Source organism: Callionymus lyra, chromosome 14, assembly GCF_982586985.1.
Source record: "Callionymus lyra chromosome 14, fCalLyr1.hap1.1, whole genome shotgun sequence".
In the NCBI taxonomy this organism is placed as follows: domain Eukaryota; kingdom Metazoa; phylum Chordata; class Actinopteri; order Syngnathiformes; family Callionymidae; genus Callionymus; species Callionymus lyra.
The window spans coordinates 6,500,362-6,644,540 of record NC_141831.1 but is presented as its reverse complement, the minus strand read 5'-3'; the positions used below and the strand labels follow the sequence as shown (position 1 = coordinate 6,644,540).

Below are 144,179 nucleotides of genomic sequence, written 5' to 3'. Positions count from 1 at the left end.
CTACTGACTCCTTCAAGAAACATCTGAAGACATTCTTATTTGTGCTTTTCCCTGATTTTCCGAGACTCCTGTGTTTGTCTCTGTTTTATCTTGATCTTTTAAGTATATATTTGATCAGGTATTGTTTTGTTGTTTGTCTACAAATATTACTTACTTACAAATAGCCACGCCCACTTTTCTGTCAGACCAGAGGGGGCTCCGAAAAACATCTTTATAATGAGCCAAAATTCAACTGATAAATGATCCAGAAAAGTAGGTTGAAAAACTTTAAACAAGACTTCAGGACATTTATCTTGATATCTCGAACTTCCCAACGCAAACTTCCAAACTGTGTTTCTTATAATATGACATTGAAAAAGTATTTTCCAAAGAGGCTGATACAAGCCATGTGTTCAAATAAAAAACCAGATCAACATATGATGCAAGGAACTGCAACCAGATGACCAAGAAACATGATTTTACGCGACGGCCATAAACGCAAACAAACATATTCATCTGCATATATTGGGTAATGCAGGGAAACCATCTGGTCTGCGTGACCTCCGTCTAATTCGCCAGAAAATGAGAAGCGGTCGACGCCGGAGTCCATTAAAAAGCTCAATTTAAACTCGATCTGTGCGGCGCGGCTGCTCATTTACCAGCCTTCGCTCCGGAAGTCTAGAACTTCTCAGTCCGGGACTCGTCTCGATGGCTCACTTTCCATCTCCCGACGCGCCGCACACACTGATAGACCACCAGACTAATGTGATGGTCTGCACGGAGGCTGTCGCGCCCACACACCGATCCGCCAACACTGCCGGCTCCGCACAAGACAAATGCGTTCCTCCATTAATCTGCGGGTCACAAATTGGAATCGAACGCTGCATCGGGAGCAGCTGATGCGAGTTGGATAAACTTCATCGTACGTCAACAATAGAGAGAGCAAATCTACGTTAAATATACACGAGTGGTGTAGATATGTTCATGAGATCCCAGTTGTCTCATACATTTCTAAATAAAGGTATTTTATTTACTAATGAAAATGAGTTTGTTCAATGAAACCTTGAAAGTTCTTAACGTCATTTCTTATGAATACATATAAACGTCCGGTTTGGAAGTAGATCAGCGCCATCAGAGTATTAAACGGTTGAATTTAACATTTCAAAAGTTATTTTTCTTTTATTTAATGTTGTTGTTGGATTTTAAAAAATAATTATTTTCAAAAAACAGATATAGTTTGGAAGTTTTATTCCAATAATTCTAATATATATTTTCTAAATTCAATATTTCTGTACTCGTAGCCGTAAAAATGTTGGTATAATAGTGCTGCCAGACATTAGCAAAAGAGTACCGAGCTACTCTATCATGTCATGTAGGTTGCATGTTGGGCTGAAAGTTGGATCAAGTAGCTCAGTAATATCTGTAAATATTTTTGAAAATATATATTTTTTGTACTCAATAATTAAAACAAATTCTGAATTTGAACTGAAAAACTTCAGGTGAAGATTCGTCTCCATCTGTAGTCTGGAGCTGTGTCTCAAATCGCATACTTGCGTACTTAAACTTAGCATTTTTAGTGCAGAAGTGTGTCTCAATTCCTAGTATGTTAAATGTAGTGCTCTATACACACTATATTGTCAGTAAAACACCCACAAAACTGATTATGGATCGATGGACACTTTCTACCCTGAACGTCCGGCATCTTAGTGACGTTGACCTTGTAAACAGAAGTTACTTTTTATATATATACATATATATATATACTGTATGTATATATATAACAAATAATGGCGAGATATTTATGCCGGTATCAGCAGCGAAGACGTGTCATCCTAATACTGCTGCTGAAAATACACCTGTAAATATATATATATTATATATATATATATATATATATATGCAGGAGGAGGATGTCGCGTATTTGCTGCTGATACCGGCGTAAATATTTCGCCAATATTTCTCATATTTCTTGAAACCTAACGTGCTGCCAGCAGGTGGCGATAGTGTTCCTACAGCTGGTTGAAATCATCATTAAATAGTAGTAGAAGAAGAAGCTGTCGCGTCATTTCCTGTAAGTGCTGGCGACAGTTTGATTACTATCATACTATCTGTTGAGAATTAGTTACTAGTTAGTACGTACACTATCCTGATGCATACTAACCTTCAGTGCACTAAGAGAAGTATGTGGTTTGAGACACAGCACTAGTTTTTTTTTCGGACAACATTTCTACACACAGTTGTGTTTCCGGATAACGCTCTTTCCCCAAATGTAAAATCAGCGAAGTGTGTTAGTAAACATCAGCAAAAATGTTCCGTGAGCTCTTATCATCTTCACGTCAGATGGAGGTGTACGAGTGAGATGATGGCCTCACCTTGCCTTGCTCCACTAGAGAGAAAAACTTGTCCACTTCCTTGTTGAAGGCCGTGATTCGGATTTCTCCCTGCAGGGCCACAGGTTTCATTAAACAGCGTCTCGTGTTATGGATACGAGGGAAGATGTACTACTCACACTCTCGTCCACTATCTCAAAGGAGAACAGGTTCCCGTCTCCTCTCGAGTTACTCCAGGTCCGGATGTCAGATTTGTGAGTGACTCTGGCTCTGATGGTCCACCTGGAGGGACGAACAGATTATTATCTCTGACTGTAACATATGTGTTTGCAGATCATAGTCTTAGTTGCATGACAAGACACTATCAAGAGCTGATGTTGTATTTCCCTTCTTTTTCTCTCGGGACACCCACGTGGCTGCTACTGTCCTTGTTCCAGTCCGTGGTGTCGGCCCACGTTTTCATTGTTTTTATTCTCATCCTTATCATCCTCTTCTTCCACTTAACCACATGACTGATGCCGATGAATCAACAAAGTTTTCTAGAAGGTTTTGAAGAAATATTGTATATAAAGTTCCTGGCAATCCTAGTGCAACTGCAACTTAATGCCATTTTACTGCATGTTTATTTTCCACAATTCTGTATCCATATTCGACAGCACTGTATCGATATTTTTTTTATTTACAATGAACATATATTCACTTTGTGTGCATTTTGTGTTGCAAATCCTCAGCAACTAAAGTAACAACATCCCAGGACGAGAGGATACAGTGAGTCCATCAACTTTCAAAGCTGATGTTTGGTCATATTTTGGTTTGAAAACAAATGAAAGTAGTTACGACTTCGTCAAGAGTCATGTGGTCTGTAAATACTACAACACCAGAGTCAAGTACTGGACAATACTACACATATATACTTACTACACTATCGCAACACCAGAGTCAAGTACTGGACAATATCATATATCAATATCTGGAACTCCTGTTGCGTTATCAGTTTTATCTTGCCCTTTAAAGTATATACTTTATTGAGTATTATTTTGATTGTTTAAGCGCTTTGTGACCCTGGTCTGGAAAAGCGCTACAAATAAAAATTACTTACTTACTTACATATATCCTTGTTACTACACTATCACAACACCAGAGTCAAGTACTGGACAATACTACACATATATAGTTGTTACTACACTATCACAACACCAGAGTCAAGTACTGGACAATACTACACATATATACTTGTTACTACACTATCACAACACCAGAGTCAAGTACTGGACAATACTACACATATATAGTTGTTACTACACTATCACAACACCAGAGTCAAGTACTGGACAATACTACACATATATACTTGTTACTACACTATCACAACACCAGAGTCAAGTACTGGACAATACTACACATATATACTTGTTACTACACTATCACAACACCAGAGTCAAGTACTGGACAAATCTACACATATATAGTTGTTACTACACTATCACAACACCAGAGTCAAGTACTGGACAATACTACACATATATACTTGTTACTACACTATCACAACACCAGAGTCAAGTACTGGACAATACTACACATATATACTTGTTACTACACTATCACAACACCAGAGTCAAGTACTGGACAATACTACACATATATACTTGTTACTACACAATCACAACACCAGAGTCAAGTACTGGACAATACTACACATATATACTTGTTACTACACTATCACAACACCAGAGTCAAGTACTGGACAATACTACACATATATACTTGTTACTACACTATCACAACACCAGAGTCAAGTACTGGACAATACTACAAATATATCCTTTTTACTAGAGTATCACGATATATCACTATATAACGTATTGTTGACCCTGAGTAGTGATACGTATCGTATCGACAGATTCTTGAGAAAACGCACTCCTATTGCTGCGTGTTTAAGGCTCGATCTTGTCAGTTTACTTTTTGAACTTCTTTATAGATTAAAAAAGAATAAAAAACAAGGAGATGATGGAATGTATTGGAAAAGGATTGTTGGCGACAAATAGGAAAAAACCATTGAGGTTCAAGAACTTTGAGAACTAAGACGTGAAGAAGACAAGAGTGAGGATGATGAAAATAAGGTTGGAATTATTCAATCTGAGTATCCTAACTCGGGCGCACATCAGTCACTGTTGTGAAGCAGGGAAGCAGCCATTCCCAAGGACACAGACCGAGTGCCTGTTCCACGTCTTTAAAGTTCCATAAAAAAAAAAGAGACTGAGCTGCCGCTGTTCAGGTGCCAACACTTGGATGCATTTTAAATGTTCGCTTTTCAACACGACATAAACGAGTCGCTGCAGTTCAGCGTCGGTGTTTCTCTGCATCTATTCCTGCACATTGAACGACATTCACGCTGTAAACTTGAATATAATTAATCCTCCCACTCTGAGCATCTTTCAACATCCTCTTATTTCGTAAACGAACGTACACCCAAAAAAATGTGCAACAGCGCAAATGGAGATTTTACGACATTACATTTCCCTCGTCTGACACTAGGGGGAGACAAAAACACTGTTCTTATTCACACGTATTAAGGCTTTAACGCGCCAGAGCTAACATTCCACAATGTAGGAAGAATAAAGGCATAACTTACGACATTTTTTTTGCAAATATCATTTAGCAATAAAACTTCATGAACACATGACTTTAAATATAGGTTTTGGTTGGTTTAAGGACATTTTTCTCTTCTTTTTTTTCTCTTCTTTTCTAGTCCAAACCAATTTTAAAGGTTTTTGAATAAAGTAAGTAAGTAAGTAATATATATTTATATAGCGCTTTTCTGTCTTTATATCATAATAACATGTTTTGTCCATAGATTCCATATCATTTATATGATGGATACTTAAAGTAAAAAAATACTGATTACATACCACAGTCCAAAAACATACAGAGGTTGATTGAGAACTTTGAAAAATTGTCTGTAGATATGAGTGTGTGTGTGAATGGTTGTCTGTCTTTGTGTGTCCTGTCCAGGGTGTCCCCTGCCTCTCGCCCAATGAAACTGGGATAGACTCCAGTCCCCCCCACGACCCCCATAAGGGATAAAGCGGTAGAAAATGAATGAATGAATGAATATTTACATCATTACTTAAGTTTACCAGTTTCATTAAGACCTTTTTTCTCGATCTTGTTTTGTTTTTATTTTCCTCCACAGCTCTCGCAACCGTCAAATCATTTTTCCCATCAGAACATTTTACTCCACGCAACCCATTCAAGATTCTTGTGTCGTTTCCAACACAAACACAACTAAAGTGCTCAAAATGTGGTAAAAGACGAGACGAGAAAAGAACATCAATAAAATATCGCCACATGTCGAAGAAGATAATGAGTCAAGTTGGATATTTTTACCGCGATAAACGCCTTCTTCGCCGCAGCGAGTGGGTTCGGTTCACTGCAGGAAACCCAGCGACTCCAAATTGGATCAGTCATCAGTTTATTACAACACCTTGAGGCACAGTTATTTTTACAGTTGGCAATTTGGAAAAGCGCAGCGTTATTAGAGCGTTGACAGCAGAGCTGGACGACCACGTCTGGTTACGTCTCTTTTGAGGAAAAACTCGGGAGGTCAAAGAAATGGAAAAGATAACAAGCTCGTCCAAGGAAAGATCCTTCCAGAGACCGGATGAATGTACGGTCCGAGAAGGTTCAGTAGGAGCTGTCAAGTATCTGTGAGAAAATCTTTTCGTAGGAGAGATCCACTAATGAAGAATCGCACTTCAAGTGTGACCATTTATTCATTTGTTATCGACAATTATTGCGAAGGAAGAAAACTGATCCCATTAAACTGAAGAAAGTTGAATTCAAGATGAATGAAAAAATACTTCCAGACGGATGTAAATGAATGCTCTTATAAATAATAATACATTTAATATATTTGAGATTGATAATACAAGATATTACAGTTTAAATTATTAATCTCTAAATATACAAGGATTTGGTTTTGTTTTTGAAGATAGAAATGGAAGTAATTTTTCTAAACTTTTCTTTCACTAAATGATAACGATAGTTGATAAAGTGTATTTCATCAAGCTCAACACAAATATTTGTGTTGTAGATAGAAAAAGGTACATTATCATTATTATTATATATTTAGTAATGAAAAATAAACAGTACACGCATTTAAATATTTACTATTTTCACATTTTTTGTGTGTAGTTTTTCACATAACCAGGAGGAGAATGAATGTTTTATATTGATCTCAGGAAACTTCGATTCATTTTTACACCACGTTCAACTCGGACCGAAGGAAAAATGTATTGGTTTCAAGGCAGGACTCACTTGCTGACGTAAGGATGAAGGTCAGAGATGGAGATGACTCTGGGCGCTGCTGCTGGAGAGCTCTTGGTGGGCGGTGTTTTGAAGGGTGAGGTCTTCATGGGTGAGGATTTATAGGGTGAGGTCTTCATGGGTGACGTTTCAAAGGGTGATGTCTTCATGGGTGAGGATTTAAAGGGTGATGTCTTCATGGGTGAGGATTTATAGGGCGATGTCTTCATGGGTGACGTTCCCACAAGACCATCTCCTTGGCCTTGGGCGAAAGAAGAGGCTGCTGGGAAGTGAAAAAAGACTTTGCTGAAACATTTGAACCACCTCCTGAAATTGTCATTTATACCTCAAACCAGATTTCTCTCTTTCATTCACACGTTTTTTTTTGTCTTTCGTTTGCCGGCTTTCACAGTCATTCTCTCCTACAAATCACTATATCATCTGCAAACAGCATCATCTGGGGACGTTTGTCTGACTCCTCCCACCTCAGACTATCCATCCCCTTTTTAAAAAAAAAAGCAACTTTAACCTTGAATCTCAACCCTGCCTCCCCGTCCTCACACTCGCCACGCACTACCCTCACATACTTCTTCCGTCCTCCTCGCGCAGTGACACTTTTCTACTCTTCTTTTCGTGAGCGGAAACATATTCCTCACGCAGTTGAACCAACAACTCCTCATGAGTCAGTGTCACTGGTGGTGGGCTCTGCTTTACACAACATGTTCCACATTAGCTGGCGCTGGTGTGGACCGGAGGAGAGGGAGGGTGTCGGCTCACCTCCCACACGAGCGCCCGCAATAATGAGTCAGTCAGGAAGTGTAAAAAATGCTAATTTATTTGACAACCCATTTATTTATTTTTTAAACGCACGCCACGTTTTATAGAACGGAAGAATCCATAAACAATGTTGTGCCGACAGATTTTTTTTTTCTTCTTAGACCAGCTTGACACAGTCAACCCTGGTAAATGCTGAAGTCGAAAAACACAACTAGTGGCAGGAGGGCGTCACTGCATGAATCATCAACACACATTGAGATGGATCTGTCTTAAGTTTAGATTTAGGTGATTGTTTATTTAATTCAAGTTTCACATAAAAAGAATGTGATGGTTGAGTTTACGGTTTAAACTTTTGTTATCTTGTAAATAATCAGAAGGAAATTATTATTGCATTCCATTGGTGAATGTAATTTTTTCCTCAATTTATTTTGATCGTGTTTTTGGAAATCAATCATAAAAGACGGCCCAACAATTAAAAAAATGATTTAAAGGTTGCAAAACAGTTTAGTATATGTCAGAAAAAAATATTTATTTTGACACTTGTAACTATAAAAGACCTATTAACCATTAATAAACACTTCCCTATTTAAATGTAATGACAGTTACTGTACGTTATACTAAACAGTAACACGTGTTCTGCAACACATTTCTTCGCACCAGCAGGTTATTAAACCCAAGAGTGCGTCTTTCACGACACGTGTCTTACGCGTGATATTGCAAGACTCGCCTCCTGGATGAAACAAGGATGTGATTCATCTTTGTTTTGTTCCACAAACATGCCACACGCAGGCTTCAACCAACGTTCCACAGTGAAAACTGATTTCTTTGTTATTAAATTATATAGAATTCAATGTTTCCTACATATGCGAACTTGCCCGTATTCATCCATTAATGTTTACATTGAATTATATTCAACAATGAGTCAAACAACTTAATAAATATTAATATTTGTTTCTTATCATCTATCGAAGAACGCTTATAGACGTTTAATCCGCTGTTGTAAAAATTAACCAATTATATATTTTATTATACATAATTAAAAAAAAACAAATGTGTTGTTTATTTTTTACTGATCTTTCTTCAGTATCTGACTCCAGATCTACCACCACAAACATGTTCTTTCTCTTTATTTCTCTTTGTTCTTGTTCTTATTTTATTTTTATTTTTATAAAAAATTGCTGTATTGCTGTGGCTAATTGGAAAAAAAACGATTTCCCTAAGGAGACCTCCTGAGGGATCAATAATGAAGTTCAAACCTCCACAAGAACGTAAAAAACCTTGACTATGTTTCCGTCCAATTAACTTCCTCAGAACGCACCAAATAACAATTAAACTATTTAGATTGAAGCATAAAAGATCGATTTAAGATGAATCGGATGTGGTCGGGAGGAACAATAGAGCGACAGATAGAGAAGATGTATTGAAAGAACATCTCATCACACGAGACAACATACAAAACCATGATAGAAAAGATCAACATATATAGCATTTTTAAAGCAGGTTAAAAGTATCTTCGTTCTGCTCACGGGAGTCAAACCACACATTTGAGCGACACACTCGAGTGAAGCTCGAGCGAAAAGCACCGATGACTTTCATAATTGCTTCGGAGAACTTTGAGAGATATCTTCGAAACGTTTGCACGGAAATCCACGGAATCGTAATTAGCAAGAGTAATTAGAGAGTGGAAGAAGATGAGATCGGCTGAAGATCAGAAAGTCATCAGCCACATTTGCGGCGATAAAACACTTGTTTGGGTTCTGAGAAGGATCAATTACAGAAGTCACTTCTCTCCGTCCGAGAAGGGACCAGGATCAGAGGATCAGAGGCGAGTACGAGCCTGATGAGCTGAAGAACACACGGCTACATCTTCACCAAAGTCAAATTGACTTTCGTCTTCCCTCCTTCGCGTTTGGTCGAGGCCATTAGGTCCACGGTACGACATGCACACAACAATCCTGCCCACACTGGCTCTCTCCAGCACACACACACTCACTTACACACACACACACACACACATACAATCAAAACACACATGTACACCAAACACTTAAACGCCTACTAGAATTCAACCTTCAGTGTTTGTGCTTCATAACAAAAATCAATGTTAATGCTGAGATGATGAAAGGCCTCGGGCCTCGAAGGTGCTGGAGCTAAAACTAAAGACCGAGATACACGTTTATGTTTATGATGTAATATCTAGAACTCATTAGAGTGTTGAAACCCTCCTGAATATGAAGGACGGTAAATTACTGTATAAATATATGTGTAAATAAATGTATAAATAAAAGTATAAATGTATAAATACATAACAAAATGTATAAATGTATAAATAAATGTATAAATAAAGGTATAAATGTATAAATACATAACAAAATGTATAAATAAATGTATAAATAAATGTATAAATACGTAACAAAATGTATAAATGTATAAATAAATGTTAAACTTGAAGCTAAGATAAACGTGTGATGCTCTTAAGGCAGTGGTAGTTGATCCAAGGCTGTAACCAATCACTGCCTTAGACTGATGTTCGACCCGCCCACTTAATTTGCATATGGACAACCAAATGTCAAAATCACAAAATGTATAAATATCTTAATAAGTAGAAGACAAAATGTATACATGTATAAATAAATGTACAAATGTATAAATGACATTTATTTATACATGTCATTTATCGTCCTTCATACTGTGACACGTGTTGGTGTTCTTTATTGTCTTTAAACGCATTGATTTTTTATTTTAAACATTAAAAAAATACATGTTTTATGTTAATATAAATGTTTTATATTTATGTTAATTCAAAGCACATTTAAATATTTAATTTCATGAGGAAATTAGATGATGAAAAAACACACTCAACAGCATTTCAAGTCAATCCGGAAGAGGAATGTAAAACTTTTGCGGCACGCTTTATTTAAAAAAAAGATAGATGGCACCCCCTGTCGGTATTTATACTTACTTATTTTCCGCCGCTCTAAAGTGACTGAAAGTTCATGGAAGTTTATTTATCTTTTAAGTTTTATTTTAGGGCTTCTGTTCATCCTACTTGTGAAAGAATACTTTAAGAACGTTTTATTTTAAATGTTTTATTTATTTATTTAAAAAAATAACTTTCAAGTCATATAAAAAAAGAGGGATAAAAACGAAATATAAAAACTCATTACAAAGATACTTACTATGGCTATGAGAAGGTCCTGGCGATGGATCACATGCAGGAGATGAGGAGACGCTCGATGAATCTGTAATAATAATAATAATACATGTAGATATGTTGACGGTATTATTTTTACAATAACAAGATATTAAACCTAACCTTGCTTGTATGGAGCAGGATCGCCGATGAGTCCTCCACATTCTTCAGAAGTTTTGATCACCTCCAGATCCAACACTGTCAACACACACCTGAGAGGAAAGAAAACACACAGTCCATCCATCAATCCATCAATCAACCTTGTTTATAAAGAGCTTTAACAACAACAGCAGTCGATACAAAGTGCCGTACAACGACATGAAAGTGCACTAAAACAGCACTAAAAACAGTTCCGGGTCTCATGCTGTGTTAAAAGCCAGAGAATAAAAGATTATGAAAGTCCAGGGTAAAAGAAATTAAATGAAAAAAATTAAAAGTACCTTCCGTCTGCGAGCGTGTTGTTGGTGGATCGTTTCACCATGACGACACAAGAGGGACCGAGCAGACCCTCCTCTGGCAGCTCGTTCAGCTGGGTGGCCAACAGGAACGCTGGAACAACAAATGATGCATCTTAAACTGGTCTTTAATAAGCAAACTTTACATCACTTAATGTGTACTCACAAGCGTAGGAATGAACGCCGTCGCTCATCTTCATTCTGAACCTCGACGGACCCTGGTCGCCTCCGATCTGACGGATATTCTAATACAAAGAAATCACAAGATGTTAAAAAGGTCTTGATAAATAAAACCTCAATTAATCTATAACATTGTCTTTACCAGAAGCTGCAGTATTGGATTGTTGACTGGTCTATCATTGACCATGGCCTGTGAATTAAAAACAAACAAACAATAAAAGTCGTGATTTAAGGCTTTTTTTTGCCTCAACAATAACAACAATATCAACATTTAAAGAAAATTACAACTTAAGACTCTGGGTTTGACATATTTGATAAATATATTTTTGACAACCTGTTTTCTTAACACGGTTCACTCATGGCGTCATTATTTTATCCAGTAAATAATAAACAAAACTGTTGGAATTCTTTATAAAACTGATCTTATCCAGAAGTAAACAAATGTATAAACGCGACACTTGACATTAGCTTTAGAGCTAATCACAAACAAATGCTAGCGTCCACGTCACACACACGAAACGAAACTTAATAAAAAAGTTTTTTATATTCGGCGCTTACTTCAATGGCTCCTTCTGTGAGTCTTACGCTCATATTTACACTTTAAGAATCTATTTGAGTCTGAAAATAAAGGTTTAAAGGTTTGTCGCTCAAAACAAATGACAGCTCTCGCGATAGTTAGGGGGCGTTGTAATCTCGTCAGAACATACTTTCAAAATAAAAAAGGACAGCGTCGAAGTTAGCCGTTGTACTCAATGAATATGGATCAAAAGTCAATAACATACTAACTTTGCTTAATTGTTTTGGAAAACTCTTGCATTCGACTTTAGTTTATGAAAAATGGGGGATTATATGATACTCTTTTCAATCAAATAGATTTTATTTTGGAAATACCCCCACAGGAAGTGGTTTCATTCAAGCCACCGTCAATGCGCAGAACCAGAAGAAGTTTTTAAATTCGTGTTTTCTTTTTTGTTCTTGAAAATGGATCTTCCATGTGTTCCGTGGCAGGAATATTTAGCGCACAAATGGAGTCGACTAGACCAGGACGTCAAAGACAGATTCAAATCACTGCGTGAGGTCGATGATGCGTTCACGTGCGTCTGGAAACTAACGACGTGAGTGTTTCTGTTAATTCTCGTTAATATAAGTAATTTATATTTATAGAGCGCTTTTCTAGACCAGGGTCTTAAACAATCAAAACAAAATATATACTAAAAATATCAAGATAACACCGAGACAAACACAGGAGTCTCAGAAAATCAGGGAAAAACACAAATAAAAGTGTCTTGAGATGTTTCTTGAAGGAGTCAGTAGATCATCAAACACAGATGTTTCTTGAAGGAGTCAGTAGATCATCAAACACAGATGTTTCTTGAAGGAGTCAGTAGATCATCAAACACAGATGTTTCTTGAAGGAGTCAGTAGATCATCAAACACAGAGATGTTTCTTGAAGGAGTCAGTAGATCATCAAACACAGATGTTTCTTGAAGGAGTCAGTAGATCATCAAACACAGAGATGTTTCTTGAAGGAGTCAGTAGATCATCAAACACAGATGTTTCTTGAAGGAGTCAGTAGATCATCAAACACAGATGTTTCTTGAAGGAGTCAGTAGATCATCAAACACAGAGATGTTTCTTGAAGGAGTCAGTAGATCATCAAACACAGATGTTTCTTGAAGGAGTCAGTAGATCATCAAACACAGATGTTTCTTGAAGGAGTCAGTAGATCATCAAACACAGATGTTTCTTGAAGGAGTCAGTAGATCATCAAACACAGATGTTTCTTGAAGGAGTCAGTAGATCATCAAACACAGAGATGTTTCTTGAAGGAGTCAGTAGATCATCAAACACAGAGATGTTTCTTGAAGGAGTCAGTAGATCATCAAACACAGATGTTTCTTGAAGGAGTCAGTAGATCATCAAACACAGAGATGGTTCCAAAGCTTAGGAGCAACAGTCTGGAAGGATTTCTCTCCTCTGGTCCAGAAGCGTGTTCAGGAACCATCAGCAGATTCTGATCCACAGACCTCAGAGCCCGAGCTGGGGTGTAAGTCTGGATCAGATCACTGATGGAAGGTCTGACCATGAATAGATCTGAAAGTAAGAACCAGAATTTTAAAATTATCCTGAAAGAAACTGGAAGCCAGTGAAGAGATTTAAGGATCGGAGAAATGTGAGTTCTTCTACTAGAGCATGAATATGTAATAGAATGTCTGCATCCAGTGTCCAGGATGTGGAGGAGATGGACCGGGCGGGCGTCCAGCTCTGTGCGGACAAGAACGAGGAGGAGGCGACGAGATGCAGAGAAAGAGGAAACTGGAGCTTCAAGTCCAGGAAGTTCACAGCAGCCGCTCTGCACTACTCTCAGGTGACGTCGTCGAACGTGAAGACTTGACTCTCAACCTCATCCCTTCTTTTTCTTTTTCATCTCAGGGAATATGTCTGGCTCCCAGAACCTCTGAGCAACTTTCTCTGTGTTACGCCAACAGATCCGCGGCTCTTTACCGACTAGATCTACACCAGGTGAGCTTGATACAGGTGTTCAAACATACACTTCATATGATCAATCGATTACTTTACTGTATCCATATTCAACAGCACCGGGTCCATATTAAAGACACGTTTTTTAGGTGGCTTTTAAATCATATCTTATATTTGTCATGGTTGTTTTTGGTTTGTATTTTTCAATAAATTGTCAATAAAATGAAACTATTTTTATTTATATTTATTATTAACATGGAGTTATTAACATGGTTTAATCCTTTTTGTTTGTTTGTAGCAATTCAACTTCCTGCTGCTAAAGACCTTTAGCTAGTTTAAAACTTATTATAAATGGTGCATATAAATACAAAATAGTTGCAGGGGTTTAAGAAAATATTTATATACTTAGATATTGAGAGGTATCGATATATTTAACAGCCCCGTGTCAATTCGTTTGGGTGTAATTTCAACTTTCAAATCACATTTTTATTTCTATCATAGTACTTTTATAATATATATTTTATTAAAGTGTGTATGAATTTAAATGGTTTCATTTACAATCAACATGTAAATACTATTATAAATTTTACTTGAGGCCCATAAAAGGCAGCAGTCGTTCAAACTACGCAGCTAAAGAAGGAATGACACCCAGGGAGATCCTGGTGATGACTGAGGACGAGAGGATACAGTGAGTCCAGCAGCTTTTAAAGCTGATGTTTGGACATATTTTGGTTTGAAAACAAATGAAAGTAGTTATGACTTTGTAAAGAGTCATGTGGTCTGTAAATACTACAACAATACTACACATATATACGTGTTACTACACTATCACAACACCAGAGTCAAGTACTCGACAATACTACACATGTATACTTGCTACTACACTATCACAACACCAGAGTCAAGTACTGGACAATACTACACATATATACTTGTTACTACACTATCACAACACCAGAGTCAAGTACTCGACAATACTACACATATATACGTGTTACTACACTATCACAACACCAGAGTCAAGTAATGGACAATACTACACATATATACTTGTTACTACACTATCACAACACCAGAGTCAAGTACTGGACAATACTACACATGTATACTTGTTACTACACTATCACAACACCAGAGTCAAGTACTGGACAATACTACTAATATATAGTGGTTACTACAGTATCACTATATATCACTTTATGTCAAATATGATTTCTGACTAGAAACACTTGTTTTCCAGGAATCTCTCATGGACGTGGACAGAGCCCTGCAGAACTCTTACCCTGATCATCTTCGGCACAAACTCGAGGAGCGTCGATCATCGTGTGTCAAACATCTGTCAGCTGTCACTCACCGCTCAGCTGTCAATCACCTCATACCCACGTCAGAGCAGCCTGAAGAACCGTTGTGTGGGATTTCTCCACGCGCCGAGGTCGTGTTCAGCACGGAGAAAGGACGCCACCTGGTGGCGACGGACGGAATCGCCGCCGGGGAAGTGATCCTGCACGAGGAGCCTTACAGCCTCGTCCTCGTGCCCTCGCCGGATCCGGGCCCAGAGTTCGGATCGGAACACAGACGCTGCCACCGGTGCTTGACAGAAACGTGGAGCCCGGTTCCGTGCGAGGGTTGTAGCTACAGTCGCTACTGTTCCCGCCGCTGTCTGGAGGACGCGTGGCGGGAACATCACGCCCGCGAGTGTCCTCTGACGCCGCGGCTCAGGGCGGCGGGCGTCCTGACTCACCTCGCCCTCAGGGTGGCCTTGAAGTCCAGACTGGAGACCCGAGAGGCGTCGACGACGAGTCCAGAACTGTACCACGAGCAGCCGCACGTCAACGTGTTCCACCTGCTGCACCACCTGCGGTCGCTCAGCGCCAGCATGCGCTTCCTGTGCGCGGCCACAGCGGCCACGCTGGTGGACGCCGCCACGACCCGGGCCTCCGCTGGAGCCTCGGGAGCCAACGGAGAAAGTGATGGGGGCATTGAGACGAGGTCGCTAGGGGGCGCCGTTCTGAGACACCTTCTGCAGCTGAGGTGCAACGCTCAGGCCGTCGTTATGACGCAGGACCAAGGTACATTATTGGATGTGACAATTTTTACCTTTCATTCCATCATGAAAAATATGTACATTTTATTTTAAATTGTTTATTCACTTAACACCCAGTGACGGAAAACTTTATTGACAAAACTTTTTTTTGTTGTGGTGATGTAAGAGAATAAAATAAATAAATGAAAATAAAATATGAACCTGGTTGTTCTTGTGGTTTTCTTGGTAAATACCCAAAACTCAAAATTTAGGTTTACGATGGTTTTTGATTAATAATGTTTTCTTCACCACAACCCTTATAGAATTCAAGAACTTTTGAATGAATGCAGTAAAAGTATTAGTCGATAGTTTTTTGTGGTTTTTCACAAATTTCTGTTGATATTTCCTCCAGCAAATATATCCCTGGTCTGGAAAAGCGCTATACAAATAAAAATTACTTACTTACAGAAAGTAATGAGTAATCTCATTACTTTCTGTACTACTATACTACTTTCTTTAAATAATTTATTTCAATAATTTGTACATTTAAAGGTTCAAGGTATTTGTTTTTATTTTAGTTTAATATTCTTATTATTGCAATAAATCAAAAACACATTTATTACTAAATTCAATATTTTATTTAACGTCTCCTTTTAAAATGTAACATAAAAATGCCACAAGAAAATATTGTACTTACCTTTATAATGTAAACCTATTTTTTAAATATTGTTATTAGAATGTGTTGTTGAAATATACTTGTTGAAAAATAAATAAAATCATATTATTCTCAATTTTAATCAAACAAAACGAATAAATTGAATTGTTTTAATTTAATTTAATACTTGAAAAATATAAATTTTATTAAAAAATGTTCAACATTTTAGATGTTAAAGTAACCTGATGTCACTGATGTGATTCTATATCCATGTTTCTATTTTACACTCTGACTGTGTGGATCAATACTGAAGGTGTTGCATGTGTCTCTGGACTCACCTGTCCCAGGTGAGGTCCAGTCCTCGGTGCGGTCCAGCCAGGAGATCCGCGTGGCCACAGCTATGTTCTCCTCCCTGAGCCTCCTCAACCACTCCTGCCGCCCCAACACCAGCCTGGGCTTCAGAACCACCGGGTCGACTGAGCCCGGCGGCGAACGTGGCGTCGCCGTGACGATCAGAGCGTCCAGGGACATCCGGGCCGGTCAGGAGATCCTGCACTGCTACGGTCAGACTCCACCGACGTTTGGATCTGTCGGATCGTGACTCAAAGTTTCAACTCTCAGGTCCTCGCAGCGCTAGGATGGCGACCCGAGAACGTCGGCGCCTCCTGCAGGAGCAGTACTTCTTCCTGTGTCGCTGCGAGTCCTGCGTCCAAGAAGAAGAAGAAGAAGAAGAAGAAGAAGAAGAAGATGGATCTGAGGAGAGACGGTCAAGGTCGGATCGTCCAGGAAACACGTCAGGACTTCAATGCAGTGAATGTCAAAGTGCTGTTGAAGTAAGAAGCTGCTTTATTCAGAAACTTTATCGACACAGTCTTGTGAACACAACACTGACATTACATTATTGAGTTGTTCAGGAACTTTATCGACACAGTCTTGTGAACACAACACTGACATTACATTATTGAGTCGTTCAGGAACTTTATCGACAGTCTTGTGAACACAACACTGACATTACATTATTGAGTCGTTCAGAAACTTTATCGACACAGTCTTGTGAACACAACACTGACATTACATTATTGAGTCGTTCAGGAACTTTATCGACACAGTCTTGTGAACACAACACTGACATTACATTATTGAGTTGTTCAGGAACTTTATCGACACAGTCTTGTGAACACAACACTGACATTACATTATTGAGTCGTTCAGAAACGTTATCGACACAGTCTTGTGAACACAACACTGACATTACATTATTGAGTCGTTCAGGAACTTTATCGACAGTCTTGTGAACACAACACTGACATTACATTATTGAGTCGTTCAGAAACTTTATCGACACAGTCTTGTGAACACAACACTGACATTACATTATTGAGTCGTTCAGAAACTTTATCGACACAGTCTTGTGAACACAACACTGACATTACATTATTGAGTCGTTCAGGAACTTTATCGACAGTCTTGTGAACACAACACTGACATTACATTATTGAGTCGTTCAGGAACTTTATCGACAGTCTTGTGAACACAACACTGACATTACATTATTGAGTCGTTCAGGAACTTTATCGACACAGTCTTGTGACCACAACACTGACATTACATTATTGAGTCGTTCAGAAACTTTATCGACACAGTCTTGTGAACACAACACTGACATTACATTATTGAGTCGTTCAGGAACTTTATCGACAGTCTTGTGAACACAACACTGACATTACATTATTGAGTCGTTCAGGAACTTTATCGACACAGTCTTGTGAACACAACACTGACATTACATTATTGAGTCGTTCAGAAACTTTATCGACACAGTCTTGTGAACACAACACTGACATTACATTATTGAGTCGTTCAGAAACTTTATCGACACAGTCTTGTGAACACAACACTGACATTACATTATTGAGTCGTTCAGGAACTTTATCGACAGTCTTGTGAACACAACACAGACATTACTTTATTGAGTCGTTCAGGAACTTTATCGACACAGTCTTGTGAACACAACACAGACATTACTTTATTGAGTCGTTCAGGAACTTTATCGACACAGTCTTGTGAACACAACACAGACATTACTTTATTGAGTCGTTCAGGAACTTTATCGACACAGTCTTGTGAACACAACACTGACATTACTTTATTGAGTCGTTCAGGAACTTTATCGACAGTCTTGTGAACACAACACAGACATTACTTTATTGAGTCGTTCAGGAACTTTATCGACAGTCTTGTGAACACAACACTGACATTACATTATTGAGTCGTTCAGGAACTTTATCGACAGTCTTGTGAACACAACACAGACATTACTTTATTGAGTCGTTCAGGAACTTTATCGACAGTCTTGTGAACACAACACTGACATTACATTAATGATTTGTTCAGAAACTTTATCGACAGTCTTGTGAACACAACACAGACATTACTTTATTGAGTCGTTCAGGAACTTTATCGACACAGTCTTGTGAACACAACACAGACATTACTTTATTGAGTCGTTCAGGAACTTTATCGACAGTCTTGTGAACACAACACAGACATTACAGATAAAAGATGATGTATTTATAATGTATTTATTTATTATGTAACTTAATGGATGAGTTCACTGAGAGGGACCGGGATGAAGAGAAGGAAGAAGCATCTCAGTAAAATATTGTATTGGGAAATAAAGAGAATGAAAATAAATAAATAAACATAATGCAAGTAAATGCAAGTAAATGCAAGTGATAATATAATATAAATATAAATGAGTATAAGTTACCATGTTCTGTAAACATACTTATTTTGTAGCTGGATTTTAACCGTCGGACACATTTACTGAATTTATATTCTCGCTTTATATTGATTTATTTTACATTTTATATGTATATTTGTGACTATTAACACAAAGAAAACGTCAAATTATGAAGATGGTTATTGATGGAAGGTCTGACCATGAATAGATCTGAAAGTAAGAACCAGAATTTTAAAATGATCCTGAAAGAAACTGGAAACCAGTAAAGAGTTTTAAGGATCGGAGAAATGTGAGTTCTTCTACTAGAGCGGCTCAGAATTCTGGATGCAGAGTTCTAGCTCTACAAATATTACTTACTTACATCCTTGATTTATATTCCTTATATGTTGATAATTTTTTCGTCATTATTCATGTATATATTGTTTTGTTTTTCAGAAACGCTCAGACGGTGAAGACTATTCGTGCACGTCTATATCTTGCGCTCGTGTCTACTCTGCGTCAGAGTTGAGTCTGAGGCTGCAGGAGATCCAGAGGAACCTGGAGAAGGCGGTGGACCTGCTGGAGTCCGACAGACCGGGTCAGTGGACCATCCACGGCGGTCGTGGAAGATCCAAGATGATCATGTGTTTGTTTTGTTTTCCATCAGACGAGGCTCTGAGTCTGTTGAGTCGCACGAGTGGCGAGTCCGAGCCGACTCTCGCGAAAACTCATCCACTGTACGGAGAGTTGGCCGATGCCACGGCCCGAGCTCACGCCACCAGAGGTTCGTATCATCCACGGGCGCGAGCGACTCGTTTGAATATCAAGAGAATTAAAACTCGTTTGTTTTCCGGGGCTGAAGGCGAGTGGAAGGAAGCGGCGTCGCACCTGCAGCGCAGCACTGCTGCCATCGGCTGCCAGTACGGCCGCGAGAGCGTGGAGATGAGTCGACAACTCTACAAGCTGGCGCAGCTGCACTTCAACGGGTGGGTTCAGTTTCAGTTAACTCGAGGGATGAGTTCACTGGGAGGGAGTGGGATGAAGAGAAGCATCTCAGTAAAATATTTTGAAAGAATCTGCTGAATTAAGGTAAATTAATGGATGAGTTCACTGAGAGGGAGTGGGATGAAGAGAAGGAAGAAATATCTTAGTTAATATCAAAGAAAATCTGCTGAATTCATGTAAGTTAATGGATGAGTTCACTGAGAGGGAGTGGGATGAAGAGAAGGAAGAAGCATCTCAGTAAAATATTGTAAAATAATCTGCTGAATTAAGGTAAATTAATGGATGAGTTCACTGAGAGGGGGTGGGATGAAGAGAAGGAAGAAACATCTTAATTAATATCAAAGAAAATCTGCTGAATTCAGGTAAGTAAATGGATGAGTTCACTGAGAGGGAGTAGGATGAAGAGAAGGAAGAAGCATCTCAGTAAAATATTGTAAAAGAATCTGCTGAATTAAGGGAAATTAATGGATGAGTTCACTGAGAGGGAGTGGGATGAAGAGAAGGAAGAGACATCTTAATTAATATCAAAGAAAATCTGCTGAATTCATGTAAGTAAATGGGTGAGTTCACTGAGAGGGAGTGGGATGAAGAAAAGGAAGAAGCATCTCAGTAAAATATAGTAAAAGAATCTGATGAATTAGGGTAAATTAATCAGAATCAGAATCAGAATCCTTTATTTGTCCCGCGATTGGATGAGTTCACTGAGAGGGGGTGGGATGAAGAAAAGAAAGAAGCATCTGAGTAAAATATTGTAAAAGAACCTGATGAATTAAGGTAAATTAATGGATGAGTTCACTGAGGGGGAGTGGGATGAAGAAAAGGAAGAAGCATCTCAGTAAAATATTGTTAAAAAAAATCGGATGAATGCATGTTACTTAAGAGATGAGTTCACTGACAGGGGGTGGGATGAAGAGAAGGAAGAAGCATCTCAGTAAAGTATTGTAAAATAATCTGCTGAATTAAGGTAAATTAGTGGTAGAGTTCACTGAGAGGGAGTGGGATGAAGAGAAGGAAGAAACATCTCGGTAAAATATTGTAAAAGAATCTGCTGAATGCATTTAACTTAAAGGATGAGTTCACTGAGAGGGAGTGGGATGAAGAGAAGGAAGAAGCATCTCAGTAAATATCAAATAAAATCTGCTGAATTCATGTAAGTTAATGGATGAGTTCACTGGGAGGGAGTGGGATGAAGAGAAGGAAGAAGCATCTCAGTAAATATCAAATAAAATCTGCTGAATTCATGTAAGTTAATGGATGAGTTCACTGAGAGGGAGTGGGATGAAGAGAAGGAAGAAACATCTTGGTAAATATCAAAGAAAATCTGCTAAATTCATGTAAGTTAATGGATGAGTTCACTGAGAGGGAGTGGGATGAAGAGAAGGAAGAAGCATCTCAGTAAAATATTGTAAAATAATCTGCTGAATTAAGGTAAATTAGTGGAAGAGTTCACTGAGAGGGAATGGGATGAAGAGAAGGAAGAAACATCTCGGTAAAATATTGTAAAAGAATCTGCTGAATGCATTTAACTTAAAGGATGAGTTCACTGAAAGGGAGTGGGATGAAGAGAAGGAAGAAGCATCTCAGTAAATATCAAATAAAATCTGCTGAATTCATGTAAGTTAATGGATGAGTTCACTGAGAGGGAGTGGGATGAAGAGAAGGAAGAAGCATCTCAGTAAAATATTGTAAAAGAATCTGCTGAATTAAGGTAAATTAATGGATGAGTTCACTGAGAGGGAGTGGGATGAAGAGAAAGAAGAAGCATCTCAGTAAATTATTGTAAAATAATCTGCTGAATTAAGGTAAATTAATGGATGAGTTCACTGAGAGGGGGTGGGATGAAGAGAAGGAAGAAACATCTTAATTAATATCAAAGAAAATTCTGCTGAATTCAGGTAAGTAAATGGATGAGTTCACTGAGAGGGAGTAGGATGAAGAGAAGGAAGAAGCATCTCAGTAAAATATTGTAAAAGAATCTGCTGAATTAAGGGAAACTAATGGATGAGTTCACTGAGAGGGAGTGGGATGAAGAGAAGGAAGAAGCATCTCAGTAAAATATTGTAAAAGAATCTGCTGAATTAAGGGAAATTAATGGATGAGTTCACTGAGAGGGAGTGGGATGAAGAGAAGGAAGAGACATCTTAATTAATATCAAAGAAAATCTGCTGAATTCATGTAAGTAAATGGGTGAGTTCACTGAGAGGGAGTGGGATGAAGAAAGGGAAGAAGCATCTCAGTAAAATATAGTAAAAGAATCTGATGAATTAAGGTAAATTAATCAGAATCAGAATCAGAATCCTTTATTTGTCCCGCGATTGGATGAGTTCACTGAGAGGGGGTGGGATGAAGAAAAGAAAGAAGCATCTGAGTAAAATATTGTAAAAGAACCTGATGAATTAAGGTAAATTAATGGATGAGTTCACTGAGAGGGAGTGGGATGAAGAGAAGGAAGAAACATCTTGGTAAATATCAAAGAAAATCTGCTGAATTCATGTAAGTTAATGGATGAGTTCACTGAGAGGGAGTGGGATGAAGAGAAGGAAGAAGCATCTCAGTAAAATATTGTAAAAGAATCTGCTGAATTAAGGTAAATTAATGGATGAGTTCACTGAGAGGGAGTGGGATGAAGAGAAGGAAGAGGCATCTTAATTAATATCAAAGAAAATCTGCTGAATTCATGTAAGTAAATGGGTGAGTTCACTGAGAGGGGGTGGGATGAAGAAAATGAAGATCATCTTAGTAAATATCAAGGAAACTCTGCTGAGTTCATGTAAGTTAATGAATGAGTTCACTGAGAGGGAGTGGGATGAAGAAAAAGAAGAAGCATCTCAGTAAAATATTGTAAAATAATCTGCTGAATTAAGGTAAATTAGTGGAAGAGTTCACTGAGAGGGAGTGGGATGAAGAGAAGGAAGAAACATCTCGGTAAAATATTGTAAAAGAATCTTCTGAATGCATTTAACTTAAAGGATGAGTTCACTGGGAGGGAGTGGGATGAAGAGAAGGAAGAAGCATCTCAGTAAATATCAAATAAAATCTGCTGAATTCATGTAAGTTAATGGATGAGTTCACTGAGAGGGAGTGGGATGAAGAGAAGGAAGAAACATCTTGGTAAATATCAAAGAAAATCTGCTGAATTCATGTAAGTTAATGGATGAGTTCACTGAGAGGGAGTGGGATGAAGAGAAGGAAGAAGCATCTCAGTAAGATATTGTAAAAGAATCTGCTGAATTAAGGTAAATTAATGGATGAGTTCACTGAGAGGGAGTGGGATGAAGAGAAGGAAGAGGCATCTTAATTAATATCAAAGAAAATCTGCTGAATTCATGTAAGTAAATGGGTGAGTTCACTGAGAGGGGGTGGGATGAAGAAAATGAAGATCATCTTAGTAAATATCAAGGAAACTCTGCTGAGTTCATGTAAGTTAATGAATGAGTTCACTGAGAGGGAGTGTGATGAAGAAAAAGAAGAAGCATCTCAGTAAAATATTGTAAAATAATGTGCTGAATTAATGGGAAATTAATAGATGAGTTCACTGAGAGGGAGTGGGATGAACAGAAGGAAGAAACATCTTAATTAATATCAAAGAAAATCTGCTGAATCCATGTAACTTTTGGGATGTTTTCACTGATTTAACCTGATTTAAAAAATAATAATTTATCTTGGACAAATGGAAAAAAAGCACTTGTGTTCATTACACAGTGCAATTTCTCAAACACTTGTATAGCCAGGAACATAAACCCAGACCTTGTTTGTATATAGCTGTGCTCATAAAAGCATGAGTCTTACCTTTTCCTCGTCTTCCAGCGGAGCCACAGAAGCAGCTCTCGGCGTCATCATGAAGGCCAAACACCTGCTCTCTCGCCACTGCGGGTCCGGCTGCCCTGAGGTCACGGAGCTGCAGGCCATGGAGGAATGTCTGCGCCAGTAGAATTAGATACGTCATCATGACAATAAACACACTTTTTCATCGCTTCACCATCTTGTGTTTATAAAGGCTTAAGTCACTTCCATAAAGTCAGACTTCAGCGAGGTTTTAAAATCTCGAGGTTCTCTTGTCACGATGTGTCCGTCAATCATTTCGATGTCACGCTCCAGCATCTGACGAGTAGATGAAACGACAGGTGACGTTGATCTCCCCCCGACACACCTTGAGACTTCAAGAGAAGTCGGCTTTCGATCGTCTGTCAGGAAACATTCGTCCGGTCGGTGGAAAGATGCGAAAAGGCGGCGGCGAAGGCTCGCACAAAGACTCTCCTGACCTTTAGGTGGCAGCAGTTATCCTTCCAAACAGTTTAATTTCATGCTTGGATGGCAGGACGACAGCGCTCTGACCGGTGAACCTGCAGTGTCTGCACCGCGTCCTTCAGGGAACAACCTTGGCTCGAGGATCTGCCGTTGAAAAATGTTTTCCTGACTCTGAGGTCGAGATGGTTTAAGTTTAAGAGAGTCGATCAGGTCGTCCAGCTGCAGGTTTGAAGCTCTTTCCTAATAATGATAATTAAACAATGATGGTGATTAATGATGAAGAAGAAAAGATCAAAAGCTGTGAATAAGAAAATAAAATTATTATATTTACTTTATTAACACATTTTATTTCACAATTCTATAAATAAATAAAGTTATTTATAACATAATTCAAATAACAACTTTATTACTGAATATATTGATATTTATCTAAGATGAGCTAAAGTATACTTTCATATTTACCAACCACTTGTATAAGTATATATTATTATATGAAGGAGTGAACGTTAACCAGTAAACCTCTGGAGTTAGATCATGAACGGCTTGTAAAACAAAGATATAACAGCGAACTAACAGCGCTGTGCTTCGGAAAGAATTCAGACAAACGTGTAAACTCTGTGTTTTACTTTCTTCTTGAACGTAAAATACCTCAGTCCTGGAAAGTCCTTCATCTCCAGGTCGTCCCCGTAGACACAGAAGTCGGGAGTCAAATATGTCATATTTTTATTTTGATCGGATCTTTCTTGATTTATTGATTATAATTAAATGTTTGTAAAATAATATGTTTTTTAATTAACGTGAAAATTCCTGACTCATTTTTGTGATGCAATTAAACGTCCGGCCACTAGATGGAAGCAGTCATTACGTCCTCCGAAGCCAAAGGAATAATAATATCCAATTAAATCCTGTTAAATCACAGTGATGACTGAGGACGAGAGGATACAGTCGACTCCAGCAGCTTTTAAAGCTGATGTTTGGACATATTTTTGTTTTCAGTTCTATTAATTCAACCAAAAGTGAGTGAAACAACCACAAGATGTCGTTCGAATTCAGTGTCCCCTAAAACCGTTGAAAGAAAATGTAAAAAGTGTATTAAAATATATTGATCGTATTGTATTATGAGCTGAATATATTGCATCAAATCATATCTAGAGCCGATTAAATCGAACTGTATCGTGAGCAAAATATATCGTGAAGAATCATATCAGGAGCTTTATATATCGTATCATGAGCCAAATACGTCGAATCATTTCGTGAGCTTAAAATATCGAAGTGAACATATCATGAGCCGAATACATGGAATGGTATCGTTCGCTGAATATATCGTATCGAATTGTATCATGATCCAAATATATCGTATCGAATCGTATCGTGATCCAAATATATCGTATCGAATCGTATCGTGATCCAAATATATCGTATCGAATCGTATCGTGATCCAAATATATCGTATCGAATCGTATCGTGATCCAAATATATTGTATCGAATTGTATCGTGATCCAAATATATCGTATTGAATCGTATCGTGATCCAAATATATCGTATCGAATTGTATCATGATCCAAATATATCGTATCGTGATCCAAATATATCGTATCGAATCGTATCGTGATCCAAATATATCGTATCGAATCGTAACGTGATCCAAATATATCGTATCGTGATCCAAATATATCGTATCGAATCGTATCGTGATCCAATTATATAGTATCGTGATCCAAATATATCGTATCGAATCGTATCGTGATCCAAATATATCGTATCGAATCGTATCGTGATCCAAATATATCGTATCGAATCGTATCGTGATCCAAATATATTGTATCGAATTGTATCGTGATCCAAATATATCGTATTGAATCGTATCGTGATCCAAATATATCGTATCGAATTGTATCATGATCCAAATATATCGTATCGTGATCCAAATATATCGTATCGAATCGTATCGTGATCCAAATATATCGTATCGAATCGTAACGTGATCCAAATATATCGTATCGTGATCCAAATATATCGTATCGAATCGTATCGTGATCCAATTATATAGTATCGTGATCCAAATATATCGTATCGAATCGTATCATGATCCAAATATATCGGATCGTGATCCAAATATATCGTATCGAATCGGATCGTGATCCAAATATATCGGATCAAATCGAATCGTGATCCAAATATATCGTATCGAATCGTATCGTGATCCAAATATATCGTATCGTGATCCAAATATATCGTATCGTGATCCAAATATATCGGATCGTGATCCAAATATATCGTATCGAATTGTATCATGATCCAAATATATCGTATCGAATCGTATCGTGAGATGAATGTATCGTATAGTATCGCATTGTGAACAGAATACATTGAATATTGTCGTTAGCTCAATATATCGTAGCGTGTCGTGAGCGAAATACATCGAATGATATCATGAGCTGGATAAATTGTATCGAATCCTATCATATCATTAATCGTACAGTGAGCTGAAAGTATCGTACAGTTTCTTATCACAAGCTGAATAAATCTAAGCGAACCGAATCGTGAGCCGAATACATCCTAACGTATCTACCCTAACAACTAATTGATTGTTGTTTCAAATCAGATAATTAACCAAAATGTATGTTTTGGGAGGGAAATACACAAACACACTTAAGATGCCATCAAAGTCCTCACAGCTGCATCATCACAAAAGTAAAATGATATTGAGACACAAACCCTCACGTAGTATCTCAGTAAATGAGGGGTGAAGGTATAAACAGTGTTTAATGTAAGTATTATGTTAAAACATTGTTTGATTTGGATTCACATCATCCTGTGGACTCTAAGACGAGGCGGAGGGGAAACAGGAAACGGCAACATTTCAATCCCAGCTTGAAGTCGACAAGACCTCGTCAGAACCTGGAGGTCGTCCAACCCGACCATCGCGTCCGCTCAAGGTCGCCCCACAGCTGGTGAACCGGGGCCGACGAGTTGTGAGGTCGGCGAAGGCACCAGACGCCGCAGGAGAGATTCCCGTGAATACTGATGCGAGGGTTTAAGAGCCAATTAGAGGAAAGTCAAACACGGCGTCCGTCCTACTCGCGGGTTGACGGACAGGAGACGGCGTCGGAGGGAGTTTGTTCGTCTTGGATTCTGTCACGACGTTCCCTTCAATGTCGTCGGCAAACAATCCTTTCACGATGAATTTTTAAATGAACTTGATATACAGTAGTAACTCCACTCTCGCCTCTAATACCTCTCCCACTGATTGAGTGCCCTTGAGCCAGAGCCTGTTCACCAAATGCCAAGAGATTTTCTTCAGTACGATCCGCCTCACGAGGACTTCTTCTCTGTGAACATATGGATCATCGATCAGGGGATCAGGTCTCGAAAGTCGTCTTATAAAATGCTCCAGAACAAATGGTTCAAGGCTCGATTACGTTCGGTAAAATTCCTGATGTTCCAATAAATATATCAAAAAATTGAATAAAAACAGGCTCAGAACAATCTGTGATGTATTCAAACTGTAACTGTAGATGAATCTTATTAACAAAGATCAATTAAAGAAGGTTCTGTTGACACACGTGGAAAACTCAAAAAAAAAATCAACTTCTTTTTTTTTTTTTAAATTGTCCTTTTTTCAACGTTAAATCCTTTTATACATCACATGAAAAAAAGTCAACACAATCCTGGGTTAAGAGATTAGGATAAGATCAGGAAAAGATGTTATAGATGTAAACAATTATACTTTCAATAGGAATCTGATGGATTATTATGACGATTTAGATTAAAATCAAGAATTGAAAATACAAAATGACTCAAACTTCCTGATTCAAAAGAAATTATATATTTAATTCAAACTGAGTTGATAAAAATGTTTTTGCCCATTGTGTGTTTTATCTTGGTTTTTTTTCATATGGAATTCTGAGCTGCTCTTGTAGAAGAACTCACATTTCTTCGAAATAACAGTGACTTACTTACTTACTTATATTAACCTCTTAAGACCTGATTCAATGATGCTTTTTGAAATTTTAATATGATTTATTAAGATAAGATTCATGGTATCTGGTACAAATATTGACAGGTAGGAGATCATTTCTTCAGTACCTTAACAATACTTTATATACTGTATATATATGATAGAAGCTGGATTTATTTAGTTACATTGAAATTAAATTGTGTAACCTTTTGATTAAAGCTAATATTTTTTCAGTTTTGTCGACTCATTTATTAAAAGAAAACAATTTTAACACACAGAGTTCTATATTTAAAATTAATTTATCAATTTTTAGTCAAGGTGTCACTTTGATAGCAACAATTTTGAATGAAAATGTTTATGAATTAATCAATATTTAATTTTGATTATTTACTTTTTAATAATGGTAATTCAATGATATTAAGCCAACAAATTCAACATACAAATAATTGAATAAATTATTATACAAAAAAAAAAGTTGAAATATGAAATTCGACCATTTTATTTTGAAATTCTATCGTTTAAATTGATCATTTCAGCCAGTGTTGTTAAAATCTAACACAAAAGCAAACATACTTTTTTTTAAAATCCATTTTAACTTTACTTAACAGTCTTTAGTCGAGAGGAACAAGTTTCCATCAAATTATTTTCCTTCATTCTTTGTTTAATTGTTGACGTACATGATTTCTTTATCTTATCTTATCGCGAACGCTGGCATCTTTATCTGTCGTCAACATGGACGTTCATCCGCCACCACGAGCCGTTAGCAAACCTAGCATGTTGCAAATGATTAGCATAAAACTTCCAAATAATATCTACGAGAACATGTCGAGGATAAAAAAACGTATTCAAAGTCCCATAAAGAGATGAGCAAAATTTTACCTCCGAATTATTGAATGTTAGTGTCTTCTCCTTTACACTATTGTAACAGTTTGTTTTCATGTCTGAACAAGAAGGATCTGTCTTGCCTGCAGTTCATACAAAACTCTGCAGCAAGAATTCTGAGACGCTCTAGTAGAAGAACTCACATTTCTCCTTAAAACTCTTCACTGGCTGCCAGTTTCTTTCAGGATCATTTTAAAATTCTGGTTCTTACTTTCAGATCTATTCATGGTCAGACCTTCCATCACTGATCTGATCCAGACTTACACCCCAGCTCGGGCTCTGAGGTCTGTGGATCAGAATCTACTGATGGTTCCTGAACTTCAGGACCAGAGGATAGAAATCCTTCCAGACTGTTGCTCCTAAGCTTTGGAACCATCTCTGTGTTTGATGATCTACTGACTCCTTCAAGAACCATCTGTGTTTGATGATCTACTGACTCCTTCAAGAAACATCTGTGTTTGATGATCTACTGACTCCTTCAAGAAACATCTGTGTTTGATGATCTACTGACTCCTTCAAGAAACATCTGTGTTTGATGATCTACTGACTCCTTCAAGAAACATCTGTGTTTGATGATCTACTGACTCCTTCAAGAAACATCTCAACACACTTTTATTCGTTCAGGCTTTTCCTTGATTTTCTGGAACTCTCGTGTTTGTCTCTGTGTTATCTTAACCTTTTAAAGTATATATTTTATTGTATATTATTTTGATTGTTTAAGCGTTTTGTGACCCTGGTCTAGAAAAGCGCTCTATAAACATCACTTACTTACAATTGCTGCCATTTATGTACAAACCAACGAGACAAAACACACGTTTTCAAATGTCTTCCTACATCGAGGTCCGTCTCTCAGCACCTCCTCGAGTGTCTCTCCTCTGAAGGATCTCGTCTCCTCTAACCCTCTCAGTTACTCCTCCATGTCTTTTTACTTTAGTACCCCTCCATCTTCCTCTCCACGCCTGATACATGATGCAGAGGATGGTAATGTGGTCGCTACTCGTGTAAAAATAATATCCCCATCGCTCTCTCACGCAAGGTTATTACCAACTATTATGGAAATGTCCGACGGTAAATCACTGTCACTGGCGCCGAGCGATTGTTAAACACGACCATGCGTTTAAAGACTTCACGTGTCCTTGACTTTATTTTGGGAGAGGTTGAAAAAAAAAGAAGGATTCATTAGATCTTTCTAGGTTTAATTTCATTATAAGGGTTTGTGCGAGGAACGTCGAATGAGTGGCGGCTCACGCTCTCAGGTCCCAACGAGGTCAGAGTTCAACTCCAGAAGTACAAAGGAGTGATTGACAACAGGAAGTACAACGGTGTCATCAGAATATCGAACGATATATATAACATGTCAAATGTCAACGTAGCATTTAACGTTTATAAATTCATAATTCATTTCTATATTAAAAGGTTGAATTCGTTTTTCATTTTTTTAAATAATTTAATTAAAAGAATGGATATTTACACATAGAGTTATATATATATATATATATATTAGAATTCAGAATATTGAATTTCCAATCTGTACTAGTAGGATTCCAATTTTACATTTCCAAAAGTACAGATTTGAATCCTACTACTGAACTGGGATCTGAATATTGGAATATATATATATATATGTCACAGCACAGATTGGAATCCTACTAGTACAGATTGTAACTAGTACTAGGTACTAGGACAGATTGGATACAGTACAGTAGTAGGATTCTAATCTGTACTAGATACTGAATATTGTTGTTTCCTTTACACTGTACCACGGAAATAGATTTGAGATTTTCCTCGGACAGATTGCGATTGAAGGTATTTTAATTGCGAATTGTCCTTTGACAAATTTTGATTCCAATGAATTGTGGGAAAATAGTCCAAACGAATAAGGTCTATGACCTGGACCAGACGGCTGTCGCCATGGTTACCATGTGTATTGACAGAAGGGTTATCAGATATCTAGTATATATAAGTAATTCACCTAGAGTAGTCACAGTGACTGTATACTTACCTATGCTGACATTTTAGGTGTGAAATGATTCAGTATATTTTCCAAAACATTTTGTGGTAATCTGAATTTCTCCTATTAGAATTAAAGATTGTCCTGGTAAAATTCCCATTTGTACTAGTACAGATTGGAATTACAATATTCAGATCCCAGTTCAGTAGTAGGATTCCAATCTGTACTAGTAGAGATTGGAATTCACTAGTAGAATCTGGAATCCTACTAGTACAGATTGGAATTCTAATATTCAGATTCCAATACAGTAGTAGGATTCCAATCTGTACTAGTACAGATTGGAATTCTACTACTGAACTGGGATCTGAATATTTGAATTCAGAATATTGGAATTCCATCTGTACTAGTACAGATTGGAATTCCAATATTATGAATTTCAATATTAAGATCCCAGTTCAGTAGCAGGATTCAAGGCAAGGAATTCTAATATTCAGATTCCAATATTGGAATCCTAATATTCAGAATTCCAATATTCAGATCCCAGTTCAGTAGTAGAATTCAAGGCTGTACTAGTACAGATTGGAATTCCATTATTCAGATTCCAATACAGTAGTAGGATTCCAATCTGTACTAGTACAGTACTAGTACAGATTGGAATTCCAATATTCTGAATTCAAATATTCAGATCCCAGTTCAGTAGTAGAATTCCAATCTGTACTAGTAGAGATTGGAATTCACTAGCAGAATCTAGAATCCTACTAGTACAGATTGGAATTCTAATATTCAGATTCCAATACAGTAGTTGGATTCTAATCTGTACTTCAAGAAATATTTTAAGACGTTTTTATTTGTTCAGGCTTTCCTTGATTTTCTGGAACTCCTGTGTTGTTCTCAGTATTATCTTGACCTTTAAATATACTTTATTGAATATTGTTTTGATTGTTTATGCGCTTTGTGACCCTGGTCTGAAGTGTTATATAAATAAAAATCACTTACTTACTTACTTACTTACTAGTACAGATTGGAATCCTACTAGTACAGATTGGAGATCCAATATTGAGATCCCAGTTCAGTAGTAGGATTCCAATCTGTACTAATAGGATTCCAGATCCTAGTGGATTCCACTCGTACTGTGACATATCCATGTCTTTCATGGGTCATAACGAACTGTTGTTAACAAACTGCTCCGTCAGAAGTACAGAATAAAAACCTCTTTAGACGACGGGTCCGAACAGAAGCTGTTTAAACGAGAGATCCTCGTCTCTCTGAGAGCAGACGACTCTAAGTGTCGCCTCACCGGCATCTAAACTGACAGAAATGGCTTTTTAAGTCGATTTCCTTCCCCGTTTCAACTCATAAGTGGACACGAGGGGCTTTATTCTCCATGTCTGGGGCAACAATAGGCCGCTGATGTTCGGATAAAATCCAATAAAAAAGTATTGAGGACGGAGTCGCCTCTGGTGGAGACGAATGTATTTGTGGATATTCTGCAGCATCAGCATCTCTCTGGGCTGCAGCACTAATGTGCAGGAATGACTCGCCGGCGTCGCTCTCGCCGGAGAAAACAGCTTCCATTTGTTGGAACTTTGTCACGTCCAAAAAAAGGTTTCCCATCAGCCCCTAAATGATGATCTTCCTCTTTTTAATTCCTCCTGCATGAAATATGTTCTCCTCGTCCCCGTCGGACTATTTTTAAACCTCCATCTTTAAATAGAGAAGCGTGATGGATACGCACCAGGCTGGATCCACATGCATCAGCCTCACGGCGCTGGACCAGGAAGACGCTTCGCCTTCTTCGTGGAGAGATGGAGCGTCTGAGAGAAACACATGCATCGGATGAGCAGGAGTAGAAATATAATCTTAATCTAATCCTGTATATTCCTGCCATGATAGTCGCTTTGAACTGGTTTGTATTGGATTCTACAGGAAGATATGTTTGAGAAACTTAAAAAAATAAGTGTCTAAATACATGTGGTGGGAAAATGCAAGAGTGCAAAATGTACAGACGATTTACAAACTATTGAAACACATTTACAATCTGTTAAAACAAATTTACAAACTATTTACACAAATTTACAAACTATTGACACAAATTTACAAACTATTGAAACACATTTAAAACCATTAAACACATTTACAAATTGTTAAAACAAATTTACAAACTATTTACACAAATTTACAAACTATTGACACAAATTTACAAACTATTGAAACACATTTAAAACCATTAAACACATTTACAAATTGTTAAAACAAATTTACAAACTATTGACACAAATTTACAAACTATCGACACAAATTTATAAACTATTGAAACACATTTAAAACCATTAAACACATTTACAAATTGTTAAAACAAATTTACAAACTATTGACACACATTTACAAACTATTGAAACACATTTAAAACCATTAAACACATTTACAAATTGTTAAAAGAAGTTTACAAACTACTGAAACAAATTGACAAACTATTGAAACAAATTTACAAACTATTTTCACAAATCTACAAACTATTTAAATAAATTTACAAACTATTGACACAAATTTACAAACTATTGAAACCCATTTACAAACTATGGACACAAATTTACAAACTATTGAAACACATTTAAGAACTATTTAAACATATTTACAAACTATTTAAACATATTTATAAACTATTGAAACCCATTTACAAACTATCGACACAAATTTATAAACTATTGAAACACATTTAAAACCATTAAACACATTTACAAATTGTTAAAACAAGTTTACAAACTACTGAAACAAATTTACAAACTATTGAAACACATTTACAAACTATTGAAACAAATTTACAAACTATTGACACACATTTACAAACTATTGAAACACATTTAAAACCATTAAACACATTTACAAATTGTTAAAAGAAGTTTACAAACTACTGAAACAAATTTACAAACTATTGAAACACATTTACAAACTATTGAAACAAATTTACAAACTATTTTCACAAATCTACAAACTATTTAAATAAATTTACAAACTATTGACACAAATTTACAAACTATTGAAACCCATTTACAAACTATTGAAACACATTTAAATTTTTTTTTAACACATTTACAAACTATTGAAACACATTTACAAACTATTGAAACACATTTACAAACAATTTTAAAACATTTACAAACTATTGAAACACATTTACAAACTATTGAAACACGTTTACAAACTATTGAAACACATTTACAAACTATTGAAACACATTTACAAACTATTGAAACACATTTACAAACAATTTTAACACATTTACAAACTATTGAAACACATTTACAAACTATTGAAACACGTTTACAAACTATTGAAACACGTTTACAAACTATTGAAACACATTTACAAACTATTGAAACACGTTTACAAACTATTGAAACATATTTACAAACAATTTTAACACATTTACAAACTATTGAAACACATTTACAAACTATTGAAACACATTTACAAACAATTTTAACACATTTACAAACTATTGAAACACATTTACAAACTATTGAAACACGTTTACAAACTATTGAAACACGTTTACAAACTATTGAAACACATTTACAAACTATTGAAACACGTTTACAAACTATTGAAACATATTTACAAACTATTGAAACACATTTACAAACAATTTTACACATTTACAAACTATTGAAACACATTTACAAACTATTGAAACACATTTACAAACAATTTTAACACATTTACAAACTATTGAAACACATTTACAAACTATTGAAACACATTTACAAACAATTTTAACACATTTACAAACAATTTTAACACATTTACAAACTATTGAAACACATTTACAAACTATTGAAACACGTTTACAAACAATTTTAACACATTTACAAAACATTTACGAAACATTTAAACACATTTAAAAACTATTTAAACACATTTAAAAACTATTGAAACATATTTACAAACTATTGAAATTAAACTATTAAAACTATTAAAAACAATTCACACAAATTTAAAAAATATTTAAACTAATTAACAAACTATTGAGACAAAATTTATAAACCGTTGACACAAATTTACAAACAATTTTCACACATTTAAAAACTACTTAAACAAATTTACAAACTATTAGAAACACATTTACAAACCATTGAAACAAATGTGAAAAATGATCTTGAAAGCAATAAACAAACTACTCAAATAAATATAAAAGATAATTCTTGAAAGAAATAAAACAAATGTACAAACTGCAGAAACGATTTTTATCCAAAAGAAAAAACAAATGTTATTCAGCCAGAAAAGGAGTGAAAAGGTTCATGAGAACAAAGCGACACCATCTGTTCTGTGGACACAGAAGCTCCAGCCTCAGAGTCATCAGTCAGAGACCACAGGACAGGATCGCTGGACTCTGGTCTTCAGCGAGTCGTTCATCTCCAGGATGACGCGGCAGAAGGATGGCGGCCTGTCCTTCAAAGTTTACTCTGACCGGGAGCTGCAGTACCCTGATGGATGGAGGTCCGTGTCGCTCCAAACATAAATATGTTCTCCTGCTGCGTACTTTACAAACAATCGCTCAGGTTTATGGCTTCATCTAAAGGGAGGCTTTCAAGGTCGCACTTTTTTTTTTTATATAAACTTATTAAAGGTTCCACTAAATCAGAACGTTTGACGCCTCCACGAGTTAAGTTCCAAAGTTTCAATAACAAGAGAACGTCCAAAGATCTCTCATCAATATATGTTTAAAAGTTTTTAATGTTTTTTGTTTAATTCCGCATGACATTTCAAATTTACATTTTTAAGCATTTTTCATCCACAAATTAAAGCGAAACTATGTAAAATTAAAAAGATTGCTACCGGCTCCCCCCAGTGATAAAACAGTGTAACTGCAACATCCTGAAAACTGCGACAGCTTGTGTTTACAAAATGAAAGGCTCATGTTTATTTTAATTAAGTTACTAGAAATGTAGCTTTAATGGAAATGAATTCAAACGCCGTCTCCAACAGTCTTATTAAAACTGTTGCTGATCACAAAGGTAAGTAATATATATATATATATATATATATAAAATATATTATTTTAAATTAAGCTAAAACAAATTTTTAATTAGAAACACACACACACACACATAGAATCACACACACACTCACATAAAGAAACAATCAGTAACACACAGACACAATCACATATGGAAACACACACACATTCACATATAGAAACACACACACACACAGGAACACACACACACTCACATAAAGAAACACTCACTAACACACACACTCACTTATGGAAACACACACACACTCACATATAGAAACACACACACACACTCTCACACTTACACACACTGACACACATATAGAAACACACACACACACACACACTCACTCTCACACACACACATAGAAACACACACACTCTCCAACTCACTAACACACACTGACACACATAGAAACACACACACTCACTGACACACACACATAGAAACACACACACTCTCACACTCACTAACGCACACACACACTCACATATGGAAACACATACACACTCACATATAGAAACACACACATACATAGAAACACACACACTCTCCAACTCACTAACACACGCACACACTCAAACACTCACATATAGAAACACACACACTCACACACACACACACACACACACAGAAACATATATACTTCCATAGCTATGCTCTACACAGTGATTTCTCTAGTGTGTCCTGGGTCTGTCCCGGGGCCTCCTCCCACCATGACAATGAACATCTGCACCAGCAGCTATTCTTGAACGACTGAGCTTCCATCACTAATTCATCCAGCTGGAAGAAACTTCACCTTCACTCGGCCCCGGTTAACAGTTTAACCCGCACTAACCAGACTGGCAGGCGTCCTCGCTCGGCTGGTTAACTCTCCGGTCACTGATACACTCCTAACTTCCTGCCACCAGGAGGACAAACCGAGGTCACATCAGATATCAAGCTTTAGGAACTCAAGCTAAAGTATCATTTTCTGTGGTGAAGGTGAGACTGAAGGTGTGTGTGTGTGTGTGTGTGTGTGTGTGTATGTGTGTGTGTGTGTGTAGGTGTGTGTGTGTGTGTGTGTGTGTGTATGTGTAGGTGTGTGTCCGAGTAGGTGTGTGTGTGTGTGTGTGTGTGTAGGTGTGTGTCTGTGTAGGTGTGTGTCTATGTAGGTGTGTGTGTGTTTGTGTGTGTGTGTATGTGTGTGTGTAGGTGTGTGTATGTTTGTATATGTGTGTGTGTGCTTGTGTGTGTGTAGGTGTATGTAGGTGTGTGTGTGTGTGTGTGTGTATGTGTGTGTGTGTGTGTGTGTGTGTGTGTGTGTGTGTGTGTGCGTGCAAGTACTGGACAATACTACACATATATACTTGTTACTACACTATCACAACACCAGAGTCAAGTACTGGACAATACTACACATATATACTTGTTACTACACTATCACAACACCAGAGTCAAGTACTGGACAATACTACACATATATACTTGTTACTACACTATCACAACACCAGAGTCAAGTACTGGACAATACTACACATATATACTTGTTACTACACTATCACAACACCAGAGTCAAGCACTGGACAATACTACACATATATACTTGTTACTACACTATCACAACACCAGAGTCAAGTACCCGACAATACTACACATATATACTTGTTTCTACACTATCACAACACCAGAGTCAAGTACTGGACAATACTACACATATATACTTAATAAAGATAAACACAAAGTGAAACGTGTTAAACTGCTGACGACGCATCAGTAACGTTCACACAAGTGTGCGTCGACTGGAAACTAAAGGCACGTGTGTGTCACAGTGTTTTCCACACGAACGTGTGCGTCGCTCGTGGCCGGTCGTGACCGTCTGGTTACAGCTCACTCCATTACAACTCTAAATGACTAATTGATGGCCGGGACAGTCGACACCGTCTCCTCCGGATCCATTTACACCCTCCGTCCCCGCGGGGCCCGCGACTGGACCGGGCTGAACCGAGCGCCGAGACTCCTTCTTCACCTCCGTCCTCTCGTCGCCTCCCTCATCCCCTCATCTCTTATTCATGCGGCTCTGGAGGAGAGACGGGTGGACAGATGGAGAGACAGGTGTGTCGGACAGAAAGAAGGGCAGAGAGTGTTTGATGTGGAGGGCGGGGGGAGGTGAGACGGGTGAGGAGGGGGGAGGGAAGACGGGTGAGGGGGGGGGGGGGTGAGACGGTTGAGGAGGGGGGTGAGGTAAGACGGGTGAGGAGGGGGGGAGGTGAGACGGTTGAGGAGGGGGGAGGTGAGACGGTTGAGGAGGGGGGTGAGGTAAGACGGGTGAGGAGGGGGGGAGGTGAGACGGTTGAGGAGGGGGGTAAGGTAAGACGGGTGAGGAGGGGGGGAGGTGAGACGGGTGAGGAGGGGGGTGAGGTAAGACGGGTGAGGAGGGGGGGAGGTGAGACGGTTGAGGAGGGGGGGAGGTGAGACAGGTGAGGAGGGGGGAGGTAAGACAGGTGAGGTAAGACGGGTGAGGAGGGGGGGAGGTGAGACGGTTGAGGAGGGGGGGAGGTGAGACAGGTGAGGAGGGGGGGAGGTAAGACAGGTGAGGTAAGACGGGTGAGGAGGGGGGGAGGTAAGACGGGTGAGGAGGGGGGGGGTGAGACGGGTGAGGAGGGGGACAGGTGAGACAGGTGAGGAGGGGGGGAGGTAAGACGGGTGAGGAGGGGGGGAGGTAAAACGGGTGAGGAGGGGGGGAGGTGAGACGGGTGAGGAGGGGGGGAGGTAAAACGGGTGAGGAGGGGGGGAGGTAAGACGGGTGAGGAGGGGGGGAGGTGAGACAGGTGAGGAGGGGGGGAGGTAAAACGGGTGAGGAGGGGGGGAGGTAAGACGGGTGAGGAGGGGGGGAGGTGAGACAGGTGAGGAGGGGGGGAGGTAAAACGGGTGAGGAGGGGGGGAGGTGAGACGGGTGAGGAGGGGGGGAGGTAAAACGGGTGAGGAGGGGGGGAGGTAAGACGGGTGAGGAGGGGGAGAGGTGAGACAGGTGAGGAGGGGGGGAGGTAAAACGGGTGAGGAGGGGGGGAGGTGAGACGGGTGAGTTGGAAGATAAAAACACTTAAAAATTACTTTTGTTCACAATACACGATACTTATTTGTATCATAGTTCAATTATTGTTTATATTATATATATACATAAACATTTTTTTATTATTATTATTTTTAATTAACATGTAAATATTCACAGCATTCGTTTATTTTTGTGTTGCAATTCAACTTCCGGCCTCTAGGTGGCAGCAGTCACTTCGTCTCCCACAGTTAAAGTAACAATAAAATCCTGAGATGATTGAGGACGAGAGGATACAGTGATGACTGAGGATGAGAGGATACATTGATCATTGAGGACGAGAAGATACAGTGATGACTGAGGATGAGAGAATTGTTACTTGTTTCTACAGTATCACAACACCAGAGTCAAGTACTGGACAATACTACACATATATACTTGTTACTACACTATCACAACACCAGAGTCAAGTACTGGACAATACTACACATATATACTTGTTACTACACTATCACAACACCAGAGTCAAGTACTGGATAATACTACACATATATACTTGTTACTACAGTATAACAACACCAGAGTCAAGTACTGGACAATACTACACATATATACTTGTTACTACAGTATAACAACACCAGAGTCAAGTACTGGACAATACTACACATATATACTTGTTACTACACTATCACAACACCAGAGTCAAGTACTGGACAATACTACACATATATACTTGTTACTACACTATCACAACACCAGAGTCAAGTACTGGACAATACTATACATATATACTTGTTACTACAGTATAACAACACCAGAGTCAAGTACTGGACAATACTACACATTTATACTTGTTACTTCACTATCACAACACCAGAGTCAAGTACTGGACAATACTACACATATATTCTTGTTACTACAGTACCATTATACCAGAGTCAAGTACTGGACAATACTACACATATATCCTTGTTACTACAGTATCACAACACCAGAGTCAAGTACTTGACAATACTACACATATATACTTGTTACTACAGTATCACTATACCATAGTTAAGTACTGGACAATACTATACATATATACTTGTTACTACAGTATAACAACACCAGAGTCAAGTACTGGACAATACTATACATATATACTTGTTACTACAGTATAACAACACCAGAGTAAAGAACTGGACAATACTACACATTTATACTTGTTACTTCACTATCACAACACCAGAGTCAAGTACTGGACAATACTACACATATATTCTTGTTACTACAGTACCATTATACCAGAGTCAAGTACTGGACAATACTACACATATATGCTTGTTACTACAGTATCACAACACCAGAGTCAAGTACTTGACAATACTACACATATATACTTGTTACTACAGTATCACTATACCATAGTTAAGTGTGGACAATATTGCAAATGTATACTTGTTACTACAGTATCACTATATTTTGTATCGTTGACGCTGTATCGTGATATAAAGTAACAAATATTTATGTAAAATTAAATTATGTTCCTCTCATATACTCAACAATTATATTACTTAAAAATACATTTACGTTTTCTGTTAATAAAGTTGCAAGACTTGAAACTGAGGAAAACGATGGTTAAAGAGGAAGTAGTAAAAAAAAAAAAAAAAGCTAAAATGAAATACTTGATATTTGTTTTTATATTTTATCTAAAGAAAACAAGTGATAGTTGATTTTTTAACTGAATGGATATTCTTTCCTCAGAATAAATGCAATATACGTAAAATAAAGACATTTAAAAAAATGAAACTTTCTGCAGGAATATCCATCGAACACAAGTTACTCAAAACTTTATTTAGTTATTATTTTAAGTTTCACTACTTTCTCTTCAACCAATCTTTCCCTCCAATGCTAGTTATACTTCAAGTGGAGCCACATGGAAAGAGAAGCTCCAGGTAAAGGTGACGACAGATGCGAACACGTTCAGCTCAAGGTCGGACCAGTGAGTTCTGAGGCGTTACTTCTGGTCAGTGTTGAGTTAATTCATTGCAGGCTCCAGTCGAGGGACTGTGGTCGTCCTGAGGACAGCAGAGATGTATACCTCGATAAATACTGCTGACCTGGGGGGAGAAATGAAATCCTAAATATACTTTGGTAAGAGAAACAATATGTTGTTACCGCAGGAGGGATTTGTTCTTATCAGAGGCAGCAGAAGCTGCAGAATGTTCTCCATCATTCTTTATCTCTCTGACTTATTGTGGCTCAGCTTTATTTTCTGCTGCTCGTGTTATTTACACACTCGTCCACGGAGAGGAACTTAAACCTGTTTTTTATTTCATGTCATTTTATTTTTTTTATTTAAAATTTTATGAATTTAAATCTATTTTATTTAAGGTTTCATTACCTGAAGACACTTTACAGTTTAATTAACATATATATATATACTGTATATATATATATAAATATATATAACTATATATATAACTATATATATAGTTACTATACTATATATACTATGTTTTATATATATATATAGTATAGTATATAAAGAGGCAGAATACTGCGAGATCCTGGCGATGACTGGGGACGAGAGGATACAGTGAGTTCAGCAGCTTTTAAAGCTGATGTTTGGACATATTTTGGTTTGAAAACAAATGAAAGCAGTTACGACTTCGTCAAGAGTCATGTGGTCTGTAAATACTACAACACCAGAGTCAAGTACTGGACAATACTACACATATATACTTGTTACTACACTATTATAACACCAGAGTCAAGTACTGGACAATACTACACATATATACTTGTTACTACACTATTATAACACCAGAGTCAAGTACTGGACAATACTACACATATATACTTGTTACTACACTATCACAACACCAGAGTCAAGTACTGGACAATACTACACATATATACTTGTTACTACACTATCACAACACCAGAGTCAAGTACTGGACAATACTACACATATATACTTGTTACTACACTATCACAACACCAGAGTCAAGTACTGGACAATACTACACATATATACTTGTTACTACACTATCACAACACCAGAGTCAAGTACTGGACAATACTACACATACATACTTGTTACTACACTATCACAACACCAAAGTCAAGTACTGGACAATACTACACATATATCCTTGTTACTACACTATCAAAACAACAGAGTCAAGTACTGGACAATACTACACTTATATCCTTGTTACTACACTATCACAACACCAGAGTCAAGTACTGGACAATACTACACAAATCCTTGTTACTACACTATCACAACACCAGAGTCAAGTACTCATCAATACTACACATATATACTTGTTACTACACTATCACAACACCAAAGTCAAGTACTGGACAATACTACACATATATCCTTGTTACTACACTATCAAAACAACAGAGTCAAGTACTGGACAATACTACACTTATATCCTTGTTACTACACTATCACAACACCAGAGTCAAGTACTGGACAATACTACACAAATCCTTGTTACTACACTATCACAACACCAGAGTCAAGTACTCATCAATACTACACATATATACTTGTTACTACACTATCACAACACCAGAGTCAAGTACTGAACAATACTACACATATATACTTGTTACTACACTATCACAACACCAGAGTCAAGTACTCAACGATACTACAAACTTTACATTTGAATACAAAATATACAAGAGAAAAACAGGCCCCAGAAAAATGACCAGTGATTGTGGAAAGGAAAAAACAGGCAGAATCCTGGATCAGAACCAGACTGATAGAAACATGGGGATGGTTCAGGTAGATCAGAGTCCTGAGAGGGTTATAAAGAGGAAACTAGATCCGCTGACACGTCAAGGCAGGAAGTAGATCACGAGTCCAGGCTCATGAACCGGAAACACTTGATTTGAGTCTCTTGACCACTCGCCCTTTTCTAAATCCATCTTTTTAGATGATATTAAAATAAAGGTCACTTGAAAACCTATTAAAATTACGACTCACTTACAAATATTGCTCGTATTTCACCTGATTAAATCATAAATTATAAAACTCTTTTTTAATCACTGATGTAAATTAACTGCATGTTTCAAAGGCAAAACTTTTACACAAATCAAGTGATTTGATGCGACTTTTTGTCTTTCTTAGTATCATGTGTCGAAACTCTCTTCACCACCTCATCATTTAACACTTTATTTATTGAATTATTATTGTTTGTTTCATTATTTTTCATTTGCATATTTCTTATTACGCTATAATATATTTATCTTTATTAATTTAAAACTTTTTTTTTCAAGATACCAAAAAAGTTCTTGAGATTCGACATGCTTTTCTCATGCTCTGAATCATTTCAAATGTTGTAATCTTGAATTATTATTTTTTTGGATAATTCAATCCAATATTAAAATAAAAATTGGTTTAATTTTTTATTTAATAATTGATTCGAACATTTTCAAAAGTTTGATATTTTAATTTTAATTATTAAGAAAATTCATAATTAAAAGTTTCAACATTTAAAATGTTCAACCATTCAATATTCCGAATGGCACAGATACACTTCAATAAGTATGCATTTGTTTCCAGAAATATGAATTCTGAGACGCTCTAGTAGAAGAACTCACATTTCTCCTTCAAACTCTTCAATGGCTGCCAGTTGCTTACAGGATCAACTTAAAATTCTGGTTCTTACTTTCAGATCTACTCATGGTTAGACCTTCCATCAGTGATCTGATCCAGACTGTGGATCAGAATCTACTGATGGTTCCTGAACTTCCGGACCAGAGAAGAGAAATCCTTCCAGACTGTTGCTCCTAAGCTTTGGAACGATCTCTGTGTTTGATGATCTACTGACTCCTTCAAGAAACATCTGTGTTTGATGATCTACTGACTCCTTCAAGAAACATCTGTGTTTGATGATCTACTGACTCCTTCAAGAAACATCTGTGTTTGATGATCTACTGACTCCTTCAAGAAACATCTGTGTTTGATGATCTACTGACTCCTTCAAGAAACATCTGTGTTTGATGATCTACTGACTCCTTCAAGAAACATCTCTGTGTTTGATGATCTACTGACTCCTTCAAGAAACATCTGTGTTTGATGATCTACTGACTCCTTCAAGAAACATCTGTGTTTGATGATCTACTGACTCCTTCAAGAAACATATAAAGATACTTTTATTTGTGCAAATATCAAGTCACAGAATGAACCAATTTATTATAATTAATAAAGACTGTTGCTCATTTTAAATGAAAAGAGAGTCCAAACAAATGTGCATTAGGCTCCTTCTAATAATTATACCATGGTTATTGAAAGCATCTCTGTTGTTCCTCATCAACTAAACTTTTGTGTTTCCCATCTTTCCTCGAATTAACTATTAAATCCATCACTTTAAGTTTTTCCTCCTGCTGGAAAACTGTCAATATTGACCACAGAAGTTGTCATAAGTTCCTTTGATCTACATGCATTAAAGCAAATGTGGTTCTGGTGGGTTTTGTAATTACTTTTGATATAAATAAATCATAATTTCAAGCTCTTGTAAGAAGGTAAGTATTAGAGTGTGGGCCACAGATTATGATAATTAAGCGCCCGGATTTAGTTGAGCATGTGTCAAATCTCAAACTCTTCCTTGACACTCAATGTTTTGATGAATATTTCAAGTATTGTGTTTTCTAGGAAGGTAATTACAGGTGATCAATCAAGCTTGTGTGTCGATCTCTTATCGGGCCTAGCGGAGACACAACGGGCCGGACGCTCTGTGTGTGTTGTCAGTAAACACAGAGTGCAAGAGGAAGAAAGACTCTTTGTGTTTGTGGGATGATGCGTCAGTCGTCGGTATCAGTGTCAAGTTTACGCAGCAGCTGAACCGGGAAACACAAAACAAAAAGTTGCTTCTGTTTGCGACTTTTTTCTGTCGTTTAGACGACGACAAGTCGAGTTGACGTGTTTCGTCTTCAGATTCTTTTTTTTAACAAGGTTTTTACTGCAGTCCTCAGACTCTATAACTCAGTCTCACAAATGTACATCACGCTGATGATGGTTCGATAAAAAAAAAGTCATTTAAAAAAAAACACTTTTGAGTTGATTCTGACCAACAACTGTCATGACATTGAAACCAGAAATAACCTGTTTGTGATCCTACGGTCTGACTCTGGGTCGCTACACATTTTCACCAACAATCAAAAGTGATTTTAAAGCAATATTAAGGTATGATAATAAACATAATACAAATAATAATAATATAAAACATACATGACAATAAACATCTTGATCACAAAAAAGTTTGGTTTCATCTTTTTTGTTTCGCTAACCTGACTGCAAACATCCTAGTAGCTGTCCGTGGTGCTGAATCCTTTTCTTTTTATGTATTATTATGAGGAAAAACGCATTCACATTAAAAAGTTAATCAATTATATATATATATTTCAATTAACTGTTTTTAGTTTATATTAAAATTGTGGTTCTTAAGAATGTGCCCTAATTTTATATTGTTATTCAAATACATTGCAATATTTATTTCTTTTTTGTCTTAAATTAAAAGCATCTAAAATGGATTTAAAAAAAGAGTAATACTATGGTGCCTCATGGAGTAATACTATGGTGCCTCATTGAGCAATACTATGGAGCCTAATGGAGTAATACTATGGAGCCTCTCAGGAGTAATACTATGGAGCCTTTCGTGGGGTAATACTGTGGTGTCTAATGGAGTAATACTATGCAGCCTCTCAGGAGTAATACTATGTTGCCTCTTAGGAGTAATACTATGGTACCTAATGGAGTAATACTATGGAGCCTCTCAGGAGTAATACTATGGTGTCTACTGGAGTAATACTATTGAGCCTCTCAGGAGTAATACTATGGTGTCTAATGGAGTAATACTATTGAGCCTCTCAGGAGTAATAATATGGTATCTAATGGAGTAATACTATTGAGCCTCTCAGGAGTAATACTATGGTGTCTAATGGAGTAATACTATTGAGCCTCTCAGGAGTAATACGATGGTGTCTAATGGAGTAATACTATTGAGCCTCTCAGGAGTAATAATATGGTATCTAATGGAGTAATACTATTGAGCCTCTCAGGAGTAATACTATGGTGCCTCTTGGGAGTAATGGAGCCTCTCGGAAGTAATACTATGGAGCCTCTCGGAATAAATTGCAATCCTTTTTTTATTTTTGGTCTTAAAATAAAAGCATCTCAAATAGATTTTAAAAACTAAAACTTTAATATAATTATTTTAAAAACCTGGACAGATTATCCGGTCAAAAATGTTAAATTTATTAGCTTTGAATGTCTGCTAATATTCTTAGTGTTATTTTTGCTTTTATTTTATTTTAAAGTTATAGAATACATTTGTTTCTTTAATTTATATTAATATTTCACTACTCTTAAATGATCATATAAATCCTAATTCCTAAAAAATACAGTGGCAGATATTCAAGTATAAATGTAAAAGGCCACACGTGTCTTAATATCTGCTTTACCCGGATTTAATTTCACTTTTTCTATCCTTGTTTCCTCGAGTTTTGCTTGATTTCATGAACCAACAAATCTGATGAATCAGACAAACTATGTGATTTCAAACTTGGCAAGAAGTGAAGAAGTTTTTTCACTTGATTCTTGCCTCTGAGGGGGAAAGAATCGATCTAAAAATCACAAAACCAAATCTCCATTAAACAAGCTTCGCTGCTCATAATTACAGCCGCTGACGAAGCAGCCGGGGACGGATCAGACTTAATGGAAGTTATAGAAGTCTTTGGAAGGATCCTTCAAACATCCCAGCACAAAGTTCAAAAGGTCAACAATGCTCCACTGAAGATGCCTTTTTCTATATTATTTACTTAGAAAATAAAAGTAATACTTTAATACATAACACATTGCTCTCTGGTATAAACATGCCTGCAGCGGTTGACCAATGAGGCGTCTGTGTTTTGGTCATGTGATTTAGGACTCAGACAAGAGACTCTGATATCAATAAAGTTTTTTTTCGAGTAGTGCACTTTTATGAACGATCGTTTAAAGATACGATAAATACAACAATTGTATTCAAAAGGGTTCTTAAATTACAAAAAAATGGACAAAAGGCTTCACCGGATTGATATGGATATTCTCAAAGTACTACAGTGTCAAGTGCGATTAACAACATTCTGACAGATGTTTGATGTTGATGTTTGTGTACTACACAAGATAGGTCGGAGGTCAGTTATAACCATCAGAATAAATACAGAAGGCTTTTATGGAGCACTGTTCACTTTTGAGAATATTAACGGCGCCTAATAGTCCGAAAAATACTGATGAAGTGGGGAAATGTCTCTGTTACGTTGGCTATTATTATGAATTGGAAATGAGTTGAAAATAATAAGTTATTATTTTATTATCCAATAACTACTGGAATGGCTTTGTTGTGATGGGATTGGGGATAGTTTGAATGGAGAAAGAACAACTTCTAGTGGTCACTGCATGTAACCGGTTACAAAACGGTTCCAAACCTCCCCTGAAATATACATATAAATACCAGGTTTACACATAAAATAATGTACAGATGTAAGTATCGTCTGATGTACACATTAGAGGTGGAGTTACGAATGCCGTATAAATGAAGGAAATAAAAAGTAGAATAAAGTTTTGTCTACCAGGTGGTTTTCTCTAAATCAAGGTACATTAATATTTATGTTTAGTAGATTTATGTTTATAAAGATGCCATTAAGATAATAAATGTCTTATTTCTGTGTCAGTAAATCAACGATAGAAAACACCTTTAGCTCCTTCTTCCCTCCTCTCCTCCCTCTCTCTCCCTCCCTCCCTCTGTCTCTCTCTCTCTCTCTCTCTCTCTCCTCTCAGGGGTTCAGATCAGCAGGCTCACCTATTCCTCTTTTGGATCCCAGCACCAAAACGTCCCGAACCGAACTCCTCTTGACTTCTGTGACTAAATCCTCTTGTCATGTCAAAGACCTTCTTCTGTCTTCACTCCTGCGAGCGGAACCTGATCTGATCCGGTCTTTAATGCCAGGTCTCCTTCTGTGAGAGCGCCATGGAGGAGAAGATGTGGATTCTACACACGGACTGTGGTTTCAAAGGGGGTTTCTCGGTTCGGAACCGGCTGTGTTTGGCGGCGGCGCTGTGTTTCCTGTCCGGTCCCGTCGGGACGGACGACGCGTGTCCAGCGCGGTGCGTCTGCGCCAGAGACTCGGGGACGGTGACCTGCGAGGACTGGTGGGACTCGGCGGTGCCGGAGCTACCCGACTGGACCAGAACCTTCACGCTCAGGGGCGGGAACGTGTCCACTTTGCCGCGCGGTGCCTTCATGAACAACGGCAGCGAGTCGGAGATCACGAGCCTGTCCCTGTCCGGGAGCGGGATCCAGACCATCGAGCCTTACGCCTTCCTGGGGCTGACCCGGCTGCACCTGCTGGACCTCAGCCACAACAGGCTGGAGTTCATCTCCTCCAGATCCTTCCAGGGTCTGCAGCAGTTGCGCTCCTTGTCCCTGAACTGCTCGCTGTCGCCGTCGGCCGTGACGCAACTTCCCGACGCGCTCAACACGGAAAGTTTGCGCAACTTGCACCGCCTGGACCTGGCGGGGAACCAGCTCCGGTCCATCCCGCAGCTGAGGCTCGACGTCCGCCACCTGCACAGCCTGGTCCTGGTCAACAACTCCATCGAGAGCGTGGGCAGGGATGACGTCAGCGGGCTGTACCTGCACCGGCGCGCGCGCGTCTACCTGTCCGCGAACCCCTTCAGGTGCAACTGCGACCTGGAGTCCTTCTACTACTGGCTCAAGAACTCGTCCCAGTGCGCGGACGCGGCTCGGCTGCTGTGCAGCGAGCCCGAGAACAAGAGGGGGGTCCCCCTGGAGAAGCTGCGGGGCGAGGACGTGGACTGCCTGGCGGAGAACCTGGAGGCGGTCTCCTACGTGTTCCTGGGGCTGGTCCTGGCCCTGATCGGCCTGGTGTTCCTCATGGTCCTGTACTTGAACCGCGAGGGCATCAAGCGGTGGCTGAACAACATCAGGGACGCGTGCAGGGACCAGATGGAGGTCTACCATTATCGCTACGAGCAGGACTCGGATCCAAGACTCGCTAACGTGGCGGTGTGAGGAAGAGAACCCGGAGTAGACCACACTGTCAGAGTCCTCTCAGAGGGGGAAACCACCATCCCAGGTACCTCTTCTCCAGGAACCCTCATCTTTGCAACACCTCCTGCAGGTTAACTCTCGCCGGAGTACCCGGAGTAACCTGTCATTCTCACAGAGTCCGCCAAAACATTCTTCCATTTCATCCTGTTAACCGTTATTTTAACACAGCTCGGAAAGTGGAGTACCCCAAGTAAACCAACGCAACACTCAGCAAATCAGTTATTGGGATACACTTCATTTAGCAAATTTTTGACTTAAAAACATTTTTTTCATAGTTTTCTGTTTCCGATAACATTCTTTTAACGATATTTTAAATGTGGTTTAAAGTTTGAAAATGTCTTTATGGAGAAAAAAATAAGGCAAATGATTTCTTCAATTTATAAAAAAAAACAAAAAAATGTACTTTACAATACTTTAAAAAATGATGTATTCATCACAACAATTGTACTCTTTCAATGTTATCCCCTGGTGGTATAAACCTACTTAACTACTTCTTCACAATTGATGGATGTTCAAAGATTTTCTTTTAAAAAGCTACAAAAACAAATAATTAACTGGAAAAAAATTAAGTTCATGATCTATGCAAGCGACAAAATAAAAACAAAAAAGGAATAAAAAAAATAAAAATCCACCTCTGAGCATGAAAATGGTTAATGTTAATTTATGTCTAGCATTCTTTGGATGTATTTTCCTATTGTCCTGCTCTTTCTTAGTTTAAAAGCGGAGTACTGTGAGTAAACCAACACTCTTCACAATCATGATAATAATCAATGATAAATTCATCCATAACTCTCACTTTTGTTGCCAATTTGTGCGTTTTTTTTTTACTTCCGACGAAAGTAGGACGCACATGCAAGTTGGTGGGCAAGCAAAACCAGTTCAAAAAGGACTCTCCAGGTACTCCATTAGACGTGGTCATCACCCTCTGTGGACAGAGTTAGCTCCCTGTCGTTCTGTGATGAAACAAACTCTTCTTTTCTCGGACACGAAAAAACTACCTGTGGAACTTTCCTTTTGCATGTCAATGCCACTGGAGTACACGGAGTAAACCCAGCAGGATTCAGCCTTTTTTTTGTTGAGGAGTACACAGGAAATCTCCTCAATCCCAGGAGGGGAAGAGCAAACTGTACGTAAAGGAGTCTTTTTACGGACCAAACATCGGAGTACCCGGAGGACTCGTAGGATTTGACTTCATTTTCAAGAAACAAAGGCAGCTGCAGTTGTTCACCTCCGCTCATACACACACGCTCACACACACACACTCACACACACACGCTCACACACACACGCTCACACACACACAGCCAAAGCGAAGACTTTGTTATCTGAGGATCGATCAATGCTTACCAAGCTTCATGTTAACCTGCAGCTAACTTAGAATTACCTCAACAATATATCACGCAACGACTGTACATGATCCCGCTGGAATATATATGATCACGCTTAATAAATGATACAAATGCAACATCGTGGACTTCAGTCCTTTTTTAAAAAGACAAGGGGGTTTGTAGGAGTGCCCAGCTAGCCGGGGCGAGAGACAGATCAACCGGTACATGTAGATAAGCGGTTGGTAGTTGAGGATATGAAGAGACCTTCAACGATCCACGAGTACATGTGGACCGAGTTGTAAATTCAGTGGAAGATGTTGTGTGTGTGCGTGTGTGTTGTTGTGATGTGTGACTCTTTTGTATCATCAGTGTGTGTGTGTGTGTGTGTTGACTCTATGGTATCATCAGTGTGTGTGTGCGTGTGTGTTGACTCTATTGTATCATCAGTGTGTGTGTGTGTGTGTGTTGACTCTATGGTATCATCAGTGTGTGTGTGCGTGTGTGTTGATTCTATTGTATCATCAGTGTGTGTGTGCGTGTGTGTTGACTCTATGGTATCATCAGTGTGTGTGTGTGTGTTGACTCTATGGTATCATCAGTGTGTGTGCGTGTGTGTTGACTCTATTGTATCATCAGTGTGTGTGTGCGTGTGTGTTGACTCTATGGTATCATCAGTGTGTGTGTGTGTGTGTTGACTCTATGGTATCATCAGTGTGTGTGTGCGTGTGTGTTGACTCTATGGTATCATCAGTGTGTGTGTGTGTGTGTGTTGACTCTATGGTATCATCAGTGTGTGTGTGCGTGTGTGTTGACTCTATGGTATCATCAGTGTGTGTGTGTGTGTGTGTGTTGACTCTATGGTATCATCAGTGTGTGTGTGTGCGTGTGTGTTGACTCTATTGTATCATCAGTGTGTGTGTGCGTGTGTGTTGACTCTATGGTATCATCAGTGTGTGTGTGTGTGTGTGTTGACTCTATGGTATCATCAGTGTGTGTGTGCGTGTGTGTTGACTCTATTGTATCATCAGTGTGTGTGTGTGTGTGTGTTGACTCTATGGTATCATCAGTGTGTGTGTGTGTGTGTGTGTGTTGACTCTATGGTATCATCAGTGTATGTGTGCGTGTGTGTTGACTCTATTGTATCATCAGTGTGTGTGTGCGTGTGTGTTGACTCTATTGTATCATCAGTGTGTGTGTGCGTGTGTGTTGACTCTATGGTATCATCAGTGTGTGTGTGTGTGTGTGTGTGTTGACTCTATTGTATCATCAGTGTGTGTGTGTACAAAACTCTTTTCATTGAAATATTGACATTGAGAAAAGGAACTTAAGCTCCGCCGACTGAAAACACTTTGTTTTTCTGGAGATATAATCTTGTTGACCACAACCACACCCACTCTGGTGTGATCGGTCGAGCGTTGGAGGTTTGTCACATCGCGTCGTCAATACCGGTAGTCCCCACCTCAAAGGGACTCTTTGTATAAACAAACAGGCGTGATTACAGCTGGCTGGAGGAGTGAAGCCATTGTTACGTCATAACGGACTCTCGTAACCTCTCGTTTGTCCAGATTTCAGAGCAACTTTATAAAGTAATGAGTGTAAAACATGGTCGTGATGAGGAACTTAGTGCATCTTGGAGAGAAGAACATGTACTACATGTCAGGAGAGTTTATTATTAGTTGATCTTTAAAAGGAAAAAATAATAGATACACTTGTCCTTCCTTGCAAAATCTAATTTTTGCCTTAATTAAGAAAGTCAATTAGCCACAAAATATAATAATGGAAGTCCTGATTGACTTTCTTCTATATATCTATCAAGAAAACATTCTTGCTCTCCTGCTCACTTTTTACAACAAAAGTATTTGGTCACTAATGGTTCAAAACTTGAAAAGAAATCTACTTTACGTCCCAAATAAGTCAGAATCCAGTCACTGCGACAACGATACAGCAGCAGAAAATACTCCCTTGTCGTTATTATGAGTACTATTTGAGGTTAAAGAGTTTTCACGACAGTATTTGTGTCGTTTACTAGTTGAGGTTTGTGTTTCTTTTGCCTTTGAACCATCAAAGAAAATAGTCCTTTGAAGTAAGAAAGAAGGTGTGTGTGTGTGTGTGTGTGTGTGTGTGTGTGTGTGTGTGTGTGTGTGTCCGCAGGTGTGCGTGGTTGTTTTGGTAACAAAGAAGAAGAAGAAAAAAGAACATAAATAAAAGATGAAATCACTTCGTTCTTCGCTGACCCAGAAACGGTGAGCAAAATATGTGGACGAGCTCTCCTCTAATTACACTTGTGGAGGCGCTCGAGTTACCTGGACACTCGGGTCACCTGATGAGCTCGGTCACGTCCACGAGGACCTAAAACCAAAGAGGAAAACCCTGAGGGAGTGAAACAGGAAGTGAGGATTTACCTGAAAGAATTCTGCATCAGGGACTGGTTTGATGTCGGCATTACAGTCACGGGTCAGATGAAAATACGACGATCTGTTACTTACACTTGTAGATTATTTTATGTTATGTTATGTTATTCCCTATGTCATAATTTTATGCAACTGTTGTGTTACATGCAGTCTCGCTAAATCACCACTAGAGGTTTCTGTCTCTATTCAAACTCCTAATCCCATCACGACAAAGCTGTTCCAGTTGTTTTTAGATTCAAAAAAAAAACTTTGTTCTTGTAAACCCATTTCACAACTTCACAACTAAGTCAAATTGATGGAAACAAGAGGTACAGACTTTTGTTACTTTAGAGAAAATACCATCATCTTTTTGAAATAAAAGTAAGTAAGTAATATTTGTAGAGCGCTTTTCTAGACCAGGGTCACAAAGCGCTTAAACAATCAAAACAATACTCAATAAAAATATATACTTTAAAAGATCAAGACACCCCAAGACAAGTCTCAGAGAATCGAGTAAAAGCACGAATAAAAGTGTCTTAAGATGTTTCTTGAAGGAGTCAGTAGATCATCAAACACAGATGTTTCTTGAAGGAGTCAGTAGATCATCAAACACAGATGTTTCTTGAAGGAGTCAGTAGATCATCAAACACAGATGTTTCTTGAAGGAGTCAGTAGATCATCAAACACAGATGTTTCTTGAAGGAGTCAGTAGATCATCAAACACAGATGTTTCTTGAAGGAGTCAGTAGATCATCAAACACAGATGTTTCTTGAAGGAGTCAGTAGATCATCAAACACAGATGTTTCTTGAAGGAGTCAGTAGATCATCAAACACAGAGATGGTTCCAAAGCTTAGGAGCAACAGTCTGGAAGGATTTCTCTCCTCTGGTCCTGAAGCATGTTCAGGAACCATCAGTAGATTCTGATCCACAGACCTCAGAGCCCGAGCTGGGGTGTAAGTCTGGATCAGATCACTGATGGAAGGTCTGACCATGAATAGATCTAAAAGTAAGAACCAGAATTTTAAAATGATCCTGAAAGAAACTGGCAGCCAGTGAAGAGTTTGAAGGATCGGAGAAATGTGAGTTCTTCTACTAGAGCGGCTCAGAATTCTCGCTGAACCTCCTACTTGTTAAGACATGAAAATAAAAGGTTTTAATAGATAAAAGGCATATTTTGATTTATGGAGTTAATTGTATTTTTAATCTTCAACAGCAGTTCTATGCAATATGGGTGGAAGTCTCGGGGCAGACCTAGAAAGTACTGGGTTGATAATGTAAGTCAATGGAGCTACTTTGGAAGGAGCTTTAAAAGTGCATCTTGACAACATGGAGCAGGATGTGAGGTTCATGACAGGACAGTGAAAAGGCTTCGGGGGAAACAAGGGCTGAACTCTGGTCCTGCTGATGTCGAGCATCATGTCCGCCTCAGTCGCGCTCAGCGTTCCACAGAGTCAGCATCACAAAGACGCCCTCGAAAACCAACCAGCTTAGTTTTGACAAGCCTGTCGTCGCCGCGTAAAATCATCGTCAGCAGCGAGAGGTTCAGGGATGAAGCTAATTATCGTCACAACAACAGTCGAGGAGAAAAGTACCAACACAGCGAGACCGGATGACGAGCAGGTCGAGTGCAGCGTGGATGTTGAGGTCGAGCAGAGGTCGCTGGTTCAATTCCCAAGTATTATGATAACAATCTTAAAAATAATTAATTTTATAATATAATAATAACTTTTCCTTTTAAAAAAGTATCATTAACTTGTTTAGAAATAATATTAATAATACAATTTCCTTTTAAAAAAGTATTATTACCTTGTTTAGAAATAATATTAATAATAACTTTTCCTTTTAAAAAAGTATCATTAACTTGTTTAGAAATAATATAAATAATAACATTTTCTCTTAAAAATTAAGGATATATTTGAGGGGAAAAAGATTAAATTTAGTAAATTAATGAAAAAATGTAATGTAATATATTTTGCACAACGATTTATCATCTGCATATACATGCTTTAAAAATAAATAAATACATCTTTCATTAAAAATAAAGTAATACAAATAAATAAACATAGATGTAAAAAAAACTAAAAACACACAAGGTATTAAATAGAGAAAACATATTAATTTAAAAATATTTAAATACAAATCTATGAAATTCTAGGAGCCAATAATATCAGTTACTCGTTTAATGAAATGGAAAATACCCCCCAAAAAAGAAGCAACACTAAATGTGTTTTAATTAGTATTTAACGGTGAATTGAATGATGTAAACTTAACTTTTGATTTATTTATATTTAACCGCAGAAGAAACTATCAAACAAAAATATAATTTTGACTCCACCTCGCCGATAAACCCAAGCAGAGGTCAGGAACATAAGGAGCAACATAAGTGTTCACTCTCTCACCCTCTCCCTCCTCACCTCTTCATTCAGGGATTGTATCCAGTCGAGTGATTTCAGAAGGACGAAGGCGTTTAAGCTGTAGCCGGAGCTGTTAAAAGAAAGATCAAGAAAAGATCCATTAATGGTCGAACACGCGGACCTGTCGACGGGAAGGACGTCTGCGAGGAGACGTCCATCGCTTGACGGCAGATTACAAACTAATCCAAGGATCTATTGCTTTATCTTTAAGGTGAAAACTTTTTACCAAGGAATTAAGTTGCTTTCGAGGTGAAGGGTCAAATCTCACTCTGACGCAGGAGATCAAGTTTCAGCGTCGTATCGTTTCCTCAGTGTAACGTTACAGTCACGACACGTGTGAGGAAAACACCTTTTGCTGCCATCCTCCCACATCCAGTAACTTTCACCGACTTCTCTCCTTCACCCCGACCCACACTAAACACACACATAAACACACTAATGCAGGGAAGGAACAGAACCTTCTGATCTGTCGACGTCGACTTGACCCTCATTACAAACCCGGCAACCCCGGACACACAAACACCACAACAAATAAAAGAAGGAACCTCCTCCACACTGACAATTATCACAGTAACACAAACCAAAACATTGACGGATCAAACACACCAAACACATACTAAAAATCACTGCTTTACATCTCAAATAACAAACACTATTGAAAAAAGACACATAAAATGTAATACGAATTGCCAACTTTACACACTGAAACACACACCCTTACATACACCAAATTTTGAACATCAAAGACACACTAACACATATATATACGTAACATATATGAAGACATGGTGAGGCAGACTTAAATAGACAGACAAACACTTAAAAAACTATAAAAAAAAAAGAGCAAAACCACCTTTTATACACAATAAATCACACAGTCACCATTTACACACTATAACATACACTATAGACTAAGTGAAAAAAAACATACAAAAACAAATAGTCACACTTTACATTTAAAAACATTGATACAGCAAGAACCACTTTATTATTAAAGAAAATAACTTCTAAAACAAAACACACCAGAATGTGAATGGATTCCAAAACAAACAAAAAACTAAATTTAGATTCACTCTAAAAACACATACACAACTAAAATAGAAATTAATATCACTCAAAAACTGACACACAAACACAAACATTTACAAACGAAAAACTCTTTTACAACAAACCACACTAAAACATAAATGGATTCTAAAATAAAGAAAAATAAAATAGTATTTAATCCACTTGTAAAAACTAAAACACCCATACACAAGGGAAATAGGCATGAATAGCACTCTAATCTATCACAGAAACACGTGCATTTACGAAAGAAAAAAAACACTTCTTCAACAAAACACACCATAACACGATCAGTTTCCTGACTTACTTCATGTACCTAAATACACAAGAATAGTGACCATCGCCCAAGACAAAACACAAGCAGGATCATGACATGGACAACTACACTCATGAACACTAAAAGGCACATTGACACACACTAAAACTGCCACACTAAATGTCACTCACAAACACCAAAACAAACACCCAAGATTAAAAACTAAAAACATGACAAACCTTAGTACAAATACTTCTGAAAGTGTGAAAATAAAAAGCTACACAAAAAAAAGGTTTTTCTTCCTCATTAGTGTTGGTGTATCAATCAATCACGTCTCAGCTACAGACCAGGACCAGATCTCCGACCATGGGAACCACAGAACAGCATCTGATCCTCTGACCCTCGAGGGCTCAGAGTTCACGACCGGCGCTGCTTCAACATTGACCCAGATTATTGTTCTGGCTCGGATCGATCCAGACTTCACGACCAGAGATCAATACTCTCATAACTCATCCGATCATATCGATATTTAAGGGAACAGATGTGCCGACCTTCAACATCCAGATCTATTAAAAATGTTTTTGTTTTATATTTACAGACATTAAACGTCCCTGACTGACTCCAGTGTTTCACTCGAGGTTGAACTGTGTGAATATTTCATGTCGTCCTTCAAAGTGCTGAGAGGGAAACTTGGAGCTGACGAGCTGTCCAACAAACACCAGAGCGTTCAGTGGCTCTGAAGAGACCAACATCAAAACTGAGATTTCACTTCCAGTTTTTCTTAACTACAGATTGTATTATACAGCGTTTACTCTATGTTTTAAATACTGACGTGTTTGTGAAAACTTCCTCTGTGTTGGTGTTCATGTGTTTTTTTTATTTTTGCATAAATATCCATACATTTTTTTTTAATCATGTTTTATTTTAACCAGTTATTTTATGGTTTATATTTGAATTCCATAATATAAAAGTTTAGTCATTAAATCGCTTTATTTATTAACATACAAATGTTCACTTTCATTTTATTTTTCTGTTGCAATTAAACTTCTGGCTGCTAGGTGGCAGCAGTCATTACGCCTCCGAATGAAATCCTGTGAGATCCCGGCAATGACTGAGGACGAGAGGATACAGTGACTCCAGCAGCTCTTAAAGCTGATGTTTGGACATATTTTGGTTTGAAAACATATGAAAGCAGTTACGACTTTGTCAAGAGTCATGTGGTCTGTAAATACTACAACACCAGAGTCAAGTACTGGACAATACTACACATATATACTTGTTAAAACACTATCACAACACCAGAGTCAAGTACTGGACAATACTACACATATATACTTGTTACTACACTATCACAACACCAGAGTCAAGTACTGGACAATACTACACATATATACTTGTTAATACACTATCACAACACCAGAGTCAAGTACTGGACAATACTACACATATATCCTTGTTACTACACTATCACAACACCAGAGTCAAGTACTGGACAATACTACACATATATCCTTGTTACTACACTATCACAACACCAGAGTCAAGTATTGGACAATACTACACATATATACTTGTTACTACACTATCACAACACCAGAGTCAAGTACTGGACAATACTACACATATATCCTTGTTACTACACTATCACAACACCAGAGTCAAGTACTGGACAATACTACACATATATACTTGTTACTACACTATCACAACACCAGAGTCAAGTACTGGACAATACTACACATATATACTTGTTACTACACTATCACAACACCAGAGTCAAGTACTGGACAATACTACACATAAATACTTGTTACTACACTATCACAACACCAGAGTCAAGTACTCGACAATACTAAACATATATCTATTCGTTAGTACAGTACCACTATGTATGTTATCGTCATCCCTGTATCATGATACATATTGCGTCATATTCTTGACAATACACACGTCTAGACACGCGTATAACTCGTTACATTCACAAAGATCCCCTGAGACCCTGGCGATGACTGAGGACAAGAGGATACAGTGAGTCCAGCAGCTTTTAAAGTTGATGTTTGAACATATTTTGGTTTAAAAACAAATTAAAAAGCAGTTACGACGTCATGTGGTCTGGCTCATGCTCGGGCTCTGAGGTCTGTGGATCAGAATCTACTGATGGTTCCTGAACTTCAGGACCAGAGGAGAGAAATCCTTCCAGACTGTTGCTCCTAAGCTTTGGAACCATCTCTGTGTTTGATCTACTGACTCCTTCAAGAAACATCTGTGTTTGATGATCTACTGACTCCTTCAAGAAACATCTGTGTTTGATGATCTACTGACTCCTTCAAGAAACATCTGTGTTTGATGATCTACTGACTCCTTCAAGAAACATCTGAAGACATTTTTATTTTTGTTTCTCCCTGATTTTCTGAGACTCTTGTGTTCGTCTTATGTATCTTTTGATCTTTTAAAGTATATACTTTATTGAGTATTTTTTTAAGTGTTATAGCGCTTTGTGACCCTGGTCTAGAAAAGCGCTCTACAAATATTACTTACTTACTAATAAACTGAACACAACAAACACCAAAACACACATGGTTGCTCTAGTAGAAGCTCGAGTGAAACGCTTAAAACACCAAACATTTCTGATTCGTTTAAGGTTTTCTACTTAAACTTCTCTGTGATCCTTTTTCGATGTCAACAAAATAACATCATCATGTTTTTAGTGAATGTCTTTCTACAGGCGCGACCCTGAGGGTCTGGATCTAACGCTTCCTAAATCACGAAGAATGATGACCACACGCAGCCTCATGAGCTCCTTCAGTCTCAGTTGTTAATGGCGTCACAGGGGAGTGAAGCGTGTTGGTAAACAAACCTGCCGTTACTATGAGTCTCATTAAAAGTTCTTTCATTTTGTCCAGAGCGAGCGAGGACGTTAATAAAGTGTTTTGCATCGTCAAACGCTGAAAACGAAATAACGATGTTTACTTTGATGATGGAACGTTTTTGTAATTATTTTATTATTAGCAAAAGATGACTCACCAAGTCATTACCACAAAGTAGGACACGTTTTTCTTCTTTGTAAATAATAACAAATGTATATCATAGCGACACTACATCGTGTTCAACCGATGGTTGTATGTTTGTAAATTGTGTATCTTCATATGAAAAACTCACTAGAAATATGTACAAAAATAAAATAATGTTAATGTAACAAATATTTGGTTCATTTGGAAATGAAGTATGTTTCATTTGTACTTTTCATTGTGTTTTTGGTTTTTGGTGAAGTATCATCGAATTATAATAATGGTAAGTAAGTAAGTAAGTAAGTAAGTAATCAAAGGTTATTTGGAAAGATCTTTCCAGACCAGGGTCACAAAGCACTTTAACAATCAAAAACAATATCAAGTTAAAATATATATACTTTAAAAGATCAAAACACATAAAAAACACAGGAGTCTCAGAAAATCAGGGAAAAGCTCAAATAAAAGTGTCTTGAGATGTTTCTTGAAGGAGTCAGTAGATCATCAAACACAGATGTTTCTTGAAGGAGTCAGTAGATCATCAAACACAGATGTTTCTTGAAGGAGTCAGTAGATCATCAAACACAGATGTTTCTTGAAGGAGTCAGTAGATCATCAAACACAGATGTTTCTTGAAGGAGTCAGTAGATCATCAAACACAGATGTTTCTTGAAGGAGTCAGTAGATCATCAAACACAGATGTTTCTTGAAGGAGTCAGTAGATCATCAAACACAGATTTTCTTGAAGGAGTCAGTAGATCATCAAACACAGATGTTTCTTGAAGGAGTCAGTAGATCATCAAACACAGATGTTTCTTGAAGGAGTCAGTAGATCATCAAACACAGATGTTTCTTGAAGGAGTCAGTAGATCATCAAACACAGATGTTTCTTGAAGGAGTCAGTAGATCATCAAACACAGATGTTTCTTGAAGGAGTCAGTAGATCATCAAACACAGATGTTTCTTGAAGGAGTCAGTAGATCATCAAACACAGAGATGGTTCCAAAGCTTAGGAGCAACAGTCTGGAATGATTTCTCTCCTCTGGTCTGGAAGTTCAGGAACCATCAGTAGATTCTGATCCACAGACCTCAGAGCCCGAGCTGGGGTGTAAGTCTGGATCATCTGACTATGAATAGATCTGAACGTAAGAACCAGAATTTTTAAGTTGATCCTGAAAGAAACTGGCAGCCAGTGAAGAGTTTTAAGGATCGGAGAAATGTGAGTTCTTCTACTGGAGCGGCTCAGAATTCTGGCTGCAGAGTTTTGTATGAACTGCAGGCGAGACACATCCTTCTTCTTTAGACACCAAAATATATTGTTACAATAGTCTAAACGACACAAACACATGGATTATAAGATCCAGATCATGTTGTGGCATCATTTTTCTTAAATTTAGAGATTTTTCTCAGTTGAAACAGTTTCTGGTCAGTTTTGTGCAGTGTTGAACTAGAGACATGTCTTTGTCAAATACAACACCCAGGTCTCTCAGGCTCAGTTTGACAGACTGACCTAAGTGACCCAAGTACTGACTCAACTCTGGAACTCTAAATGTATACTATTCTTATGTAAAGTATCATCTAATTTATCAAGGTAGCGCATTATTGCGATGACTGGAAAGAGCAAAACAAAATGACAAACATTTGTTTCAGGAAATTCAGTTTTCGATACTTTGTAGATTGTTTTCAATAGTTTTTAATATTCTTTCAGAGTTTGTAAATTGGTCTTGAGAATTTGTAAATTTGTTTCAATAGTTTTGACATATTAAACAAATTCATAATTTGTAATAGTTTTTTGAGAACTTGTAGGTTTGTTCCAATAGTTTGTAAATTTGTTTCAAGATAAAATCAGTTCCTATAATTTGTAAATGTGTATGAGTTTGAAAAGTTGTTTCAGTGTTTAAATCCACTGTATTTATCCCAGCCACCACACATTACCGCATCACTTGAATTCACAGGAAATAGCCTGCACATGATGTTTAGGATGAGGTGCGAGACTTTCTTGATTCAGTTGAACCCCAAAGATGTGACAGACTTCAGGAGGTCAAAGGTCCCACGCACACATCCACACGTGCTCGTGACGCTTCGGGACATTGATGATGACCTCACCGTGACCCCAAACACGATTGCAGTCATCGGAATCAGAAAAAAAACATTTGTTTTCGTACTGCATCTTTGTGCTTGAGATCAGAACTTTTATTCTGAAAATCAAGATTTATTTTTGGCGACATCCCTTTTTTTTCCAACTAAGATAATGCAAACCTTTTGAATGCAGATTATATTAATTAGGATTAAACATGTTTGTCGCAGAGAAGGTCACTTACCAGAACCCTTTGATGATGGTGAAGTCATAATCGGGGTTTAGACGCAGGATCCCCAGGATCTGAGGCGCAGCGGGGGATGTCCTTTTGTTTTTGGGGGTCACTCTGACCTGGTGGTTATAAAAACGTGTTTATTTAATATTTAACCATATTTAAAACAGAGTTTTTGATGTACTCTTCGCACATATGAATCGAAATATGATTTTATTATTATTATATCAATAAATATAATGTAAGTAGAACCTTAATCAGTGAAAATGACATAATGAATTTGATAATTCGTAAAAAAAAAAGAAGTAATACGGCTGTTTATTTTTTTATTTTCCCTCTTCAAATTGAATTCACGCCACAAGAGGGAAGTGTTGCGTAAGAAACTATTTTAGTTGTGGTTTCCTTGAGTTCTTTTTTGAGGCACAAATAGTTCGCGAATAATCTAAATTAAAGCTATTAAAATATAGCTAAGTAGTAAACACCTCAAAATATCAAACTATAATAAGAATATGTTTTAAACATTGACATCATATAACGCAATCTCACCTTCAGTTTATCTATCTTCATTTATAATGTGTTCGTTTCTGTCAAAAGACGTTGAAATATATATTGTTTTTAAAAACCGCCTTTTTTTTAATTATGGAACCTCGTTTGAGAGAGACGGAACTATTTGACGGTTACACAGTTGTCCTACATTGAAATGGTTCCGGTCGGCTAACCTTTCCGCATGTTATGAAACTGCATCAAGGTAAAAAGGAAGGATTAAACAGGTATGGACTATTTAAACAATCTAACTCTCTATAAAGAATATTTTAATCTTAACATTATTGTATTTGTATTTAATAGATCTTTGGACTTATTTTATTTACTGTCGTGGAGCAGCTCTGGTTTATGTTTCCTCTTCATGACTTTTTTACAAACATGTTTTAAAGCTTAATGTTACACAAACCGAATTTAATAAAAACTATAAATACAAATCTCCCTTATTCATCTAGTTGTCATTGGTGATAATATGATATGATATGATAAAATGATGAAGGAGCTTATAAATGTTTATTTTGGTTTAGATTGCGGTGATGGCTCCTTTAGAAAAAACAAAAAAAAACAACATACTGTTTAAATTAGTTTTTTCAAATATAAAACTGATCCTAATTCACTGTTGTGTGTTTTAACTCTAGGTGTTTTCAGTCCTGCGTGTCACCATGGCTTCTTCTCCAGCTCACGACCGCAGCCGGGTGGAGGAGGAGGACGACCCCCTGGACAAGATGATCTCTCGCACCGGCTGCGCCGAGCTTCACTACGCCGTGCAGGAGTGTATGGCAGAACATCAGGACTGGCGCGTCTGCCAGAAGCACGTCCAGACGTTCAAAGACTGTATCATGATCTTCCAGAAAACACGGCAGGAGCAGCTGATGAAACGGCAAACGTCCACCAGTTAAATAAATTGTTTTTTTCCCTCCTCTGTACACTGAATATTACCTGAATATTTGTCAGACTGAATCTCACCTGCTCAGAGTAATTATTAAAGTCAGTTTAAAAGCATCCAATGGGATATATTTATTAAATTATATAAAGTTATATGATCATATTTTAATTCAATTGCTGGTTGGATTTATTTTCAAACGATGTAAATGATCCAAACCAAACATTTCTAATAATATATTTAATAATTCATTTAAATGGAAGTTTGAAGTATTTCAGTGTTGTGTGCTTTACATACAAACATGATAAAAAAAACCATCAGAATATGATAAAAGATGAGATAAATTAATCTCTTATTAGAGTAAAACCTGTTGTTAAAAGGATGACAGGAGTTTAAAGACGGCATCACTTCAAAGCCCGTCCGTAAAAGTATGTTTTTAAAAGAAAGAATGATTTTAAACATGATTATATTCATCCACTTTTATGTCATTTTTTAATGAAAAACATTCAGGCACTGAATATAAAAGATGATAAAATACAACCAGTTCAGAATCAGAACATGTTTATTGGCGAAATATGCAAACACAACATAGGATTTATTTAAGTAAAATGAATGAATGAATAAACTTGTTTATTTCTTTAAAATGAAAAACTGTTTCAATTATTTGTACATACAAAATAACAAGACACCAATTAAACTAAAAAAGCAGAATTAAAAAAAGGAAACATAACAAAACCCTGTAGTTTAATTCATAACATTAAAAAATCAAATAACATAATTGTTTCATTTTTTGTAAAGTTTGAAAAAAACACCTGAGGTTTAAGTTAATGCAAGTAACACATTTTCATCACGTTTATCGATCTGTCTTCCATACCTTGGCCTGAGCTCTAGTCCGTAACTTGGCCACAGACGCTCGGATTTCCTGCGTCTGCAGGACGTAGATGATCGGGTTCAACATGGGCGGGAGTGTCATGGTCAGGGACACGTTGATGATCCGGGCGTTGGGGTGTATCACCGCTGAGAAGAGATAGACGAATATGATGGGGAGGTAGAAGATGGACACCAGCAGCAGGTGAGCGCTGCAGGTCTTCAGAGCTTTCAGTCTCTCTCTGAGCGTGGAGATCTTGATCAGAGCCAGGCCGATGAAGCCGTACGTGATGAGGATGAACAGCAGAGGGAACCAGAGTAATGTGGCGATGCAGACGTTGCCCACGATCCGGCTGGGGTAGTTGTCGTTGCAGGCCAGCCTGTAAATAGGCCCGTGGTCGCAGAAGAAGCTCTTGATGACCACGGACTCGCAGAAGGACAGTCTGGTGATGAGGCAGACGGCGGTCAGATTCAGGCCGACGCACAGGAGCCACGCCAGCGCGACCACGGTCAGCATCGACTTGCTGGTGACCTTCACAGAGTAGTGCAGCGGGAACATGATGGCCACCAGGCGGTCGTAGGCCAGGATCACCAGGTTCAAGGACTGCATGGCCGTGAAGGTGAAGTTGAAGAACATGGAGGTCAGACAGTGGTTGTAGGAGATGTGGGGGCGGTCGAAGAGGAAGGTGTCCAGCAGCTTCGGCACCAGCGCCGCGTGGCTGAGCACGTCGGTCAGCACCAGGTTAAACACCGCCAGGTATTTGGGATTCCTCAGGTCGCGATCCCAGACTATCAAGGCCATGACCAAGAAGTTGCCCACCACGGAGACCACGAAGATGATCACCGTGACGACGTAGTAGTATTTCATATTGGGGATCCCTACGAAGCCACTGATGGTGAAGTAAAGCGGACGCACTAGAGTGATGTTTCTGCCCAGAGCAGAGTTGAACAGCTCCATCTGTGAAAGGTCCAGAAGGTCTGGTGTGGAGCTCAGAGCGAGACCAGCTTTAAATGGAGGAGGAGGGTGTTGTTCACTTGTCGCTCGTCTCCTGTGACACATCACACAATTGCATCACTTTGTCCAGATACACAATTTCAAACAATTGATGTTAAAACTTTTGTTCAAAGTCTTCCTAATTTCTTCAGTTCTTGAGCTAAATATCATACTTTAGTATTTTCTTCTGCTTTTAAAGATAAAATAAAGCCTGTCCCAGCTACTTGGGGATAAATGGGGGATACCCTGAACAGTTGTAATACCATGAGAATAGTTAAGGTTTGTATTTAACATTTAAAATGTTGAAAATGTACAATAAGCCTTATATGATGAATGCTTTTTTGATATTTTAATTCCAATTATTCAAAAATACTTTCTGAATTCAACATCACACCATGATTTACTAAAGTTGAATCAAATATAGATATAGATATAGATCATAGAACAAAGACAAAGGATACAAAGACTAACATAGAACAGAACAACATTATACTTTTACTCCACTCCTGCCCCCGAACTCAGAATTGTACTATTTAGAATAGCATGATAGCATAAAAGTCCTGTTTTGTAACTTTTTTTTCAAAATTACCGGCAGGTCGTCTCCGAAACAAACCAAAGTGAATGAAGACGACTGAGACAAAAAAAAGAACAAATGTCAAAGTGACCTCATTATGAGCTGGTGTTAAGCTTAGCAATCTATTCGCTCTGAGCTAAAGTGGAGTCTCATGGAAACTACATGAACTTTTCATTATGTATCAGTTTTCACAACATTTGCGTCAATTTTGCTTCCTCGTCCACTGTCAACATTGATGTTGGCAACACTCCGTTGGTGAGCTCCACAGCTTCACTCCGATGGTGAGCTCCACAGCTTCACTCCGTTGGTGAGCTCCACAGCTTCACTCCGTTGGTGAGCTCCACAGCTTCTCTCCGATGGTGAGCTCCACAGCTTCACTCCGTTGGTGAGCTCCACAGCTTCTCTCCGATGGTGAGCTCCACAGCTTCACTCCGTTGGTGAGCTCCACAGCTTCACTCCGTTGGTGAGCTCCACAGCTTCACTCCGATGGTGAGCTCCACAGCTTCACTCCGTTGGTGAGCTCCACAGCTTCACTCCGTTGGTGAGCTCCACAGCTTCACTCCATTGGTGAGCTCCACAGCTTCACTCCGATGGTGAGCTCCACAGCTTCACTCCGATGGTGAGCTCCACAGCTTCTCTCAATTGATTCCATGTTCAGTCAAAAGACAAGTCAATTACCAGACGGACAAAGACAATTGACCTTGTGACTGTAAACACTGACGTCCATTTTCTCCAACACTGATAATGTGTTCAGGCCCCCGACCCCTGCTGATTAATGGAGACTGTGGAAAGAGTTTCATATTTCTTTGCTCACACATCTCAGAGGATTTCTCCTGAATTACAAACACCACTCCAATAGTCGAGAAGGTCCAGCAGCGACTAGACTTTCTGAGGATCCTCAGGAACAACAACCTGGAGGAGAAGCTGCTGCTGTCTTTCTACTGCTGCTCCATCCAGAGTGTGTTGTCCTACTGTAACCATATGTTACTGCACTACAGGACAGTACTGTGGAGTGTCATCAACACTGACCTCTGCCCACCCTGACTGACATCTTGACCTCTCGCTGCCTCCAACATCCTGAATCCTTGCTAACCTGTTCCTCACCTGTTCACCTGCTGCCCTCTGACGCTTCAGGTCCCTCAAACACAAACAGACTCAGGATCAGTTTCTACCCTCAGCTATACATGAAGTGAATAAACACAAATAAGGATCATTAAAGACATTTGTTCACATCTCAGAGCACCTTGAAAAAAAATATATACTTTTAATAACAGGACAATATTATAAAACCTCTCATTTATCTTCACACACACACAACACAACATGTGTTTGTTATAGAACAAAAGATTGATTCTAAAACGATCAAAACACAGAGTCCGTTCCGTCGCTCCAACACGACGTCACTTCCGTCCCGGGTCTTATAATTCTCGTTGTGGAGAAAGATGAACAATCCAGAGTGTGTAACGGGTCGTTTATTCGCCGTTACAAGTCAAACAAAATACAAGCTTTCAATTACGATTGACCTGACGCACTTTGTCCCGGCGACTGTACAGGTCAATAGCCCCGGGAGAAAATGTCCAGAGCTGTAGAATCATCGCTATATTTAAGGCAAATTTCCGATCCAGGAGGTCGTCTCTTTCCGGCCAAATGGTCCTTTCAAGTTCCCTGTGCCACGATCACCAGCAGAGAGACATCCTAAATGTTTTCTTGTAATTTAATCATTCTGTCAGGGTGCAGAAGGAAACCCAGGAGCAGAAAGTGCCTGTTCGTCAAAACTTGACACTTTTATTAGGAGCAGGCAGAGGGATCGTCACAGGTAGTCCAGTAAATATACCGCAAACAGGTACAATATCCAAAAAACAGGTCAAGGGCATAGGCAGGCAGAAAAACGAGAAAAGGGTCAAAACCGGGAGGGCAAAACAAACTCGAATCGGAAGTCTAAAACGTGAAACACGGACTAGACAAACATGGGACAGCAAGTGTGACGAACCGACAAAGACTGAGGGACAGTGAGCAGAATATGAAGGCTGCCAGCAATCACTGGCAGCTGCAGAACGGGAGAACACAAGACAGGTGTAGACAATAACAATCCGCAGGGGGAAGGACCGGAAAGGAAACTCAGACACAGAAGGGAGCAGGTTTCAAAATAAAAACAGGAAACACCAAGAAAGACACACACGAGACATAACACATTCAAATGTTTCTCGGGCGGGGGTTCTACGTCATTGGTGCTCCGCCCTCTAACGGCTTCGCTATTGGTTTACCCCGAGGCACCGCCTCATCTCTGAGAAAGCTTAATGAACTCGCCACCCAGCAGGGGGCAGTCCACTTCCTATAAAGGCGGGAAGCACCCGCCACACTTCCTCCCTTTTCAACTCAGCGAGAAAGCTCCTGGATCAGCATGGCGGACGTGAGCATGAACATTGATGTAGATGGATCTTTGTGCCTGACGTGTGACACCCCCCTGGGGAGGGGGGACACGCATGCTCTCTGTTTCATTTGCCTAGGCCCGGATCACGCGTTTGCGGATTGTGGGGCCTGCCGTATGCTTCCCGAGGAGGTCCGGAGGAGACGGGAAGCATACGAGGCCCGTCGGCGCACGCCACGTCCTCCAGTCAGGTCGTGGGCCGACTACGATGAGGAGGACGACCGGCGGTGTTATGAGGCGGATCCGAGCACCCTGTTCGGTTCCGAGCCGGGGGATGTCGAAGCGGTCGGGGGAACCGGGCCGGTTCCTCACTACCCGCTTGACGCCCTGCTGCGCATATTCACCGCCGCGGCGAACCGCATGGAGGTCGAGCTCCCCCCCGCACCTCCACTCGCGCCACCCCCGTTTACATGCGGAGTGAAGGTCGGGCGGAATGAGGCGCGCAAGCCTACGGTTCCGGGGGTTGTCTGTCCTAAACTGGACAAGATCTCGGGCTACGCGCTGCAAGGGTCTGCCTCTCCCATGGCTTCAGGGCCTCCCGTAGGATCCTACGGACCCTATTGCCGTGTGGACGGGGTGGACTGGCGGCGCGGTGTCCCGGAGCCCTCGGATACGGTACGTGCTGCCCTCGACCCGGGAGCTCGGCTCTGGCCAGGCCGCCCTGTAGCTCTGCCTAGAGCTGAAGACAGGTTGACGGCAGTGTTGTTCAACAGAACCTATACGGGGGGGACGCAGGTGGTCTCCCTCGCGAACAACATGGCTCTCCTGTGCGGTGCGCTCGACAGGCTCACCGTGGACCGAGACGACCTTGGACCTTCGGAGTTGGAGGAAGTCAAGGACTCGGTGGCTGCGCTCCTCCGGATGTCACAGACGTACGCGATCCTGGGAGGGGGACTCCGCGACGCTGGACAGCTGGGCCACCGGGACCTGTGGCTAGACCTGGCCACAGCGCTGCCAGAGAGAGACCGGAGGCTCCTCCTGGACGGACCCATAACAGAGGATTCTCTGTTTGGTCTGGAGCTCCGGAACATCGTGGCTCGGCAGGAGGCAGCGCAGCAGGAGTCAGCGCAGCTCCGCCATCACCTGCATGGGCGTGAGGACGAGGCGCGACGGGGGTTCGGCGCGCGGAGACGGAGATCCCGTTCATCGGCCTCATCATCTGGCCCCAGCAGCACCAGCAACAACGGCAGCAGCCGCAGCGGAGCCAGCAGCCGCAGCGGAGCCAGCAGCCGCAGCGAAGCCAGCAGCCGCAGCGGAGCCAGCGACAGCGGCGGCGAGGACGCAGAGGCGGCGAGGCTTCTTCTCGGGGGAGCCCTCCTCCCCCCTACTCTTTTAAAGGGATTTATGTAAATAAAACGAAGAAAACGTATGACGTTTCTGTGGTTCGTTCTGAGAGAGATGTTAGTAGTGTGCATGTGTTTCCGCCTGTGAGTGTGACGTATTCACAGGCGTCATTAGAAACTTTCGCCGCTAATGCTAAGCTAACATGCTCCGCCGTTCATTTGTCCGGGTCATGCCGAGACTGTAATAACGGAGTCTGTCCACACGAATGAGGGGCAGACTCCAACCACATGTGTTTTATTTACAGACGAGCAGAGGTCCGCGAGACCTGCTGAATCAGCTGTGTTTACTTCCGCGTCGACCAGCACTCGTGCCCGACAGAGCTTGACAGCTGAGGTGAGTGGAACTAGTCCGGACATGTCTGTGTTGACCGGAGGTTGTTCCTTGCCCCACAGCGCTGTCAACAAGCACTGGCACCGTGGAGGACGTCACGTTTGGCGGCGGAAAAGAGGGAACGCCATGGAACTGACGCAACATGGTGCTTTTACACTCGAGTTTTCTCGCCGTCCTGAGACCAGGCGAGGGCGAGGAACTTCTGCCCCTTCTGGTCGATCAACTGGAGAGGTGCGTGTCGGTCGGATCTCACGAGTGATGAGCAGGTCAGGACCGCCAGCGGAGCTTGAGAATGTACGGGACCTGGTGAGTGATGCGGTGCCGACGCGACGCGGATCTGAGGTTTCTCACACGCACTTGCGCGTTTCTCCCACAGAGCCGGATTTTATGTATGAAAGTGGGGGTTCTAGTGACTCCAACTCGAGTACATGCTCTGTTGATTCAAGAGATAGAGACGCGGCTTGTGTGATGCCCTTTCGTCTACGGCCCGCTCTTGGACGTTCGCGGGGGCGGGCCGGAGGACAACCCAAAGTTCGCCAGGGCTGCGGTTCTGACAGAACACTATTCGGCTTGGAGTCGGCTGGTTTTACTTCATTCCACTTGGCTGGGGGGAGTAATCAGGCGGGGCTATGCGCTAAAATTTGCCCGTCAACCCCCGCGTTTTTCAGGGATCACAGTTGCTGGAAGTTCGGTGTCACGTGACAACAGCAGGCACTGTTATGTCCCTCCTGGGGCTCATGGCAGCAGCTCACACGGAAGTTCGGCTGGGCTTGCTGCATATGAGGGAGCTTCAGAGAAGGTTTGGTCGTCTCAAGCTAGACCTCAAGCGGGAACGAGGTCGGAAAGTGCGCCTTCCCGCTCGGGTTTTGCAGGACATCCAGTTTTGGAACTCTCTAGCCAACCTCAGACGGAGAGTTCCATTGGGTTGTGTCCTTCACTACACTCAGGTGTTCACAGACACTTCTCTGACAGGTTGGGGAGGCTTCTCGGGTCAGGCCTATGCCAGTGGGGTCTGGAGTAGACCGGTGCTCAGACACATAAACTGGCTAGAGCTGAAGGCGATTTACAATGTCCTGCTTCACCTCTCTCCCCAACTGTCACGGTCCAACGTCCTAGTACTATCCGACAGCTCCACCGCCGTGGCGTACGTAAATCGCCAAGGTGGTGTCAGATACCCACCCCTTCTGAGTGTGGCAAAGAAGATTTGGCTGTGGGCAGACCGTCACCTGCTTTCGCTCAGAGCTCAGCATGTACCGGGCGAGCTGAACACAGTAGCGGACAGACTGTCGAGGGGGGCTGTCCAGGACGAATGGGGTCTGTCCAAGGCAGTGGCGAGAGAGATCTGGTCTCGGTTCGGTCACCCGGTTGCAGACCTCTTCGCCAGCAAGGAGAACTTCAAATGTCCTCTCTGGTTCTCTCTCAGGGCATCGGATTGCCCCCCACTAGGCGTGGACGCTTTAGCCCATTCGAGTTGGCCGGTCGGTCTACTGTTCGCCTTCCCTCCTCCGCTGCTCCTTCTCCCTTTGGTTCGGAGGGCGAGGCGGGAGGGGCTGAGGTTGATACTAGTAGCACCAGACTCCCCGGGGGCGCTCTGGTTCCCAGAGCTGGTGCGCATGGCGGTCGGGGCCCCGCTGCCCTGCGTCAGGCAGGGGGGACTCTGACAGCGCCCCGGGTGCTGGGCTGGCCTCTCAAGGTGTGGCTCCTGCACGGGACGAGCTGAGTGGGACTTTGGACCGTCAACACGCAGGCTTTATGCCTCAAAGTGGGGGATTTTCTCCCGCTGGTGTTCAGACAGGTCCTTGGACCCCAGCTCCTGTTTGGTCTCCGCTATCCTGTCTTTTCTGCAACATTTGCTGGACAGCGGACGGACTGTGGCGACACTGAGAGTGTTCGCGTCAGCCATAGCGTCGAAGCATGTCGGGTTTGAGGGTGCTTCGGCTCGCGCCCACCCTCTGGTGGCGCGTTTCTTGCGGGGTGCCTGCAGGCTTTGACCTCCTGCAAGGCCTTCCAGCCCTCAGTGGGATCTCCAGTTGATACTGGACTCTCTCACAGGCCCGACCTTTGACCAAGTCCCACTGGAGATCTTGTCTTTCAAGGTATCGCTCCTTCTGGCACTAACAACCACGAAGAGAGCGAGTGAGCTTTGTGCTCTCTCCATTAGCCCTGAGTGTCTTTCCTTTGGCGTCGAGGAGTCTTCGGTGTCTTTGCGTCCTAACCCAGCGTTCCGCCCAAAGATTCTGAGTTCCTTGTTCCGGGCGTCGACCATCACGCTGCGGGCCTTTCACCCGCCGCCCCACTCGGACCCGGGTCAGGAACGGCTTCACCTGTTGTGTCCAGTAAGGGCGTTGGCCGTGTTTAGGCGCTCTGATGCCCTTTTTGTCTGCCACGGTAGATGCCGACGGGGAGAGGCGATATCCTCCCAGAGGTTTTCTCATTGGGTGAGATCGGCCATTATCCGGGCCTACCAAGCAGCAGGTGGATCCGCTCCTAGCGGTCTGAGGGCACATTCCACCCGTGGTGTGGCAGCCTCAGTGGCTCTTTTGCGGTGTGTGGCAGCAGAGGATATCTGCTCAGCTGCCTCTTGGGCGTCCACGTCTACCTTTGCTAAAGCCTATCTCCTCGACGTGACGGCGGGATCAGTAGCTCATACAGTTTTGAGCGCACCCATCGAGGCTCACGGCTCCAGTAGACTTGGATCCTGGGCCGGTGGGGCCCTAGCGATGCTGCTCCAGGAGCGGCGTCCAGCTGGGGGTACATTTATCCCGTCAGGCTTCGCCGTTGGGTTAAACCAATAGCGAAGCCGTTAGAGGGCGGAGCACCAATGACGTAGAACCCCTGAGTTATCTATCATAACCTCAGGTTCTACGAGTTGGTGCGAAGCCCTCTAACCTCGTCGCCCAGCGGCCGCCCTTCTCGCTAAGTTTTCAGTTGGAGGAAGTGCGGCGGGTGCTTCCTGCCTTCATAGGAAGTGGACTGCCCCTGCTGGGTGGCGAGTTCATTAAGCTTTCTCAGAGACGAGGCGGTGCCTCGGGGTAAACCAATAGCGAAGCCGTTAGAGGGCTTCGCACCAACTCGTAGAACCTGAGGTTATGATAGATAACTCAGGGGTTACCTTCTCTTCGGTCTTTTAGCCCCCCTTTCCCGGGTGTGTCTTGCTTCGTTCTTTGATCTACGATTTAAGGTGTGATCAACAGATGTTTTAAATTACCGGTGTCGTATCTCGAATTCTGATCCAGGCTTGTCTTGAACCAGTGTGAATCAGTCTGAGTGGAATGTTGATTGTGAATGTGCAGTCAAACGTTTAAACTCTTAGATCAAGCGAGTAATTTATACTTTATATTTTGATTATCTTTTAGCATTCATTTAAGTATGGCGTATACGTATAGTATATAATAATTGTATTATAACAACTCATACATGTTCATAATTTCAGCTTTAATTTGGCAGATGAACATCGAGGTTTAACAACGACCAGCATCAGAATAAGACGGATCTATAAGAATCACGGTTACAAACAGTGAATCAGAGAAAGTGATCAAAACTTCAGTTTATCAGAGGAAAGATGTTCAACTATATTTAGTGTTAAGATAAAACCCTCTTGAAAAACATGTAAACAACTTGAGTGACAACTTTGTGATCCTGACGTCGAGCTCATCTAATCTCTCACTGATAGAAAGAGGTAGAAACAAACACACGCGTGTCAACGCATCCGTGACGTGGACGATGATAAACATCGCGGCAGGAAACACTCTCACGTTCGTTTTCTTTCTTTGAAATGTTTCGCAATAATGGTTTTTAAATAAACCTGATATAAGTATCTGTCAGAACTTCTTACAAGATGATCTCTCGCACCGGCTGCGCACTGTAGGAGTGTATGGAGGAACATCAGGACTGGCGCGTCTGCCAGAAGCACGTCCAGACGTTCAAAGACTATATCATGATTTTTTTCCCTCCTCTGTACACTGAATATTACCTGAATATTTGTCAGACTGAATCTCACCTGCTCAGAGTAATTATAAAAGTCAGTTTAAAAGCATCCACTGGGATATATTTTATATAAAGTTATATGATCATATTTTAATTCAATTGCTTGTTGGATTTATTTTCAAACGGTGATGTAAATGATCCAAACCAAACATTTCTAATAATATACTTAATAATTCATTTAAATGGCAGTTTGAAGTCTTTCAGTGTTGTGTGCTTTACATACAAACATGATTAAAAAAAACATCAGAATATGATAAAAGATGAGATAAATTAATCTCTTATTAGAGTAAAACCTGTTGTTAAAAGGGTGACAGGAGTTTAAAGACGGCATCACTTCAAAGCCCGTCCGTAAAAGTATGTTTTGAAAAGAAAGAATGATTTTAAACATGATTATATTCATCCACTTTTATGTCATTTTTTAATGAAAAACATTCTGGCACTGAATATAAAAGATGATAAAATACAACCAGTTCAGAATCAGAACATGTTTATTGGCAAAATATGTAAACACAACATAGGATTTATTTAAGTAAAATGAATGAATGAATAAACTTGTTTATTTCTTTAAAAGGAAAAACTGTGTCAATTATTTGTACATAACAAGACACCAATTAAACAAAAAGCAAACGTAACAAAACCCTGTAGTTTGAAAAAGGAGTAGGAAGAAGTAAAGTACTTTTTTTTATATCCTACTCCATTGAAAGATTCTTCTGTTTGTGGCACATATTTTCACACAGAGATCCATATCATAATCATGACAGCAAAGAATACAATGAATGAAGTGAAATGTGATGAACAAAAGGCAACATGACGTTAAACTTGCCATAAAAAATTCATAACATAAAAAAATTATCTAACATAATTGTTTCATTTTTTCATTTAAGTTTGAAAAAAACACTTGAGGTGTAAGTAAATGCAAGTAACACATTTTCATCACGTTTATCGATCTGTCTTCCATACCTTGGCCTGACCTCTAATTCTCCGTAACTTGGCCACAGACGCTCGGATTTCCTGCGTCTGCAGGACGTAGATGATCGGGTTCAACATGGGCGGGAGTGACGTGGTCAGGGACATGGTGATCATCCGGGCGTTGGGGTGTATCACCGCTGAGAAGAGATAGACGAATATGAGGGGGAGGTAGAAGATGGACACCAGCAGCAGGTGAGCGCTGCACGTCTTCAGAGCTTTCAGTCGCTCTCTGAGCGTGGAGATCTTGATCAGAGCCAGGCCGATGAAGCCGTACGTGATGAGGATGAACAGCAGAGGGAACCAGAGTAATGTGGCAACGCACACCTGGCCCACGATCAGGCTGGGGTAGTTGTCGTTGCAGGCCAGCCTGTAAATAGGCCCGTGGTCGCAGAAGTAGCTCTTGATGACCACGGACTCACAGAAGGACAGTCTGGTGACGAGGCAGACGGTGGTCAGAATCAGGCCGACGCACAGGAGCCACGCCAGCGCGACCACGGTCAGCATCGACTTGCTGGTGACCTTCACAGAGTAGTGCAGCGGGAACATGATGGCCACCAGGCGGTCGTAGGCCAGGATCACCAGGTTCAAGGACTGCATGCCCCCGAAGGTGAAGTTGAAGAACATGGCGGTCAGACAGTGGTTGTAGAAGATGTGGGGGCGGTCGAAGAGGAAGGTGTCCAGCAGCTTCGGCACCAGCGCCATGTTGCTGAGCACGTCGGTCAGCACCAGGTTAAACACCGCCAGGTATTTGGGATTCCTCAGGTCGCGATCCCAGACTATCAAGGCCATGACCAAGAAGTTGCCCACCATGGAGACCACGAAGATGATCACCATGACGATGTAGTAGTATTTCATGTTGGGGATCCCTACGAAGCCACTGATGGTGAAGTAAAGCGGACGCACTAGAGTGATGTTTCTGCCCAGAGCAGAGTTGAACAGCTCCATCTGTGAAAGGTCCAGAAGGTCTGGTGTGGAGCTCAGAGCGAGACCAGCTTTAAATGGAGGAGGAGGGTGTTGTTCACTTGTCGCTCGTCTCCTGTGACACATCACACAATTGCATCACTTTGTCCAGATACACAATTTCAAACTATTGATGTTCAAAGTCTTCCTAACTTCTTCAGTTCTTGAGCTAAATATCATACTTTAGTATTTTCTTCTGCTTTTAAAGATAAAATAAAGCCTGTCCCAGCTACTTTGGGATAAACGGGGGATACCCTGAACAGTTGTAATACCATGAGAATAGTTAAGGTTTGTATTTAACATTTAAAATGTACAATAAGTCTTATTTGATTAATGTTTGTTTGATATTTTAATTCCAATAATTCAAAAACACTTTCTGAATTCAACATCACACCATGATTTACTAAAGTTGGATCAAGTAGCTCGGTACTCTGTTGGTAATGTCTAGTGTCACTATTATACCGACATTTTTCAATTGAATTTCAGAGATAATTAATTGAAAAATATTATTGGAATGAGAAAATGTATAATTGAATTATTAGAATTTCAAACTATAACTAAAATGTTTTTAATTCAACTATAAAAATAAAATCGACCTTTCAATATAGAAATGATTGATTTATTTTTAAATAAAAATGTTACGTTTCTAAATATATATTTTTTAATTCAAGCATTAACATCTTGACACTGATACACTTTACATACGTCTCAGGGAACTTGTATAGATGAACAATTTTGGACAATTTAGAATTATCACTTAAACTCTGTATGTTTCAGGATTGTTGGAAGAAAGCGAGGTTCTTGGACTGAACAAAAAAACACTAAAATCTACAATAATACCAAAGTTTATTCTAACAATTAGAAGAGAAACTTTTAAACAAGGATGAAGAGTTGATCTGGATGTTCATGCGAGGAAAAACTGTCGAACGGGAACGAATAAAGTTCTCAGGTTATGGTATGTATGGTCACATGACAGTCGTCTGCTAGTTTTGCACAAAAGAGTTAATAGCAGATAAAAATATCAACATTCAAAACAATAGAAGTTTAAACATGTCATGTAAATACTTTTAGAAAAATATAATTCAACACTTTATTATGGAAGTAAATCAAAGCCGTCAGAATTTTGAATGGTTGAATTCATTTATTTTTTAATATTGAAAGATTGAAATAATTTAAATTATTCAATATTTGTTCAATTTTAATTTCATTTATTCAATTTTTTTTAATTCGTAGCGTTTTAAATTCAATATAAAACAAATACGAAGACACAGCAGAAGTTTATTTTGAAGAGAATAAACAACATTATCAACAAAGGTAAAGATGTTACAAATACATTGAATAACTACTTTGTTCTCCTTATCAAGCGTCGACACTGGATTCTCTGGAAAATCTTTGTCTCTCATGTTACCAAGAGTTTCTGCTCGTAAATGTAAACTTTTCTGCCTTTTAACACTCGCGCTGAAAGGTCAACTTCCGGTTAATGGTTTTCAAAATAACACGTAACAAAATAATAGCATCTCAAATCCTTGCATTTTCAAGTGTAGAAATGTCAGAAAGATGAGAGACATTTAGAAACACTGTGTTCTCGTGTCAAATACATCATTATTGAAGCAGTCGGTGATGTTATCAGGAAGGAGATTAAAAAGGAGAGTATTGACCTTGTTTTCTGGAGAAAATGTTTGAAAAGAGAAGAGACATCAGTGAGAAACAGAACCAGACTGAGGAGCAGAAAGAAGGAAAACAGGAAGAAAAAAGTCAGAATAATATGTGACGTAAACTCATCTCTACACAAAGAAAACTGGAGTCTTTTATTGGAGGTCAATGGTTGAACTTTATTGACACTGAAGAGGAAACAAGAGTCACAATGATTACAAACAAACAGTCAAAGAAAGATTCATCCAAACACACGTGGATCATGTTGACGCCTCAGAGAGTCTCTGGCTGAACATCTGCTGACGCTGGAGACACATCCAACATCTCCACTTGCTCCACAGGTACTGGGAGCTGCTCTCTACTCCTGCTCCTCCAGACCACAACAACAACAACAACACACATCATGAAGATCACGACACTGAGCATCACAGACCGCACTAGATGGTGATCAACCTCTGGCTCTCCGAACATTACAAGGGTCTTAGATGTGAACACACAATGTTTGTCTTTCATAACCACACACCAGAACTCTCCGCTGTGTTCCAGAGAGATGTTAGTGATCACCAGGCTCATATTGGAACGAAAGATTCCGTCTTCTTGTCCTTCATATACACGTGATGTTCGTCCTTCAGTTCTGTTTGTCTTCATGAACCAGAAGATCTTATCAGGCTGTTTCCAGTCGCCACATTGTAGAGTCTTGTTTTCTCCTCTAGTTAAAAACACATCAGCAGGCGGGTCAGACTCAGGACACACATACAGCATGTAAAAATCATACTGACCATTGCGATCACAGAGGTAACCACCTGTGTGGTTCAAGGTCAGTGATGGAAACATCAGAGTGTAGTTGTGACTCTTTTTATATTCCGTCACTGAATTAAGGATCCTCCACACGTGTGGTTTGTTTCCACTGATGTCAGAGCAGTTCAGCTCCAGACTCTCTCCGACCGAGCTGTGAATGTAATTATATTGTACAAAAACATGAAACTCCTTCAGTAGTTCACAGCTCTGGTTCTTCTCCAAACAGTAATAATAGACCGGATCAGATCTTCTGTCAAACGTTACCAGAAGACATGGTTTGTTCTTCACTTGCTGTAGTTTGTACATTGAGGATGATGATAAAGCTGATTTAAAATTTCTTGTTCTGTGGTTATAATGATGTGAAACCCACTGGTTTGGTCCCACACCGTCATGGTTCAGCTCCAGTGTCTGTCCAACCAACACGTCCTCACACCTGAGGCGTCATACTGTCCGACGCCGTGCAATTCCCCCCTGGCGTCCCTAAGGTGACGTTACAGGTGGGACAAAAACATCGGTTTTAGCCTACCCGGGTCACCCAGTAATATACAGAGCACTCCCCGACGTCGGATTCAAACGACCCGGGTTACATTTGACGCGTCGCCCACCTATTCGTTGCCATGGTAACGTGACGTGACATGTCTGCTGTTGTCATTTGGCTACCGTAATTCTAAAACTATGAAGCGCGCTTGAAATGTTTAATGTCAACACTGCGATTCTACCCCCGATTGTGCTTTATGACTTCAAACCACTTTGAGGTCCTACATGACGACCATAAATCGGTAAAAAATGCTTCATTTGTATTTTTTGAAGCCTGGATTGTTCACACATCGCAGAAGTCAAGAGGCTCTCACGGATTAATACATGCTTATAAGGTCCTTTAAAAGTGACTATATTGTATATTTTTAGGTGTTTCAACTCCATAATGTTGACATTGTTTGATGAATAAGTAAAATAAAGTCTGTGTTATTTCGCTTGATCCTCTTTATAATCCGGTGCGCTTTTCTATGAAAATAGAACCTTTCATTGAGATTGCGTTTATGGACATATGTTTTCTTTTTATTTAGCTGCGATTATGATCTATGTGACGTTTGTCAACATAGATCGCGATCCTGCAGAGGTGACGTCACACACGCTAATAAACTGATCGTGCAGGAATGTAGAGCCGTCACACCACAGGAATAATATGGGATAATGTGCTTGTTTGTTTAAAATCGCCATGGAATACAATTGTAGATGTGTGCTTGTATAAAGACCGAGTTAAGTCAGCTAAAAAGTTTTCAAACTGCCGCACACGCAACTTCCGCCAAACCCCCGGTTGTTGACGTCAGACATGTTGTTACTCGTCCCAGAACATGCGTTTTTGTCCTCACGTTTGTGCAGTAACTTGACGGAACCAGGTGCGCGTCACTCGTCTATTGAGGTAAGATATAATTATTGCTTTAAGTCGACTCAGAAATAAGGTTTCATTGCGTGTAATGTAACTTTCTGTGGTGCGTTAACATGAGAGCTAGTTCGCTAAAACTTAGCCTTTTAAACTATAATGCATTTCACACACGTATTTTGTTTGTTGTTTTGAAAGGACGGAAGTATATTTATATTCCTATAAAAAGTTTGCTATATTGGTAGGTCATGGTAGGCGATTTATTTTATTAATATTCAAGATATTGATTTCATTTATCACTTCCGCATATTAATATAGATAACATATTTATCGTATTTAATTATATAAGTATACGTTTATTTTAACCCTTTTGGATGAGGGATTTGATCTGTTGTAGTTTTCTTTAAATGAAAGAATATATATAAAATAATAATGAAAAGTAGTTTAAATTCCAGCATAAAGAGGTAAACCAGATGGAAACACCATAAAACAATGGATGAAGGAAACATGGAGAGCTTATCTCTGAATGATCAAGTATAATTGCTTGTATTTATTGATTTATTATATTTAAAAGGGAGCACTAGTATGTTTTAGTTTTGTTTTTGCATGGAAGTGACCTGCAAGAGCTGCACAGAACTCCAGACCTGCTTGACATGAAACCTTTCTCTCAGTGGTTCCTGCCAAATGATTTCAAATTTGAAGTAAGTGAGTAAGTAATATTTGTAACATAGTGAACACAAACTTGTAAACCTACAGCACATCCCATCATGGAAATAATCTAAAATGCAATTCTATGTTCTTTTCTAGGTGAGATGGAGTGCTGCATTTCAGGTGCTGGACTAACCATTGGAGGTGGAAGGGGTCAACACATGTCAAAAGCAGGTGAGGTGGTTACATCATACACACTTTGGTCATTAAAATAGTCCTGTTTGGTAATAATGATCAATACATTTCTGTGGCAGGACGCACTGACATGCTGACGCTTATGGCCAAGGTTTTCTGGCTACTGTTGTTGGAAACACTTGGTCGTGCCTGTCAAGGTGGTAGGTACCAACTGAAGAGTCTTTTTCAATAGATTTTACACTTCAAATGATCGGAATCATACGACTTCATTACACAATGATTTCCAGGTTCTGTTGACTTTCGGACAAAGAGGATTCGACGTTGTAATGGCAGTAAGGAGACGGCAGGAAGTGAAAGATTCTTGAGAAGGAGATGAACCACCTCTGGACGTCTCTGTCAAGTCGTTGTGATTCCCTGAAAGAGTTGTTTCGCATGGCAGCGTCACAGCAAGGTAAGAGTTTATTTAGCAAGTGAAGAACAGAACTTGTACAAGTACAGCTGATCATTCTTGTTGTCTTACTCTTTTAAGATGCACCATGGGCTTGACTGGTGAGGCTTTGAAGGATCTTCAGAGCATTTTAGGAGCAGGAGCAAGTCAGCATGATGTCACTCGAACCATGACTCGGACCAGAAACTACTACACACACCTTCGCTGAGGATGAGACCATCAACGCCGTGCAGATTCACTCTGATGGTTACTCGTGACATTTGTGACAATCTGTGAACAATTGTTTGATATGAAACCTGTAATAAAGCACAATTTGATATCATTTTGAATAACGTCCCATAGTATTCATCATCAGTGCAGGTAATGTGTTGTGAAAATGACTATTGGTGATTTAAAAGTTGTAAAAAGGTCTCTGTTTAACTCAGTTTGAGATCGACATAGAGTTCAACATGAACAATATTCAGGCAAAGCAGACATCACATGTTAATAAATCATGAATGAATGAACGCTTTATTTCGAACATGTTACATAAGAAAGTAAAATTAAGACAAACAAACAAAACCAATGACATTAGTCAAACAATAATTATAGTCAAAACAATAATATTAACCCAACATGTCCAAAGTAAGAAGGATGAAGCATAAGCTCGTCTATACCAACCCCTTCACTACTCAATTATTAACCATCAACACCCAAAGTACATCAACAAAATACAAACATAAACAAACAAACATTCAGCAAAACGCAGTGGAGATATTTATGATAAACAGAGATAAACCACTGCTTTCTTGAAATCACCACACTTGCAATAACTTTAATAATTTTGTCATTCCATGTGATATGTGTAAGCAGTAAAAATGTATTTAATTCATCAGTAATCATTATTGTTTAAAATAGCAACTGAAGAGCTATTTGTAAATTACACTCAAACTATGAAATAGAAGACAGCACGTCTAAAAGCTTTGTGAGACCCACATTACATTTGTTTGAACTTTAAAATATACATATTTATGTTATTGATAGGTGACTCAAGACTGCTGTTATACTATCAGAAAACTACACACCCCAACATGATTAATTTGTTTGTAGTGGCCTGTTCTACATCAAAGGGTTAATTATGTAACTTCAAGAGGCATGAAGGCCCTTGTAAAGCTGATATTTATATGACACATTCAGATGGTCTCCTACTATCGTGTGAGAAGTTTGGTGTCAATCAGTCCAAAAATGAGGGAGAGGTTGTCATTCTTCTGTCAAGATGGTCTCTGAGTGTAACAGAATGACAAGACCTGATCTTGCAGAAATGGACTTAGGCAACTTTTTTTCTTCTTGAACCTCAGAGCTGATTTTTGGATATGTTATTCTAGACTCCATTCTGAGTTGAAATGTGGTGGTTTGATGTTGCTATGAACTTCCTGCACCCCATGGTATCATGGGAAACTTGGAGAAATCGGGACTTTGAAGCTCTATAAATCGACCATTGTTATTTCAAATGATCTGAAACTTTTAGAGCTTCTTCATGTTCCATTTGTGTACATGTGTTTTCAAGGGCGTTTTTCTTGATGCTTCCTGAAGCTACTTCCGGTTTGGGAGGAGTTATCATTATGGTTCCACCAGCATATGATTTTAGAGGTGTCAGAGGTCACACAGACCAAGTTTCATGTGTCTGAGGGTCACAGAGGTCACATAAGAGCAAAAGAGCAACAGTCATGAAAAACACGTTTTTGGCCCTGGTTCATTGCCAGCGGCCCCTGGGGTTCTAAAAATGAGCATGATAGTTCACACTAGCCTCAATATCAAGCCTCTGTTAATTATTGATTAGCTGTAAGCAGTACATGTTTTGATTACTAGCGTATGATTATGTATCTACTAATTCAATACATGTTATTGATTACTAACGTATGATTATAGATGTAATTATTCCAATAGTAGTCAACTTTTAAGGCATAAATGCCTTTGACACTGGTTAAGCTATTAACTCCAATATGAACATTGTACATGAGCTGCTTTTTATCACCCTGTCATAATAAAAGATATGAACTGTTATCATAAAAACTTTATTTTAATTTTTTAAGCATTCATTGGTATCAATTATAGGCATCTCTGAAGTTACAACTGCATTGATCATGTTGGGATGAATACTATGGGAGCATTATTCAAAATGATATCAAATTGTGCTTTATTACAGGTTTCAAATCAAACAATTGTTTACAGATCATCACAAATGTCAAGAGTAACCATCAGAGGGAATCTGCACGACTTTGATGGTCTCATCCTCAACGAAGACTTGTGTGTAGTAGTTTCTGGTCCGAGTCATGGTTCGAGTGACGTCACACTTACTTGCTCCTGCTCCTCAAATGCTCTGAAGATCCTTCAAAGCCTCACCAGTCAAGCGCATGGTGCATCTTAAAAGAGTAAGACAATAAGAATGATCAGCTGTACTTGTACTAGTTATGTTCTTCACTTGCTACCTACCACCTTGACAGGCACGACCAAGTGTTTCCAACAACAGAAGCCAGAAAACCTTGGCCATAAGCGTCAGCATGTCAGTGCGTCCTGCCACAGAAATGTATTGATCATTATTACCAAACATGACTATTTTAATGACCAAAGTGTGTATGATGTAACCACCTCACCTGCTTTTGACATGTGTTGACCCCTTCCACCTCCAATGGTTAGTCCAGCACATGATATGAAGCACTCCATCTCACCTAGAAAAGAACATAGAATTTGTTTAAATTATTTCAGTGATGGGATGGGCTGTAGGTTTACAAGTTTGTGTTCACTATGTTACAAATATTACTTACTCACTTACTTCACATTTGAAATCATTTGGCAGGAACCACTGAGAGAAAGGTGGTCTGGAGTTCTGTGCAGTTCTTGCAGGTCACTTCCATGCAAATACAAAACTAAAACATACTAGTGCTCCCTTTTAAATATAATAAATCAATAAATACAAGCAAGTATACTTGATAATTCAGAGATAAGCGCTCCATGTTTCCTTCATCCATTGTTTGATGGTGTTTCCATCTGGTTTACCTCTTTATGCTGGAATTTAAAATACTTCAACTACTTCATTATTATTTTATATATATTCTTTCATTTAAAGAAAACTAAAACAGATCAAATCCCTCATCCAAAAGGGTTAAAATAAACGTATACTTGTATAATTAAATACGATAAATATGTTATCTGTATTAATATGCGGAAGTGATAAATGAAATCAATATCTTGAATATTATTAAAATAAATCGCCTACCATGACCTACCAATATAGCAAACTTTTTATAGGAATATAAATATATTTTCGTCCTTTCAAAATAACAAACAAAATACGTGTGTGAAATGCATTATAGTTTAAAAGGCTAAGTTTTAGCGAACTATCTCTCGTGTTAACGCACCACAGAAAGTTACATTACACGCAATGAAACCTTATTTCTGAGTCGACTTAAAGCAATAATTATATCTTACCTCAATAGACGAGTGACGCGCACCTGGTTCCGTCAAGATACTGCACAAAAGTGAGGACAAAAACGCATGTTCTGGGACGAGTAACAACAAGTCTGACGTCAACATCCGGGGGTTTGGCGGAAATTGCATTCCTGCACGATCAGTTTATTAGCGTGTGTGACGTCACCTGTGCAGGATCGCGATCTATGTTGACAAACGTCACATAGATCACTCATAATCGCAGCTAAATAAAAAGAAAACATATGTCCATAAACGCAATCTCAATGAAAGGTTCTATTTTCATAGATAAGCGCACCGGATTATAAAGAGGTTCAAGCGAAATAACACAGACTTTATTTTACTTATTCATAAAACAATGTCAACATTATGGAGTTGAAACACCTAAAAATAAACATTATATTCACTTTTACAGGACCTTTTAAGCATGTATTAATCCGCGAGAGCCTCTTGACTTCCGCGATGCGTGAACAATCCACGCTTCAAAAAATACAAATGAAGCATTTTTTACCGATTTATGTACGACCTCAAAGTGGTTTGAGGTCGTTAAGCACAATCGGGGGTAGAATCGCAGTCTTGACATTAAACATTTCAAGTGCGCCTTATAGTTTTAGAATTACGGTAGCCAAATGACAACAGCGAGACGTCACGGAGTGCTCTGTATATTACTGGGTGACCCGGGTAGGCTAAAACCAACGTTTTTGTCCCCCCTGTAACGTCACCTTAGGGACGCCGGGGGGAAATTGCACTGCGTCGGACGGTATGAAGCCTCGGGTGTGAGGACGTGTTGGTCCAACATAAGGTCTCAAATCCTGACGTCTCATCTTTCGTGTGTCACAAACCAGGAGAGTGGAGTTCCTCTCGTGCGTCATGTTGTTCTGGGTCCAGCACTGTTCTTGGTACTGACCCGAGTCTGAAACCTTCAGAGGGTCTATTTCATAAGAAGCTTCTCTCTGAAGACTGGAGTTATGATGCTGTGAAGAGTTCCACAGAAGAAGGTCCATCAGCGACAACAACCAGAAGGAGAAGCTGCTGCTGTCCTTGTACTGCTGCTCCATCCAGAGTGTGTTGTCCTACTGGAGAACCATATGTTACTGCACTACAACGACAGGACAGTACTACGGAGGGTCATCAACACTGACCTCTGCCCACACTGAGTGACATCTTGAATTCTCGCTGCCTTCAACATCCTGAACCCTTGCTAACCTGTTCCTCACCTGTTCACCTGCTGCCCTCTGACGCTTCAGCTTCCTCGAAAACAAACAGACTCAAGATCAGTTTCTACCCTCAGCTATACGTGAAGTGAATAAACACAAATAAGGATCATTAAAGACATGTGTTCACATCTCAGAGCACCTTGAAAAAAAAAAAACACTTTTAATAACGTTATTAAACCTTTGACCTCTGCTGCCTATCTATTGATCTTTGTTTCTTACTTTTTATACGTCTTTTTAAACCTTCTTTGATATTTTTACTTGAAACATGTGTCGTCATGTGCACCGTCTGGATGACGAACTTTCATTTGGTTGAACTATGTGCAATGACAATAGATTCTGACTCTGACTGTGATTCATTCAGTGCAGAAGGAGAAGAAATTATGAAACATAATAATGGTTAATTTATCTTCACACACACACAACACAACATGTGTTTGTTATAGAACAAAATATTGATTCTAAAACGATCAAAAAACGGAGTCCGTTCCGTCGCTCCAACACGACGTCACTTCCGTCCCGGGTCTTATACTTCGCGTCGTGGAGAAAGATGAACAATCCAGAGTGTGTAACGGGTCGTTTATTTGGCGTTACAAGTCAAACAAAATACAAGCTTTCAATTACGATTGACCGGACGCACTTTGTCCCGGCGACTGTACAGGTCAATAGCCCCGGGAGAAAAGGTCCCGGGCTCTAGAAACATCGCTATATTTGAGGCAAATTTCCGATCCGAGAGGTCGTCTCTTTCCGGCCAAATGGTCCTTTCAAGTTCCTTGTGCCACGATCACCAGCAGAGAGACATCCTAAATGTTTTCTTGTAATTTAATCATTCTGTCAGGGTGCGGAAGGAAACCCAGGAGCAGAAAGTGCCTGTTCGTCAAAACGTAACACTTTTATTAGGAGCAGTCAGAGGGATCGTCACAGGTAGTTCAGTAAATATACCGCAAACAGGTACAATATCCAAAAACAGGTCAAGGGCATAGGCAGGCAGAAAAACAAGAAAAGGGTAAAAACCGGGAAGGCAAAACAAACTTGAATCGGAAGTCTAAAACGTGAAACACGGACTAGACAAACAAGGGACAGCAAGTGTGACGAAACGACAAAGACTGAGGGAGAGTGAGCAGAATATGAAGGCTGCCAGCAATCACTGGCAGCTGCAGAACGGGAGAACACAAGACAGGTGGAGACAATAACAATCAGCAGGGGGAAGGACCGGAAAGGAAACTCAGACACAGAAGGGAGCAGGTTTCAAAATAAAAACAGGAAACACCAAGAAAGACACACGAGACATAACCAGGTAGCCGACGAGAGGAGGACACAGGGAACACGGAACAAACAGGCAGGAGAGAGAAAAAACCCAGAACAAAAAACAAAACACAGAATGAGGCAATACAGAGACAACAACAATACAACGTGAAAGTATTAGTTCTCGGTCTTGGGTGATGGAATGTCTCTTTTAGTCCGAGCATTGTATTCCTCAATCAGGCGGGGTCGAGAATGTTCCGAGTGGGCTCCCAGGAACGCTCCTCAGGCCCGTAAACTGCCAATTCACCAGGTACTGGTAGCCCCGACCAACCCACCAAGAGTTGAGGATATTCCGTACCGTGAACACCTTCTCACCCTCAACCACCCTAGGAGGGGGAGGAGGTTTAGAGGCCGGAACCAGCGGGATGCTGTAGCGGGTTTAACCTTCGAAACGTGGAAAGTGGGGTGAATGAGCATCTCCTTAAGGCGTAGGCGGACCGCGACAGGTTTCACCACCTTGGTGATGGCATAGGGTCCCATGAAACAGGGAGCGAGCTTACGTGAAGGTAGATTAAGACTGATGTCTTTAGTGCTGAGGCACACTCGGTCCCCCACCTTGTAGGCAGGAGCATCTGAACGCCCCCGGTCAGCATCAGACTTGGCGGAGGCCGCCAAACTCAAAAGTTTTACTCTTGCCTTGAGCCAGGTGGACTTGCACCGCTGCACAAGGGCCGATGCCGATGGGACTTGGACCTCCTCCTCGAGATCCGGAAAGCCTTGACCAAGGTGGTGGGGGTGCCGGAGACCAGGCAGCGGAGAGAGGTCTCTAGGTCCTGGTTAACCCTCTCCGTTTGGCCATTGTCCTGGGGGTGATACCCTGAGGTGAGCCTGGGCCGGGCCCCGATGATTCGGCAGAACTCTGTCCAAAAGCGGGAGGTGAACTGGGGCCCCCGGTCCGAGACTATGTCCCGGGGCAGGCCGTGGAGCCGGAACACATGGGCCAGGACAGCCTCGGCCGTGTCTTTTGCGTCCGGTAGCTTGGGCAGCGGAACAAAGTAGGCCATCTTAGAGAACCTGTCGACGACAGTCAGCACCGCAGTCATGCCCTCCGAGACCGGCAGTCCGGTGACGAAGTCCATAGAGATATTGGACCAAGGACGATCGGGCACTGGCAGGGGAAGCAGCTTCCCAGGCGAGGGGGCGGATGAGATCTTGTTGGTCGCACACACCGGACAGGCCAACACATACTCTTTGACGTCCCTCGCAAGCCCAGGCCACCAGAACCGCCGTCTCACCAGAGTTAGGGACCGTTGTTGTCCTGGGTGACAGGACCACTTGGACGCATGGCACCAGTGGAGGACCTGCTTGCGGAGGTTTTCTGGCACAAAGAGACGATTAATTGGACCGGAGGTCGGAGCAGGAGTTCGGCGGTTGGCTCTCCGGACTCGCTCCTCGACCTCCCAAACCAGCGACCCCACGACAAGACCCGGCTTCAAGATCGAGGCAGGGACAGATTCGGAGTCAGTGGGGTCCAACATGCATGAAAGGGCGTCTGCTTTACAGATCTTGCTCCCAGGTCTGTAAGTTACCATGAAGTTGAATCTGGCGAAGAATAACGACCACCGGGACTAGCGTGGGTTCAACCGGCATGCAGTTCTCAGATATTCCAGGTTGCGGTGGTCGGTCCAAATCACGAACGGATTCTCCGCCCCCTCCAGCCAGTGACGCCACTCCTCCAGAGCCCCCTTGATGGCGAGGAGCTCTCGATCCCCCACATCATAGTTCTCACGCAGGACGCAGCAGAGATCGGCGACGAGGTTAGGCGCGCTGGGCGGAAAGGCGAGCCTACAGGCAGAACAGAGAGAAAGATAGGTGAAACACTGCTGGTCACAACCCAACCCCCACCCGACCACCGAGAGAGGAGACCACTGGATCCGTGGCTGGTGTTACTGGAGCCAGGGGAGCCCCAAGATGAGGGAGTGCGGTGAGCAGGCCAGGACGAGGAGCTGGATCTCTTCGACGTGGCTATCAACGAAAGAGAGACAGACCGGTAGGGTGCACTGCTCCACTCGGCTCAGGACGTGACCGTTGAGGGCTTGGGCCGGATTGGACGTGGCAGCCGCTGGAGAGGGATGTCGTGTCGACTCACCAGCGACGCTGAGACGAAGTTTCTGTCAGCTCCTGAATCGATGAACGCGTGTACGGACCAGGTGTGCCCGTACCAGCTCAGAGTCACAGAAATGGTGGGACGTGAGGGATGAGGAGATGGTGGTGCCGGACCCGTCCTGACCCTCTTCAGGGACAGGTCTTCTCTTTTACCGGACAGCTCCTGGCACTGTGTCCCTCGGCCCTGCAGTACAGGTAGCGATGCTCCTCCAAGCTCCCCTCTCTCTCGTGGCGGGGAAGATGGTACCGGCCCATCTGCATCGGCTCCTTGATGTCCTCAGACTGCACGGGGCAGACGACGGCGCGGTGCGTGGGCAGAGTGGAGCCGCTGGATGGTAGAAGCGGTGCCCGGCCCCGGGGCTCCTCGACACGTTGACGAGTCTCGATGCGGGTGACCAGCTCGGTCATCTCGTCCAGGGTCCCCGGCAGCCACAGCGGGATGAGGTGAACCCAGATCCTGGGAGCGAGGGCCTCGATGAAGACCTCCGCGAGCGTGGAGTTGGTCCAGTTGCTCTCTGCTGCCATGATGGTGAACTCCTACACAGAGTCACAGATGTCCGACCGTCGCTTCCACTCAGCCGTGGCCCAGGCCTCCGCTTGTCCGCATAACAGAGAGACGATGTACGCTACCCTGGTGCGTCCGGTTGGGAATGCAGCAGAGTTCAGTTCAAAATGCAAGCTGCACTTAACAAGGAATCCACTCACTTCACCGGAGTCACCAGAGAAAAGGGACGGCGGTTGAGTGCGCCGGTGGAGGGTGCGGCGATGGTGCGGTGATGGCAGCGGCGTCCGACTCATTGGGCAGCGGCGACGGGGCAGCCGGTGTCGCGGAAGTCCGGGCAGCAAGGTTAGGTCCAGGGAGCAGGAACTTGGCGGAGAGCAAAGCCATCTGTTCGCCCAGAGATTGGATCTGTGCCGCCATGGTGACCACTTGATGACACAACGTTTGCTGCTGGGAAATGTGCTGGGTGGCCATTGCCTCAATGCCATGCCTCAGCTCAGCGAGGGAGGAAGCGTTCTTGACGACTTGCTCACAGAAAGTCGCGCCGAACTCGGGGAGGTACTTTCCGCTGGGTTCATGTTTGGTCGGTTCGTTCTGTCAGGGTGCAGAAGAAAACCCAGGAGCAGTAAAGTGTCTGTTCGTCAAAACTTGACAGTTTTATTAGGAGCAGGCAGAGGGATCGTCACAGGTAGTCCAGAAAATATACAGCAAACAGGTACAATATCCAAAAAACAGGTCAAGGGCATAGGGAGGCAGAAAAATGAGAAAACGTACCAGGGTCAAAACCCGGAAGGCAAAACAAACTCGAATCGGAAGTCTAAAACGTGAAACACGGACTAGACAAACAAGGGACAGCAAGTGTGACGAACCGACAAAGACTGAGGGAGAGTGAGCAGAATATGAAGGCTGCCAGCAATCACTGGCAGCTGCAGAACGGGAGAACACATGACAGGTGGAGACAATAACAATCAGCAGGGGGAAGGACCGGAAAGGAAACTCAGACACAGAAGGGAGCAGGTTTCAAAATAAAAACAGGAAACACCAAGAAAAACACACGAGACATAACACGTTCAAATGTTTCTCGGGCGTGGGTTACCTTCTCTTCGGTCTTTTAGCCCCCCTTTCCCGGGTGTGTCTTGCTTCGTTCTTTTATCTACGATTTAAGGTGTGATCAACAGATGTTTTAAATTACCGGTGTCGTATCTCGAATTCTGATCCAGGCTTGTCTTGAACCAGTGTGAATCAGTCTGAGTGGAATGTTGATTGTGAATGTGCAGTCAAACGTTTAAACTCTTGGATCAAGCGAGTAATTTATACTTTATATTTTGATTATCTTTTAGCATTCATTTAAGTATGGCGTATACGTATAGTATATAATAATTTTATTTTAACAACTCATACATAATTTCAGCTTTAATTTGGCAGATGAACATCGAGGTTTAACAACGACCAGCATCAGAATAAGACGAATCTATAAGAATCACGGTTACAAACAGTGAATCAGAGAAAGTGATCAAAACTTCAGTTTATCAGAGGAAAGATGTTCAACTATATTTAGTGTTAAGATAAAACCTTCTTGAACAACATGTAAACAACTTGAGTGACAACTTTGTGATCCTGACGTCGAGCTCATCTAATCTCTCACTGATAGAAAGAGGTAGAAACAAACACACGCGTGTCAACGCATCAGTGACGTGGACGATGATAAACATCGCGGCAGGAAACACTCTCACGTTTGTTTTCTTTCTTTGAAATGTTTCGCAATAATGGTTTTTAAATAAACCTGATATAAGTATCTGTCAGAACTTCTTACAAGATGATCTCTCGCACCGGCTTCGCATTGAAGGAGTGTATGGAGGAACATCAGGACTGGCGCGTCTGCCAGAAGCACGTCCAGACGTTCAAAGACTGTATCATGATTTTTTTTCCCTCCTCTGTACACTGAATATTACCTGAATATTTGTCAGACTGAATCTCACCTGCTCAGAGTAATTATTAAAGTCAGTTTAAAAGCATCCACTGGGATATATTTATTAAATTATTCAAAGTTATATGATCATTTTTAATTCAATTGCTTGTTGGATTTATTTTTAAACAGTGATGTAAATGATCCAAACCAAACATTTCTAATAATATACTTAATAATTAATTTAAATGGCAGTTTGAAGTCTTTCAGTGTTGTGTGCTTTACATACAAACATGATTAAAAAAAACATCAGAATATGATAAAAGATGAGATAAATTAATCTCTTATTAGAGTAAAACCTGTTGTTAAAAGGGTGACAGGAGTTTAAAGACGGCATCACTTCAAAGCCCGTCCGTAAAAGTATGTTTTTAAAAGAAAGAATGATTTTAAACATGATTATATTCATCCACTTTTATGTCATTTTTTAATGAAAAACATTCTGGCACTGAATATAAAAGATGATAAAATAGGACCAGTTCAGAATCAGAAAATGTTTATTGGCGAAATATGTAAACACAACATAGGATTTATTTTAGTAAAATGAATGAATGAATAAACTTGTTTATTTCTTTAAAAGGAAAAACTGTGTCAATTATTTGTACATAACAAGACACCAATTAAACAAAAAGCAAACGTAACAAAACCCTGTAGTTTGAAAAAGGAGTAGGAAGAAGTAAAGTACTTTTTTTTATATCCTACTCCTTTGAAAGATTCTTCTGTTTGTGGCACATATTTTCACACAGAGATCCATATCATAATCATGACAGCAAAGAATACAATGAATGAAGTGAAATGTGATGAACAAAAGGCAACATGACGTTAAACTTGGCATAAAAAATTCATAACATAAAAAAATTATCTAACATAATTGTTTCATTTTTTTAAAGTTTGAAAAAAACACTTGAGGTTTAAGTTAATGCAAGTAACACATTTTCATCACGTTTATCGATTTCTCTTCCATACCTTGGCCTGACCTCTAATTCTCCGTAACTTGGCCACAGACGCTCGGATTTCCTGGGTCTGCAGGACGTAGATGATCGGGTTCAACATGGGCGGGAGTGACGTGGTCAGGGACAGGGTGATGATCCGGGCGTCGGGTTGTATCACCGCTGAGAAGAGATAGAGGAATATGAGGGGGAGGTAAAAGGTGGACACCAGCAGCAGGTGAGCGCTGCACGTCTTCAGAGCCTTCAGCCTCTCTCTGAGCGTGGAGATCTTGATCAGAGCCAGGCCGATGAAGCCGTACGTGATGAGGATGAACACCAGAGGGAACCAGAGGAAGGTGGCGATGCAGACGCTGGCCACGATCCGGCTGGGGTAGTTGTCGTTGCAGGCCAGCCTGTAAATAGGCCCGTGGTCGCAGAAGAAGCTCTTGATGACCACGGACTCGCAGATGGACAGTCTGGTGACAAGGCAGACGGTGGTCAGAATCAGGCCGACGCACAGGAGCCACGCCAGGGCGACCACGGTCAGCATCGACTTGCTGGTGACCTTCACAGAGTAGTGCAGCGGGAACATGATGGCCACCAGGCGGTCGTAGGCCAGGATCACCAGGTTCAAGGACTGCATGGTCCCGAAGGTGAAGTTGAAGAACATGGCGGTCAGACAGTGGTTGTAGGAGATGTGGGGGCGGTCGAAGAGGAAGGTGTCCAGCAGCTTCGGCACCAGCGCCACGTTGCTGAGCACGTCGGTCAGCACCAGGTTAAACACCGCCAGGTATTTGGGATTCCTCAGGTCGCGATCCCAGACTATCAAGGCCATGACCAAGAAGTTGCCCACCACGGAGACCACGAAGATGATCACCGTGACGACGTAGTAGTATTTCATGTTGGGGATCCCTACGAAGCCACTGATGGTGAAGTAAAGCGGACGCACTAGAGTGATGTTTCTGCCCAGAGCAGAGTTGAACAGCTCCATCTGTGAAAGGTCCAGAAGGTCTGGTGTGGAGCTCTGAGTGAGAGCAGCTTTAAATGGAGAAGGAGGGTGTTGTTCACTTGTCGCTCGTCTCCTGTGACACATCACACAATTGCGTCACTTTGTCCAGATACACAATTACAAACAATTGATGTTAAAACTTTTGTTCAAAGTCTTCCTAATTTCTTCAGTTCTTGAGCTAAATATCATACTTTAGTATTTTCTTCTGCTTTTAAAGATAAAATAAAGCCTGTCCCAGCTACTTGGGGATAAACGGGGGATACCCTGAACAGTTGTAATACCATGAGAATAGTTAAGGTTTGTATTTAACATTTAAAATGTTGAAAATGTACAATAAGCCTTATATGATGAATGCTTGTTTGATATTTTATTTATTTATTTATTTTATTTATTTTAATTCAAAAATACTTTCTGAATTCAACATCACACCATGATTTACTAAAGTTCGATCAAATATAGATATAGATATAGATCATAGAACAAAGACAAAGGATACAAAGACTAACATAGAACAGAACAACATTATACTTTTACTCCACTCCTGCCCCCGAACTCAGAATTGTACTATTTAGAATAGCATGATAGCATAAAAGTCCTGTTTTTTAACTTTTTTTTTCAAAATTACCGGCAAGTCGTCTCCGAAACAAACCAAAGTGAATGAAGACGACTGAGACAAAAAAAGAACAAATGTCAAAGTGACCTCATTATGAGCTGGTGTTAAGCTTAGCAATCTATTCGCTGTGAGCTAAAGTGGAGTCTCATGGAAACTACATGAACTTTTCATTATGTATCAGTTTTCACAACATTTGCGTCAATTTTGCTTCCTCGTCCACTGTCAACGTTGATGTTGGCAACACTCCGTTGGTGAGCTCCACAGCTTCACTCCGATGGTGAGCTCCACAGCTTCACTCCGATGGTGAGCTCCACAGCTTCTCTCACTTGATTCCATGTTCAGTCAAAGCACAAGTAAATTACCAGACGGACAAAAGACAATTGACCTTGTGACTGTAAACACTGACATCCGTTTTCTCCAACACTAATAATGTGTTCAGGCCCCGACCCCTGCTGATTAATGGAGACTGTGGAAAGAGTTTCATATTTCTTTGCTCACACATCTCAGAGGATTTCTCCTGAACTACAAACACCAATACAATAGTCGAGAAGGTCCAGCAGCGACTAGACTTTCTGAGGATCCTCAGGAACAACAACCTGGAGGAGAAGCTGCTGCTGTCTTTCTACTGCTGCTCCATCCAGAGTGTGTTGTCCTACTGTAGAACCATATGTTACTGCACTACAGGACAGTACTATGGAGTGTCATCAACACTGACCTCTGCCCACCCTGACTGACATCTTGACCTCTTGCTGCCTCCAACATCCTCAACCCTTGCTAACCTGTTCCTCACCTGTTCACCTGCTGCCCTCTGAGGCTTCAGGTCCCTCAAACACAAACAGACTCAAGATCAGTTTCTACCCTCAGCTATACATGAAGTGAATAAACACAAATAAGGATCATTAAAGACATTTGTTCACATCTCAGAGCACATTGAAAAAAAATATATACTTTTAATAACAGGACAATATTATAAAACCTCTCATTTATCTTCACACACACACAACACAACATGTGTTTGTTATAGAACAAAAGATTGATTCTAAAACGATCAAAACACAGAGTCCGTTCCGTCGCTCCAACACGACGTCACTTCCGTCCCGGGTCTTATAATTCTCGTTGTGGAGAAAGATGAACAATCCAGAGTGTGTAACGGGTCGTTTATTCGCCGTTACAAGTCAAACAAAATACAAGCTTTCAATTACGATTGACCTGACGCACTTTGTCCCGGCGACTGTACAGGTCAATAGCCCCGGGAGAAAAGGTCCAGAACTGTAGAATCATCGCTATATTTAAGGCAAATTTCCGATCCAGGAGGTCGTCTCTTTCCGGCCAAATGGTCCTTTCAAGTTCCCTGTGCCACGATCACCAGCAGAGAGACATCCTAAATGTTTTCTTGTAATTTAATCATTCTGTCAGGGTGCGGAAGGAAACCCAGGAGCAGAAAGTGCCTGTTCGTCAAAACTTGACACTTTTATTAGGAGCAGGCAGAGGGATCGTCACAGGTAGTCCAGTAAATATACCGCAAACAGGTACAATATCCAAAAAACAGGTCAAGGGCATAGGCAGGCAGAAAAACGAGAAAAGGGTCAAAACCGGGAGGGCAAAACAAACTCGAATCGGAAGTCTAAAACGTGAAACACGGACTAGACAAACATGGGACAGCAAGTGTGACGAACCGACAAAGACTGAGGGACAGTGAGCAGAATATGAAGGCTGCCAGCAATCACTGGCAGCTGCAGAACGGGAGAACACAAGACAGGTGTAGACAATAACAATCAGCAGGGGGAAGGACCGGAAAGGAAACTCAGACATAGAAGGGAGCAGGTTTCAAAATAAAAACAGGAAACACCAAGAAAGACACACACGAGACATAACACATTCAAATGTTTCTCGGGCGGGGGTTCTACGTCATTGGTGCTCCGCCCTCTAACGGCTTCGCTATTGGTTTACCCCGAGGCACCGCCTCATCTCTGAGAAAGCTTAATGAACTCGCCACCCAGCAGGGGGCAGTCCACTTCCTATAAAGGCGGGAAGCACCCGCCACACTTCCTCCCTTTTCAACTCAGCGAGAAAGCTCCTGGATCAGCATGGCGGACGTGAGCATGAACATTGATGTAGATGGATCTTTGTGCCTGACGTGTGACACCCCCCTGGGGAGGGGGGACACGCATGCTCTCTGTTTCATTTGCCTAGGCCCGGATCACGCGTTTGCGGATTGTGGGGCCTGCCGTATGCTTCCCGAGGAGGTCCGGAGGAGACGGGAAGCATACGAGGCCCGTCGGCGCACGCCACGTCCTCCAGTCAGGTCGTGGGCCGACTACGATGAGGAGGACGACCGGCGGTGTTATGAGGCGGATCCGAGCACCCTGTTCGGTTCCGTGCCGGGGGATGTCGAAGCCGTCAGGGGAACCGGGCCGGTTCCTCACTACCCGCTTGACGCCCTGCTGCGCATATTCACCGCCGCGGCGAACCGCATGGAGGTCGAGCTCCCCCCCGCACCTCCACTCGCGCCACCCCCGTTTACATGCGGAGTGAAGGTCGGGCGGAATGAGGCGCGCAGGCCTACGGTTCCGGGGGTTGTCTGTCCTAAACTGGACGAGATCTCGGGCTACGCGCTGCAAGGGTCTGCCTCTCCCATGGCTTCAGGGCCTCCCGTAGGATCCTACGGACCCTATTGGCGTGTGGACGGGGTGGACTGGCGGCGCGGTGTCCCGGAGCCCTCGGATACGGTACGTGCTGCCCTCGACCCGGGAGCTCGGCTCGGGCCAGGCCGCCCTGTAGCTCTGCCTAGAGCTGAAGACAGGTTGACGGCAATGTTGTTCAACAGAACCTATACGGGGGGGACGCAGGTGGTCTCCCTCGCGAACAACATGGCTCTCCTGTGCGGTGCGCTCGACAGGCTCACCGTGGACCGAGACGACCTTGGACCTTCGGAGTTGGAGGAAGTCAAGGACTCGGTGGCTGCGCTCCTCCGGATGTCACAGGCGTACGCGATCCTGGGAGGGGGACTCCGCGACGCTGGACAGCTGGGCCACCGGAACCTGTGGCATGACCTGGCCACAGCGCTGCCAGAGAGAGACCGGAGGCTCCTCCTGGACGGACCCATAACGGAGGATTCTCTGTTTGGTCTGGAGCTCCGGAACATCATGGCTCGGCAGGAGGCAGCGCAGCAGGAGGCAGCGCAGCAGGAGTCAGCGCAGCTCCGCCATCACCTGCATGGGCGTGAGGACGAGGCGCGACGGGGGTTCGGCGCGCGGAGACGGAGATCCCGTTCGTCGGCCTCATCATCTGGCCCCAGCAACAACGGCAGCAGCCGCAGCGGAGCCAGCGGCCGCAGCGGAGCCAGCAGCCGCAGCGGAGCCAGCAGCCGCAGCGGAGCCAGCAGCCGCAGCGAAGCCAGCAGCCGCAGCGGAGCCAGCGACAGCGGCGGCGAGGACGCAGAGGCGGCGAGGCTTCTTCTCGGGGGAGCCCTCCTCCCCCCTACTCTTTTAAAGGGATTTATGTAAATAAAACGAAGAAAACGTATGACGTTTCTGTGGTTCGTTCTGAGAGAGATGTTAGTAGTGTGCATGTGTTTCCGCCTGTGAGTGTGACGTATTCACAGGCGTCATTAGAAACTTTCGCCGCTAATGCTAAGCTAACATGCTCCGCCGTTCATTTGTCCGGGTCATGCCGAGACTGTAATAACGGAGTCTGTCCACACGAATGAGGGGCAGACTCCAACCACATGTGTTTTGTTTACAGACGAGCAGAGGTCCGCGAGACCTGCTGAATCAGCTGTGTTTACCAGCACTCGTGCCCGACAGAGCTTGACAGCTGAGGTGAGTGGAACTAGTCCGGACATGTCTGTGTTGACCAGAGGTTGTTCCTTCCCCCACAGCGCTGTCAACAAGCACTGGCACCGTGGAGGACGTCACGTTTGGCGGCGGAAAAGAGGGAACGCCATGGAACTGACGCAACATGGTGCTTTTACACCCGAGTTTTCTCGCCGTCCTGAGACCAGGCGAGGGCGAGGAACTTCCGCCCCTTCTGGTCGATCAACTGGAGAGGTGCGTGGCGGTCGGATCTCACGAGTGATGAGCAGGTCAGGACCGCCAGCGGAGCTTGAGAATGTACGGGACCTGGTGAGTGATGCGGTGCCGACGCGCACACAACCTATTCTGAACTCACATCAGCTCCGGTTTAATTCTCCAGCACATTCCTCCACATCGCGGGTTTTGTCAGCTCCGGTGACACTAAGAAGTGCTCAGGGAGTTGGGAAGACTTCCGGGGGGGAAAGGGAACACGCACGACGCGGATCTGAGGTTTCTCACGCGCACTTGCGCGTTTCTCCCACAGAGCCGGATTTTATGTATGAAAGTGGGGGTTCTAGTGACTCCAACTCGAGTACATGCTCTGTTGATTCAAGAGATAGAGACGCGGCTTGTGTGATGCCCTTTCGTCTACGGCCCGCTCTTGGACGTTCGCGGGGGCGGGCCGGAGGACAACCCAAAGTTCGCCAGGGCTGCGGTTCTGACAGAACACTATTCGGCTTGGAGTCGGCTGGTTTTACTTCATTCCACTTGGCTGGGGGGAGTAATCAGGCGGGGCTATGCGCTACAATTTGCCCGTCAACCCCCCCGTTTTTCAGGGATCACAGTTGCTGGAAGCTCGGTGTCACGTGACAACAGCAGGCACTGTTATGTCCCTCCTGGGGCTCATGGCAGCAGCTCACACGGAAGTTCGGCTGGGCTTGCTGCATATGAGGGAGCTTCAGAGAAGGTTTGGTCGTCTCAAGCTAGACCTCAAGCGGGAACGAGGTCGGAAAGTGCGCCTTCCCGCTCTGGTTTTGCAGGACATCCAGTTTTGGAACTCTCTAGCCAACCTCAGACGGAGAGTTCCATTGGGTTGTGTCCTTCACTACACTCAGGTGTTCACAGACACTTCTCTGACAGGTTGGGGAGGCTTCTCGGGTCAGGCCTATGCCAGTGGGGTCTGGAGCAGACCGGTGCTCAGACACATAAACTGGCTAGAGCTGAAGGCGATTTACAATGTCCTGCTTCACCTCTCTCCCCAACTGTCACGGTCCAACGTCCTAGTACTATCCGACAGCTCCACCGCCGTGGCGTACGTAAATCGCCAAGGTGGTGTCAGATCCCCACCCCTTCTGAGTGTGGCAAAGAAGATTTGGCTGTGGGCAGACCGTCACCTGCTTTCGCTCAGAGCTCAGCATGTACCGGGCGAGCTGAACGCAGTAGCGGACAGACTGTCGAGGGGGGCTGTCCAGGACGAATGGGGTCTGTCCAAGGCAGTGGCGAGAGAGATCTGGTCTCGGTTCGGTCACCCGGTTGCAGACCTCTTCGCCAGCAAGGAGAACTTCAAATGTCCTCTCTGGTTCTCTCTCAGGGCATCGGATTGCCCCCCACTAGGCGTGGACGCTTTAGCCCATTCGAGTTGGCCGGTCGGTCTACTGTACGCCTTCCCTCCTCCGCTGCTCCTTCTCCCTTTGGTTCGGAGGGCGAGGCGGGAGGGGCTGAGGTTGATACTAGTAGCACCAGACTCCCCGGGGGCGCTCTGGTTCCCAGAGCTGGTGCGCATGGCGGTCGGGGCCCCGTGGGCCATCCCTTGGGCCCCCGCTGCCCTGCGTCAGGCAGGGGGGACTCTGACAGCGCCCCGGCTGCTGGGCTGGCCTCTCAAGGTGTGGCTCCTGCACGGGACGAGCTGAGTGGGACTTTGGACCGTCAACACGCAGGCTTTATGCCTCAAAGTGGGGGATTTTCTCCCGCTGGTGTTCAGACAGGTCCTTGGACCCCAGCTCCTGTTTGGTCTCCGCTATCCTGTCTTTTCTGCAACATTTGCTGGACAGCGGACGGACTGTGGCGACACTGAGAGTGTTCGCGTCAGCCATAGCGTCGAGGCATGTCGGGTTTGAGGGTGCTTCGGCTCGCGCCCACCCTCTGGTGGCGCGTTTCTTGCGGGGTGCCTGCAGGCTTTGACCTCCTGCAAGGCCTTCCAGCCCTCAGTGGGATCTCCAGTTGATACTGGACTCTCTCACAGGCCCGACCTTTGACCAAGTCCCACTGGAGATCTTGTCTTTCAAGGTATCGCTCCTTCTGGCACTAACAACCACGAAGAGAGCGAGTGAGCTTTGTGCTCTCTCCATTAGCCCTGAGTGTCTTTCCTTTGGCGTCGAGGAGTCTTCGGTGTCTTTGCGTCCTAACCCAGCGTTCCGCCCAAAGATTCTGAGTTCCTTGTTCCGGGCGTCGACCATCACGCTGCGGGCCTTTCACCCGCCGCCCCACTCGGACCCGGGTCAGGAACGGCTTCACCTGTTGTGTCCAGTAAGGGCGTTGGCCGTGTTTAGGCGCTCTGATGCCCTTTTTGTCTGCCACGGTAGATGCCGACGGGGAGAGGCGATATCCTCCCAGAGGTTTTCTCATTGGGTGAGATCGGCCATTATCCGGGCCTACCAAGCAGCAGGTGGATCCGCTCCTAGCGGTCTGAGGGCACATTCCACCCGTGGTGTGGCAGCCTCAGTGGCTCTTTTGCGGTGTGTGGCAGCAGAGGATATCTGCTCAGCTGCCTCTTGGGCGTCCACGTCTACCTTTGCTAAAGCCTATCTCCTCGACGTGACGGCGGGATCAGTAGCTCATACAGTTTTGAGCGCACCCATCGAGGCTCACGGCTCCAGTAGACTTGGATCCTGGGCCGGTGGGGCCCTAGCGATGCTGCTCCAGGAGCGGCGTCCAGCTGGGGGTACATTTATCCCGTCAGGCTTCGCTGTTGGGTTAAACCAATAGCGAAGCCGTTAGAGGGCGGAGCACCAATGACGTAGAACCCCTGAGTTACCTATCATAACCTCAGGTTCTACGAGTTGGTGCGAAGCCCTCTAACCTCGTCGCCCAGCGGCCGCCCTTCTCACTGAGTTTTCAGTTGGAGGAAGTGCGGCGGGTGCTTCCCGCCTTCATAGGAAGTGGACTGCCCCTGCTGGGTGGCGAGTTCATTAAGCTTTCTCAGAGACGAGGCGGTGCCTCGGGGTAAACCAATAGCGAAGCCGCTAGAGGGCTTCGCACCAACTCGTAGAACCTGAGGTTATGATAGATAACTCAGGGGTTACCTTCTCGTCGGTCTTTTAGCCCCCCTTTCCCGGGTGTGTCTTGCTTCGTTCTTTGATCTACGATTTAAGGTGTGATCAACAGATGTTTTAAATTACCGGTGTCGTATCTCGAATTCTGATCCAGGCTTGTCTTGAACCAGTGTGAATCAGTCTGAGTGGAATGTTGATTGTGAATGTGCAGTCAAACGTTTAAACTCTTAGATCAAGCGAGTAATTTATACTTTATATTTTGATTATCTTTTAGCATTCATTTAAGTATGGCGTATACGTATAGTATATAATAATTTTATTATAACAACTCATACATGTTCATAATTTCAGCTTTAATTTGGCAGATGAACATCGAGGTTTAACAACGACCAGCATCAGAATAAGACGGATCTATAAGAATCACGGTTACAAACAGTGAATCAGAGAAAGTGATCAAAAGAGATAAATTAATCTCTTATTAGAGTAAAACCTGTTGTTAAAAGGGTGACAGGAGTTTAAAGACGGCATCACTTCAAAGCCTGTCCGTAAAAGTATGTTTTTAAAAGAAAGAATGATTTTAAACATGATTATATTCATCCACTTTTATGTCATTTTTTAATGAAAAACATTCTGGCACTGAATATAAAAGATGATAAAATACGACCAGTTCAGAATCAGAAAATGTTTATTGGCGAAATATGTAAACACATTTGTACATAACAAGACACCAATTAAACAAAAAGCAAACGTAACAAAACCCTGTAGTTTGAAAAAGGAGTAGGAAGAAGTAAAGTACTTTTTTTTATATCCTACTCCTTTGAAAGATTCTTCTGTTTGTGGCACATATTTTCACACAGAGATCCATATCATAATCATGACAGCAAAGAATACAATGAATGAAGTGAAATGTGATGAACAAAAGGCAACATGACGTTAAACTTGCCATAAAAAATTCATAACATAAAAAAATTATCTAACATAATTGTTTCATTTTTTTAAAGTTTGAAAAAAACACTTGAGGTTTAAGTTAATGCAAGTAACACATTTTCATCATATTTATCGATTTCTCTTCCATACCTTGGCCTGACCTCTAATTCTCCGTAACTTGGCCACAGACGCTCGGATTTCCTGCGTCTGCAGGACGTAGATGATCGGGTTCAACATGGGCGGGAGTGACGTGGTCAGGGACAGGGTGATGATCCGGGCGTCGGGTTGTATCACCGCTGAGAAGAGATAGAGGAATATGAGGGGGAGGTAGAAGATGGACACCAGCAGCAGGTGAGCGCTGCAGGTCTTCAGAGCCTTCAGCCTCTCTCTGAGCGTGGAGATCTTGATCAGAGCCAGGCCGATGAAGCCGTACGTGATGAGGATGAACACCAGAGGGAACCAGAGGAAGGTGGCGATGCAGACGTTGGCCACGATCCGGCTGGGGTAGTTGTCGTTGCAGGCCAGCCTGTAAATAGGCCCGTGGTCGCAGAAGTAGCTCTTGATGACCACGGACTTGCAGATGGACAGTCTGGTGACAAGGCAGACGGTGGTCAGAATCAGGCCAACGCACAGGAGCCACGCCAGCGCGACCACGGTCAGCATCGACTTGCCGGTGACCTTCACAGAGTAGTGCAGCGGGAACATGATGGCCACCAGGCGGTCGTAGGCCAGGATCACCAGGTTCAAGGACTGCATGCCCCCGAAGGTGAAGTTGAAGAACATGGAGGTCAGACAGTGGTTGTAGGAGATGTGGGGGCGGTCGAAGAGGAAGGTGTCCAGCAGCTTCGGCACCAGCGCCGCGTTGCTGAGCACGTCGGTCAGCACCAGGTTAAACACCGCCAGGTATTTAGGATTCCTCAGGTCGCGATCCCAGACTATCAAGGCCATGACCAAGAAGTTGCCCACCATGGAGACCACGAAGATGATCACCATGACGACGTAGTAGTATTTCATGTTGGGGATCCCTACGAAGCCACTGATGGTGAAGTAAAGCGGACGCACTAGAGTGATGTTTCTGCCCAGAGCAGAGTTGAACAGCTCCATCTGTGAAAGGTCCAGAAGGTCTGGTGTGGAGCTCAGAGCGAGAGCAGCTTTAAATGGAGGAGGAGGGTGTTGTTCACTTGTCGCTCGTCTCCTGTGACACATCACACAATTGCGTCACTTTGTCCAGATACACAATTTCAAACAATTGATCTTAAAACTTTTGTTCAAAGTCTTCCTAATTTCTTCAGTTCTTGAGCAAAATATCATACTTTAGTATTTTCTTCTGCTTTTAAAGATAAAATAAAGCCTGTCCCAGCTACTTGGGGATAAACAGGGGATACCCTGAACAGTTGTAATACCATGAGTTTAGAATAGTTTAGAAATGTTTTAGAATAGTTAAGGTTTGTATTTAACATTTAAAATGTTGAAAATGTACAATAAGCCTTATATGATGAATGCTTGTTTGATATTTAATTCCAATAATTCAAAAATACTTTCTGAATTCAACATCACACCATGATTTACTAAAGTTGGATCAAATATAGATATAGATATAGATAATAGAACAAAGACAAAGGCTACAAAGACTAACATAGAACAGAACATCATTATACTTTTACTCCACTCCTGCCCCCAAACTTTTTTTTCAAAATTACCGGCAAGTCGTCTCCGAAACAAACCAAGGTGAATGAAGACGACTGAGACCAAAAAAAGAACAAATGTCAAAGTGACCTCATTATGAGCTGGTGTTCAGCTTAGCAATCTATTCGCTCCGAGCTGAAGTGGAGTCTCATGGAAATGACATGAACTTTTCATTATGTGTCAGTTTTCACACCATTTGCGTCACTTTTGCTTCCTCGTCCACTGTCAATGCTTGATGTTGGCAACACTTCGTTGGTGAGCTCCACAGCTTCACTCCGTTGGTGAGCTCCACAGCTTCACTCCGTTGGTGAGCTCCACAGCTTCACTCCGTTGGTGAGCTCCACAGCTTCACTCCGTTGGTGAGCTCCACAGCTTCACTCCGATGGTGAGCTCCACAGCTTCACTCCGATGGTGAGCTCCACAGCTTCACTCCGATGGTGAGCTCCAGAGCTTCACTCCGATGGTGAGCTCCACAGCTTCACTCCGATGGTGAGCTCCATAGCTTCACTCCATTGGTGAGCTCCACAGCTTCTCTCTGATGGTGAGCTCCACAGCTTCACTCCGTTGGTGAGCTCCACAGCTTCTCTCCGATGGTGAGCTCCACAGCTTCACTCCGTTGGTGAGCTCCACAGCTTCTCTCCGATGGTGAGCTCCACAGCTTCACTCAGTTGGTGAGCTCCACAGCTTCACTCCGATGGTGAGCTCCACAGCTTCTCTCAATTGATTCCATGTTCAGTCAAAAGACAAGTCAATTACCAGACGGACAAAGACAATTGACCTTGTGACTGTAAACACTGACGTCCATTTTCTCCAACACTAATAATGTGTTCAGGCCCCCGACCCCTGCTGATTAATGGAGACTGTGGAAAGAGTTTCATATTTCTTTGCTCACACATCTCAGAGGATTTCTCCTGAATTACAAACACCACTCCAATAGTCGAGAAGGTCCAGCAGCGACTAGACTTTCTGAGGATCCTCAGGAACAACAACCTGGAGGAGAAGCTGCTGCTGTCTTTCTACTGCTGCTCCATCCAGAGTGTGTTGTCCTACTGTAGAACCATATGTTACTGAACTACAGGACAGTACTGTGGAGTGTCATCAACACTGACCTCTGCCCACCCTGACTGACATCTTGACCTCTCGCTGCCTCCAACATCCTGAATCCTTGCTAACCTGTTCCTCACTGCCCTCTGACGCTTCAGGTCCCTCAAACACAAACAGACTCAGGATCAGTTTCTACCCTCAGCTATACGTGAAGTGAATAAACACAAATAAGGATCATTAAAGACATTTGTTCACATCTCAGAGCACCTTGATAAAAGAAAAATACTTTAAATAACAAGACAATATTATAAAACCTCTGACCTGTGCTACTTCTCTATTGATCTTTGTTTCTTACTTTTTATACGTCTTTTTAAACCTTTAAATCAAAACACGGAGTCCGTTCCGTCGCTCCAACACGACGTCACTTCCGTCCCGGGTCTTATAATTCTCGTCGTGGAGAAAGATGAACAATACAGAGTGTGTAACGGGTCTTTTATTCGCCGCTTCAAGTCAAACAAAATACAAGCTTTCAATTACGATTGACCGGACGCACTTTGTCCGACTGTACAGGTCAATAGTCCCGGGAGAAAAGGTCGAGAGCTGTAGAAACATCGCTATATTTAAGGCAAATTTCCGATCCAGGAGGTCGTCTCTTTCCGGCCAAATGGTCCTTTCAAGTTCCCTGTGCCACGATCACCAGCAGAGAGACATCCTAAATGTTTTCTTGTAATTTAATCATTCTGTCAGGGTGCGGAAGGAAACCCAGGAGCAGAAAGTGCCTGTTCGTCAAAACTTGACACTTTTATTAGGAGCAGGCAGAGGGATCGTCACAGGTAGTCCAGTAAATATACCGCAAACAGGTACAATATCCAAAAAACAGGTCAAGGGCATAGGCAGGCAGAAAAACGAGAAAAGGGTCAAAACCGGGAAGGCAAAACAAACTCGAATCGGAAGTCTAAAACGTGAAACACGGACTAGACAAACATGGGACAGCAAGTGTGACGAACCGACAAAGACTGAGGGACAGTGAGCAGAATATGAAGGCTGCCAGCAATCACTGGCAGCTGCAGAACGGGAGAACACAAGACAGGTGTAGACAATAACAATCAGCAGGGGGAAGGACCGGAAAGGAAACTCAGACACAGAAGGGAGCAGGTTTCAAAATAAAAACAGGAAACACCAAGAAAGACACACACGAGACATAACACATTCAAATGTTTCTCGGGCGGGGGTTCTACGTCATTGGTGCTCCACCCTCTAACGGCTTCGCTATTGCTTTACCCCGAGGCACCGCCTCGTCTCTGAGAAAGCTTAATGAACTCGCCACCCAGCAGGGGGCAGTCCACTTCCTATAAAGGCGGGAAGCACCCGCCACACTTCCTCCCTTTTCAACTCAGCGAGAAAGCTCCTGGATCAGCATGGCGGACGTGAGCATGAACATTGATGTAGATGGATCTTTGTGCCTGACGTGTGACACCCCCCTGGGGAGGGGGGACACGCATGCTCTCTGTTTCATTTGCCTAGGCCCGGATCACGCGTTTGCGGATTGTGGGGCCTGCCGTATGCTTCCCGAGGAGGTCCGGAGGAGACGGGAAGCATACGAGGCCCGTCGGCGCACACCGCGTCCTCCAGTCAGGTCGTGGGCCGACTACGATGAGGAGGACGACCGGCTGTTTTATGAGGCCGATCCGAGCACCTTGTTCGGTTCCGAGCCGGGGGATGTCGAAGCGGTCGGGGGAACCGGGCCGGTTCCTCACTACCCGCTTGACGCCCTGCTGCGCATATTCACCGCCGCGGCGAACCGCATGGAGGTCGAGCTCCCCCCCGCACCTCCACTCGCGCCACCCCCGTTTACATGCGGAGTGAAGGTCGGGCGGAATGAGGCGCGCAGGCCTACGGTTCCGGGGGTTGTCTGTCCTAAACTGGACGAGATCTCGGGCTACGCGCTGCAAGGGTCTGCCTCTCCCATGGCTTCAGGGCCTCCCGTAGGATCCTACGGACCCTATTGGCGTGTGGACGGGGTGGACTGGCGGCGCGGTGTCCCGGAGCCCTCGGATACGGTACGTGCTGCCCTCGACCCGGGAGCTCGGCTCTGGCCAGGCCGCCCTGTAGCTCTGCCTAGAGCTGAAGACAGGTTGACGGCAATGTTGTTCAACAGAACCTATACGGGGGGGACGCAGGTGGTCTCCCTCGCGAACAACATGGCTCTCCTGTGCGGTGCGCTCGACAGGCTCACCGTGGACCGAGACGACCTTGGACCTTCGGAGTTGGAGGAAGTCAAGGACTCGGTGGCTGCGCTCCTCCGGATGTCACAGGCGTACGCGATCCTGGGAGGGGGACTCCGCGACGCTGGACAGCTGGGCCACCGGAACCTGTGGCTAGACCTGGCCACAGCGCTGCCAGAGAGAGACCGGAGGCTCCTCCTGGACGGACCCATAACGGAGGATTCTCTGTTTGGTCTGGAGCTCCGGAACATCGTGGCTCGGCAGCGCAGCAGGAGTCAGCGCAGCTCCGCCATCACCTGCATGGGTGTGAGGACGAGGCGCGACGGGGGTTAGGTGCGTGGAGACGGAGATCCCGTTCGTCGGCCTCATCATCTGGCCCCAGCAACAACGGCAGCAGCCGCAGCGGAGCCAGCAGCCGCGGCGGAGCCAGCAGCCGCGGCAGAGCCAGCGACAGCGGCGGAGCCAGCGACAGCGGCGGAGCCAGCGACAGCGGCGGCGAGGACGCAGAGGCGGAGAGGCTTCTTCTCGGGGGAGCCCTCCTCCCCCCTACTCTTTTAAAGGGATTTATGTAAATAAATCGACCAGCACTCGTGCCCGACAGAGCTTGACAGCTGAGGTGAGTGGAACTCGTCCGGACATGTCTGTGTTGACCGGAGGTTGTTCCTTCCCCCACAGCGCTGTCAACAAGCACTGGCACCGTGGAGGACGTCACGTTTGGCGGCGGAAGAGAGGGAACGCCATGGAACTGACACAACATGGTGCTTTTACACTCGAGTTTTCTCACCGTCCTGAGACCAGGCGAGGGCGAGGAACTTCCGCCCCTTCCGGTCGATCAACTGGAGAGGTGCGTGGCGGTCGGATCTCACGAGTGATGAGCAGGTCAGGACCGCCAGCGGAGCTTGAGAATGTACGGGACCTGGTGAGTGACTGGCGCATCTGCCAGAAGCACATCCCGACGTTCAAAGACTGTATCATGATTTTTTTTCCCTCCTCTGTACACTGAATATTACCTGAATATTTGTCAGACTGAATCTCACCTGCTCAGAGTAATTATTAAAGTCAGTTTAAAAGCATCCACTGGGATATATTTATTAAATTATATAAAGTTATATGATCATATTTTAATTCAATTACTTGTTGGATTTATTTTCAAACAGTGATGTAAATGATCCAAACCAAACATTTCTAATAATATATTTAATAATTCATTTAAATGGCAATTTGAAGTCTTTCAGTGTTGTGTGCTTTACATACAAACATGATTAAAAAAAACATCAGAATATGATAAAAGATGAGATAAATTAATCTCTTATTAGAGTAAAACCTGTTGTTAAAAGGGTGACAGGAGTTTAAAGACGGCATCACTTCAAAGCCCGTCCATAAAAGTATGTTTTTAAAAGAAAGAATGAATTCAAACATGATTATATTCATCCACTTTTATGTCATTTTTTAATGAAAAACATTCAGGCACTGAATATAAAAGATGATAAAATACGACCAGTTCAGAATCAGAAAATGTTTATTGGCGAAATATGTAAACACAACATAGGATTTATTTTAGTAAAATGAATGAATGAATAAACTTGTTTATTTCTTTAAAAGGAAAAACTGTGTCAATTATTTGTACATAACAAGACACCAATTAAACAAAAAGCAAACGTAACAAAACCCTGTAGTTTGAAAAAGGAGTAGGAAGAAGTAAAGTACTTTTTTTTATATCCTACTCCTTTGAACGATTCTTCTGTTTGTGGCACATATTTTCACACAGAGATCCATATCATAATCATGACAGCAAAGAATACAATGAATGAAGTGAAATGTGATGAACAAAAGGCAACATGACGTTAAACTTGGCATAAAAAATTCATAACATAAAAAAATGATCTAACATAATTGTTTGATTTTTTTTTTATTTGAAAAAAACACTTGAGGTTTAAGTTAATGCAAGTAACACATTTTCATCACGTTTATCGATCTGTCTTCCATACCTTGGCCTGACCTCTAGTCCGTAACTTGGCCACAGACGCTCGGATTTCCTGCGTCTGCAGGACGTAGATGATCGGGTTCAACATGGGCGGGAGTGTCATGGTCAGGGACACGTTGATGATCCGGGCGTTGGGGTGTATCACCGCTGAGAAGAGATAGACGAATATGATGGGGAGGTAGAAGATGGACACCAGCAGCAGGTGAGCAGTGCACGTCTTCAGAGCCTTCAGCCTCTCTCTGAGCGTGGAGATCTTGATCAGAGCCAGGCCGATGAAGCCGTACGTGATGAGGATGAACACCACAGGGAACCAGAGTAATGTGGCAACACACACCTTGCCCAAGATCAGGCTGGGGTAGTTGTCGTTGCAGGCCAGCCTGTAAACAGGCCCGTGGTCGCAGAAGAAGCTCTTGATGACCACGGACTCGCAGAAGGACAGTCTGGTGATGAGGCAGACGGCGGTCAGATTCAGGCCGACGCACAGGAGCCACGCCAGCGCGACCACGGTCAGCATCGACTTGCTGGTGACCTTCACAGAGTAGTGCAGCGGGAACATGATGGCCACCAGGCGGTCGTAGGCCAGGATCACCAGGTTCAAGGACTGCATGGCCGTGAAGGTGAAGTTGAAGAACATGGAGGTCAGACAGTGGTTGTAGGAGATGTGGGGGCGGTCGAAGAGGAAGGTGTCCAGCAGCTTCGGCACCAGCGCCACGTGGCTGAGCACGTCGGTCAGCACCAGGTTAAACACCGCCAGGTATTTGGGATTCCTCAGGTCGCGATCCCAGACTATCAAGGCCATGACCAAGAAGTTGCCCACCATGGAGACCACGAAGATGATCACCATGACGACGTAGTAGTATTTCATGTTGGGGATCCCTACGAAGCCACTGATGGTGAAGTAAAGCGGACGCACTAGAGTGATGTTTCTGCCCAGAGCAGAGTTGAACAGCTCCATCTGTGAAAGGTCCAGAAGGTCTGGTGTGGAGCTCAGAGCGAGAGCAGCTTTAAATGGAGGAGGAGGGTGTTGTTCACTTGTCGCTCGTCTCCTGTGACACGTCACACAATTGCGTCACTTTGTCCAGATACACAATTTCAAACAATTGATGTTAAAACTTTTGTTCAAAGTCTTCCTAATTTCTTCAGTTCTTGAGCTAAATATCATACTTTAGTATTTTCTTCTGCTTTTAAAGATAAAATAAAGCCTGTCCCAGCTACTTGGGGATAAACGGGGGATACCCTGAACAGTTGTAATACCATGAGTTTAGAATAGTTTAGAAATGTTTTAGAAATAGTTAAGGTTTGTATTTAACATTTAAAATGTTGAAAATGTACAATAAGCCTTATATGATGAATGCTTGTTTGATATTTTAATTCCAATAATTCAAAAATACTTTCTGAATTCAACATCACACCATGATTTACTAAAGTTGGATCAAATATAGATATAGATATAGATCATAGAACAAAGACAAAGGCTACAAAGACTAACATAGAACAGAACATCATTATACTTTTACTCCACTCCTGCCCCCGAACTTTTTTTTCAAAATTACCGGCAAGTCGTCTCCGAAACAAACCAAGGTGAATGAAGACGACTGAGACCAAAAAAAGAACAAATGTCAAAGTGACCTCATTATGAGCTGGTGTTCAGCTTAGCAATCTATTCGCTCCGAGCTAAAGTGGAGTCTCATGGAAATTACATGAACTTTTCATTATGTGTCAGTTTTCACACCATTTGCGTCACTTTTGCTTCCTCGTCCACTGTCAACGCTTGATGTAGCCAGCAGCCGCAGCGTAGCCAGCAGCCGCAGCGGAGCCAGCGTCAGCGGCGGCGAGGACGCAGAGGCGGCGAGGCTTCTTCTCGGGGGAGCCCTCCTCCCCCCTACTCTTTTAAAGGGATTTATGTAAATATAACGAAGAAAACGTATGACGTTTCTGTGGTTCGTTCTGAGAGAGATGTTAGTAGTGTGCATGTGTTTCCGCCTGTGAGTGTGACGTATTCACAGGCGTCATTAGAAACTTTCGCCGCTAATGCTAAGCTAACATGATCCGCCGTTCATTTGTCCGGGTCATGCCGAGACTGTAATAACAGAGTCTGTCCACACGAATGAGGGGCAGACTCCAACCACATGTGTTTTGTTTACAGACGAGCAGAGGTCCGCGAGACCTGCTGAATCAGCTGTGTTTACTTCCGCGTCGACCAGCACTCGTGCCCGACAGAGCTTGACAGCTGAGGTGAGTGGAACTAGTCCAGACATGTCTGTGTTGACCGGAGGTTGTTCCTTCCCCCACAGCGCTGTCAACAAGCACTGGCACCGTGGAGGACGTCACGTTTGGCGGCGGAAAAGAGGGAACGCCATGGAACTGACGCAACATGGTGCTTTTACACTCAAGTTTTCTCGCCGTCCTGAGACCAGGCGAGGGCGAGGAACTTCCGCCCCTTCTGGTCGATCAACTGGAAAGGTGCGTGGCGGTCGGATCTCACGAGTGATGAGCAGGTCAGGACCGCCAGCGGAGCTTGAGAATGTACGGGACCTGGTGAGTGATGCGGTGCCGACGCGCACGCGACCTATTCTGAACTCACATCAGCTCTGGTTTAATTCTCCAGCACATTCCTCCACATCGCGGGTTTTGTCAGCTCCGGTGACACTAAGAAGTGCTCAGGGAGTTGGGAAGACTTCCGGGGGGGAAAGGGAACACGCACGACGCGGATCTGAGGTTTCTCACGCGTACTTGCGCGTTTCTCCCACAGAGCCGGATTTTATGTATGAAAGTGGGGGTTCTGGTGACTCCAACTCAAGTACATGCTCTGTTGATTCAAGAGATAGAGACGCGGCTTGTGTGATGCCCTTTCGTCTACGGCCCGCTCTTGGACGTTCGCGGGGGCGGGCCGGAGGACAACCCAAAGTTCGCCAGGGCTGCGGTTCTGACAGAACACTATTTCGGCTTGGAGTCGGCTGGTTTTACTTCATTCCACTTGGCTGGGGGGAGTAATCAGGCGCTACAATTTGCCCGTCAACCACCGTGTTTTTCAGGGATCACAGTTGCTGGAAGCTCGGTGTCACGTGACAACAGCAGGCACTGTTATGTCCCTCCTGGGGCTCATGGCAGCAGCTCACACGGTAGTTCGGCTAGGCTTGCTGCATATGAGGGAGCTTCAGAGATGGTTTGGTCGTCTCAAGCTAGACCTCAAGCGGGAACGAGGTCGGAAAGTGCGCCTTCCCGCTCGGGTTTTGCAGGACATCCAGTTTTGGAACTCTCTCCGTGGGCCATCCCTTGGGCCCCCGCTGCCCTGCGTCAGGCAGGGGGGACTCTGACAGCGCCCCCGGTGCTGGGCTGGCCTCTCAAGGTGTGGCTCCTGCACGGGACGAGCTGAGTGGGACTTTGGACCGTCAACACGCAGGCTTTATGCCTCAAAGTGGGGGATTTTCTCCCGCTGGTGTTCAGACAGGTCCTTGGACCCCAGCTCCTGTTTGGTCTCCGCTATCCTGTCTTTTCTGCAACATTTGCTGGATAGCGGACGGACTGTGGCGACACTGAGAGTGTTCGCGTCAGCCATAGCGTCGAGGCATGTCGGGTTTGAGGGTGCTTCGGCTCGCGCCCACCCTCTGGTGGCGCGTTTCTTGCGGGGTGCCTGCAGGCTTTGACCTCCTGCAAGGCCTTCCAGCCCTCAGTGGGATCTCCAGTTGGTATTGGACTCTCTCACAGGCCCGACCTTTGACCAAGTCCCACTGGTCTTTCAAGGTATCGCTCCTTCTGGCACTAACAACCACGAAGAGAGCGAGTGAGCTTTGTGCTCTCTCCATTAGCCCTGAGTGTCTTTCCTTTGGCGTCGAGGAGTCTTCGGTGTCTTTGCGTCCTAACCCAGCGTTCCGCCCAAAGATTCTGAGTTCCTTGTTCCGGGCGTCGACCATCATGCTGCGGGCCTTTCACCCGCCGCCCCACTCGGACCCGGGTCAGGAACGGCTTCACCTGTTGTGTCCAGTGAGGGCGTTGGCCTGTTACTTGCGGCGGGTGGCTGTGTTTAGGCGCTCTGATGCCCTTTTTGTCTGCCACGGTAGATGCCGACGGGGAGAGGCGATATCCTCCCAGAGGTTTTCTCATTGGGTGAGATCGGCCATTATCCGTGCCTACCAAGCAGCGGGTGGATCCGCTCCTAGCGGTCTGAGGGCACATTCCACCCGTGGTGTGGCAGCCTCAGTGGCTCTTTTGCGGGGTGTGGCAGCAGAGGATATCTGCTCAGCTGCCTCTTGGGCGTCCACGTCTACCTTTGCTAAAGCCTATCTCCTCCACGTGACGGCGGGAACAGTAGCTCATACAGTTTTGAGCGCTGCTGTGCCCCCATCGAGGCTCACGGCTCCAGTAGACTTGGATCCTGGGCCGGTGGGGCCCTAGCGATGCTGCTCCATGAGCGGCGTCCAGCTGGGGGTACATTTATCCCGTCAGGCTTTGCCGTTTGGTTAAACCAATAGCGAAGCCGTTAGAGGGCGGAGCACCAATGACGTAGAACCCCTGAGTTATCTATCATAACAGTTTTCAGTTTTCAGTTGGAGAAAGTGCGGCGGGTGCTTCCCGCCTTCATAGGAAGTGGACTGCCCCTGCTGGGTGGCGAGTTCATTAAGCTTTCTCAGAGACGAGGCGGTGCCTCGGGGTAAACCAATAGCGAAGCCGTTAGAGGGCTTCGCACCAACTCGTAGAACCTGAGGTTATGATAGATAACTCAGGGGTTACCTTCTCTTCGGTCTTTTAGCCCCCCTTTCCCGGGTGTGTCTTGCTTCGTTCTTTGATCTACGATTTAAGGTGTGATCAACAGATGTTTTAAATTACCGGTGTCGTATCTCGAATTCTGATCCAGGCTTGTCTTGAACCAGTGAATCAGTCTGAGTCGAATGTTGATGATGTGTGATTGTGATGGTGCAGTCAACTCTTAGATCAAGCGAGTAATTTATACTTTATATTTTGATTATCTTTTAGCATTCATTTAAGTATGGCGTATACGTATAGTATATAATAATTTTATTATAACAACTCATACATGTTCATAATTTCAGCTTTAATTTGGCAGATGAACATCGAGGTTTAACAACGACCAGCATCAGAATAAGACGGATCTATAAGAATCACGGTTACAAACAGTGAATCAGAGAAAGTGATCAAAATATCAGTTCATCAGAGGAAAGATGTTCAACTTTATTTAGTGTTAAGATAAAACCTTCTTGAACAACATGTAAACAACTTGAGGCAACAAAACTATTGGTGTTTGACACTAAAATAAGTTTGTGTTATAAAAACCACAAGTATAAATAAGCGACATATGTGTGATCAAAACAAGGAGGAAACAGTCACATGAATGTATAAGAACGCACGCCAGCGTGTTTTCAGCTGCGAAGAAGTCGATGAAGAGTCTCGTGTCTTTGTTGGTCTTGAAACTTTGTGATCCTGTCGATGATAAGCTTCGCGGCAGGAAACACTCTCTTGTTTCCTTTCTTTCTTTGAAATGTTTTGCAATAATGGTTTTAAAATAAACCTGATGTTAGTATCAGCCATAACTTCTTATATTGGATTGGTTTGTCATCTTGAAGACTTTTGGAGGAAAAACAAACTCATTGTTCCTCATGTCAAGTAACTTACCTTAACATAGTAGACAGTGATCCGCTGTAGATCTGGTCAAAGTTAGCATTAGCTTCTTGCTGACAAAAAGTACATTAGCTTTTTAAAGGAAGCTACGGACCTTAGCATAGTATGTTTCAATCAACAGCAGAGGGCAAAGTTAGCATTAGCACCTGCAGAGAGAGTCAGAGTCAATATATTAAATACAAATATTAATACTGCCAAATTAGCATCAGATCTGTAGGTCAATCATGCACCATCTTATACAACATTAGCCTTAGCATGTCAATGTATATAAAAGCAACTCTATCAATTAGCATTAGCATGTCAACATTATCTCATCTTATCTCATGCTAACATTTAGGATTATGTACAACATTAGCCTTTGCATGTCTGTATATACCGTGCATACACAATAAATCCATCATTAATTAGCGTTAGCATGTCAACATTAGCTACTCATCCTTGGCACAGCAGTCACTTCACCCAGGAAGTCCATGTTAGCGTTAGCACCTGCTAGGGGGAAAATTCAAGTTAGCATCTGATCTGCAGGTTAATCATGCACCATCTAATATAACATTAGCCTTAGCATCGCAATGTATATACAAGCAACTCTATCAATCAGCGTTAGCATGTCAACATTAGCTACTCATCCTGGGCACAGCAGTCACTTCACCCAGGAAGTCCATGTTAGCATTAGCACCTGCTAGGGGAAAAATTCAAGTTAGCATCTGATCTCATGCTAACATTTAGGATTTTGTACAACATTAGCCTTAGCATGTCTGTATATACCGTACATACACAATAAATCCATCATTAATTAGCATTAGCTTGTCAACATTTGCTACTCATACATTACATTTCTTACAGAGTTTTACATCCCGCATCACCAGTACACACATTAGTGATTACAATGTTTACATTCATGTCGTACAACATCACACTTTAACTTTGCATCTTCATCGTCGTCTTCTTAGAACCTGCTTCATCTTCAAGAAGTCCAGCAACAAGTAGTACGGCTGGAATTATTTTGTGTTTTTCAATCAAATGTAAATGTATTGATTATTTTAACTATAATTAAGTATACCCTTCATACTGTATATGTATATATAAGGAACTGCTGTTATCATTATGTATTGTTGACAAAATAAACAGTGAGTCTCTCCAAACTTCATAAACTCCTGACAACAAATACTTTCATGAACTTTTACTGGCGCTTGCATCAGGCGCTGACATCACAGTTTGCTCCTCACGGGTCCCGGCGACTGTGTCTAATTATCTTGTTTGTGCTCTTGAGCGTCGACTAAACACCGTCTGGGGAAACTTCCACTCGTGGTACTCGACTTGTTGTTGCTGTTGTTCCTGTGTGAATAAAAATCATCTTTGTTTCCTTCATTAACGCCTTAATTAACACATCAAGTAAGCAAGTTGTTGTCTTAGTTTCCTACACTTGTAATTGAACATCATGTACTTTCTGCAGTCAGTAGAGTATAACTTGAATAAAGTATTTGACATGAATAAAGAATTTAACATCAGTAAAGTATTTAAGTTAAATTAAGTATTTAACATGAATAAAGCGTTTGACATGAATAAAGAATTTAACATCAGTAAAGTATTTGACATCAATAAAGTATTTATTGAATGTATTTGACATCAATAAAGTATTTAACATCAATAAAGTATTTAACGTCAATAAAGTATTATTGAATGTATTTGACATCAATAAAGTATTTAACATCAATAAAGTATTTAACGTCAATAAAGTATTTGACGTCAATAAAGTATTTGACATCAATAAAGTATTTAACGTCAATAAAGTATTTGACGTCAATAAAGTATTTGAAATCAATAAAGTATTTAACATCAATTAAGCATTTAACGTCAATAAAGTGTTTAATATTAATCAAAGTATTTAACATGATTAAAGTATTTAAAATCAATAAAGTATTTCACATCAATAAAGTATTTATTGAAAGTATTTTACATCCATAAAGTATTTATTGAAACTATTTAACATCAATAAAGTTTTTATTGAAACTATTTAACATCAATAAAGTATTTAACATCAATAAAGTATTTATTGAAAGTATTAGGCATCAATAAAGTATTTATTGAAAGTATTTAACATCACAAAAGTATTTAACATCAATAAAGTATTTATTGAAAGTATTTAGCATCGATAAAGTATTTATTGAAAGTATTTAACATCAATAAATTATTAAACATCAATAAAGTATTTGACATCAATAAAGTATTTAACATTCATAAAGTATTTGACATCGATAAAGTATTAAACATCAATAAAGTATTTAAAATTAATAAAGTATTTAACATTAATAAAGTATTAAACATCAATAAAGTATTTAACATCAATAAAGTATTAAACATCAATTAAGTATTAAACATCAATAAAGTATTTAACATTAATAAAGTATTAAATATCAATAAAGTTTTTAACATTCATAAAGTATTTGACATCGATAAAGTATTAAACATCAATAAAGTATTTAACATTAATAAAATATTTAACATTAATAAAGTATTAAACATCAATAAAGTATTTAACATTAATAAAGTATTAAACATCAATAAAGTATTTAACTTCAATACAGTATTAAACATCAATCAAGTATTAAACATCAATAAAGTATTTAACTTCAATACAGTATTAAACATCAATCAAGTATTAAACATCAATAAAGTATTTGACATCAATAAAGTATTTAACATTAATAAAGTATTAAACATCAATCAAGTATTAAACATCAATAAAGTATTTAACTTCAATACAGTATTAAACATCAATCAAGTATTAAACATCAATAAAGTATTTGACATCAATAAAGTATTAAACATCAATCAAGTATTAAACATCAATAAAGTATTTAACTTCAATACAGTATTAAACATCAATCAAGTATTAAACATCAATAAAGTATTTAACTTCAATACAGTATTAAACATCAATCAAGTATTAAACATCAATCAAGTATTTAACTTCAGTACAGTATTGAAAGTACTTGTTGGCTCCACACTACACAGTTCATCATCTTGACTCACAGGGTTAAGTGAAAACTAGAAGCTCCTCTGAGACTTATTTGTCTTCAGGGATCAAACTGTCACTGAATTATTGAAAACTTCTCCCAGGACGGTTTCAAAGTCTTTAATATTCAGGCGGGATTTGGAAATATAGCGAAAACATGGACACGTTTCTCAATGAAAACATATAAATTCTCTCTTTTTATCCAAAGTATTCTCTTGAAACTCTGTTATATGTTTAAAAAATGTATTATAATGTAATAAATAACAATAATTGATGCAAATCCAACAGTGTTTTATGTATAATAATATAGTATAATCACATTTTTATGAAAGATGAGCATTTATTACAACTATGTACTTTGTTAATTATATTATATTAATAAAAATAAATAAAGGTAATCATTTTTAATTGATTCCTAATCTAAATGTCTTGAAAACATTTTTTCCAACACAATTTTATTAACTTTCACACACTTAAAAACCCAGTCTGTATTTTTTAATTGTGTTCTTGGCTCCCCCTAGTGACGGAAAAGTGTAACTGCCTTGTCTTGAACTTTTTGATTTTTTTTTTGTTTTATTTTCCTGGTACCTTCCAAAAGTCTTTCATATATATGGACTTTTTATCTTACACTGCTCTCTAGTGGCAGGAGGCCTTCACTTCTGAAGTCATGGATTCATCATGATGCATTGTGGGAGTTCTACTTTTATGTCAAATTGCAAATGAGTTACGGTGTTAATTTGCATAGTCATAGTAATGTTTTTGGTAGGAAACTTCGCAGTATTTGAAATTTATCTATCAGTATTCAACTTCCCTTTATCGTTGTTGTTGTTGTTGTTTTCGTTTGGCTTTCAAATAATTTTTCAATTTTTTCTGTTGCAATTAAACTTCCAGGCACTAGATGGCAGCAGTCATTACATCTTCCACAGCTAAAGTCACAATAAAATCCCGCGCGATTCCCCTATTGACGAGAGGATACAGTGTACACTGAGGACGAGAGGATACAGTGATGACTGAGGACGAGAGGATACAGTGAGTCCAGTAGCTTTTAAGGCATATTTTGATTTGAAAACAAATGAAAGCAGTTACGACTTCGTCAAGAGTCATGTGGTCTGTAAATACTACAACACCAGAGTCAAGTACTGGACAATACTACACATATATACTTGTTACTACACTATCACAACACCAGAGTCAAGTACTGGACAATACTACACATATATACTTGTTACTACACTATCACAACACCAGAGTCAAGTACTGGACACGACTACACATATATCCTTGTTACTACACTATCACAACACCAGAGTCAAATACTCGACAATACTACACATATATACTTGTTGCTACACTATCACAACACCAGATTCAAGTACTGGACAATACTACACATATATACTTGTTACTACACTATCGCAACACCAGAGTCAAATACTCGACAATACTACACATATATACTTGATATTACACTATCACAACACCAGAGTCAAGTTATGGACAATACTACACATATATCCTTGTCAATATACTATCACGACACCAGAGTCAAGTACTCGACAATACTACACATATATACTTGATACTACACTATCACAACACCACAGTCAAATACTTGACAATACTACACATATATACTTGTTACTACACTATCACAACACCAGAGTCAAGTACTGGACAATACTACACATATATCCTTGTTAATACAATATCACAAAACCAGAGTCAAGTACTGGACAATACTACACATATATACTTGTTACTACACTATCACAACACCAGAGTCAAGTACTGGACAATACTACACATATATCCTTATTACTACACTATCGCAACACCAGAGTCAAATACTCGACAATACTACACATATATACTTGTGACTACACTATCACAACACCAGAGTCAAGTACTCGACAATACTACACATATATCCTTATTACTACACTATCACAACACCAGAGTCAAGTACTCGACAATACTACACATATATCCTTATTACTACACTATCGCAACACCAGAGTCAAATACTCGACAATACTACACATATATACTTGTGACTACACTATCACAACACCAGAGTCAAGTACTCGACAATACTACACATATATCCTTATTACTACACTATCACAACACCAGAGTCAAATACTCGACAATACTACACATATATACTTGTTGCTACACTATCACAACACCAGATTCAAGTACTGGACAATACTACACATATATACTTGTTACTACACTATCGCAACACCAGAGTCAAATACTCGACAATACTACACATATATACTTGATATTACACTATCACAACACCAGAGTCAAGTTATGGACAATACTACACATACATCCTTGTCAATATACTATCACGACACCAGAGTCAAGTACTCGACAATACTACACATATATACTTGATACTACACTATCACAACACCACAGTCAAATACTTGACAATACTACACATATATACTTGTTACTACACTATCACAACACCAGAGTCAAGTACTGGACAATACTACACATATATCCTTGTTAATACAATATCACAAAACCAGAGTCAAGTACTGGACAATACTACACATATATCCTTGTTACTACACTGTCACAACACCAGAGTCAAATACTAAACATATATACTTGTTACTACACTATCACAATACCAGAGTCAAGTACTGGACAATACTACACATATATCCTTGTTACAACACTATCACAACACCAGAGTCAAATACTGGACAATACTACACATATATGCTTATTACTACACTATCACAAAACCAGAATCAAATACTCGACAATACTACACATATATACTTGTTACTATAAAGTGACGTTGACCCTGTATATGTATCATCAGCTTCTTAACAATACACTTCCCTAATAGGAGAAATGAGAACTTTTTGTCCTTCAAAGTTTATCGTTAGTGGATAAAAACATCTTTGTATTGATCAATATTTGTCAGATTCAGAGTCTCAGTGGAACAATTACAGTGTTGAGCTGCAGCAGGTTGAGGTCCAGGGGGAGGTCAGGGTCTCCAGGTGGAGACTGGAGTCTCCGGAGGAGGAAAGAAGTTCTTGATCTTAATCACTCATGAGGTCATCGTAAACTCTTCAGATACATTCACAACCTTGATCTCTCTGGATCCACAGTCAGACTAGAAACTCCACTTCCGAGTCTGAGGCCGTAGTTCTCAGAGATTTATGTAGACAGGAAGCTGGAGTGAAGTTACCTGGAGAAGTTTGATAGACGTAATGAGTCTTATTTGGCCTTTAAATCTTTGTTGTCGTCTGTAACATGTTTGAATAAAATTACTGATTTGTATGTTGCAAGTTCTGTAGTAATAAGGATATATGTGTAGTATTGTCAAGAACTTGACTCTGGTGTTGTAATAGTATAGTAACAAGGATATATGTGTAGTATTGTCGAGTACTTGACTCTGGTGTTGTTATACTGTAGTAACAAGTTTATATGTGTAGTATTGTCCAGTACTTGACTCTGCCGTGTGATAGTGTAGTAACAAGTATATATGTGTAGTATTGTCAAGAACTTGACTCTGGTGTTGTGATAGTGTAGTAACAAGTATATTGGTGTCGAATTGTCCAGTACTTGACTCTGGTGTTGTGATACTGCAGTTACAAGGATATATGTGTAGTATTGTCAAGAACTTGACTCTGGTGTTGTGATAGTGTAGTAACAAGTATATATTTGTAGTATTGTCAAGAACTTGACTCTGGTGTTGTGATAGTATAGTAACAAGGATATATGTGTAGTATTGTCCAGTACTTGACTCTGGTGTTGTTATACTGTAGTAACAAGTTTATATGTGTAGTATTGTCCAGTACTTGACTCTGGTGTTGTGATAGTGTAGTAACAAGTATATATGTGTAGTATTGTCAAGAACTTGACTCTGGTGTTGTGATAGTTTAGTAACAAGTATATATGTGTAGTATTGTCCAGTACTTGACTCTGGTGTTATGATAGTGTAGTAACAAGGATATTATGTGTAGTATTGTCGAGTACTTGACTCTGGTGTTGTGATAGTGTAGTAACAAGTATATAGGTGTAGTATTGTCCAGTACTTGACTCTGTTGTTGTGATAGTGTAGTAACAAGTATATAGGTGTAGTATTGTCGAGTACTTGAATCTGGTGTTGTGATAGTGTAGTAACAGGTATATAGGTGTAGTTTTGTCTAGTACTTGACTCTGGTGTTGTTGTTGTGATAGTGTAGTAACAAGTATATAGGGGTAGTATTGTCCAGTACTTCACTCTGGTGTTGTGATAGTGTAGTAACAAGTATTTTGGTGTCGAATTGTCCAGTACTTGACTCTGGTGTTGTGATACTGCAGTTACAAGGATATATGTGTAGTATTGTCTAGTACTTGACTCTGGTGTTGTGATAGTGTAGTAACAACGATATATGTGTAGTATTGTCGAGTACTTGACTCTGGTGTTGTGATAGTGTAGCAACAAGGATATATGTGTAGTATTGCCGAGTACCTGACTCTGGTGTTGTGATAGAGTAGTAACAGGTATATATGTGTAGTATTGTGGAGTACTTGACTCTGGTGTTGTGATACTGTATTAACAAGTATATATGTGTAGTATTGTGGAGTACTTGACTCTGGTGTTGTGATAGTGTAGAAACAAGTATATAGGTGTAGTATTGTCCAGTACTTGACTCTGGTGTTGTGAAAGTGTAGTAACAAGTATATATGTGTAGTATTGTCCAGTACTTGACTCTGGTGTTATGATAGTGTAGTAACAAGGATATTATGTGTAGTATTGTCGAGTACTTGACTCTGGTGTTGTGATAGTGTAGTAACAAGTATATAGGTATAGTATTGTCCAGTACTTGACTCTGGTGTTGTGATAGTGTAGTAACAAGTATAATTCAATTCAATTCAATTCAATTTTATTTAAAGTGTCATATCATAACAAAGTTATCTCAAGACACTATACAGTTGAAATAAGACTACAGTTGATTAAGGAAAAATAGATCCCAGCAATTCAACAAAGAGCAAGAAACAAAACACTGTACAGTGAGCAATGGCGAGGAAAAACTTCCTTTTAGAAGGCAGAAACCTCGAGCGGAACCCGACTCATTGTTGACGGCCTGCCGCTTTGACCGGCTGGGAGGAAGGATGGGGGGGTAGACAGATGGATAAGGAGAGGAGTGAGGGAGGATATAGTGAGAGAAAAGAGGAGAGTGTAGGAGGGTCCATGGGGGTGCTGGAGAGAACTCGGGATCTGATGACGTGGTGAAGATCCTGGATCAGCAGCTGCTCTGGAGGTGGATCCCTGGATCAGCAACAGCTCTGGAGGTGGACCCCTGGATCAGCAGCAGCTCTGGAGGTGGATCCCTGGGGCTCCGGGAGAGAAATAAAAAGGTGTGGGTTTGGGACAAATGTAGACAATACACAGGTATACAGACTCCGGTGACGGGTGAAGATATATAGAGGGGAGAGGGGGGGGGGGGGTTGAAATAGCCAGGCCAGAGGGCACATACCTAGCACAGCAGATCCAGACACAGGGGCCCAAGCCGCGGCAGGAACCCGCCGGAGACCAGGACCCGGCAGGCGAGATAACCACCAGAGCCGACCCCAAACACCAGCGAGAAGGCGGACCACCACCGGGGGCGCGAGAGGACGGGCACAGGCGAGGACGACCGAGGAAGCAGAGAGGGGGAGGCACCAGGCGCAGGCACCGGGGCAGAGGGGCAGCCAGAAGAACCAGTCAGGGGATAGGGCCCCGGGGCCAGGCCGGGCGACGGAGGACCCCCAGCCCGTCAGGCCGCCAACAAGTCCATAGCAGGGGACCGAGTCAAGGAGATGGGGACCCACCACAGCAGCGGCGGCGGAACCCCCCCAATACCCTGCGGACACGGCCAGTAGCCGGGTTGAGTGCCACCGCATGAGCAGTTCAAAGACTGGGGGCCGTTCCCGGACGGCTGCGGCCCCACTGCCCCCGCCCTGCCCGCACAACCGTGGCCCCCCTGTGACCCGGGGGACCTGGGCCGGTGCCTGGCCATTGCTCCCCCGGGTCACAGGGGGGCCACGGTTGTGCGGGCAGGGCGGGGGCAGTGGGGCCGCAGCCGTCCGGGAACGGCCCCCAGTCTTTGAACTGTAGACCGTCCCCAACAGCCGCAGCCCACCTCCCCATGAGGGAAGTTTGGGGGGCCAGCAGTATTCGATGGGCAGTCCACGGTCTCTAAGGTGCCGAGGCCCCGCCCATCACACGTACTGACCCCCAGCCACCGCCCCCACCCACCATGCACCACCCAGGGGGACAGCAGCACTTGCATGGGCGGTACATGGTCACTACGGTAACATGGGTCCGCCCAATGCCTCCGCCGTCCCCCCAATGCGGCCCCCCCCCCACCCGGGAAGCCCCCGAAAGACCGACCAGCCCGGCCACGAACCCCCAGGACCAAGGGCGACAAACCCCCCGACCACGGCACATGCCACACAGGGCGGGTAGAGGACCACAGCCACCGCCGCAGCAGACACCCACCCCAAGACAGGCCCCCCACCACAGACCAGGCGAAGCCATCGGGGCCGGAAGGTCATCCAGAACACCCGGCCAGCCCCAGCCCCACCCCCGACGGCTCACGGTCGGCGGGACCAGCAACCCCCCAGCCCCAGCACCGCCCCCAGCGCAACCCCCCATCCACCACCCCAGCCACCCCCGCCAGCAACCGCCCCCACGCACCATCAAAAACCCCCCAGGAGCGGGCCACCCCCCCGCCGGCGCACGGGGCCATCGCGGCACCAGCGGTGACCACCACCAGGCCCAAGGCACCCACAGGCCCCACCCGCCGGACCCCCACACCCGAACCAGCCAAGCCAGAACGGCCCCGGCGAGAAAAGAAGGATATACAGAGCTCGGTGTCTAAAACTAAAACTAAAACTCCTCCAGCATTCTCAGCCTATAGCAGCTAAGATAAACAGTTTTGTTAGTTATGACAGCTAGAGATAAACAGTCAAGTTAATTATAGGCTTTATCGAAAAGTAAGGTTTTAAGATTATATTTAAACATAGAGAGGGTGTCTGCCCTCCGGACTGAAGCCGGTAGTTTGTTCCACAGTAGAGGGGCTTGAAAACTAAAGGCCCTGGCTCCGAATCTACATTTAGAGATTTGTGGTATAACTAGTAGATCAGAGTTTAGGGATCGTAAGGTCCTTGAGGGTTGGTAAGTTTGGATTAAATCTTTAATGTATGTTGGTGCTAGACCATGTAAGGCTTTATAGGTTAGGAGAAGGATTTTAAATTGTATTCTAAATTCTACAGGAAGCCAATGTAGGGAAGACAGTACAGGGGAAATGTGTTCGCGCCTCTTAGTCTTAGTCAGGACACGAGCTGCAGAGTTCTGAATGAGCTGAAGAGTTCTGAGAGACTTTTTAGAACAGCCTGACAGAAGAGAGTTACAATAGTCCAGCCTGGAGGTAACAAAAGCATGGATGAGCTTCTCAGCAGCATCTAAAGGAAGGAAATGCCTAATTTTTGAAATGTTACGAAGGTGGAAATAAGCAGTCCGTGAGATTTGTTTTATGTGTGAGTTAAATGATAAGTCCTCGTCAAAGCATACACCCAGATTCTTTACAGTGGTGCTAGTAGCAGGAGCAAGTCCATTTTGTAAAGCTAGATCATTAGTTAATAATTGTCTGAGATGTTGCGGACCAACTAGTAAAACCTCAGTCTTTTCCGAGTTCAGTAGGAGGAAGTTCTTGGTCATCCATGACTTGATATCTGTGATACAGGACTGTAATTGTGTTAGCTGAATTCTTTCATCTGGCTTCATGGACAGGTAAAGTTGGGTGTCATCAGCATAACAGTGAAAATGTATAGAGTGTCTTCTAATCAAGTCCCCTAGTGGGAGCATATAGATTGTGAATAGTATTGGACCAAGAACAGAACCTTGTGGGACACCATAGCTGACCTTAGTGTGTGTCGATGAGAGGTGGTTGACATGTACATAGTGCGTTCTATCCGACAGGTAAGATTTAAACCAGTTAAGAGCAGTTCCACGAATGCCTAAATGGTTTTCTAGCCTCTGTAGAAGGATTTGGTGGTCGACAGTGTCAAATGCAGCACTGAGATCTAGAAGAACAAGAACTGAAACATGGCCCTGATCAGAGGCCATCAGTAGGTCGTTACTTACTTTTACCAGGGCGGTCTCTGTGCTGTGGTGTTCCCTAAAACCAGACTGAAACACCTCAAATTGATCATTGTCCTGGAGATAATCACAGAGCTGACTCGTTACCACTTTCTCCAGAAGTTTTGAAATGAACACTAGATTAGAGATAGGCCTGTAGTTAGTGAGGACCTCTGGATCGAGAGTGGGTTTTTTAAGCAGAGGTTTAATTACTGCAACTTTAAAAATCTGAGGCACATAGCCGGATGTTATTGACAGGTTAATAATGTCAAGTATGAAAGTGCTAAGTAAGGGGAACAGTTCTTTAAGTAGCCATGTGGGAATAGGATCGAGAAGACATGTTGTGGACTTTGAGGAGGAAACAACCTGGGACAGCTGTCGAGGACTCACTGGTAGAAAAGAGTCAAAGTATGTATCAGTCATAGTGTCTGTGACCGGTGAGGCTTCACTGGTTGAATTAGACGAATCTAGGAGGTCTTGAATCTTTCCTCTAATAGTTACAATTTTTTCATTAAAAAAGTTCATAAAGTCATTGCTACTGAGATGAGGAGGGATGGACTGCTCAATGATGGCTCCGTGTCAGCCTGGCTACAGTACTGAATAAGAACTTGGGGTTATTCTTATTTGCTTCTATAAGTGATGAGTAGTAGCTGGCTCTGGCTTTCCGAAGAGATGCCTTGTATATTTTTAACTTATCCTGCCAGTCCTGGTAGAATTCATTATGTTTTGATGAACGCCATTTCTTCTCTAGTCGTCTACAAACCTGTTTTAATTTACGTGTTTCCTGAGTATACCAGGGAGCAAGACTACTTCTGTTAACAGCCTTTTTTGTTAGTGGTGCGATTAAGTCAAGCGTATTGTGCAACGAGTCTGTAAAACTGCCCACAAAGTTATCAATGTCTGGGTGACTATGGGTAGAGTTTCTTGACACACTGAGGCTAGGCGTTTTACTGAGCACAGAGGGAATTATTTCCATAAACTTGGTAACGACACTTTCAGACAGACATCTTTTGAGAGTGTTCCTGTTCCGTAGACTTGGCTCATTTAAAATGAAGTCAAAGGTTATTAATTGATGGTCGGAAAGAACTGAATTTTGAGGAGAGACAATAACATTTTTAATTTCAAGTCCGTATGCTAGGACAAGGTCTAATGTGTGCTTAAAGCAGTGAGTTGGTTCATGTACATACTGAGAGAAACCAAATGACTCCAGGGTAGAGTTAAACCTGTTAGCTAAGCTATCATGGACCATATCAACATGGATGTTAAAGTCACCAACAATAATCACTTTATCTGATTTAAGCACCAGGCTGGTCAAGAACTCAGGGAACTCAGACAAAAATTCAGAATAAGGTCCAGGGGGACGATAGACTCCAACAAAGAGAAGTGACTGACCTGATCTCAAGGTTGTATTAGATACGCTAAGTACAATACTTTCAAAAGAGTTGAAATCACATTGTGGTCTAGTAAAGGTTGACAGACATGAGTTGATGATGGCTGCGACTCCACCTCCTCGACCAGAGCGTCGAGGGGCGTTAAAGCTATATAGGTGTAGTATTGTCAAGTATTTGACTCTAGGGTTGTGATAGTGTAGTAACAAGTATATAGGTGTAGTATTGTCCAGTACTTGACTCTGGTGTTCTGATAGTGTAGTAACAAGTATATAGGTGTAGTATTGTCAAGTATTTGACTCTAGGGTTGTGATAGTGTAGTAACAAGTATATAGGTGTAGTATTGTCCAGTACTTGACTCTGGTGTTGTGATACTGCAGTTACAAGGATATATGTGTAGTATTGTCTAGTACTTGACTCTGGTGTTGTGATAGTGTAGTCACAAGGATATATGTGTGGTATTGTCGAGTACTTGACTGTGGTGTTGTGATAGTGTAGTAACAAGGATATATGTGTAGTATTGTCGAGTACTTGACTCTGGTGTTGTTATACTGTAGTAACAAGTTTATATGTGTAGTATTGTCCAGTACTTGACTCTGGTGTTGTGATAGTGTAGTAACAAGTATATATGTGTAGTATTGTCAAGAACTTGACTCTGGTGTTGTGATAGTTTAGTAACAAGTATATATGTGTAGTATTGTCCAGTACTTGACTCTGGTGTTATGATAGTGTAGTAACAAGGATATTATGTGTAGTATTGTCGAGTACTTGACTCTGGTGTTGTGATAGTGTAGTAAGTAAGTAAGTAAGTAAGTAAGTAATATTTATTTATATAGCGCTTTTCGAGACCAGGGTCACAAAGCGCTTAAACAATCAAAACAATACTCAAAAAAGTACATACTTTAAAGATCAAGATAATACTGAGAACAACACTGGAGTTCGAGAAATTCAAGGAAAAGCCTGAACAAATAGAAACGTCTTAAGATGTTTCTTAAAGGAGTCAGTAGACTCCATCAAGCGCAAAGAGAGAGGAAGATCCAAAGCTTAGGAGCAACAGTCTGGAAGGATTTCTCTCCTCTGGTCCTGAGCCGTGTGCGAAGAACCATAAGTAGATTTTGATCCACAGACCTCAGAGCCCGAGCTGGGGTGTAAGGCTGGATCAGATCAGTGATGTAAGGAGGAGCCTGACCATGAATATATCTGAAAGTAAGAACCAGAATTTTAAAATTGATCCTGAAAGAAACTGGAAGCCAGTGAAGAGTTTTAAGGACCGGAGAGATGTGAGTTCTTCTACTTGAGCGGGTCAGAATTCTCGCTGCAGGGTTCTGAATCAACTGCAGGCGAGACAGATCCTTCTTGTTAAGACATGAAAACAAACTGTTACAATAGTCCAGACGAGAAGAAACAAACGCATGGATTACAAGCTCCAGATCATGTTCCGACAACATTTTCCTAAGTTTAGAGATTTTTCTCAGTTGAAGGAAACAGTTTCTGGTCAGTTTTCTGCAATGTCGAACAAGAGACATGTCTTTATCAAATACAACACCCAGGTTTCTCAGGCTCAGTTTGACAGACTGACCTAAGTCACCCAAGTACTGACTCAACCCTGGAATCTTATCATCAGAAGCAATCACCAGTGTTTCAGTTTTGTCCACATTTAGCTGTAGAGTGTTTTCACTCATTGTTTGATTTCTAGCAAACAATTGACTAAGCTGTTCAGCCTCTGGGGCTCAGTTGGATCAAAAGAGCAGTAGAGCTGGATGTCATCAGCAAAAATGTGATAAGAAACATCTGGAAATCTCTGAATGATTTTACCGAGGGGAATCAAGTACAGCAAAAACAATAAAGGACCCAGAACAGAACCTTGAGGGACTCCACACAACAGATCTGCCGATTCAGACCTCATTTGATTGGCAGATACACTAAAACTGCACCCAGAAAGGTAAGATGAGAACCATTCTAACACAGACCCAGACAGTCCCACTTCATCCCTCAGTCTTCTCAGCAGGATCTGGTGATCAACTGTGTCGAAGGCTGAGGACAGATCCAAGAGAACCAGAACAGTGAATTTACCAGAGTCAGCCGACATCATGATGTCACTGGACACTTTCAATAAAGCTGTCTCCGTAGAGTGATGTTTACGGAAGCCAGACTGAAACTTCTCATGGATGTCGCTCTGATCCAGGAACAAAGACAGTTGCTCAGACACCACCTTCTCCAAGATCTTGGACAAGAAAGGGAGCTTAGAAATAGGCCTGAAATTACTGAGGTCAGTTGGGTCTAAGCCTGTTTTTTTGAGCAGAGGCTCCACAATGGCATGTTTAAATGCATTGGGAAAAACCCCTTTGGAAAGGGAGAGGTTCACCATATTGGTATTCAGGGGCCAATTACATCGAATACTTTGATAAAAAGCCTACACGGAAGGACGTCATCTGAGCAAGAGGAGGGTTTCATCTTGTTCACTAGTGCCGAAATATCACCCAAAGATACAGCAGTGAAGGAGGACCAAGAGGAGGAGAGGGGCTCAGAGACAGTAGGGGTTCCAAACAAAGGGGGAGAGATTTTCTCTTTGATCAATTTAATTTTGTCAATGAAAAATCTCAACAATGCATTGCTGTCGGCTTCACAGAAGACAGGCGTGATTTGAGGAGCAGGAGACACGAGAGAATTAATCGTGTCAAACAAAACTTTGGGGTTTTTCCTATTTGCTGCTACCAGTTTTCTGATGTAATCAGATCTAGCAGTTTCTACCATCTCATTGTAAGAAGTCATCAGATCCCTGAGGTGAAGTCTAGTCAAGTTTAGTGGACTTCCAGAGACGCTCAGTCTTTCGACAAAGTCTCTTCAGACTCAGGAGATCTTCATTTGTCCAAGGGCACCGTTTTTTCTGAATTTTCCAGTTCGATTTAACAGGTGCCACTTGATCCAGTATTTCAACACAATGATCAGTGAAACAGTGAATCAAACTGTCCACGTCTGGGCAGTCATCAAAGGAAAGACGGTCAAACATAGCAGAAAAACTGTCTGCAGTATCGGCTGAGATGACACGCCTCTGAGACCTAACTTTCAAAGGCTTAGGTTCAGGGATGAAGTCCAGGTTAAACAATACAAGAGAATGATCACTCAGATGGACATCATGTACAGATACATTAGAAATGTCCAGGCCAAGAGTAAAAACCAAGTCTAAAATGTGGCCTTTTTGATGAGTGGGTTCAGAAACATGTTGCTCAAAATTAAAGGCTCCTGTTAAAGTTAAAAGTTCTTTAGCAGAACAAGATGTGACGTCATCAACATGAAGATTAAAGTCTCCAAGAATAAGGACAGATTCCATTTGAATAATGGAAGATAAGAAGTCACTAAAGTCTTTCAAGAACATCGCCGCAGGACCAGGCGGACGGTAGATTGACACACAATAGAAAGGTCTTGTAGAACCAACCAAGATCATCTGAGATTCAAAAGAAGTGAATTCCTGTGTCTGAATCACTTTGCAAGAACAACTCTCCCTAAAAACAGTAGCAAGACCTCCCCCACGACCAGAGAGGCGAGGCTTCCCCAGGACAGCGCTCCCTACTGGACAGAGTTCGTTCAGATGAATAAACTCTTCCTCTCTGCCAAGTCTCAGAAAGACATAATAAATCCAAATTAACTCTTGTGAAAAGATCATTAAGAATAAAGGATTTATTAGTAATGGAGCGAACATTAAGAAGTCCCACAAGTAACAAGTATATAGGTATAGGTAGTAGTATTGTCCAGTACTTGACTCTGTTGTTGTGATAGTGTAGTAACAAGTATATAGGTGTAGTATTGTCGAGTACTTGAATCTGGTGTTGTGATAGTGTAGTAACAGGTATATAGGTGTAGTTTTGTCTAGTACTTGACGCTGGTGTTGTTGTTGTGATAGTGTAGTAACAAGTATATAGGGGTAGTATTGTCCAGTACTTCACTCTGGTGTTGTGATAGTGTAGTAACAAGTATTTTGGTGTCGAATTGTCCAGTACTTGACTCTGGTGTTGTGATACTGCAGTTACAAGGATATATGTGTAGTATTGTCTAGTACTTGACTCTGGTGTTGTGATAGTGTAGTAACAACGATATATGTGTAGTATTGTCGAGTACTTGACTCTGGTGTTGTGATAGTGTAGTAACAAGTATATTGGTGTAGAATTGTCCAGTCCTTGACTCTGGTGTTGTGATAGTGTAGTAACAAGTATATATGTGTAGTATTGTCCAGTACTTGACTCTGGTGTTATGATAGTGTAGTAACAAGGATATTATGTGTAGTATTGTCGAGTACTTGACTCTGGTGTTGTGATAGTGTAGTAACAAGTATATAGGTGAAGTATTGTCCAGTACTTGACTCTGGTGTTGTGATAGTGTAGTAACAAGTATATAGGTGTAGTATTGTCAAGTATTTGACTCTAGGGTTGTGATAGTGTAGTAACAAGTATATAGGTGTAGTATTGTCCAGTACTTGACTCTGGTGTTCTGATAGTGTAGTAACAAGTATATAGGTGTAGTATTGTCCAGTATTTGACTCTAGGGTTGTGATAGTGTAGTAACAAGTATATAGGTGTAGTATTGTCCAGTACTTGACTCTGGTTAGTGAAAGTGTAGTAACAAGTATATATGAGTAGTATTATCCAGTACTTGACTCTGGTGTTGTGATAGTGTAGTAACAAGTATATATGTGTAGTATTGTCCAGTACTTGACTCTGGTGTTGTGATAGTGTAGTAACAAGTATATATATGTAGTATTGTCCAGTACTTGACTCTGGTGTTGTGATAGTGTAGTAACAACTATATATGTGTAGTATTGTCCAGTACATGACTCTGGTGTTGTGATAGTGTAGTAACAAGTATATATGTGTAGTATTGTCCAGTACCTGACTCTCGTGTTGTAGTATTCACAGACCACATGACTCTTGACGAAGTCGTAACTGCTTTCATTTGTTTTCAAACCAAAATATGTCCAAACATCAGCTTTAAAAGCTGCTGGACTCACTGTATCCTCTCGTCCTCAGTCATCGCCAGGGTTTTCAGCGTTCCTTCAGGGGCGTAATGACTGCTGCCATCTAGAGGCTGGAAGTTTATCAACACAAAAATTAATGAATAGACACAGTAAATATTTGCATGTCAATTGTAAAGTAAAACATTGAATACATTTATTTTAAATGCACTTTATCAGAATCAGAATCCTTTATTTGTCCCGCGAGGGGAAATTCGGTTTAAACAGCAGAGCAATATACAAACAAATAAAAACACCCAGAAATAAAAATAAAATGAAAGAAAATCTAAATAGAATAGAATGAAATAGAAATCTGTAGAATAAAATAGATCTGAATAAAATAGAAATCTGATTTACAAAAATAACAAGAAGAGGTGCTGTTAAATATTATCTGGCTGTGTTCTTGTTGTGGAGTCTGATGGCAGCAGGGAGGAAGGACCTGCGGTACCTCTCCCTCACACACCTGTGATGGAGCATCCTATCACTGATGGAGCTCCTCAATGCCCTCAGTGTGTGCTGGAGAGGGTGAGATAAGTTCTTCCTCATGGAGGCCAGCTTGCTCTGTATCCTCCTCCCAGACACTTCCTCCACAGGATCCAGGAGGCGCCCTAGGACGTAACCGGCCTTCTTAATAAGGCTGTCCAGTTTAGCCCTATCCTTTGCTGTCATGCTGCTCCCCCAGCAGACCACACCGTTGAAGACGGCAGAGGCCACTACTGAGTCATAGAATGACTTCAGGAGTGGCCCCTGGACACCAAACGACCTCAACCTGCAGGAGCAGGTAGAGTCTACTCCGTCCTTTTTTATAAAGAGCAGCAGTGTTATCCACCCAGTCCAGGCGGTTGTTGAGGTGAACACCCAGGAACTTGTAAGACGTGACAATCTCAATGTCCTGTCCCTGGATGTTCAGTGGTGAGGGGGAGATGGAAGGACACCGCCGGAAATCCACAATCAACTCCTTAGTTTTGCTGGAGTTGATCTGGAGGTGGTTTTCCAGGCACCAGTCAACAAAGTCCTGGACAAGTCCCCGGTACGACCCCTCACGCTCGTCCCTAATGAGGCCGACGATGGCGGAGTCATCCGAGAACTTTTGCAGGTGACTGGTGGGAGACAGGTGTTGGAAGTCTGCAGTGTACAGTGAAAAGAGGAACGGTGCCAACACTGTTCCCTGGGGGACCCCTACACTGCACAGTACAGTCTTCGAAACACCATCCCGGGTCCTCACGAACTGTGGACGATTGGTGAGGTAGTCCACAATCCAGTCCGTGAGGTGAGTGTCCGCTCCAGACAGCTCCAGCTTGTCCCTCAGGATGTCTGACCTGATGGTATTGAAAGCACTGCTTAGATCCAGGAAAAGGATCCTCACAGTGCTTCCAGGGGACTCCAGGTGAGAAAGTGCTCGGTGGAGGAGGAATATGATGGCGTCCTCCACGCTGATGTCAGGTTGGTAGGCAAACTGCAACGGATCCATGGAGGAGCGCACCAGAGGACTCAGGTAACTAAGGACCAGCCGCTCCAGAGCCTTCATAAGGTGGGATGTCAAGGCCACAGGTCTGTAGCAGCTGGGATCCTTAGGGTGCTGAGTCTTTGGCACCGGTACCACACAGGACGTCTTCCACAGTAGTGGAACTCTTCCCAGGGTCAAGCTCATGTTGAACAGAAGTCCAACAATTTCACTTAACTGGTCAGAGCATGTCTTGAGTACTTTGCCACCGATGCCGTCTGGTCCAGGGGCCTTTGTTGTCCTGGTTCTCCTGAGCTGATTTCTCACCTGGAGAGCTGTGAGGGACAAGCTCGGGGGGGATGAGAAGGTAAATGTAGAGGTGTGAATGGTGGAGCAGGGGGGGGAGCCGACACATCAAACCTTGAAAAATAACTGTTTAAGTTGTCAGCCCAATTTTGATCCCATGAAATGTAAACCATAAAAGAATCAACTGTAACAATAAATGTAAGACAAAAGAGTCAAATATTGACACAGTATCGTTGAAAAACGTGATATAGCTCTCTATCCAACATTAGATTAACATCCAGTTCTGGTTTAATCTAACTCAACACTTAAGGTACATCACCAAGTTTAAAGTTATACCACGATAGTATTGAACTAGTGTACCCGGAGTAAACCCAGTCCAACAGTTCAGGTACATTCAACATGGATTTCAACGACCCTGGTCTGGAAAAGCGCTATACAAATAAAAATGACTTACTTACTTGAAGAATATTTGCAGTAGCAAATTAAAAATACACAAGTATGACGTCGAGAACACAATTTGGAAAAAGTCACAAACCCCGACCAAAAATTATTGTAAATGTTAAATTTGATAAGGAACTATAACTTAAACCGGTAATTAAACATGTTTAGCTTCGATAGTTAGCAACTGTTAGCAAAGCATTCCATCAACATAGGCTGACAAAAATGTTCATTTAATTGGAAACAAATAAATACTTAAGGCTTTAGTTAAACACGTGAAAACATGATATTAATCCTTGACTGGTTCATGGTTTGTACAAATAAACAAAACGAAAAAATGTTCATACTCGCCGCCAGGGAGCAGCATTTGATCAACTTCAGCCCGCGGGTCATCGTGTCCTTCAACGTTCGCCCGAATCTCGATAATAACTTTAATTACTTTTTGTTGAAGAAAATCCATTCAAGGCCGAGGATTAACGCGGATAATCTGGGATTAGTGAGCAGCTACTAACGCAGAGTCACTGGTTTGATTTCTTTAATGCAGAGGAAACTCTTTAGAGTTCGTTTAACCAGTGAAATCACGTGGAATAATAATAATTACATTAAGATAAAGAAAATAAATAATTGGAAAATACGTTTTTCGTCTTTTTTGAAATAAATTAATCGAGAGAATGTGAAATAATTAATTAATTCAAAATACATAAATCAATTAATCCAAAATTAAACTATAATAACAATAATAACATTAAGATAAATAAAATAAATTATTGGAAAATACGTTTTTTGTCTTTTTTAAAAGAAATTAATCGAGAGAATTAAATAGAAATAATTAATTAATTCAAAATTAAACTATAATAATAATAACATTAAGATAAATAAAAATTAATTAATTGAAAAATACGTTTTTAGTCTTAAAAAAATATATATTCGAGAGAATTAAAGTGAAATAATTAATGAATTCAAAATACATAAATGTATTAATTAATTAATCCATTATTAAACTATAATAAAAATATTGGGAAACATAGATTAAATAAATATATTATTATTGTAGTTTTATTTGCAAATTAAAAAAAAAAAGAAGACATATATATACATGCAGGAAATAAAATAGAAAATTAATGATTTATCTTGAGTTTTCTCAATAAAACATTTCTTTTTATTAAATTTCACAAAACCTTTCAACGGAGATTCACCTTAAAAAAAAGGTTATAATAATTAATTTATTATTTTTCTAAGACATGTTATTGAATTAATGGAAATTATTGTCATTTTAGTTTAAATTGCAAAATTTTAAAAAAGTATTTTAATATAAATACAGGAAATACTATTAAAAATACTAATGAATTATTAAACTTGAGTTTTAAATTTTTATTTTATAGTGATTTCTCTTTAAATTGACAATGAATGAAACTGTAGTTTAAGTTGCAAAAACAACATGTATATTTTTAAATGTAATTTTTAAGTAATATTAAACTTGAGCCTTCTTAATAAAACTGAAAAAACTGTACATTTTGGCAAAAGTTTTCTATAGAAATTCCTTTAAATTGAACTCAGGAATAGAGTAAATCAATGTTCTTTTTATTGATTTAATGTCAATTAATGAAGTTTTAATGTCGTCATCGACTCATTCAACCTCCTGCATTATTTATTTATATATTGTATTCATTCGAGTTTGAAAAAACACCAACGGAAGTTGATAAAAGAGACGCTGCACTTCAATAACCTTTATTTAGTTTCCAGACGTTTCCACTGAAGTCTGGAGGAGCATTAGTTTATTTACAGTCCAACAAGTTCTGTACACATCTCTGATCAATATAAACAAGAGTTTAAGACCTACAGCCGTTACAAAGTATCTCAAGCGGAAACACAAACCATGACAAACCGGAGAAGAAGACACGGAGGAGGACGAGCGACACGATCTTCGCTCCAAATATATCTATATATCGGCGAGATCGGCGGCGGTCGACGTTCCCGACGGATCGGAAAACGAACGTGACAGGAAGGAAAAAACTTTTTTTTACACTTGGATTCTTGTGCGAGGTTAGGACGACAATATTCCATCGGAACCTTCGCACAACGCGCCGCTCTCGACGTCCACGGGTTGGGGCTTAAACAAAGGGGGCGGGGCCTAAACCAAAGGGGGCGGAGTCTAAACACCGGACGGTTAGGGAAAAAATATCTGGACTGTCAAAACACAGTCGACACAGACGCACAACCGCGTCTGCTGTTAAGTGTTGAACACAAAATCATCGTGCACTTTGTTGGCAATAGTGTGTGTGTGTGAGGTGTGTGTGTGTGTGTGTGAGGTGTGTGTACTATCAGGCCCAAACTACTGTTGTGTGTTTGAATCCGATCGTTAGTGGTTAAAATCCCGCCGCTCTAGACAACATCAACACAGACACACAAACTGGGCATTACTATGACAACCAGCCTGAACTAGAAGCACGGTGACCATGTGTGTGTGTGTGTGTGTGTGTGTGTGTGTGTGAGTGTGTGTGTGTGCACAAAGAAAACAAGAAAAGCGGCTCATGCATTTATCCTCCTCTGAATTCATGACAACAAATCGACCGACACAAAAATAATCAGCAATTTTTTTTTTGTGTGTGTGTTTGTGTGTTCGGCTCCCGAATATGTTTGTGTGTCGCTAACAAAGAGTTGTGTTAGGATTGTGGGTCGAGGGGGCAGCTGATGAGGTCTCCAGAAGGCGAGAGTGACGAGCGGGTCTGAAGGTTTTCGGCGGTTCTACAGAATCACGCAGCAGTTGCTCTCGCCGGTCTTCTCTCTGTTCCGCTGACCTGCGACACACACAGACACACACAAGGGTCAACACACGGACACACACAAGGGTCAACACACAGACACACAACTGTCACAGCAGACCTCAGTAGCAGATGGAACTGTTGTGTTACTGTTTTAAACTGTTATTGATGTAAGAACTAGAGGTGGAAGAAAATATAGAGAAACTCAAATATCGCGATATAATTTTTTGTTATAATTAAAACCTCCGGCCGCTAGATGGTAGCAGTCATTATGACTGAGGACGAGAGGATACAGTGACTCCAGCAGCTTTTAAAGACATATTTTGGTTTGAAAACAAATGATAGCAGTTACGACGTCGTCAAGAGTCATGTGGTCTTCAGAGTTTCATGAAGTCTTTAAAACATTGTATTTAGAATGAAAATTTAAAAAATACTTAACCCCAAATACTTCCTCTTTTTCTTTTAATCCCGGGTTCAACCAATTAAGTTAAAATTACATTTATAAAATATATTTAATAACGCATATGCTAGTTAGCATAGACTAGCGAGCTAGCGCAGTTTTAACCTTCATTTTCTTCACATGAAACTTCTCTGCTTGTATTTAAACCATTTTTCCTAAAAAAAAAAAGAATTTAATCTTCTCACTGGAGGCTGTTGTAAGCTTATAGAACAAAAGGAAATATCAATAAAACAACATTTAATTAAATGTATTTGATTTGATTTAATGAATGAATTATTTAACTTTTTAATAGAACGTTTCTTATTGTATTTTATTTTGGATTACCGTATATTTTTATTATTATACTGTATTTTATTAACCTCAATTAACATAATTTAAATGTATTTAATCGATTTTTATTCTATATTGTATATATATATATATATATATATATATATATATATATATATATATATATATATATATAGTATATTAAATACACCTGTGACGTTTTTCAAACTCGGAATAAATGTGTTTATTTCTGACGTATAGAAAACATGGACTTCACTCTGTTTTACTGTGATTTAGTTTCCAGGCAACAGTAAACTTTGTCTGGACTCCAGGTGGAAACTTCAAGCCTCGCTTCCTCTCACGCAAACATCAGCGACACGTTGTTAATTCATAAATCTGTCTCTTCAAATGAACACATTGATTCACTTCTCGATTATCGTGTAAACAAAGCTTCTAACAGTCGTGTACCTGGTTACACCAAAGAAGATTTATGATCTTTGATATATTGCAGTTGCGCTGTACAACCGCTAGAGGGTTCATCTCTAATAAAGTCATTCTTATCATTTCCACGCAGGGGAGTCACTTAATGTAGCCGATTATCTGTAGCAGTAGAAGTTCCTTAGACAGGTGTGTGGATATACAAGTAATGGTTACCTTGGGAGTTTGGCTCCGGCAGAGTCTCTCTGGCCACTAAGTGCATCACCGTGGTCTTCCCCAGTGGCAGCTTCAGAGCTGAGAGAAGACAAAAGTGTTAGGACCTCACAGAACTGTCGGTGTCACACATGACCACCAGGAGGCGGTGTTTTCGTACGGCTGAGGCTTTTCGGAAGTTAGATGGAAAAAAACCTTAACAAATGCACATGAATGTGGCGCCAAAGCATTTCAGTGACACCGTTCTGACACTGGAGGGCGCCAGAAACGATGTCTCCAAACGTACGTATTGTTGCTTTTAAATTGTTGGACTTTTTTTTTTTAAATTCTTCTAGAAATAGAACCTGTTTTTAAAAACGTAAATTTTCACAAAGATGTGTTTCCATCGTGACGGACGTGTGTTGTTTTTGAGTTCTGCTTGTACATCCAAAAACGTTGTTACACCAAATCTTATTTCGGCCTGTTTGCTAAAGTTTGTGTCAGAGGGTGTGAAAAATATAAACACATGTATTTCTTACGATACTGTTAGGATATTGAACAGCACACTGTATGGATTCTTTTTTTGTTTTCGGGGGATTTCAAATCATTAAATATATATATATATATACAGTATATGGATTATTATTTAATAAAGTGTGTATAAATAAAAATATGAATTTTTATTTACAATTAACAGGCAAATATTCACAGCAATTTCTCATTTTTGTGTTGCAATTAAACTTCTGGTCGCTAGATGGCAGCAGTCATTACGTCCTCCTGGACAATACTACACATATATAATTGTAACTACACTATCACAACACCAGATTCAAGTACTGGACAATACTACACATATATATTGTTACTACACTTTCACAACACCAGAGTCAAGTACTGGACAATACTACACATATATCCTTGTTACTACACTATCACAACACCAGAGTCAAGTACTGGACAATACTACACATATATACGTGTTACTACACTATCACAACACCAGAGTCAAGTACTGGACAATACTACACATATATCCTTGTTACTACACTATCACAACACCAGAGTCAAGTACTCTACACTACTACACATATATACTTGTTACTACACTATCACAACACCAGAGTCAAGTACTGGACAATACTACACATATATACTTGTTACTACACTATCACAACACCAGAGTCAAGTACTGGACAATACTACACATATATACTTGTTACTACACTATCACTATATATTGTAACGTTGACCCTGTACTGTGATATGTATCGTATCATATTCTTGACAATACACACTCCTTTAACTTGTTACATTCACAAAGATCCAACGAGATCCCGGCGATGACTGAGGACGAGAGGATACATTCGACTCCAGCAGAATTTAGAATGACCCTGTATCGTGATACGTATCGAATCAACAGACCCCGGACTCGCCCCCACATTTCGAGTCCATCGTGTTCTCGTTATTTGAAGGATTTCCAGGCGCTTAAAATTTCAAACATTTCCATAATTAAAGAGGAAAATCTTGGCAGTAAATGACTTTCATCCTAATTACTTGCTCCAGTAAGTTTCAAACGGTCGCCACGGCAACCGGAGGGATCCGCGTTATCCAAGTATCCGGCGCATGGTCATAATGTTACGTCCGCCTCACCACGCGAGAGCGACATCAGAACCGGTCACATCCTGTCGGCGTCAGAGGTGGGATCGCTGCCAGAAATAGCAGTTTTTTCTGGGGAAACGACTGTTTTTTTTTTCAACGAGTCAGATACGACAAAATGATCCGATAGCAACGAGAGCTCCGGTCGTCAACGAAGTCTCAGAGAGTCTCCGAACCCCGGAGGAGGCTCTGAACGAAGGCATCCTCTCTTAGTGCCCCTTTCCTGACCACTCTCTTCTCCTCCATTTCCTCTCCCTCGCTCCATCAAAGCCGGCTTGTCCGGAGCACTGAGGTTCCTCTGTTCCTGAGGCTCCAGGGGGAGAAAAACAGCAGAACAGCAAAGAAGTTTCCAGCGACACACTGCAGTGATTCTGTCTCTCAGCGAGTCTCTGCTCACCTCCTAGTGTTACGTTGCCGTGTAGAAAGCGTCCCTGGTAGATCAGCCGCAGGATGTTGGGACTGCTGACCTGCTCTTCCTCCCAGTCTGGAACACAACCAAGAACATCCCGATTAAACAAAACAAACATAGTTTAGTTGAGGATAACACAACGAAAACATTAAACATTTTATAGAGAAATTCTGGTTTCACTCTGGTTTTTCCTACTCCTATATGGTTATGCATGTTTTAGTGTTTATTTTAGTTAGTCTGATGTTGTTTTGACTGTGTAAGTAGTACTCTTAGTAGTTGTGTTTTAAACTTGTTAGCATGGATCTGTAATGTGGTTGTAGTTATGCTAGTTTTAGTTTTTATTCTAGTTAGTTTGATGTTGTTTTGACAGTCTATGTAGTACTCTTAGTAGTTGTGTTTTATAATTATTAGCATGACATCTGTAATGTGGTTGTAGTTATGACAGTTTTAGTGTTTATTTTAGTTATTCCGATGTTGTTTTGACAGTCTATGTAGTACTCTTAGTAGTTGTATTTTATAATTATTAGCATGGAATATATAATGTAGTTGTAGTTATGACAGTTCTAGTGTTTATTTTAGTTAGTTTGATGTTGTTTTGACAGTGTATGTAGTACTCTTAGTAGTTTTATTTTATAATAATTAGCATGTTATCTGTAATGTGGTTGTCGTTATGACAGTTTTAGTGTTTATTTTAGCTAGTTTGATGTTGTTTTGACAGTGTATGTAGTACTCTTAGTAGTTTTATTTTATAATAATTAGCATGTTATCTGTAATGTGGTTGTAGTTATGGCAGTTTTAGTGTTTATTTTAGGTAGTTTGATGTTGTTTTGGCATTTTATGTAGTCCTCTTAGTTGTTGTGTTTTATAATTATTAGCATGACATCTGTAATGTGGTTGTAGTTATGACAGCTTTAGTGTTTATTTTAGGTAGTTTGATGTTGTTTTGACAGTATATGTAGTACTCTTAGTAGTTGTGTTTTATAATTATTAGCATGGGTATGTAATGTGGTTGTAGTTATGACAGTTTTAGTGTTTATTTTAGTTAGTTTGATGTTGTTTTGACAGTATATGTAGTACTCTTAGTAGTTGTGTTTTAAACTTGTTAGCATGGATCTGTAATGTGGTTGTAGTTATGACAGTTTTAGTGTTTATTTTAGTTATTCCGATGATGTTTTGACAGTCTATGTAGTACTCTTAGTAGTTGTATTTTATAATTATTAGCATGGAATATATAATGTAGTTGTAGTTATGCCAGTTCTAGTGTTTATTTTAGTTAGTTTGATGTTGTTTTGGCATTTTATGTAGTCCTCTTAGTTGTTGTGTTTTATAATTATTAGCATGACATCTGTAATGTGGTTGTAGTTATGACAGTTTTAGTGTTTATTTTAGGTAGTTTGATGTTGTTTTGACAGTATATGTAGTACTCTTAGTAGTTGTGTTTTAAACTTGTTAGCATGGATCTGTAATGTGGTTGTAGTAATGACAGTTTTATTGTTTATTTTAGTTGGTTTGATGTTGTTTTGACTCTTGCCAATAAACCCTGCGGGACTCTGGGTAAATAAGACATGTTACTGATGATTGATGTATGGAAGCGGTAGTTCACGGACTAATCTCTTAAAGCAGCTCAAAGCTTCACCGTCAGACTCACAGAGTAACAAGGAATAATTGTCGAGCATTAACAGATCCTTCAGTGAGTAGCGCCCCCTGGTGACCGTGTACTTCCATGTGTTTGTCGTTCTCACTGAAGTTAACGAGGAATGTTTGTGGGAGTGAAGTGATGACGTGTGAGGAGCAGAGTCTGAGTCGAGAAAACAAACGGCAGCAGGATCTGCCGTCCAGATGTCGAGCTGCTGCTCACCGTCAGCGAGGAGTCGATCCAATAACAATAATAACAACCTTCACCTCCGCGATCAAACGCTTCTGTGAGCTCGTGCCGATCGGACGGACATGTGATCGGCCGTGAGCGCCGTCACTAGTGATGCTAATGAGCTGTGAGGTCAGAGGATGATGGTCGTGAGTGTGAAGAACAGAACGTACTGTGAACCTTCATAGAGTCACTGAGAACATTCTCTCAAACAGAGGTTTAATTGAACAGAAGAACAGCAACACAAGTATTCTTCAAGTATTCTTCATTATATTGCACATTTAGTGGTATTTTATTTAACAAAATACTGTCAAATGTAAATACTCAGATGATTAGCATCTGTAAATTCTCATTGCGATCCCTTAATACTCACAGTCCTGGTATCTTCTAATACTCAAAGTTTCGATTAATACTCAAAGTATTGATATCTCTTAATATTTAAAGTATCAGTATCTGTTAATTATAAAGTATCGGTATCTGTTAATACTCAAAGTATCAGTATCTGTTACTTCTCAAAGTATCAGTATCTGTTAATACTCAAAGTATCAGTATCTGTTAATACTCAAAGTAGCTGTACCTGTTAATACTCAAAGTATCAGTATCTGTTAATACTCAAAGTAGCTGTACCTGTTAATACTCAAAGTATCAGTATCTGTTAATACGCAAAGTATCAGTATCTGTTAATACTCAAAGTATCAGTGTCTGTTAATACTCAAAGTAGCAGTATCTGTTAATACACAAAGTAGCTGTATCTGTAAATACTCAAAGTAGCTGTATCTGTTAATACACAAAGTATCAGTATCTGTTAATACTCAAAGTAGCTGTACCTGTTAATACTCAAAGTATCAGTATCTGTTAATACTCAAAGTATCAGTATCTGTTAATACTCAAAGTATCAGTATCTGTTAATACTCAAAGTAGCTGTATCTGTTAATACTCAAAGTAGCTGTATCTGATATAGTCAAAGTATCAGTATCTGTTAATACTCAAAGTAGCTGTATCTGTTAACACTCAAAGTAGCTGTATCTGATATAGTCAAAGTATCAGTATCTGTTAATACTCAACGTAGCTGTACCTGTTAATACTCAAAGTATCAGTATCTGTTAATACTCAAAGTAGCTGTACCTGTTAATACTCAAAGTAGCTGTACCTGTTAATACTCAAAGTAGCTGTATCTGTTAATACTCAAAGTATCAGTATCTGTTAATACTCAAAGTATCAGTATCTGTTAATACTCAAAGTAGCTGTATCCGTTAATACTCAAGTATCTGTTAATACTCAGAGTATCTGTACCATAAAAAACATAACGGTAAATCCCTGGTGAAGTTTGCCTGACTCTATCAAGTTCTCTAAACAGTATTGTGACATCTTTCATCAGCGTGTCGACTCACCCATCGGCCAGTTGTCGTAAACATGTTTGGCGATGTCGGCTGCAGAGTCGTTGGGTGAGAAGAGGAATTCTTTCGTCTTCCCGCTGACCAGGATTAGTCGCAGGTTTATCTGCAACAAAGAGAAAACATGAGCAAGAGTTGCATCACAGCAGAGAGTTTGTGCGTCGGTTGCTACAGTGATTGTGTTTATATTTTCATTTTTGAGCAATCTATGGTTGTTTCCGTGTTTGATGAC

At 41.4% G+C, this 144,179-nt stretch overlaps 11 protein-coding genes and 1 long non-coding RNA gene across 17 annotated transcripts in view; 4 read left to right on the top strand and 8 right to left on the bottom strand.

The window, feature by feature from the left end:
• Positions 1 to 11,899, bottom strand: part of LOC148065867 (replication protein A 70 kDa DNA-binding subunit-like) — a 36,010-nt gene extending 24,111 nt beyond the window's left edge. For 2 of the 5 annotated variants that reach the window (XM_087807243.1, XM_087807245.1), the window contains exons 1-9: positions 11,778 to 11,899; positions 11,362 to 11,409; positions 11,206 to 11,284; positions 11,025 to 11,133; positions 10,708 to 10,796; positions 10,571 to 10,633; positions 6,627 to 6,897; positions 2,489 to 2,591; positions 2,352 to 2,420 (exon numbers count right to left, since the gene is read on the bottom strand). In XM_087807243.1, the coding sequence (XP_087663369.1) occupies positions 2,352 to 2,420; positions 2,489 to 2,591; positions 6,627 to 6,897; positions 10,571 to 10,633; positions 10,708 to 10,796; positions 11,025 to 11,133; positions 11,206 to 11,284; positions 11,362 to 11,409; positions 11,778 to 11,810 (864 nt within the window). In that variant the 5' untranslated portion in view covers positions 11,811 to 11,899. The other 3 variants (XM_087807244.1, XM_087807247.1, XM_087807246.1) reach the window with 3 other exon arrangements.
• Positions 11,900 to 12,172: 273 nt separating this feature from the next.
• On the top strand, positions 12,173 to 24,217 carry smyd4 (SET and MYND domain containing 4). Of its 2 annotated transcripts, XM_087807272.1 has the most exons (11): positions 12,173 to 12,334; positions 13,444 to 13,588; positions 13,654 to 13,743; positions 14,942 to 15,133; positions 15,326 to 15,770; positions 16,727 to 16,942; positions 17,001 to 17,212; positions 19,558 to 19,699; positions 19,769 to 19,885; positions 19,964 to 20,087; positions 23,914 to 24,217. In XM_087807272.1, the coding sequence occupies exons 1-11, from the start codon at positions 12,201 to 12,203 to the stop codon at positions 24,035 to 24,037; spliced, it is 1,941 nt and encodes a 646-aa protein (XP_087663398.1). In that variant the 5' UTR covers positions 12,173 to 12,200; the 3' UTR covers positions 24,038 to 24,217. The 2 variants fall into 2 exon arrangements, with proteins under 2 accessions (XP_087663398.1, XP_087663397.1); XM_087807271.1 differs by having other exon boundaries at positions 14,942 to 15,770.
• A 23,998-nt stretch (positions 24,218 to 48,215) lies between these two features.
• Positions 48,216 to 49,471, top strand: tpbgl (trophoblast glycoprotein like). The gene has a single exon (XM_087808103.1). The coding sequence runs from the start codon at positions 48,216 to 48,218 to the stop codon at positions 49,278 to 49,280; it is 1,065 nt and encodes a 354-aa protein (XP_087664229.1). The 3' UTR covers positions 49,281 to 49,471.
• A 3,492-nt stretch (positions 49,472 to 52,963) lies between these two features.
• On the bottom strand, positions 52,964 to 65,336 carry LOC148065863 (olfactory receptor 1J2-like). The gene is made up of 4 exons (XM_087808102.1): positions 64,386 to 65,336; positions 62,101 to 62,207; positions 55,439 to 55,523; positions 52,964 to 52,996 (listed from the first exon to the last, which is right to left on the bottom strand). Exons 1-4 carry the CDS (start codon positions 65,334 to 65,336, stop codon positions 52,964 to 52,966), a joined length of 1,176 nt encoding a protein of 391 aa, XP_087664228.1.
• On the top strand, positions 62,773 to 63,630 carry coa4 (cytochrome c oxidase assembly factor 4 homolog). Its single transcript, XM_087807469.1, has 2 exons — positions 62,773 to 62,858; positions 63,267 to 63,630. The coding sequence occupies exon 2, from the start codon at positions 63,291 to 63,293 to the stop codon at positions 63,525 to 63,527; it is 237 nt and encodes a 78-aa protein (XP_087663595.1). The 5' UTR covers positions 62,773 to 62,858; positions 63,267 to 63,290; the 3' UTR covers positions 63,528 to 63,630.
• A 9,638-nt stretch (positions 65,337 to 74,974) lies between the features above and the next one.
• On the bottom strand, positions 74,975 to 75,949 carry LOC148065862 (olfactory receptor 1500-like). The gene has a single exon (XM_087808101.1). It carries the CDS (start codon positions 75,947 to 75,949, stop codon positions 74,975 to 74,977), a length of 975 nt encoding a protein of 324 aa, XP_087664227.1.
• A 1,941-nt stretch (positions 75,950 to 77,890) lies between these two features.
• LOC148065861 (uncharacterized) lies at positions 77,891 to 78,807 on the bottom strand. Its single transcript, XM_087808100.1, has 2 exons — positions 78,782 to 78,807; positions 77,891 to 78,566 (listed from the first exon to the last, which is right to left on the bottom strand). Exons 1-2 carry the CDS (start codon positions 78,805 to 78,807, stop codon positions 77,891 to 77,893), a joined length of 702 nt encoding a protein of 233 aa, XP_087664226.1.
• A 962-nt stretch (positions 78,808 to 79,769) lies between these two features.
• LOC148065860 (uncharacterized) lies at positions 79,770 to 81,356 on the top strand. Its single transcript, XR_015713329.1, has 5 exons — positions 79,770 to 80,497; positions 80,604 to 80,678; positions 80,759 to 80,839; positions 80,927 to 81,090; positions 81,169 to 81,356. It is a non-coding gene; the product is annotated as an uncharacterized LOC148065860 (long non-coding RNA).
• Positions 81,357 to 92,587: 11,231 nt separating this feature from the next.
• Positions 92,588 to 93,562, bottom strand: LOC148065859 (olfactory receptor 1-like). The gene has a single exon (XM_087808099.1). The coding sequence runs from the start codon at positions 93,560 to 93,562 to the stop codon at positions 92,588 to 92,590; it is 975 nt and encodes a 324-aa protein (XP_087664225.1).
• Positions 93,563 to 102,315: 8,753 nt separating this feature from the next.
• Positions 102,316 to 103,290, bottom strand: LOC148065858 (olfactory receptor 1E16-like). The gene has a single exon (XM_087808098.1). It carries the CDS (start codon positions 103,288 to 103,290, stop codon positions 102,316 to 102,318), a length of 975 nt encoding a protein of 324 aa, XP_087664224.1.
• A 5,818-nt stretch (positions 103,291 to 109,108) lies between these two features.
• On the bottom strand, positions 109,109 to 110,080 carry LOC148065857 (olfactory receptor 1500-like). The gene has a single exon (XM_087808097.1). It carries the CDS (start codon positions 110,078 to 110,080, stop codon positions 109,109 to 109,111), a length of 972 nt encoding a protein of 323 aa, XP_087664223.1.
• A 26,134-nt stretch (positions 110,081 to 136,214) lies between these two features.
• Positions 136,215 to 144,179, bottom strand: part of ubl3a (ubiquitin-like 3a) — a 46,258-nt gene continuing 38,293 nt past the window's right edge. Inside the window, exons 2-5 of the mRNA XM_087807252.1 lie at positions 143,945 to 144,053; positions 140,678 to 140,764; positions 138,649 to 138,726; positions 136,215 to 137,300 (exon numbers count right to left, since the gene is read on the bottom strand). Of these exons, the coding sequence (XP_087663378.1) occupies positions 137,248 to 137,300; positions 138,649 to 138,726; positions 140,678 to 140,764; positions 143,945 to 144,053 (327 nt within the window). The 3' untranslated portion in view covers positions 136,215 to 137,247. The remainder of the gene's footprint in view (positions 137,301 to 138,648; positions 138,727 to 140,677; positions 140,765 to 143,944; positions 144,054 to 144,179) is intronic.

What these genes read in the sequence shown, in the direction of transcription:
- smyd4 (XM_087807271.1), top strand. Translation starts at nt 12,201, where the DNA reads ATGGATCTTCCATGTGTTCCGTGGCAGGAATATTTAGCGCACAAATGG. An exon ending in ACCGACTAGATCTACACCAG is followed by an intron (nt 13,744 to 14,941) that starts GTGAGCTTGATA and finishes CTTGTTTTCCAG; the next exon opens with GAATCTCTCATGGACGTGGA. An exon ending in CGTTATGACGCAGGACCAAG is followed by an intron (nt 15,771 to 16,726) that starts GTACATTATTGG and finishes CACCTGTCCCAG; the next exon opens with GTGAGGTCCAGTCCTCGGTG.
- tpbgl (XM_087808103.1), top strand. Translation starts at nt 48,216, where the DNA reads ATGGAGGAGAAGATGTGGATTCTACACACGGACTGTGGTTTCAAAGGG.
- coa4 (XM_087807469.1), top strand. Translation starts at nt 63,291, where the DNA reads ATGGCTTCTTCTCCAGCTCACGACCGCAGCCGGGTGGAGGAGGAGGAC.
- LOC148065863 (XM_087808102.1), bottom strand. Translation starts at nt 65,336, where the DNA reads ATGGAGCTGTTCAACTCTGCTCTGGGCAGAAACATCACTCTAGTGCGT. An exon ending in GGACTAGAGCTCAGGCCAAG is followed by an intron (nt 62,208 to 64,385) that starts GTATGGAAGACA and finishes TATAACCACCAG; the next exon opens with GTCAGAGTGACCCCCAAAAA. An exon ending in AAGAGGTGAGGAGGGAGAGG is followed by an intron (nt 52,997 to 55,438) that starts GTGAGAGAGTGA and finishes CTTTGGTTTTAG; the next exon opens with GTCCTCGTGGACGTGACCGA.
- LOC148065862 (XM_087808101.1), bottom strand. Translation starts at nt 75,949, where the DNA reads ATGGAGCTGTTCAACTCTGCTCTGGGCAGAAACATCACTCTAGTGCGT.
- LOC148065861 (XM_087808100.1), bottom strand. Translation starts at nt 78,807, where the DNA reads ATGACGGTGTGGGACCAAACCAGTGG. An exon ending in GTGTGGGACCAAACCAGTGG is followed by an intron (nt 78,567 to 78,781) that starts GTTTCACATCAT and finishes TTACATTCACAG; the next exon opens with CTCGGTCGGAGAGAGTCTGG.
- LOC148065859 (XM_087808099.1), bottom strand. Translation starts at nt 93,562, where the DNA reads ATGGAGCTGTTCAACTCTGCTCTGGGCAGAAACATCACTCTAGTGCGT.
- LOC148065858 (XM_087808098.1), bottom strand. Translation starts at nt 103,290, where the DNA reads ATGGAGCTGTTCAACTCTGCTCTGGGCAGAAACATCACTCTAGTGCGT.
- LOC148065857 (XM_087808097.1), bottom strand. Translation starts at nt 110,080, where the DNA reads ATGGAGCTGTTCAACTCTGCTCTGGGCAGAAACATCACTCTAGTGCGT.